A 144,179-nucleotide genomic window follows, 5' to 3' on the forward strand; every position below is an offset into this window, starting at 1 on the left:
TCCCTGTACACATTAGATGGTCAGCATGTTTGGCTGATGGACAATCTTTCAGACCACCACAGTTACCCGCTATCTGTCCTTGTCAGGTGTCATTATTTCCACACAACAGATCGGCGTAATTTCAATCAAACCATCCACATATGTTTCCCCCCTGTGAAATCTGTGTGTGTAAATCCAGTACCTTGTCTGCCATGTTGGGGTTCATCTCCAGACAATCATTTTCCACTGCAGAACCTCTTTAAACCAAAGTTAGCGGATCCATGACTTGTATTTTTTTATGGTGGTCTGCTTGTGGTTTCACTGGAAGCTCTTGCATATGTATTAGTGTTCTCTGTGTGTCTTTGCCCTATGGCTTCAAGCACTTTCAGAAGATGTGTTGTTTACTAGTCATTATAATTTTGGGGAGTTTTAATAGTGTATCTGCTGGCTGTAGTCTTTCCTATACCCAGAATTAATAGTACTCCTAGCAGTAAGTCTATAGTTGTATCTGACAGACAAACAGCATTCTCTGCAAACAAAAAGAAAATGTCCATCCTTTGCACCATTTTGTTTTAAATCTGAATTCTAGATGAATATTTTTCTATCTTTCTAGTAAGCATAGAAGTTAGATAAAATTGTGGCAGCCACCACTTGGGGAAGCTCACAAGCTCACTGCCTACTGCGTATGCAATAAACAACAGGAAAACCATGCACTGAGCTCCCAAGCGCCCTCTAGTGGTGGCTTAATGCAGGGGATTTTTTGCTGTTGGATGAGTGTCAGTTGTCATCTACCAAGTAATTATGGATATGGAGCTCTAGATCTCACAAGGGAGCTCTTAAGTTAGCCATACACACTAGTCTTTTGTCGGTCGTTGTGTGTGGGGAGCTCCCGACAGATGATGTTGGAGGAGACAAGGATCGAATAAAATGAATATTTTTACCCGATCCTTTTGTTCTTCCGTGGAATGAGCCGCCACCAGAAGTGTCTGGTAATGCCTTTCTCCGCTCTCGCCATAGAATACACATACACGTTCGGTCGAGCTGAGTGTGTATGGGGGAAGCTGGGAGAGAGTTGGGAGAGATAGCTGTCAGCTGAATATCGGCCGACTGCTATTAAATCTGTATGGGCACCTTAAAGGAGTTGTACGGGTTCAGAGCTGAACCCGGACATACCCATATTTTCACCCAGGCAGCCCCCCTGACTTAAGCATCAGAGCAGTTCATGGTCCAATGCTCTCCTTTGCCATGCGCTGAATTGTGCAGGACAAAGGCATTTTCAGGAGATCCGGTGACGAACCGGGATCTCCTTAGGGCTGCCAGGTGGAGGCTTCTGCCCAGAAGTGAACCCAGTGACATCACCGGCACTGATGGGCGGAAGCTTCTGCCCAGCAGTGTATTATTGGGGGGCTGTCTGGGTGAAAATATGGGTATGTCCAGGTTCAGATCTGAACCCGGACAACCCCTTTAACTGTTATTAGGATATATTAAGAAATTGATTGCCACAGACTTGGACTTAGAAACGTCTTGGTGTTACTTTGTAATTTGTAGTGCGCTCCACTGCACAGCAGGGATAACATGGGAATGGCGAATATTACATGTACTTGAGTCCATTAACCCGTTTAACTCAAGTATGGCAAGAATCCATATCCATATTCCCCAGACCTCACCACTGACCATGACTCCAGCTTGTAACCTACTACTGGGTGTCTTGGTGTCAAGCAGTTGTCACTAACATACATCTAGTGTTAATCAATTTGTAAGATTGTTGTTCTCAGGATAAATGACGTGCACTAGTATACAGGCTTATGTGTGTTTACAATGCGGCATTCCACATACAGTGCTTTAAAGGGAGTGAGGCTGCAAGTGTTCAGGCAATCCACCAAAATCCCTTCCTTGCACCTCCCCTTTATCTTAATCCATGGCCCATTTGCAATTTGACATCACGCTCTCCTGTGCTGAAATGCTGGACAGTGCACGCGCAGTACAGTGTAGTAGTTAGGTTAAGGCCCCATTCAGACGAACGTTTGGCTTTCGTGCCTGTGTTGCAGACTGCAAACAGCTGGTCCTCAATACACGGCCATGTGAACTCTGTGCTGAGCAACATATGGCAAAAGATAGGACATGTCGGTGCGGAGGCATTGATCGGAGGGCTTCAGTGTTTTTCCGTGGGCTTCCGATCCGTGCCTCCGCACTCAAAAGAAAAGACATGTCCTATCTTTTGCCGCATGTTGCAGATCGCGGACCCATTCAAATCAAGTCTGCACCGCAACGCGGAGTTCAGACGCCAGCCATACAGTCGTCTGAATGGGACCTAATCTGACAAACTTCCTTTAAATATTGGATCATATTTTAAACAACAAAAACCCCAACAGTCTACCATCAGTGAAAATCCACTTCAAGGGAAAATATAATCTAAAATCACTTGCTAATATAGTAAGCCGAAAAGGGAAGCTTTAGCCAAGCATGTCCAAGTGGCTAGAAGGGGTAAAGCCCTGGATCACAGTGAATGTAGGATGGCATCCTCATCTAATTCCGTCCTCTGGGATGAAATCATCTAGAAATCGGTCAGCAGAAGTTTACTTTATACCACAATCAGGGAAATGCTTTGTTATTAGGGATTCATTGTTTACACTTGATATGTCATAAGACTTGATTTGTGGGGGTCTGTGTGCTGAACACAAGGGGGGTGAAGCTCTCACACATCGTGCTCAGAGGAAGCGAGATAGTCACATACTTTCTTTTGAGCCCGGTCTTCTGAAGCAGTGAGCACAGCTCTCTCCTCGTTCTAACGATCGGTGAAGGATTCGGCACTCAGACCCCCACCGATCAAAACTTTTGATATGCCTCTGTGACACATCAAAAGTTTTATGAAATCTCAGTGACCCTTTAAAGGGGTTTTCAGAATCATCAAGATATCATTCAAAATCTGCACAATCAACACCAAAACGTGCGAATTATGCGGCAGATGAATCTTGAAAAAAAACAATCTAGCCTACCGATCCCTTGGTGCTCCCGTGCTGATATTTCCATGGTCACCCTGCTGGTCTCTGTTTCCCAGCACTGACCCATGTGAGTTCTGCGTCCTGCGATTGGCTGGATAAGAGCCGCCTCGGGATTGCTAGATGAGTATGCGATTATCCGCATCTGCTGATTTTGCGTTCGATCTGCTAGTAATCCATAGCAAAATCCGCAATGCTAGGATACGATTGCAGATTTCCTCTTCCCCATTAATTGCAGTGGTGAACATCCACAATAAATCTATGCTTTTTCTGCATCAGAAATTGACGTCCTGTCTGTCTGCACTAGAGGTCACTTTCCGCGGATTTCCGATATGTGAGGACGTGCTCTTTATTTCTCCCCTCCTGTATCAGCGGATCACGTCTAGTGCATGACTACAACTTCTGGCCGATCGCTGTGACTAAAGAAGCAAGTATTTTTATTATAGTGTCATATGACAAATGGCACCTTATGGGGCTTTTACATAGAGAATGTAGTAGCTGTAGTCTGCAGCAGTGAATAGTAATATGTAAACCATTGTGGATAATGAGGCCAAAAATCTTTTTAAACTATGCATATATATTTTTACAAGTTGGAAACGTGCAGCACTTTTATACAATTTTTAATGTGGGTTTCATATTGGAATCAGTCCATTTGATACTGATGATTGTAGCTTCAGATGTTGTACAGCGTGAAGCCGGTGGAGATGACAGATGATGGTTTAGTTACATAGGAAGGCAATTTCTAATCTTACCAGCCATGTCGATGGTTAATGTCATTTGGTGTAATGCAGCTTCTTAACCTAATTGGGTTTGCCAGCATTTTACAGCATTGTGTACAAATGTACTAACCGTGGTTATATCTGATACTTACGTGGCCAGGTCCACGGTAGGTCTGTTATGTATCTTGGGTTTCCGACAAGGTTTGTACTGTGGATGAGTCGCACACTGAGGCTGGGTTTACACCTGAGCGTATTGGGTATGCGCATTTTACAGGCGTTTTTTTCAGGCGTTTTTGAGGCATATTTTTGGGCGTTTTTGTATTTAGGAAACGCTCGTAATACGCGCGTTTGTGTGATTGACAACAGAGGCATCCAATGAAAAACTGTGGAAGACAGTGTTATGGGGGATCTGTGGAGGATACTGTTATGGGGGATCTGTGGATGACGCTGTTATGGGGTGGATCTGGCACTGTTATAGGGGATGTGTGCTATGACACATAGGGCCATGAGGGGGGCCAGCATAAGACACACATATAGCATCTTATGCTGGTCCCCCTCATGGCCCTATGTGTCCCCTCATGTGTCCTAAACTGCGCATATAACTGGCTTTGTGTGTAAAGTATTTTACTACCGTCTGAAACAAGCTCTCTCCTATTGATAAAATGGCCAGCCTCTGTACTCACTTTCACTATGAATGCACTGCAGCGAGTGGCAGCGAGCGGGCCGGCCGGCGCGTGACTGACGTCACTTAGTAACGCTCCTCCCACTTAATTCAGGAAGCAGGAGCGTTACTAGTGACGTCAGTCCACGCGCCGGCCGGCCCGTTCGCTGCCGCTCGCTGCAGTGCATTCATAGTGAAAGTGAGTACAGAGGCTGGCCATTTTATCAATAGGAGAGAGCTTGTTTTACAGTAGTAAAATACTTTACACACAAAGCCAGTTATGTGCGCGGGGCCCCTTCATATATAACTCGCACGTACGTACGCACGTTTTTAAATGAGCAAACAAGAAACGCCCATTATCACGTGTTCCCGTTGAAGTCTATGGGCGGGAACGCCGCGACAATACGCCCCAAAGAAGCTCCTGTACTTCTTGGGGCATAGGACGTTTTACAGCGCGTTCGTACGCGCTGTAAAACGCTCAGGTGAGAACCATGCCCATAGGGAATCATTGGTTCTTGCCTGTTGAGCGTTTTGCAGCGCGAACGCTCAGGTGTGAACCCAGCCTAAAGCTGGCCATACACTTTAAGTAGCTGTCAGTCGTATGCTTTTCCCCAACATCTAGTGTAAGAGAGTCATGGCACCCTCATATGTATTAGATGGTTGATTGGTGAAAAACCTTAGAAGCATCTAAGGATCAGGGAAAACCTCTGTGATTGTTAGTCCTTTATAAAGTAGGTAAAGACTTAAGACAAGGCGGATTTGGCCTTCTGACCATAGGAGTTGGTGAGACATCTCCCTTTGTATGAGCAGTTATCAAGTGGATAACCTAAGGGTATGTTCACAGGTAGCGGGTCTGAATGGGACATGCACATAATGTGAAAACAGCCCCATTCTAATGTATAGAGCTGAATTACTCTCACAGAAATCTCTGCAATGAATCGCTCCGTGTGAATATACTCTAAAAGTTCTTAAAGGGGTTCTCCAGGCATTTGGACTAATTAAGGCATGGTGCTAACCTGTGGAGGGAAGTTCTTTTACATAGGACCTCAATGCTGCAGTTTCCGCTCTGAGCTTTTTCGTCTGGGTCCCGACTGGAAGTTGCCGATATATCCAGTCGGGACTAAGGCTGCAGTAAACTATTATTTTAGCAATCGAGTATCCTACCGAATATTTTTACGATTAATCGAGTACTCTAATAAGAAAAAATAAATTAATAGACTGTTTTCCTTTATAAAAACTCATCAGACCCCCTGCCATCAGTCCCCAACACCCTTCGTCCCCCCCTGTGCGATCAGCTCAAGTGCATCAGTTCCCACCCAGTGTCATCAGCTCCACTATCCACCAGTGCCATCAGCTCCACTATCCACCAGTGCCATCAGCTCCATTCCTCCAGTGCCTTCAGCTCTCCCCCACCCCAGTGCCACCAGCTGCCCCCTCAAGTGCCATCAGCTTGCCCCCCTAAGTGCCAGTACTTACCTTTCCTGTAGGGGCTCCGAGCCACAGCTCCCTCCATCTTCTCTCCGCGCGCTACACTGACGTCACACAGTGTCGGGGTCATAGTGCATGCATACGTGCGCTATGTCCTGACGATGTGTCAGGGCTGAAAGTGCAGCGTAGTACGGGCCGGTGGGTGACCACGGAGCGGTGAGTAATAGCAAGCGCTTCACTCCCGCTCCGTGGTCACATGACACAAACTAATCCTCGATGCAAAAAATTCGCATCGAGGATTTTTTTGTGACGAATTACTCGATTCATTTGAGTAATCGTTTCAGCCCTAGTCGTGACCCAGGTGGAAGATCTTGAGCGTGCGACAGTGCAGCGGAGAACCCCTGTGCAAGATAAGCTTTGTTTCTTCTGGCTAGATGTCCAGTCACTTTTGTCTGTGCCTCTGGTCAACCTTCATATACTGGTTCCCATGTGGTTGTTAATGGCTGTCATTTATCGCATTTCAAAGGAAATTCCTTTCCCAGGCCGAAGAACATCTCAACAGTAACATCCAGCTCATGGGCTTTGAAACCTGATGTGATAATGTATATCGTTGAGGACTAGTGTCCCATCCAGTGATAGTCTTTTGTCTTATAATGTATTATGCTGTATGTATATTATTACCCTATGTAGGAACAGTACTCTTTCTAAGGCCTCTTTCACACAGGCGTTGCAGGTGCGTTGCGGGAAAATGCTAGATTTTTCTGCGCGAGTGCAAAGCATTTTAATGCGTTTTGCACTCGAGTGAAAAATTTCCGGTATGTTTAGTACCCAGACCCTAACCCGGACTTCTTCACAGAAGTTCGGTTTGGGATCGGTGTTGTATAGATTTTATTTATTTTCCCTTTATAACATGGTTATAAGAGAAAATAATAGCATGGAGCGGTTAAAAAGATAATTAAAAATTAAACTCACCTCATCCACTTGTTCGGCACAGCCTCGGCTAGTCTTCTTTCTTCTTCTTTGAGGACCTGGGAGGAAAAGGACCTTTGGTGATGTCACTGCCCTCATCACATGATCCATCACCATGGTGATGGACCATGTGATGAGCGCATGTGACGTCACCAAAGGTCTTTTCCTCCAGGTCCTCAAAGAAGAAGAAAGAATACTAGCCGGCTGTGTGCGAACAAGTGGATGAGGGGAGTTAATTTTTTTTAACCCCTCCATCCTAATGTACTTAGCATTCTGTATTAAGAATGCTATTATTTTCCCTTATAACCATGTTATAAGGAAATAATAAAGATCGGGTCCCCATCCCGATCGTCACCTAGCAACCATGTGTGAAAATCGCACTGGCATCGCACTTGCTTGCGGATGCTTGCGATTTTCACGCCGCCCCATTCACTTCTATGGGGCCTGCGTTTGCGTGAAAAACGCACAATTAATAGAGCATGCTGCGACTTTCACGCAAAGCTCATGTGCATTGAAATGAATGGGTCCGGATTCAGTGCGGGTGCAATGCATTCACCTCACGCATTGCACCCGCCCGGAAAACACGCCCGTGTGAAAGAAGCCTAATACTTTCTTTTAATTTCCTTCCCTTTTGTCGTTTAAACTATTCATCTTGTTTTGTTGTTTCAACTTTTTGACCATAGGGTCATGTGTTTCATTGGCCTCTGGTGGACAAAGATGTAAAGGGCTTGTCTCACTTCAGCAAATGGCATATATCATGGAGAGAAAGTTAATACAAGGCACTTACTAATGTATTGTGATTGTCCATATTGCCTCCTTTGCTAGCTGAAATCATTTTTCCATCACATTATACACTGCTTGTTTCCATGGTTACCACCACCCTGCAATCCATCAGTGGTGGTCGTACTTGCACACTATATGAATAAGCGCCGTCCTCTCTGGTGGCTGAACTTTGGACCAAACATAGGCCGGTGCTTTTACCTATGGTGAGCAGGCACGGCACCGCTGCTGGAACCATGGAAACGAGCAATGTATAATGTGATGGAAAAATGAATCCAGCAGCAAAGGAAGCAATATGTACAATCACAATGCATTAGTAAGTGGCTTGTGTTAACTTTATCTACATACAAATGCCATTTGTTGAGGTGACAGAATCCCTTTAATGACATCTTGCACAGAGGATACAGCACTTGTTAGTGCTTCTTTTGTACCTTTTATAAATGTATTTTCACACTTTTCTCCAAAGTCTTTTTGTAAATTTGCCAGGATTTTAATTGGGGTGGGGATTAAAGTATGATAAGATTTAATAAAAAAAAATTGCTATTTTCTCAGAAATCATAGTAAAAGTGCTCTGTCTTAATTTTGGCTTGAAATAGATACAGTAAGTAGAGATGAGCGAATTTCATAACGGAAACGGGACGGATCGTTTTGCAGCACATAGACTTCTATTATGACGGAAATGAATAACGGAATGCCTCTAAAGGCATTGCGTTATAGTCCGTGGTAACGGAATCCATAACGCAATTCACCTTTTACCACTAAACGAAGTGTGAACGAATTTCATACGTGGAAATTCGCTCATCTCTAACAGTAATGGTATATTCACACTGTGTTACAGCCTACATCTGGCCTATACAGTATATGTATCATATGTTTTCATAGGCCCCTAGTCACCAAACATATGCTAAAATAGTGACCGTTTTTGCTGTATAACATACTTGACTACACTGTTCTATACAAAAGTATCCAGTAAAAAAAAAAGTATGCCAATTGGTATGTTGTTTTTTTTTTAAACCTATGAACCTGTGGGCTACATATGCACTCCCACCTTGGGGCTTTTAACCTGTATATCACAGGCTAAACCTGGGTCACAGAACCGGTTTTAGTGACCTTACCAAATCTTATGTTGAAGCTTTATTATTGCAAAAAAAATCTGATTTTATGTAAAACATTAAGCTGTTTATTATATTTATACACAATTATCTAATAATTGTGGCAGTGGTCATACCAAAGAAAATAGAGAGCAAAGCTAATATCCGTATTTTTAACCTAGGATTCCATTTAGTCACATGCAGATTTGTTGCAGAAATGTCTGCGACTTCCCTATTTGTCTGAATGGCGCTTTCAGAAATCCGTGTGCATGCTGCAGAATCGAACTGGTTTTCCATTTCAGAAATGTCTGCAACCAATCTGCAAACTGAATAGACACTTAAAGTGAGGAATCTCATATGGTTTTTACCATCCCATTGATTAGTTTCTATCTTTTTATACATTTAGAGCTTTGTAGCTACAGAGCTACAAATCTGTATACATGTAATTCAAAAGTTAAAATGCTTGCTTCAGCCACCACTAGAGGGAGCTTGTTTTACACGATTTTAATGTGAACTCCGCGTATAGCAATATGCAGTTAGCTCATAAGCTCCCTCTAGTGGTGGGTACATGTTGATTAAATTCATATATATATGCTGGTGATTTCAAGATCTGCATCATGAAGCTCTAAAAATATATAAAATAGTGTTTCCAGGATGGAAATTCACTTTACGTTCCGGTTCTCACCTGTAATGTTTTGCAGTGAACTCAGCCTTATTCACACTGTCAGTGAATAGCACACAAATCTGCTCAATTCAATGAGTATATTCAGACATCCATTTTGTTTATGTGGATGGAAAATGTGTAGGAGGCGAGCCATGCCTTAGTTTGGTTTGTTTTCTGATATAGCTCAGTGCAAATGGGCCACCTTCCGTTTTTTTTTTTTTTTCATGCACATGTAAAATGATAACACACAAAGCAAAAAAAAAAAGGAAATAAATAAAACAAATCAAAAGAGGTGTAACACATCGTCACAGATTAGAAAAAACAGACACAGGCGTGTGAATAAAGCCTTACAGCCCAAAGATGGTGACTACATAGGTTGTTCCTATACATTTATGTCTCTCCGATTTGATACTGCTGTCATGTTCTTATGTGTCATGCCCTTTATGTAGGTGTTTTAATTTCTTTTTTATTGTAAAGGGGGTGGGTGTTGAATCTTTGATTATTAGCTCTATACCCAAACACAATGCATTTATCCGCTTTTTTGTTAAATGTGCAGCCAAAAGTGCAGATGATTTGGGATTTTTTTTAAATAAATATTTTTACGCAAATGTTACATGTGGTGTGTTTATTTCCTCAGCAGCTGTGGTATGTTTGTCGCTTCACGCCTTTGACATTATTCAATGCAGGTGGTAATAACTATTACTATTTGTCAGATACTAAATAGAAAAAAAAAGTTCCCTGGTGGCATCTGCCAACCAAAATGTTCAACTACCCGGCAGAGCTGTAGTCAGAACAAGGCGGGTGCCTGAAGCAGAAGAATTTAGGAGCCAGCACTATGACAAGTGCATTTTCTTAAATTTTTTTTTTTAAAGGATCATTTGTCCTGGCAGAGACTGAGTCTCATGATATATTTATCAGTGCTCCAAACTTAAAAAAAAAAAAATACCTAGGAGCCATTGGTCCTTAAACTGAAGAATTTAGGACCCAAATTACCTTTTTAGTCATTAAATTTAAAATACATAATTAGAATAAAAAAAATAAGAGTTGGAGGAGGTGGTGAGACACAGTTCACAATAGTGAGCCAGCTCTACTTACAGCACACTGAATACCAGCAGCACCACATTCCTCTTCCATCCAGTGACATCTCTTGTGATGTAGACGTTCTCTTTCCTCATCTCCTCCAATTGCCCCATAACCGCCATGACAAAATTCCTTCAGCTGCGTCTTGTCTCTGCAGTTTCTTACACAGAGATTTTTCCAATGATCCCTAATGACCCCAAATGCTATACTGCTGAAAAAATAGTGACCCCCAGTATAAATAATGTCCTTATAGTGCCTCCAGCAATTATAATGCCAGCTAGAGTGCCCCCCAGTAATAATAATGTCTACTAAAATGCCCCCCAGTAATAATAATAAAACTCTACATTCGTGCCCCCAGGTAATAATGCCTGTATAGTGTCCCTTAAGAGGCCACTGTAGTAGAGATGCCCCTACAGTGCTCCTGCATTAAAATCCTCTATTTTACCCCCCAGTAAAAACACCATTATAGTGCCCCAGTATTAATAATGGTCCTATATAGTGCCCCCAGTATTTAATGCCCCTGTACAAAAAATCTGCTATAGTGTCCCTGTATTAAAATGCCCCAGTAATGTCCCATATAGTACCCTCATATTACCCACAAACCAAAAAAAACAAAACGCAACAATTGACATGCTGCGGATTTCAAAATCCGCTCAGCAGTGTCAATTTCCACACCTAAGGAAAAAGCAAGTGTACAGTGAAATTGTCTAATCTCTTTGCTGGTACTGTATTACGCTGCATTTTTTCCGTACGAAATCTGCATGTAATCTACACCATGTGCAGGCACCCCTAGTCTCAAAGTCAGCAAATAAGCGACAGTGCAGTTTTAACATGTAATGCTGCTGTCTGTCCAGGAACCCACACATAATGCATACTTTAAGGAAAACTCCATCAGAGAAGCTGCCTCTGACTCTCCTGCTGCTCCCTTCCTATGCATCCCTGCACTACTGTTAACCAAGTGGCCATTATGTGTGTATATAGATTATGCAAGTATGTATTATGTGTGTACGCTAGTAATAAGTGTGTGCATGTACGTAGTAAATGTCAGCATGCCTGTATAAAGTAATGCATGCATATAGTGTGTGTGTGTGTGTATATATATATATATATATATATATATACAGTTGCAAGAAAAAGTATGTGAACCCTTTGGAATGATATGGATTTCTGCACAAATTGGTCATAAAATGTGATCTGATCTTCATCTAAGTCACAACAATAGACAATCACAGTCTGCTTAAACTAATAACACACAAAGAATTAAATGTTACCACGTTTTTATTGAACACACCATGTAAACATTCACAGTGCAGGTGGAAAAAGTATGTGAACCCCTAGACTAATGACATCTCCAAGAGCTAATTGGAGTGAGGTGTCAGCCAACTGGAGTCCAATCCATGAGATGAGATTGGAGGTGTTGGTTACAGCTGCCCTGCCATATAAAAAATACACACCAGTTTTGGGTTTGCTTTTCACAAGAAGCATTGCCTGATGTGAATGATGCCTCGCACAAAAGAGCTCTCAGAAGACCTACGATTAAGAATTGTTGACTTGCATAAGGCTGGAAAGGGTTATAAAAGTATCTCCAAAAGCCTTGCTGTTCATCAGTCCACGGTAAGACAAATTGTCTATAAATGGAGAAAGTTCAGCACTGCTGCTACTCTCCCTAGGAGTGGCCGTCCTGTAAAGATGACTGCAAGAGCACAGCGCAGACTTCTCAATGAGGTGAAGAAGAATCCTAGAGTATCAGCTAAAGACTTACAAAAGTCTCTGGCATATGCTAACATCCCTGTTAGCGAATCTACGATATGTAAAACACTAAACAAGAATGGATTTCATGGAGGATACCACAGAGGAAGCCACTGCTTGTCCAAAAAAAAACATTGCTGCACGTTTACAGTTTGCACAAGAGCACCTGGATGTTCCACAGCATACTCTGGCAAAATATTCTGTGGACAGATGAAACCAAAGTTGAGTTGTTTGGAAGAAACACACAACACTATGTGTGGAGAAAAAGAGGCACAGCACACCAACATCAAAACCTCATCCCAACTGTGAAGTAGGGTGGGGGGGGGGGGCATCATGGTTTGGGGCTGCTTTGCTGCATCCAGGGCGAGGACGGATTGCTATCAACGAAGGAAAAATGAATTCCAATTATCAAGACATTTTGCAGAGAACTTAAAGCCATCTGTCCACCAGCTGAAGCTCAACAGAAGATGGGTGTTGCAACAGGACAACGACCCAAAGCATAGAAGTAAATCAACAACAGAATGGCTTAAACAGAAGAAAATACGCCTTCTGGAGTGGCCCAGTCAGAGTCCTGACCTCAACCCGATTGAGATGCTGTGGCCTGACCTCAAGAAAGCGATTCACACCAGACATCCCAACAATATTGCTGAACTGAAACAGTTCTGTAAAGAGAAATGGTCAAGAATTACTCCTGACCGTTGTGCATGTCTGATCTGCAACTACAGGAAACATTTGGTTGAAGTTATTGCTGCCAAAGGAGGTTGAACCAGTTTATTAAATCCAAGGGTTTTCACATACTTTTTCCACCTCTCTGTGAATGTTTACGATGGTGTGTTCAATAAAAACATGGTAACATTTAATTCTTTGTGTGTTATTAGTTTAACAGACTGTGATTGTCTATTGTTGTGACTTAGATGAAGATCAGATCACATTTTATGACCAATTTGTGCAGAAAAAGTATGTGAACCCTTTGGAATGATATGGATTTCTGCACAAATTGGTCATAAAATGTGATCTGATCTTCATCTAAGTCACAACAATAGACAATCACAGTCTGCTTGAACTAATAACACACAAAGAATTAAATGTTACCATGTTTTTATTGAACACACATGTGAGCATTCACAATTGCAGGTGGAAAAATATGTGACCCCTAGACTAATGACATCTCTAAAGTCTAATTGGAGTGAGGTGTCAGCCAACTGGAGTCCAATCAATGAGATGAGATTGGAGGTGTTGGTTACAGCTGCCCTGGCCCTATAAAAAACGCACACCAGGTCTGGGTTTGCTTTTCACAAGAAAGCATTGCCTGATGTGAATGATGCCTCGCACAAAAGAGCTCTCAGAAGACCTACGATTAAGAATTGTTGACTTGCATATAGCTGGAAAGGGTTATAAAATTATCTCCAAAAGCCTTGCTGTTCATCAGTCCACGGTAAGACAAATTGTCTTATAAATGGAGAAAGTTTAGCACTGCTGCTACTCTCCCTAGGAGTGCCATCCTGTAAAGATGACTGCAAGAGCACAGCGCAGACTGCTCAATGAGGTGAAGAAGAATACTAGAGGTCATCTAAAGACTTACAAAAGTTTCTGGCATATGTTAACATCCCTGGTTAGCGAATCTACGATACGTAAAACACTAAACAAGAATGATTTAATGGGAGGATACCACAGAGGGAACCACTGCTCTCCAAAAAAACATTGCTGCATGTTTACAGTTTGCACAAGAGTACCTGATTGTTCCACAGCAGTACTGCAAAATATTCTGTGGACAGATAAAACCAAAGTTTAGTTGTTTGGAAGAAACACACAACACTATGGTGTGGGAGAAAAAGAGGCACAGCACACCAACATCAAAACCTCATCCCAACTGTGAAGTATGGTGGTGGGGGGGGCATCATGGTTTGGGGCTGCTTTGCTGGGTCAGGGGCTGGACGATTGCTATCATCGAATGAAAAATGAATTCCCAAGTTTATCAAGACATTTAAGCAGGAGAACTTAAGGCATAGAAGTAAATCAACAACAGAATGGCTTAAAAACAGAAGAAAATACGCCTTCTGGAGTGGCCCAGTCAGAGTCCTGACCTCAACCCGATTGAGATGCTGTGGCATGACCTCAAGAAAGCGATTCACACCAGACATCCCAACAATATTGCTGAACTGAAACAGTTCTGTAAAGAGAAATGGTCAAGAATTACTCCTTACCGTTGTGCACGTCTGATCTGCAACTACAGGAAATGTTGGTTAGAAGTTATTGCTGTAAGAGAGATCAACCAGTTAATAAATCCAAGGGTTCACATACTTTTCCACCTGCACTGTGAATGTTTACATGGTGGTGTTCAATAAAAACATGGTAACATTTAATTATTTGTGGTTATTAGTTTAAGCAGACTGTGATTGTCAATTGTTGTGACTTAGATGAAAATCAGATCACATTTTAATGACCAATTTGTGCAGAAATCCATATCATCCAAAGGGTTCACATACTTTTTCTTGCAACTGTATAGTGATTATCTACCTTAATATCAGAATTTTTCAACTACTGCCCATACTAAGCCAATCCTACCATTGCTCATCGATATTACAGTCCCAGAAAAACCTTTTAAATAAATTATATTATTCCACTGTATGCCGTATTAAAAGGTGGTTTCCGAGACTTTAAATACTGATCGTGGGGGTCCAACCCCAGGGACCTCCGCCATGCAATCACTGTTTGAGAAGGCATCGGTGCTCGCCCTAGCAACCACGGTCTTCTCTCTGCTTTTCCTAGGCCATGATGACACGATCACGGTGACGTGGCCTAGGGTGCAGCTCAGCCTCATAGAAGTGTATGGGGCTGAGTGCAATACAAACACAGCCGCTATAACAATGTACGGCACTGGGCTTGATAAACTGTGAGAAGATCCGCGGGCAATATACAGGATATCCGACAGGCATTGCCGGAAGCCACTGCGTTTTTCGTCCTGCTCTGTTACACCATAATGTGGGCCAGCAGAGATCTGGCCGCAACCTGACAAATATGTACCGCAGCGGTTTTCGTCCAGCTGATTCTCGGCAATATTTGCAGGGTTAGCAGTTTTGAAATCCACATCGTCTCAATTCATACAGCTGATTTCACCTTTTCCAATGGAGAGGGTAATATCTGCTGGCTTGCATCTAATACATGTGGGTTTTGTTGTGGCTTTTGCTTGCGGAAACAGCAGATTTTTCAGCCGGATTTTCAGTCAATCATAAACCTAGCCTTAGGGACTCTGTGTGCAAGAGCAATAAAGGAGAAATACTAGGCAACAGAGCGTTTAGCACAGCATGCTTTATTCTTTATTCATTTTATCTCGCTTTTTATTACATGGCACTTCGGTTTTTGCAGCACTCTAAGATGAAGATGAATTCCCAAAAAATAACGGAAGGCGTTTGGAAGTGTTGCTACTGCTGATACCGCTCTGGATCACTGCCAAGTTCTGGAGTTTTACCTGCAGAAAAATAGTGATACTTGTCAATAGTAGAAAGTACGTGAACGTGAGAGAAAGAGATACAGCCAAGGTGTAAGACTAAATAGTTGAGTGGGACTAGCCATAATTAAAGTGTGTACATTGGATACTTGACTAGGATCAATGGTGGTCTCAATGCTGAGCTATATGTGAGTATCCTACAAGACGATTTACTTCATACACTCAAGTACTATGGGTATGAAAAGGACGACACAGTGTACCAGCAGGACAACGACCCGAAGCATACGTCGAGTTTGGCGAAGAAATGGTTCACTGACAATGAAGTGGAGGTGCTGGATTGGCCCCCACAGTCCCCAGACCTCAACCCAATCGAATACTTGTGGGTAGAGTTAAAGAATAAGCTGTATTGGTACCCAAGTGATTCACCTAGTGTGCACCAACATTGGGAACGTGTAGAAGAGACCGGGGAACAGATTTCAGTCGAGAGCATGCCCAGAAGGAGGCAGTGCTGAACGCCAAAGGGTGGATTTACAAAATACTAACAAAATAATAAAATATGTCGACTTTTAGAAGCAAAAGAGTAACAATGCAGTTACATGACAAGAATCTGATCTGCATAACTCTTCATATGCTAAATAGTTGCAAGTCCAATTTATGTATGAGATAGCCCAAGATTGTCTATAAATGATGGTAGCCTCACGTTCGTAGCTGTAGTGGATGGTGAACTTGTTACCCTTTTGCTCAGCCTGTGTAAATCATCATTACATTCACACATACAGTTAAAATGTCAGGTTTCTGTGCTGTAAAAAAATGAGACCAAGATAAATCATTTCAGAACTTTTTCCACCTTTAATGTGACCGCTATAACTGTACCACTCCAATTGAAAAACAAACTGAAATCTTTTAGGTGAGAGGTAGAAAACAAAAAAATAAATAAATGTGGGGATAGAGCGCTAAAACAAAATATCAAATAGTTTATTAAATTGTCTCAATAAAATATAGGGGTATCTACCCAAACTGCACAAAGCAGGCAACTTAAATCGTCACTGATTTATGGGACCACCCTCATATTAACCACATAGATGGCGGTGGGACCTTATCGGGATAATGAAGGGTGGTTCCCACAAACTAAAACCCACTCAACACTTCAGGGGGGCCAAAAACACCACAGGGTCCTTGGTGTGTGACCTGAGTGAGGTACTATCTAGGTGGATATCTGGTACCAAGTAGACACCATGTATCATTCCTAACAGTGAATGTCAGCGCGCAGAACATCCACTGCACTAACATAGTACAAGGTGCAGGACTGTGCAGGGCAAAACCCATGGCTCCGTTTTAATGTACTTGGAGCACCGATTACCCTGACACTGTCCTCAGTGGTAAATGCTCTACGCGTTTCCATGCATTAAACATGCATTTCATCAGGAGCAACATGCACCACAAATAATGAAGCCCAAAACCTCTGACATAGATGTTTGACCGAGGCTATGAACACAAGGCAGAGGTAGGGTGACCTGCCTGACACCGAGTTCCTCTAGTGTGAGGTACGGTATTGTCACTATGATCTACGCTCCTGCCTAAGCTGACCACCTCTAGGTTGAGGGGCAGCGTGCTGGTGTGCAAACAAATCGGCGCTGCGATTTAAAGGGTGAAACCCCGCCCCGCTAGACATGCCCCCCGCGTGACAGCCAATCCGGCCAGGAGGCTCGGTACAGGAACAACCAATGGCTGAACAGCGGGAGGAGCTACATCAGTCCCGGGGAAAGCGCAATGCACCACATTAAAGACAGAGAAATTCACGGCGGCTCAATATGAGCATGCCATCGCAACATCAAAACCTAAACATTACCATCTGTTGACAGTGGAATAAGACCAAAATCGAACCTAAGAAAGAGTGCTGACACACAGCTGTATACTAGGGAGCCCAAGTATATCCAATAGTACCCCTGATGTTTAATACATGAATAACATAGGACTCAACAAAGCCAGTGTAAATTCATATAAAGGGCACAAACGAGATGGCATCATTGAGGCCAGACGGTTTGATGGTATTTAAAGAAAAAATCCATCTCGCCTCTTTTTGCAACAGGATGCGGTCACAGTCACCGCCCCTTGATGACATCTTCACAGAATCAATCACCTGAAATGTAACCGATGACGTTCTTCCACTGTGAAAATCCAATACATGGCGTGCAATAGGGGTGTCCTTTAGGTTCGTAATGTCCAAAACATGCTCCCCAATGCGTCGCCTGAGCTCCCTAATGGTTTTGCCAACATATTTGATGCCACACACGCATGTCATGAGGTAGATAACACCAATCGACTTGCAGTTGTAAAATGACCTAATAAAAAAGGTCTTGTCTAAAGTGCTGCTGGCAAAACTCTTGGTCTTGTCTATAAACCCACAGAATTTGCAGGATCCACAGGGAAATGTCCCTGTGAGCGGATTACGCAACCAAGACTGTGGTTAAGGACTTACATATAGACTGTGTGTCAACATATCTCGTAAGTTGTTGCTACGCCGATAGGTGACAGAGGGTCTGGGTGGGATCATACTGCCAATATCGGGATCAGATTTAAGTATATCCCAATGTTCAGAGAGGACTTGGCGTACAGCCTTATGGGCACTGTCATACGTGCCAATAATTCTGACAATGTTATCACGGATATCCCTCTTTTTAGGGGATAACAGAAGGTCCCTGTTGGTGCTTAATGAATGTTGATATGCCTGTCTCAGGCATCGCTGGGGATAACCGCGACGCCAGAACCTCTGTTGAAGGTCTCTCGCAGCCACCCTGAAGTCACTAAGTTGAGAACAATTCCTCCTCACCCTTAAGTATTGTCCCTTTGGGATCCCTCTTTTGAGGGCTAACGGGTGCCCACTCTCCCATTTCAGCAAGTTGTTAGTAGCCATGGGCTTCCTAAATACATTAGTACTGATGCGTCCAGCATCAAGTGAAATGGTGAGATCCAAGAAGGAAATTAAGTTGGAATCGATCTCAGACGTAAAAAATAGCCCTAGTGCAGTGGTCGGCAAAGTGCGGCTCGCGAGCCACAAGCGGCTCTTTAGACCCTTGAATGCGGCTCTTTGGTGCGGGCTCCCACGAAACCAACCCATCCTGCACTACAGAGAAATCTTGCCTGTGGGACGCATTTGCGTTCCAAAAAGCAGGAGAGGGCGTGTTGCTCCTGCATCGGGTCCAGAGTCCTGCCCTTGCACCTCTGTCACTGACCTGACATCAGTGACATTGCTCCGCCTCTCCCTCTCCTCAGTTCTTATGATGAACAGTGACCAGCAACAGGACGGACCGATGTGGGCGGAGCTATAATAGCCCCACCCCTTTTATACCCGCGATTCCTGCAGCCTGATTGAACCTTCCAACCTTCCCTGCCCAGCAAGCTGAACATCAGGTGTATTGCCACAACTGCACCATTGATGTGAGTAGCTGGGGAATTACTGCGGTTATATTCAGCTTTCCCAGACTGTGCACATGTGACCTGCAGTACAGTAGGAAAGCTGGGTGAATTATATCATGAAATGTCATCCAGCTTCCCTGCTATCCTGCATGGCACAAGTGCAGAGGCATTAGAGTATGGGGGAGAGGCACAGCAGGAAAGCTGGGTGTCTATATATGTGTATTGTATATGTGTGCGTCCATGTATGTGGTGACTGTGTGTATGAGTGCGCCCCTGTATGTGAAGAGTATGTGTGAGTGCGTCCATGTATGTGGAGAGTGTGTGTATGAATGCATCTATGTATATGGTGAGTGCATGTATGAGTGCGTCCATGTATGTGGAGAATGCGTGTATGAATGCATCTATGTATATGTTGAGTGCGTGTATGAGTGTGTCCATGTATATGTTGAGTGTGTGTATGACTGCGTCCATGTATGTGGAGAGTGTGTGTATGAATGCATCTATGTATGTGGAGAGTGCGTCCATATATGTGGAGAATGCGTGTATGACTGCGTCCATGTATGTGGAGAGTGTGTCTATCACTGCGTCCATGTATGTGGAGAGTATGTGTATGACTGCGTCCATGTATGTGTAGAGTGCGTGTATGACTGCGTCCATGTATGTGGAGACTGCGTCCATGTATGTGGAGAGTATGTCTATCACTGCGTCCATGTATGTAGAGAGTGCGTGTATGACTGCGTCCATGTATGTGGAGAGTGGGTGTATGACTGCGTCCATGTATGTGGAGAGTGCGTGTATGAATGCATCTATGTATGTGGAGAGTGCGTCCATATATGTGGAGAATGCGTGTATGACTGCGTCCATGTATGTGGAGAGTGCGTGTATGACTGCGTCCATGTATGTGGAGAATGCGTGTATGACTGCGTCCATGTACAGTACAGACCAAAAGTTTGGACACACCTTCTCATTCAAAGAGTTTTCTTTATTTTCATGACTATGAAAATTGTAGATTCACACTGAAGGCATCAAAACTATGAATTAACACATGTGGAATTATATACATAACAAACAACTGTGAAACAACTGAAAATATGTCATATTCTAGGTTCTTCAAAGTAGCCACCTTTTGCTTTGATTACTGCTTTGCACACTCTTGGCATTCTCTTGATGAGCTTCAAGAGGTAGTCCCCTGAAATGGTTTTCACTTCACAGGTGTGCCCTGTCAGGTTTAATAAGTGGGATTTCTTGCCTTATAAATGGGGTTTGGACCATCAGTTGCGTTGAGGAGAAGTCAGGTGGATACACAGCTGATAGTCCTACTGAACAGACTGTTCGAATTTGTATTACGGCAAGAAAAAAGCAGCTAAGTAAAGAAAAATGAGTGGCCATCACTACTTTAAGAAATGAAGGTCAGTCAGTTAGCCGAAAAATTGGGAAAACTTTGAAAGTAAGGGCTATTTGACCATGAAGGAGAGTCATGGGGTGCTGCGCCAGATGACCTGGCCTCCACAGTCACCGGAACTGAACCCAATCGAGATGTTTTGGGGTGAGCTGGACTGCAGAGTGAAGACAAAAGAGCCAACAAGTGCTAAGCATCTCTGGGAACTCCTTCAAGGCTGTTGGAAGACCATTTCAGGGGACTACCTCTCGAAGCTCATCAAGAGAATGCCAAGAGTGTGCAAAGCAGTAATCAAAGCAAAAGGTGGCTACTTTGAAGAACCTAGAATATGACATATTTTCAGTTGTTTCACACTTGTTTGTTATGTATATAATTCCACATGTGTTAATTCATAGTTTTGATGCCTTCATAGTGATGAAAATAAAGAAAACTCTTTGAATGAGAAGGTGTGTCCAAACTTTTGGTCTGTACTGTATGCGGAGACTGCGTCCATGTATGTGGAGAGTGTGTCTATCACTGCGTCCATGTATGTGGAGAGTGCGTGTATGACTGCCTCCATGTATGTGGAGAGTGCGTGTATGACTGCGTCCATGTATGTGGAGAGTGCGTGTATGACTGCGTCCATGTATGTGGAGAGTGTGTGTATGACTGCGTCCATGTATGTGGAGAGTGTGTGTATGACTGCGTCCATGTATGTGGAGAGTGTGTCTATCACTGCGTCCATGTATGTGGAGAGTGCGTGTATGACTGCCTCCATGTATGTGGAGAGTGCGTGTATGACTGCGTCCATGTATGTGGAGAGTGCGTGTATGACTGCGTCCATGTATGTGGAGAGTGTGTGTATGACTGCGTCTATGTATGTGGAGACTGCGTGTATGACTGCGTCCATGTGTGTGGAAAGTGCATCCATGTATGTGGAGAGTGCGTGTATGACGGCATCCATGTATGTGGAGAGTGCGTGTATGACTGCCTCCATGTATGTGGAGAGTGCGTGTATGACTGCGTCCATGTATGTGGAGAGTGCGTGTATGACTGCGTCCATGTATGTGGAGAGTGTGTGTATGACTGCGTCCATGTATGTGGAGAGTGTGTGTATGACTGCGTCCATGTATGTGGAGAGTGTGTGTATGACTGCGTCCATGTATGTGGAGAGTGTGTCTATCACTGCGTCCATGTATGTGGAGAGTGCGTGTATGACTGCCTCCATGTATGTGGAGAGTGCGTGTATGACTGCGTCCATGTATGTGGAGAGTGTGTGTATGACTGCGTCCATGTATGTGGAGAGTGTGTGTATGACTGCGTCCATGTATGTGGAGAGTGTGTCTATCACTGCGTCCATGTATGTGGAGAGTGTGTGTATGACTGCGTCCATGTATGTGGAGACTGCGTGTATGACTGCGTCCATGTGTGTGGAGAGTGCATCCATGTATGTGGAGAGTGCGTGTATGACGGCATCCATGTATGGGGAGAGTGCGTGTATGACTGCCTCCATGTATGTGGAGAGTGCGTGTATGACTGCCTCCATGTATGTGGAGAGTGCGTGTATGACTGCGTCCATGTATGTGGAGAGTGCGTGTATGACTGCGTCCATGTATGTGGAGAGTGCGTGTATGACTGCGTCCATGTATGTGGAGAGTGCGTGTATGACTGCGTCCATGTATGTGGAGAGTGCGTGTATGACTGCGTCCATGTATGTGGAGAGTGCGTGTATGACTGCGTCCATGTATGTGGAGAGTGCATCCATGTATGTTGAGAGTGCGTGTATGACGGCATCCATGTATGTGGAGAGTGCGTGTATGACTGCGTCCATGTATGGGGAGAGTGCGTGTATGACTGCGTCCATGTATGGGGAGAGTGCGTGTATGACTGCGTCCATGTATGTGGAGAGTGCGTGTATGACTGCGTCCATGGCTGCAGTATGAAAGGTACAGAGGCTAAAATACTTGTGGATATGTAGAGGTAAATCAGACATGTCTATTACAATTGCAGCGCATGCACTACTTTTTTGCGGTGCGGAGGCACAGCCAGAAGCACCACGGAAGCACTCTGTAGCACTCATATCCCGGATCCTGGACCCATTGAAGTGAATGGGTCCATGATGCGGGCTGCACACGGCCGTGTGCAGCCCGCATCATGGACCCATTCACTTCAGCATACGCTTCCTTCCTATATATTTTAGGTTTTAAAAATGTGGCTCTCCAAAAAAATTTCAATCGTGGTTTTGGCGATATTTGGCTCAGTTGACAAAAAAGTTTGCCCACCACTGCCCTAGTGCATTGATATTCAGACAAACTCCTGGAACAAGACTCTATCACCCCCCCAACAGGACCAGCACATCATCGATGTATTTGATCCAGAGGGGGATGACAGATGTGAATTTCTCCATGTCCTCAGAGAATACCACCTCCCTCTCCCACCAGCTCAGGTAGAGGTTCGCAAAAGTCGGGGCACAGGGACTGCCCATTGCGACCCCCCTGAGCTGGTGGAAGATCCGCCCATCAAACAAAAACACATTGTGCTTAAGAATGAAACCCAAAAGTTCCATTACAAAAGTATTGTGGTTCCTGCAGTGCTCGCCTCTTTGCTGAAGGAACGTGAGGACCGCTCTACAGCCCAAATCATGAGGAATTGAGCTGTACAGCGCCTCCACGTCCAAAGTAGCCAAAAAAGTGTCCTTGTCACAATGGACACCGTTCAAACGTCCCAGTACCTCCATGGTGTCCCTGACTAAAATAATGTGGTTGCATAAGTGTGCACACCCTCTTATAACTGGGGATGTAGCTGTGTTCAGAATTAAGCAATCACATTCAAAATCATGTTAAATAGGAGTCAGCATACACCTGCCATCATTTCAAGTGCCTCTGATTAACCCCAAATAAAGTTGCTCTAGTTGGTCTTTCCTGAAATTTTCGTAGTCGCACCCCACAGCAAAAGCCATGGTCCACAGAGAGCTTCCAGAGCATCAGAGGGATCTCATTGTTAAAAGGTATCAGTCAGGAGAAGGGTACAAAAGAATTTCCAAGGCATTAGATGTACCATGGAACACAGTGAAGACAGTCATCATCAAGTGGAGAAAAAATGGCACAACAGTGACATTACCAAGAACTGGACGTCCCTCCAAAATTGATGAAAAGACGAGAAGAAAACTGGTCTGGGAGGCTACCAAGAGGCCTACAGCAACATTAAAGGAGCTGCAGGAATATCTGGCAATTACTGGCTGTGTGGTACATGTGACAACAATCTCCCGTATTCTTCATATGTCTAGGCTATGGGGTAGAGTGGCAAGACGAAAGCCTTTTCTTACGAAGGAAAACATCCAAGCCAGGCTACATTTTGCAAAAACACATCTGAAGTCTCCCAAAAGCATGTGAGAAAAGGTGTTATGGTGTGATGAAACCAAGGTTGAACTTTTTGGCCATAATTCCAAAAAATGTTTGGCCCAAAAACAACACTGCACATCACCAAAAGAACACCATACCCACAGTGAAGCATGGTGGTGGCAGCATCATGCGTTTGGGCTGTTTTTCTTCAGCTGGAACTGGGGCTTTAGTTAAGCTAGAGGGAATTATGAACAGTTCCAAATACCAGTCAATATTGGCACAAAACCTTCAGGCTTCTGCTAGAAAGCTGAACATGAAGAGGAACTTCATATTTCAACATGACAATGACCCAAAGCATACATCCAAGTCAACAAAGGAATGGCTTCACCAGAAGAAGATTAAAGTTTTGGAATGGCCCAGCCAGAGCCCAGACCTGAATCCGATTGAAAATCTGTGGGGTGATCTGAAGAGGGCTGAGCACAGGAGATGCCCTCGCAATCTGACAGATTTGGAATGTTTTTGCAAAGAAGAGTGGGCAAATCTTGCCAAGTCAAAATGTGCCATGCTGATAGACTCATACCCAAAAAGACTGAGTGCTGTAATAAAATCAAAAGGTGCTTCAACAAAGTATTAGTTTAAGGATGTGCACACTTATGCAACCATATTATTTTATTTTTATATTTTTTATTCCATCTACCTAAAAGATTTCAGTTTGTTTTTCAATTGAGTTCTACATTTTATAGGTCACATTAAAGGTGGAAAAGTTCTGAAATGATTTATCTTTGTCTCATTTTTTTTACATCACAGAAACCTGACATTTTAACGGTTGTGTAGAATTTTTATATCCACTGTAGACCGTTTCTTTAGATTCCAACCATTCTTCTTGGTGTATCTTTCTTTTGTCAATCAGTATGTTTTTAAACACATTTGTGGATGACGGGCAGACTATTGCATGGCCTGTATTTCAGCATTTTTGAGAGCACAAGCTCTTGTTGATGTAGATGCTTATGAGCATACTTTTATACTGTTTTTGTGTAGAAACCTCTGTTTCATATAAGCATGAACTTTACCCGTACATATGAGTAAAGTCAGGCGAACCCACAGATTTTACCTGGACTGGCTTACTATCTTATGTGAATTGGGTTGTGCCAACCCCCCTTGGACAGATGATGTTGAGGAAAAAAATGATTGGGCATTTTGCATTCCAGAATTTTGAATTCCAAAAATTATTTTGTTCTCAAGAAAGATAAACCGTTGCCAGACGTTTCTAGCAGTGGCTTCTTTCCGTCTCCATCCTGACTAAACACGCATGTTCAGCTGACAGCTGTTGAAGGTGTATGGGTGCAATGCTTTAAAAAATAAATTAAAAAAATTACGTAAAGGTTGACAATTGCACTCATAAGATTATCTATTTCCTGGAAATATACAGTGCTTTGGGGTACCAAAGTTTTTTTAAGGTGTGTCATCCCTGTTTTTTATAAGTTAACTTTTTATAAAATTTCCAACTTTAGGTGGTAGTCCCAAGAATACATGTGAAATTCTTCAGTTATATCACTGAAATATAAAAAATTTTAAATAAATATTATTTTTAAAAGTTGTTTCCTTGTCTAAATCACAGATGCCCAACCCATTGCTATCCGTTCTGTGTGGCTCATGGTTCTACTTTAATGCCACGATTAAAGCGAAACTTTCACCTGGATTTCACTTAATAAACTATCAAAAGTACCTTATAGATCATCCTCATTGTGTTAGCACACAGTCTTGTCCCGCTTTTCTGTCGCTTGTACAGGCGGCGCATGCGCCGTCGGACTCAAGCGCGATCCTGTAACTAAATCGCTCATGAGGAAGAGAAGACAGGCAGGCATCGGGGACGGCGCATGCGCGATTCAGTTACAGGATCGCGCTTGAGTCCGACGGCGCATGCGCCGCCTGTACAAGCGCGGTCCCGGCGACTGAGCCGGGTGTCAATTAGACTGCATAGAGGCGGGGTTAGGGCAGGGGAGTTACAGCCTGGAGTGAGGGAAGGGCTACCCCCTTGACTTCTACCGTGACTTGTGGAGCTGGAGAAGAGTACTTTATAAAGCGATTTTTCCATGCATATACATGACAGAAAAGCGGGACAAGACTGTATGATAACACAATGAGGAAGATCTATAAGGTACTTTTGATAGTTTATTGAGTGAAATCCAGGTGAAAGGTTCGCTTTAAAGTGAAATATGAAATCAGACACAAAATAAATGTGTGGGGAGGGTGGCCCTGAGTCATATTGGTGATGTGGAGAACTGCCTTAAAGCGGGTTTGTCAATTCAGCAAGTAGCATTTATCATGTAGAGAAAGTTAATACGAGGCACTTACTATTATATTGTTATTATCCATATTGCTTCCTTTCCTGGCTGTATTTATTTTTCCATCACAATATACCCTGCTCATTTCCATGGCTATGACTAGAGATGAGCGAATTTCATATTTTGAAATTCGTTCAAGCTTTGTTTACTGGTGAAAGCTGAATTGCGTTCTGGATTCCGTTACCACGGACCCTAACGCAATTATATAACGGAATGCATAACGGAATGCCTTTAGAGGCATTCCGTTGTTTATTCCGTCATAATAGAAGTCTATGGGCTGCAAAACGGATCTGTCCCGTTTCCGTTATGCAGGGGAGTCCTCTCCTGCATAACGGAAATGGGGACGAATCTGTTATGCAGCCCATAGACTTCTATTATGATGTAATGAACAACAGAATGCCTCTAAAGGCATTCCGTTATGCATTCCGTCATAGAATTGCGTTATGGTCCGTGGTAACGGAATCCATAACGCAATTCACCTTTCACCAGTAAACGAAGCGTGAACGAATTTCGCTCACCTCTAGTTATGACCACCCTGCAATCCATTAGTGGTGGCCATGCGTGCACACTATAGGTAAAAATGCCGACCTCTCTCGTGACCGGGACCGTGGGAGCGTACATAGGCTGGTACTTTTTTTTTATAGTATGCAAGCATGACCACACTGAGGATTACAGGGTGGTCGTAACCATGGAAATTAGCAGTTTATAATTGCCTGTAATGTGAAGATATTCTCTGTTTTTGGATTAGATGCGGACCCATTCACTTCAATGGGGCCGCAAAAGATGCGGACAGCACTCCATGTGCTGTCCGCATCCGTTGCTCCGTTCCGTGGTCCGCAAAAAAAATATAATCTGTCCTATTCTTGACCGTTTTGTGGACAAGAATAGGCAGTTATATCAATGGCTGTCCGTGCCGTTCCGCATATGGCGGAATGCACACGGACGCCATCCGTGTTATACAGCTCCGCAATTTGCGGACCGCAAAACACACAACGGTCGTGTGCATGAGGCCTAACAGAGTGAACAAATTAATGACAGCTATATTGTACTGCTGGAAGCCTAGGTAGAGCAACGCAATACACAGATAAGGCTTTATATGCATGTCCCCTGGTCTCTCAGGGAGGGGGCCGCACTCCATCACATACCTGAGACTGTAAAAATTAGTTATCTGTCAATTAACTTTCCTTCTTCTCAGCAGCCATAAAGTGCCTCCAATATGGCTGCCACCAAAGAATCTGTACCGTATTTTTAGCCCTATAACACACACCTGCCCATAAGACACACCTGGCTTTCAGAAGAGGTAAAGAAAAATATATTTTTCATTAGACCTCAGCTCAGAGCCCCAGTCAGACCCCCAATGTTAATCAGACCTCAGATCAGACCCCCAATGTTAATAAGACCCCCAATCAGACCCCAATGTTAATAAGACCCACAATCAGACTTCAGATCAGACTACCAATGTGAATAAGACCTCAGATCAGACCCCCAATGTGAATATTATCCCCATTCAGACCTCAGATCAGACTTCCAATGTGAATTACCCCCAATCAGACCTCCGATCACAGCCCCTATGTGCATAAGACCCCCCTAATTCAGACCTCAGATCAGAGCCCCAATGTGCTTAAGAACCCCATTCAGACCTCATATCAAAGCCCCAATATGCATAAGACCCCCATTCACACTTTAGATCAGAACGCAGTGCATACAAAAAAAATAATTAAAATCAACTTAAGCTCCTTACATCTACGCTCCTCCTGGTCTTCCTGCTGCTCTGACGTGATGCCACACAGCGTGAGGAGCCTGCAGAACACCAGGAAGCTGTGAGCAGTGATGGCCAGTTCGCAGTGTTCGCCCGCGAACACATGCGGGCTGCCATCTTTTTTCACATGACCGGCGAGGCACAGGTAAGCCCTTACCTGTGCCTGAAAACAAATGCGGTCGACGGGAGCAGGCAGTTTCGAGAACAGCCTGATGAAGGCCCCCGGTGGCTGTTCTCGGAACTGCCTGCTCCCGCTGACCGCACTTGTTTTCAGACCGGCTCGCGCACAGGCACAGGTAAGGGCTTACCTGTGCCTCGCCGGACTTGTGAAAAAAGATGGCAGCCCGCATATGTTCGCAGGGCGAACAATGCGAACTGGCCATCACTGGCTGTGAGTACAGAGCTTGCACAGGGAGCGCTGCATTCACCTCTTCCCGTCCTCCCCATAAGATGCATCTGACATTTTTCCCACACCTTGAGGGGGGAGGTCCGTCTTAGGGTCCATTCACACTTCCGTAAGTGTTCTGCGGATCTGCAAAAAACGGACACTGGCAATGTGCTTTCCGCAATTTGGGTACCGCACATCGCCAACACTAAAATAGAAAATGCCTAATCTTGTCCGCAATTTGCGGACAAGAATAGGACATGTTCTATTTTTTTGCTTGAAACGGAAAGCATGGATCGGAAGTGCGGATCCGAAATGCGGATGTGAACAGCACATTCTGGCCCATTGAAAATGAATGGGTCTGCACCCGTTCCGCAAAGTTGCGGAACGGATGCAGACCCATTTTGCGGACGTGTGAATGGACCCTTATAAGGTGAAAAACACAGTAGTTACAACAGCAACAAGGTGAAAAATACAGTAGTTACAACAGCAACATTATTGCTGTTAAACATAATCTTTGAGCATGACAATGAGTGCGTCCTAGTGCCAAGGTGGCTTAGTCTGACAGGAGTTTTTTTTTTCCGGTAATAATAGTAATTTTTAAAAACACTTTCGCGAGAAGGAAGACTGGCGAGGGCAGGGAGGGGGTACAGGCAGTGGGCTCAACATATTTATCTTCTTTTACATCCGTTTTCTGATGTAAAAGAAGACTGAAATCTACTCCAGCTTTGAGCTTCACTTTACGAGCACGGACTGTTGAAGGGTACACCTAATTTATGATGAGGCGTGCGCCTCGTCATAAATTAGGTGCATCCTCCAGCAGCACAGGGGAGATCATAGACTGGCATTAAATGCTGGTCTATGAGAAATCTCCCCATGTTTTTTTTTTTACGTTTTACTACTTTTGCACAATAAAACACTTTTTTTGCAAAAAAAGTTTTAGCATCACTGCATCCCAAGGCCCCATACCTTTTTTTATTTTTCTTCTATGGAGCTGTGGTGAGGGCTTGATTTTTGCGAACTTGTAGTTATCCATGTTACCATTTGGGGTACTTTTTTATTTCTTTTAAGGCTACTTTCACACTAGAGTTCGGGGGCTCCGCTTGTGAGTTCCGTTTGAAGGGGCTCACAAGCGGCCCCGAACGGTTCCGTCCAGCCCTAATGCATTCTGATGATGCGGATCCGCTCAGAATGCATCAGTCTGGCTCCGTTTGTCCTCCGCTCAGCAGGCGGACACCTGAACGCAGCTTGCAGCGTTCGGGTGTCCGCCTGGCCGTGCGGAGGCAAACGGATCCGTCCTGACTTAAAATGTAAGTCAATGGGGACGGATCCGTTTGAAGTTGACACAGTATGGCTCAATTTTCAAACGGATCCGTCTCCCATTGACTTTCAATGTAAAGTCAAAACGGATCCGTTTGCATTATCATGAACAAAAAAAAAATTTCTTTTTTTTTTTTTGTTCATGGTAATGCAAACGGATCCGTTCTGAACGGATCTAAGCGTTTGCATTATAGGTGCAGATTCGTCTGGGCACATACCAGACGGATCCGACCTAAACGCAAGTGTGAAAGTAGCCTCATTCCGTTTTTTTTTTTGTGACGAACATGCCCAAAAAAGTAATTCTGGCATTTTTTCTTATAGTGTTCACTGTGCAGGATAAAGTACATGATAATTTTAGATTTCGGGTTGTTACGAATACGGCGATACCAAATATGTAGAGGGGATTTTATTTTTTAAAGGATACTCTGGCACGCTAATAGGTCATATACACAGGGAAGAACTGAGGTCCTTCATTGGACCCCGGCTGCTGTGTACAGACATCGGTATCCCATGATCTCAATCCTTAGGGTGCTGACACCTGACAAAGGGAGCCCATTCCCTCTGACCACTTTGTCGCTAATGACTGCTGCATCTAAGGGGTTAAGTGGCTGGGATCTGTGCTTCTGCTGTTCTAAGGCCATTAGAAAAGTAGCTTGGCTGTCATACAAGAGCCAAGCTCGTGTTCTCCACTACACGGTGGACCCGTACAGCGCTGATTATAGGCCGCCATAAATGACTACCGTAAAAAGGCGTTAAGTTTTGATAAAGAAATGATGACATTTATAAAAAAAAAAAACAGACTTTCTTAGGCATCTTTTACATGAGCGCGTTTTCTGCTTGGGTGCGATGCATGAAGCAAACGCATAGCATCCCGACTGAATCCTGACCCATTCATTTCAATGAGCATTGTTTTTCATGCATCATTTCTGCGTTCAGGAAAAATCGCAGCATTGTGTGTTTTTCACGCAGCTCTGGTTCCATAGACGTGAATGGGGCTTCCGTGAAAAACTGAAGTCATCCGGATACAATGTGTTTTTTACTGATAGTTGCTAGGAGATGTAGATTATTATTCTTCAGTTTTTTCTCACGCGCATGAAAAATGCATCCAATCCGGAAAAAATGCACACACTTACGCAATCGCAAAAAAAAAAACTGACTTATTTACCTTGCATACAAAACCATTGGTTTTTCCTGGAACAGATCCTGACACATTCCAGCCATATAATTAACTTTTTGACAAAGGACTGATCTCTTGTTTTTTTTTTGCAAAAAAGTGCAAGTGCTTTCATTTAATTAAGGGAAAGTACATATAAGCTCCAGTCTTGTCATATAAAGTATGCACACTGGTCTTACAGCACAGACTGTTCTTCCACCAGAGTAACAGACACGTTACACCACAAAGTGCACTAAGCTAAGACAGCACTGAGCACTCATCTGCAGAAAGCAAATATTTTTTCACTCCCACAACAAACTGAAAAATGCAACTTGCCGGTGTGACCACATCAAAGCCTAAGAGTCGGATGTAGTCACTTGGGTAAAGCTGCCTCTCTGTCACCTGCACGCAATGAGTAACTTCTTGAAGGGACTGCGCTTAGCTGCTGTCAGCAAGGCTTAACACTGGGTTCAGACCTGAGCGTATTTGATATGCACGCTTAACGCCCTTTTTTTTCCGCGAGTTTTTTTTTCCCGACGCGTTTTTGTCCATAGTCAACCGCGCGTATTACGCGCGTTTGTGTGATTGACAGCAGTGTCCTATGGCCCAAACGCGCGGACAAAACGCCCAAAGAAGCTCAAGAACTTGTTTATGCGTCGGGCGTTTTTCAGCGCGTCGAACGCGCTGTAAAACGCGAAAATGTGAACCAGTCCCATAGGGAAGCATTGGTTTGCATCGGTTATGCTTTTTACAGCTCGTTCGAAACGCGCTGTAAAACGTGCAAGTGTGAACTTAGGGTATACAAATCTGGTCTCCCTTACCTTCTAAGCCTCATCTGTCTCCTTACCTTCTAAGCCTCTGGGATGCAAACTGTCCAGTACCACAGCACCACGAACAGTGACAAAGCCAGTATAGAAAGGCTGACGCCACAAACCAAGAAACTGTAGCTGCCCTGTGTCTGGATAACCTGCATTGAAGAAACAAACAGCACATTAGCCCTATATGTAGTCTAGGAAATTCAAAAACACTTATGAGCTGACCCATCTTTTGCTAGTAGGGTACCATTAAATAGTCATACTACAGCAAGCTGGCATGCTCCAAAGGAATAATGCCATGCCAGAATTAGCAGGATCGGACAATTTAGTTTAGTACTTGATTTTATTGTCAGGTCTGCAGTGGGAGCAGAACAGATCTGTGTCGTTCTACTTGAATATATAGTAGTTTAATGGTTACAGTGCAAGCACTATACATTTAGGTGCAACTGCACCGAGGTTGGTACGGGCACAGGAGTTGTGCCCATACAATTTGCGGCGGCTGTTAGCTGTATATTTGAAGTAACATTCTACTTTAATGGAGGAGCATATAACCCCAATCCTGGCTGTTTAACTCCTCAGATACCACAGTCAATAGCAAAAGCAGCATCTAGGTAGGGTGCCGATTGGTTTAACTTTCCAAGGCATTCCATACCAGAAAAAAAATGACGGCAGTGTACAAAGTTTTCAACGGCAAAAAATGTAGAAAAATGTAATTAATAGAAACTGAACATTGTGTGCTGCCCCCCTTTTTTTCATTTGGACTGTCTTTATGTGGGGAATATGGACTAAGCCGAATTTTAGATGAGCACCGACATGACCTCTCTTGCTTTTTTTTTTTATTCTTGGGTTTCCATGACTTGAATGGGTCCTCAAATCCGCAAGAAACGACTGAAGATAGGACCTCACCTATCTTTTGCAGACTGGAGGCGCAGACTGGAAGCCCTACGAAGCGCTAAAAGATAGAACATGTTCTATCTTTGGTCGTAATTGTACATCGCGGACCCATTCAATGCATTGCTGACCACTATTTTCGGTCTGCAGCACGGGCACTGAGCCATTACGCTCTTGTGCATAAGCCTGTGGCAAATGAATTAGCAAATGTGCGCTACAATTTCTGTATTAGCAAATGAATTAGCAAACACATATATGACATCATATCTTACATAATACACCACTGCTCCGACAATCATTTTTTTGTATGCAAAAGTAAAAAAACATAGTAAACCATATAAATATGGCATCGCTGTAAGACCACAATCACACAATCAGTATCTGTAAGCCAAAACCAGAAGTGGAACCTGCAGAGAAAAAGTACAATGGAATCAAACTGGCTGTGTGAAAGTGGCCTTACTGTAATGGCATGCAGAACAAAGTTACCGTACCTTGTTATTTAGACTGTGTGGTAGTAGCTGTAAAAACAAAACCCAAAATACTGATGACCTATACTCAGGATGGGTCATCAATATCTGATGGTAAAGGTCCAACATCTGGCACTACCTTCTGATCAGCTGCGTGAAGCGACCATTTTGTTGCCTCCTAACAGTAAACCAAGCACATTGTCGACATTTGCACCATTCACTTGGCATCGCTAGACTACGAAGAAACCACAGCACTCATTGCAGAGCCGCGGCCTCTTCAAACAGCTGATCAGTGGGAGTGCCGATCTGATATTGACTACCTATCCTGAGGATAGGTCATTAATATTCTACTACAGGAAAAGGCCTTAAATGAAAAACATTTTAGAACTGGCTAAAATATGGGTTCTGAACGCACTGTGGAGCTTTGTGAATTGCATTTTGATAAAAAATTTTGTGCCTATCAGAATTATCCCATACACAATAATGGTGGGGGCACACAAAAAGAGGGGATTTATCAAAATGAGTGTGAAGGAAAACTGGATTTGTTGCCCGTACATTGGAAAATGTACGGTGGAATCTGATTGGTTGCTATGGGCAACTAAGCCAGTTTTCCTTTACACCAGTTTGATAAATCTCGCTCTAAGACTTTATCCACACATCTACTTTTCTTATGAATTAAAAACGATCCCAGCAGAGGCCAAAGTAACAGCATTCCAAAATGAAAGGTTTTCATTGTTCCTTCTGCTAGGATGTGTTCCTCATGTGGTATAAGAGGATACACAGAGCTATCAGTGTGAACGAGCCCTTAGTGGACCATCTGACCCCAGTAACATAACACTCCCGACAAACATATTGTCTTACCGATCCTACTAGAATCTGAAGAAGCATCTCACCCGTCCCAGCAGCAGTGACAAGAACTGTTGTAGCGCATCCTGTAGATATAAAAAGTCAGTACTGTAGGTCCTCTGACAATAAACACATAACATTCAATAATATACTTTGGGGTAGATTGATTTGCAGCTAATTTACACTGTATGGGCCATCTGAATACCCCTTAGGCCGCGTTGGAGACTCCATTAGGACCTCTATCACAGATCTCTTGAAAAATGCCAGACACCATGAGGGGAGCCCGATGGACTTCCCACCATAGTCAATGAGGTCCATAGGGCGCAGTTGGTGTCCGTTATTTCAGGAACTGTCAGGAAATAACCAACACAGAGGTGAACAGTGCCTGTTTTGAAGTGCCTTTTCTACTTCCTGTCCTCTGAGGTACAGAGGTAAGTTGTTATATGCTTAGGAAAAAGGTTTTTCAAAAACTTTTTCACACACTGAAACCTGCAGTTCAAATCATGTGAATTAGGCCTCATGCACATGACCGTATGTATTTTGCAGTCCGCAAAAAAACTGATCCGGAAAAAATGCAGATGACATCCGTGTGCATTCTGTATTTTGAGGAACGGAACAGCTGGCCCCTAATAGAACAGTCCTATCCTTGTCCGTTATGCAGACAATAATATGACATGTTCTATTTTTTTGCGGAACGGAAATACGGACATACGGAAATGGAATGCACATGGAGTACCTTCCGTTTTTTTTTTGCGGACCCATTGAAATTAATGGTTCCATATACGGTTCACAAAAAAAAAACGTAAAGGACACGGAATGAAAATACATTCGTGTGCATGAGGCCTTAACCAGAGGCATGGCCTAATAACATGGCAATATTACACTAGATATTCCAAAGCATTGCTTTTGCAGTCAAGTGATCAAAACAGTTTAATGAAAAAATGCTTACCCCTAAACAACTGGAAATTAAATTAAGAAAAAATATTTTACTGTTTACAAATACAAAAAAAAATACTGGTATCGCCGAAATCTTACTGACCTATGTAATAAAGATAAAGTTGGTGTTATTGCTGTTTTTACAATTCCCCCTTTATTAATTAACAAAAAATGTGAGATTAATAAAGGTTAACCAGTAAATTGTATGAACCCCAAAAAGCTGCTACAGAAAACTACATCCTGTCCCACAAAAAGAACAATCTCCATATGGTTACAACAACGGAAAAATAAATGTTGAAACATAATTATATTTGACTAAAGCTGAAAAACCTATATATGCAGTATAGTATTTGTACTGACCCATAAAGTTAACACCCTACTGTGTGAACTGTCATTTTTTCTTTCCATTCTTCACTGTGTTTGGGGAACTCGCAACTCTCCCCCATCGCCACCGCCACATGTCAGTAAACATACATGTATGGTGGAGTTGGGAGAGATGACAAACAATAATTTGACTTACAGCTAATGAATATGTATGTCCAGCTTTAATTTCAGTTTTTATGACATTAATCTTTTTAACTGTAACGGGGTGCCGTAGGCACACTCGGTCTCCCATCAGCCGCAGACCTGCTGCTTAGCTTCGGGAGCGAGGATCTGTGTTTGACCTCGTTCCCAGGGCGGCTTTGCTAGCTGGGAGGCTCCCTGCTCCTAGGTCTGCCTTGAGCGCCGAGCTGTTCACTCGGTGCTCAACTGGTCGGTCTGTCGGTGATGTGACGCTGGCCACGTCACATGACCCTCACTCCCCACTATAAATACAGGCAGCCTGCTGGCCACAGGTTGCCTGTTAATTTAGGTTCCTGGCATTTGTTGGATACCTGTAAACTTACCTGATCCTGTTCCCTGACGATCCTTTGCCTGCTCCTCCTGTACTGCGCATCCCTCCTGGTATTTTGACCTCGGCTTCCACCTGACTATTCTTTGCGGACTTCTTTGGTACTTCTCAACTCTCCTGGTATTTATAACCCCGGCTTCTCCTGACCATTCTTTGCTTATCCTTCTGTACTACGTTGTCCTCTTGGTTTTGACCCGGTCCGTTCACTATCCGTTATTTGTCTTGTCTGTCCTTCCCGCACGTATCCTAAGTTAGGGACTGCCGTCCAGTTGTCCCCTGTCATCAGGACTCGTGAGGCAAGTAGGCAGGGCTAGGGGTGAGGGTGGAGCGCAGTGGTCACTATCGTCCCCCCTGTGTGTGTGTGTACGTAACCGTTACAGATTAACAGGCCCAATAACCACTGTATAATGAATCCTCTGGTGACCCTGACTGACCATGTCTCTAATCTGACGCAGTTGGTGCAGGAGCTAGGGGAAAAACTCAGTTCTTTTGAGTTAGGGCAAGGTTCTTCCACTCCTCAGGCCTCCAGTCCGCATTTTGAGCCCCAGATTAAGCTCCCAGAACCCTTTCTGGAGACCGGAAGAAGTTTCTCTCTTTTAAGGAGAGTTGCAGACTTTACTTCCGTTTGCGCCCCGTGTCTTCTGGCCCCAAGAGTCAACACGTGGGCATTATCATTTCCCGACTACAGGGTGATCCCCAGGACTGGGCGTTCTCTTTACCTGCTGGCGCCAGTTGTTTAACTTCTGTAGAGAGGTTCTTTCAGGCCCTGGGTACCCTCTATGATGAACCAGACAGGGCTCTGGTAGCCGAGACGGCTCTAAAGGCACTGGTTCAGGGCAATCTACCTGCGGAGGATTATTGCACCCAATTCAGAAGGTGGTGTGTCCCCTCAGGATGGAATGAACCAGCCCTGAAGAGTCAGTTCAGGTCAGGTCTGTCTGATAATTTAAAGGATCTTCTGGTCAGTTATCAAGACCTTAGAGGAGATGATGACCCTTGTTGTCCGACTTGACCGACGGGTTAGAGAGAGACGACAGGAACAACAGTTCTCTTCCCAGATGGTGGTCCAGCCAGAGGCCTATCCCAGAGACAACCTGAGGTCTCCACCGAGGAACCCATGCAGGTTGGCATGACCCGAGGGAATCTTCGCCGCAGACGTGGAGAATGCTTTTACTGTGGAGATCCTGACCATTGGAACAACCAGTGTCCTAAGAAGGTCCTCTCTGTCAAGTCTCCTAAGGCAAGGCAACCTAAAGACCAGGTACACCCTGATTTTTCTAAATGTAAGCTTTTGGTACCCATTACGATTTCTCTGGGGGTAGATAAAAGGCCAGGTAAGGCCTTTATTGACTCTGGCTCAGCGGCCAGCTTTATTGACTCTGAGTACGCTGTAAGATTGGGTATTCCAATGTTTGCTTTACCAACTCCTATCCATGTCATGGCTATTGATGCTACTCCTCTTATTGGTGGTACGGTGAGCTCATGTACCTCAGAGATTTCTCTAACCGTGGGTGTGTGCCACTCAGAGAGATGTTCCCTTTTAGTCCTGGATAAACTACCGGTTGAGGTGGTACTAGGGTTGCCTTGGCTCTGACTACATAACCCCACTATAGATTGGTCCAAGGGGGAGTTGGTGAGATGGGGGCCTAAGTGTGACTCGTGCTTGTCCGTGGTACAGGCTGGGGTCTCAGTAAAGTCTGATACTTTACCCACTGTTGTTAGGGAATATTCTGATGTATTCTCATCACCAACCCCAGAGGTTCTACCCCCCGATAGACCTTATAATTGTACTATAGAGCTAGTAGAGGGGGCCAAGTTTCCTAAGGGGCGAATTTATAATCTTTCTAAGCCCAAACGCAAGGCCTTGGAGGATTATATTAAGGAGAGCCTTGGTAAAGGGCATATTAGACCTTCTGTCTCTCCTATGGGGGCGGGGTTTTTCTTCGTTAAGAAAAAAGATGGTGGTCTTAGGCCATGTATCGATTACCGGAGATTAAATAAAATCACTGTCCAGAATAGATACTCCCTCCCATTGATTCCGGATTTATTTAACCAGGTTCTGGGGGCAACCTGGTTTTCCAAGATTGACCTGAAAGGGGCATACAATCTAATCCGAATCAAGGAGGGAGATGAATGGAAGATGGCGTTCAATACTCCGGCAGGACACTTTGAATATCAGGTGATGCCTTTTGGACTCAGCAATGCCCCAGCTGTGTTCCAAAACTTTATGAATGACATTCTTAGGGAGTTCTTAGGTAAATTTGTTATTGTCTATCTTGACGACATTTTGATATTCTCTCCTGACTTCGAATCCCATGTGTCTCATGTTAAACAAGTATTAGAGGTGTTGAGGGAGAATCAGCTATCCGCTAAGCAACAGAAATGTGTCTTTGGTGTACAGGAGATTTTGTTTCTAGGGCATGTTCTGACTCCTCATGTCTTCAAGATGGATCCTGGTAAGGTACTAGCAATTAAGGAATGGGTAAGACCTTCATCTTTAAAGGCCTTACAACGGTTCTTAGGTTTCGCCAATTACTATTGTAAATTTATTATGAATTTTTCTGTAATTGCTAAACCGTTGACCGACCTTACTAAGAAAGGGGCGGATTTGGAGAATTGGTCTACTGAGGCCATTTCTTCATTTGAAAAATTAAAAAAGGCATTCAGTAGCGCTCCCATTCTGATCCAGCCTGATCAGGAGAGACCTTTTATTGTGGAGGTGGATGCGTCCGAGGACGGCGCAGGAGCAGTCCTTTCACAAGGTCCTGCTAGCCTCACTAACCTGAGACCATGTGCCTTCTTCTCCAGGAAATTCTCTCCCATGGAGAGAAACTACGACATAGGGAATAGGGAGCTGCTGGCCATTAAATGGGCATTTGAGGAGTGGAGGCATTTTCTGCAGGGGGCAAGGCATTGTGTAACTGTTGTCACTGACCATAAAAACCTTATGTTTCTCGAGTCGGCTAAGAGGTTGAATCCCCGTCAAGCCAGATGGGCTCTGTTTTTTACTCGTTTTGATTTTTCCATTACGTTCAGGCCGGGAAGTAAAAATGTGAAGGCGGACACATTATCTCGGAGCTTCCATGCTTTTCAACCTACTGAGGTACCACCTGAATCCATCCTACCAGCAAAAATCTTCATAGCAGCTCTAACCCAGGATATCTCGGCTCGCATTAGGTCTGAACAACATCTGGCACCGGTATCCACCCCAACAGATAAGTTGTTTGTTCCCGTACAATTTTGTCTCCAGCTGTTGGGTGAGTGTCACGATTCTGCCTTTTGTGGACATCCGGGTGTTGAGGGCACTAAGGATCTGGTTTCTAGATCTTATTGGTGGCCCACTCTAACTAGGGATGTCAAGTCCTACGTGTCAGCCTGTGAGGTTTGTGCCAGGTCCAAGACACCTAGGACTCGCCCCGCTGGTAACCTACGACCCCTTCCCATTCCCAGTAGACCCTGGTCCCATATCTCGATGGACTTTATAACTGACCTACCGCCGGCGGAGAGTAAGACTATGGTTTGGGTAGTGGTCGATAGGTTTAGCAAGATGGTCCATTTCATTCCCCTGTCTAAACTCCTGAATGCCAAAACCCTGGCATCTATTTTTGTGAAAGAAATTGTTCGATTGCATGGTATCCCGGAAAATATTGTTTCTGACAGGGGTGTGCAGTTTGTGTCCAAATTCTGGAGGGCCTTCTGTCAAAAATGTCAAATTTCATTGTCTTTTTCCTCTGCCTACCCTACAGGGGTGAGGGTGGAGTGCAGTGGTCACTATCCTCCCCCTTGTGTGTGTGTTTGTGGTCTGGACTTTGACTGGGCCACTGCAACACCTTGATTCTTTTTTTTGCCATTCTGTAGTATATTTGCTGGTTTGCTTAGGATTATTGTCCTGTTGCATGACCCAGTTTCGCCCAAACTTTAGCTGTTGGATAGTCTCCCATTTGGCTCTAGAATACTTTGGTATACAGTGGAGTTCATATTTCATAGTTATTCCAAGTTGCGCATGTCCTGTGGCTGCAAAACAGGACCAAATCATCAACCCCCCACCAGAGTGCGTCACATTTGGTATAAGGTGTTTGAGCTAAAATGCTTAGTTTTTGGTGCATTATGGCTAGAGATGAGCAAATTTCATGTTATGAAATTTATTCACTCTTCGTTTGGTAGTAAAAGCAGAATTGCATTATTACCACGAACCATAACGCAATTCTATGACGGAATGCATAACGGAATGTCTTTAGAGGCATTCCGTCATAATAGAAGTCTATGGGCTGCAAAACGGATCCGTCTCGTTTCCGTTATGCAGGGGAGTCCTCTCCTGCATAACGGAAACGGGACGGATCAGTTATGCAGGCCATAGACTTTATTATGACGGAATGAATAACGGAATGCCTCTACAGGCATTCCGTCATGCATTCCGTCATAGAATTGCGTTATGGTCCGTGGTAACGGAATCCATAACGCAATTCTGCTTTTATCACCAAAGGAAGCGTGAACGAATTTCAAAATATGAAATTCGCTCATCTCTAATTATGGCCATACATCTCCACTTTGGTCTACTCTTTCCAAAGAACATTGCTCCAGAGGTTTGGTGGTTTGTTCAGATGCAACTTTGCTGACATTTTCTTTCTAGAAAAGAAGATAATTTCACCTGGCAATCCTTCCAAACAAGCCATACAAGTTCAGTCTTTTTCTAATTATACTCTCACGAACTTGAACATTTAAGGCTACTTTCACACTAGCGTTCGGGTGTCCGCTCGTGCGCTCCGTTTGAAGGGGCTCACGAGCGGCCCCGAACGCATCTGTCTGGCCCCAATGCATTCTCAGTGGAGGCGGATCCACTGAGAATGCATCCGCCTGCCAGCGCTCAGCCTCCGCTCCGCTCAGTGAGCGGACACCTGAACGCTGCTTGCAGCGTTCGGGTGTCCGCCTGGCCGTGCGGAGGCGAGCGGATCCGTCCAGACTTACATTGTAAGTCAATGGGGACGGATCCGCTTGAAGATGACACCATATGGCTCAATCTTCAAGCGGATCCGTTCCCCATTGACTTACAATGTAAAGTCTGAACGTATCCGCTCAGGCTACTTTCATACTTAGAAAATTTTCTAAGTTTTAATGCAGACGGATCCGTTCTGAACGGATGCGAACGTCTGCATTTTCGGAGCGGATCCGTCTGATGAAACATCAGACGGATCCGCTCCGAACGCTAGTGTAAAAGTAGCCTAACATTGTAACTAAAGGCCTGTAGAGTCTCTCTTCGGTTATTTGCAGTTACTCTAAGCACCTGACTTTGGGGTTAGCTCACTAATATATCCAATCATGGGAAGATTGTCAACTATCTTGAATGCTTTCCACTAGTGAATAATGTTTCTCACTGTAGAATGATGGACTAGAATGATTATTTGGAAATGGCCTAATAACACTAGTAGCAGCGGCGGAGTCAGATGAGTGCAGTCAGGATAGATATAAACTTGACTTTATCATATTTCCTACAGGTCCTTCTCAGATTGATAGGCAGCAATAATTGCTACTCTAGGCATTGGTTATGTCTTTCTTCCTTGCCATTGTGTTAACACAATCCTGAATGCTCCAGATCAGCAAACTGCCAAAAACTTCTGCTTTTGCAGAGGTGGCCACACTTGCTGATGATTAATTCATCAAGGGCATTTGATTAGTAGCCCCTGGCTGCTACTTACCCTCTTAATACCTGTGAGAACAGTAAGTACTTCATTTTTCACACACAGTTTCTATATTTTGGCTTATTTTTTATTAAATAAAAAATAATGCGGTGTAAGGCTTCGTTCACATCACCGTTCTGCCTTTCCGTTCTCCTGCTCCGTTTAGGAGCAGGAGAGCGTAAAGGACGGAAAAGGCACATAACTGACGCCAAACTGAGTCAAACGGAGCCTAAGGACCCCATAGACTATAATGGGGTCTGTTATGTTTCCGCTCAGAAGATGATTTTTAAGCGGAGACAAAAGTTGTGCATGCAGGACTTTTGTCTCCGCTTAAAAATCATCTTCTGAGCGGGAAACATAACGGACCCCATTATAATCTATGGGGTCCTTAGGCTCCGTTTGACTCAGTTTGGCGTCAGTTATGTGCCTTTTCCGTCCTTTCCGTTCTCCTGCTCCTAAACGGAGCAGGAGAACAGAAAGGCAGAACGGTGATGTGAACGTAGCCTAATTTGTGTTATTTTTCATTTGAGGTTTTATTTATTTTAAGACCTTCTAAGAACCAGATTTTTATTATGTCAAGACATATAAAACTACAGGATTCAAATAGGGTGTACTTTGATTTTCTCATGTCTATACAGTGCTGATATTCAAGACAATTAAAATGTGGATGGAGAGTTGTGTCCTTATCACAAGTTCATAGTAATGTTGTGTTTAATGCTTTTGATGAGTTCCAGAACAAGTAGTCTTTCCCCCAGGAATAGTTTTATCAATATCTCCAACTTAAGGGCCCTTTACATGGGCCGAGAATTAAAATGATCATTGCTGACAAGCATTCATAATAACGCTTGTTAGCGATGATCTGGCGGTGTAATGTACCGCCGATTACCCGATGAACCAGTGAAGCGCTCGTTCATCGGTAATTGGATCATTAGTGCAGCACAAAAATCCTTGTCTGTATGGGTCTGTATGGGAAAGAGCGATGGCATTGGCGATCGCTCCTCCCCATAATCTGGAGGAGCTAGAGGAGATCTGTGCATCTAAATGCACCGGTCTCCTCCACTAGAAATCAGCAGATTGTCGGTAAGGAATGCTTCCTTCCTGACAATCTGCTTGTGCATCGTCCCGTGTAAAGGGACCTTGAGACATGCCTTTAATGCTCAGAGTAGGCAAGGCCCAATTTCTAATGTTTACCACCCTTTACAGGATTTTGTGGCGGAGAGATAAATGGAAGCGGGATGTGGGGTACCTCACTGATGATCAATGGCAGGATATTTTTGCAATCTCCCCCATACTGTCTTTGGGAGAGGGCAGACGCATGTCACAATTATATTTTTTGCATAGAGTATATAAGACCCCCATCCGTGTTATAAAGAATAGATATTAGATCTGACTCATGCTGTCCGAGATGTGGCTTAGCCGATGCCCATATGCTTCATATGGTATGGAATTGTATTTGATTATAGTCATTTTGGAGAGCTATCATTGATGTTATTTGATGTCTCCTCCATTCAAACACACTGATCCTGCACTAAACTCCAAACAGAACAAGTGAAAATGGCAGGTGCAGTGTATTTGAATAGAGATGATTTTCCTGGTCACGTGACCCTCCATTAGCAGCCATTTTATGGACAAGACCTCTTAGTGGACAGCACAAAAGACTTTGTGTACCTTATTAATATAGAAAATGGTGCACTATTTAAACAAAGGCTATATTAGTGTCATATAATCATCTTACATACACATTGGTCAACAATAACCAGAAAGTGGCCAACCCTTTTAAACAAAATTGCTTATCGATGTTCACCACTATACAGTATGTGATAGATGGTTAGATACGTCTGGATTGCCATCTAGTGTTTTACATGATCTTAGGGCCAGACTTCTGTTAACTGTAGCAGGTTAACATGATGCATTGATTGTAATTTTGTAGTAGCTCACCCACCTCACATGTACCAGGTGCTCACTTTCAACGGAAACACCCAATGCCGGTACAGAAAATATTTAGAAAAAACAACAGACTGAAAGGGAACTCAAAATATCCAGACGTAGTATGGAGTAAAAGGATAACAAAAATGTATTACATTTTTAAATACATTTTTGTTATCCTTTTACTCCATACTACGCCTTTCAGTCTGTTTTTTTGTCTAATATGATGCATTGACAGAGAAAAAATGGCAACTTTCTTGGCAAAGTTACCGTCTTTGTATAGTGTGCTACTGAATGAGTACTATGGTATACACACCTGCTAGTGCAGTTTTGGACTGCTACTGACTGGCTGTTGTGTCTCCTCTGGAGGTCCCTCCTTTATCCCATCCCTTTTTAATAGGTTAATAGGTTTAGGGTACGTTCACATTAGCGGCAGGGGACTCTGGCAGGCTGTACTGCATGTCGTACTTTTAGTCCGGCTGCCTCTCGCCGTGCTGCCGCCGGAACTTATAGTTAATGGGGACGGAGCGGCAGTCCGGGGGCACACGTGAACTAGCGGCAGGACGGATCCGACAGGCTGTTCACCCGCCGGAACAACCTGCCGGACTCCCCTGCCGCTGGTGTGAAACTAGCCTTACCTTTGTAAGTGTCTACTGTGGGGATTCGCTCTAGTAGGCAGGGTAAGCGGACGCAGTACAGAGGCAAAAACAAGGTTGTAAAGCAAAGTTCAGTGTTTATTCACACATAAGAAAAAAAACAAGCCAAAAGTAACGGTGTTCAGTTTTGGTTTTGGTGCCTGTTCACACCACACAAAGTCCACAGTGCAAAAAGACTTCACCTAGGCCGGCAGTTTTCCACCCGCAGTCCACAGCAGGCTTTAGAGGCCTGTTTCCCCAGCATGCGGCTCTCTCAAATAGATTGCCTCAGTGTCTCAAGACACAGACTCCACAGCTTCTCTGTCATGGAGGATAATCCACCCCAGCTTAACGTGCTGGCTGGGTTTTTATATCCCAGCCAAAACCTGGCCTGGAACCGTGGGGAACAGCCACCCACCCTGCTCTTTGGCTGCTCCCAATAAGAACCGGCCCGGATCGGCTTTATAGCCATACTAACAGCTGAAGTGTCAAACTGCAACTGCAAAACTGACACTTCAGGGAAAAACCCGGTTCTTACCTCACCGAGGCCAGGAACCTCGGTGACACGTATCTTCCGTCAATGACGGCGCCTTGTTCCTTCTTACACTACGGATATGTATCTTTCATTATGTATGTATGCTATTGACACTTTGTTGAATAAAAAATAACAAAATCTATCAATAAAAACTATCTGATTGAGAAAAAGATGTGGATGGAGACATCCTAACAATTACAGTTTTGAACCACTGGGAGGCAGAGGTTATAACAGGTGTAGAATGTGAGTGATCTGTCATGGTACTAAGGCAGGTTGTAGATTGTAAGCCCTCATGGACAGAGTCCTCTCTAAATCTGTAATAATCATGAAGTGGGTCATAAAGTGACCCTCAAAGTCATGAGTTAAAAATGGTATGTAAGTCAGTGCCTACAAGAATGTTCAGGCCCCCCAGAGCGTTTCGCTTGGGGGACACATGGGGGCAATGACACCATTAATATGTGTTTTTGTATGGTTTTGCTGGTTTTTCTCTCTCCCCCCCCCCCCCTCCTTTTTCTTGTTTTCCCGCTCTTTTATTTCAGGTTTTTATGAAAGGGTTAAGTCCTGTCAGAATCAGCTGGTTTTATCCGGTCTCACCTGAGCCTTGGATGACAAGCAGGGATCCTCACTGATTGGTGCAGCTGGTTGCTGGGGGAGATTTCTGGACAGCTGATTGGTGTGGATGCCAGCGGCGGGAAAGTTTAGTCCTTAAAAAGAGGGTTTCGGCGGCGCTTCTGGGCCAGTTTTATCAAGACCGGATCGTCGCCCCGCCCTCCCTCCCTATTCTTATGCTTATGTCGCTTTGCTTTATTAGAGGGGCTGTATCACTCAGCTACTGCTGAGTGGATTTCGGTAATTATTGGAATTTTTAATGGTTATTTATTTATGAATTTGAAGTTTTAATTATTTATTAATTTATTTACCCTTAATAAAGCATTGCGGCCATTTTTATTCCAACACAAAGTTGTCATGTCATTATTTTTAGTATTTATTTTGGTTAAGTTAAGTCAGAAATGGGTCATTTGCCTCCATGATAGAATGAAGGGGCCCCCCCAGAGCGTATAGCTTGGGGGACACATGGTGGCAGGGGCACTGGTTTTATTTGAGTCAATTTTATGGGTTTGGTTATGGTTCTGGTTTTGTATGTTTTCTCTCCTCCTCCCCCCATTTTTTCCCTTTTAATCCAAATATAGGTTTTCCTGACAGGAATCCAGCTGTCTGGTTCCCCTAGTGATCTGCCTGGTAACGGGACGCTTTGAACAGCTGTCAGGATTGGCCAGCTGTTTTCAGAAGCGGGAAATGCTGGACAGCTGATTGGCAGCTGTCATTTTGAGCGGGAACCCATGTAAATAAAAGTGACAGCTCACAGGTGCCCAGCTGTCAGTTCCAGTGGAGCACCCTTCAAGGAGCAGCGCCTGTCAAGAACGAGATGGAAGACTTACTGCGGTGCCTGATCCTGAGAGCGGAGTCGTCGGGAGGAGAAGAGTGGCTGTGGAGCTGTCTCGCTCAGCCCATACCCGGCGGCGGTGAAGCGGCGGCGGATCCGGAGGAGGAAGAAGCGCTGGAGCCAGGAGAAGAGGATGAAGTCGTCTGTCAAGTGGCCAGTGGGGAAGCGGAGGTGGCGGCGCCGCGCAGCAAAAGAGCTAAGAGACATGCGCGTGCCGGCACCCCGCCCCCTGAAGACGTCACCGATGCCGCATCATACCCAAGCGCCGGGCCGCAAGCGGTGTCTGCCACTGATGACGTCACTGCCCGGCGGCGTCATCAAAGAGCGCCGGCCGGCAAGGCCACTAGGAATAGCCGGCGGCGCTCCAATGCAGCGGATGACAGATATGACAGCACCGTGTGCCCCATGTCAACAGGGCATGAAGAAGAAGTCAGTGGACAGGCTGGCACATCCGTGCAGCATCCGTTTGCGGTATCCGGCCAGTATCCTGGGAAGATCCGGATGAAGATTCCTCAGTCCGGTTCCGGGCAGGAGGTCCATGCCAGTGGTGAGCATGCAAATATTGATGTCATGTTTAACAATGAGAAGTTTCTTACAGGTCTTAACTCATTGTTTGCCGAATTTTTAAAAAGTAAAGTTTCAACTGCGGCTGCGGGTGTGTGGTCATCCCTGCCAGCGCCGCAGTCAAAGAAAATGCCTGTTTTAGAAAAAGGTTCAGGGGTTCCAGAACTCTGTATAAAAGAGGTTCTCCCCTGTGAAGTTTCTCCTCTGGGTTTCCATTTGTCAAATGGGATCAAAGAGAAGATATGGAACTTTGAATTTGTCGATTTATTATCTTTGCTTCCTTCTAATAGGGAACAAAATGTGGAAAGAAAGGATGATAAAAGTGAGGATGTAAGAAAGCGCCTGCAGCCAAGATCTTTTAACAATTGGTTGCAGGTGTTTTGTATATACGCTGCGGTGCTGGGAGAAAGGCATCCTGAGAAGTGCTCGGGCCTTTTCCAGCACCTTGATATCATACTGGAAGCATACAAGAACTTTGGTGGTATTGCATGGTTCCAGTATGATGAGACGTTTAGGCAAAAACTGGCAATCCATCCGTCCTTAAATTTCGGTGTTAAGGACATAGGCTTATGGATGAATTTGATGCTGCCGCAGAGGACTGTGCAGCAAAGGCAGACTCCTACAAATCAATCTCTTAGGAAGGGAGTTTGTTTTGCTTTTAACGAGTCCTCTTGCAAGTGGCTTGCCAGTTGTCGCTATAAACATGAATGCTCCCTTTGTGGGGGTAATCATCCTTTGTTGCGTTGTTTTAAGAAAAATCAGCCTTACTTTCTTGCTACCAAAGAGCAATTATCTAAAAGCATGGACGCCAGTGAGACTAATAGAATTGGTGCCATGGCTAAACAAGTACCCAGACAGGGAGAAAGCTAGTTTGCTTTTTAACGGTTTTTTATCTGGTTTTGATATCCCGCAGTTTAAGGGTTTTGGTTGTAAATTTGTTGATAATTTGAAGTCTGTTCATGTTTTTTCTGAGGTAGTTAGAGATAAAATTAGTAAAGAATTAGAGTACGGTAGAATAGCGGGTCCATTTCAGCACCCACCTTTTAAAAATTTCAGATTGTCCGCTCTGGGTATAGTACCAAAGAATAATCCGGGGGAATTTAGGTTGATTCACCACTTATCGTACCCTAAGGATTCTTCTTTGAATGACGAAATTGCCAAGGAAGAGGCTGCTGTTTCGTATGCTTCCTTTGATGAGGCGGTAGAATTGTTGAGGAGGTTCGGTAATAAAGCATTGTTAGCTAAGGCAGATATTAAAGCTGCGTTTAGATTGCTCCCAGTAAAACCGGCTGGTTTTAATTCCCTTGGTTTTAGCTTTGAAGGAGAATTTTTCTTTGATAAATGCCTACCGATGGGTTTTTCTAAGTCATGTGTATATTTTGAAGCTTTTTCTTCCTTTTTACATTGGGTGATTCAGGAATCTTTTCCTGATGGTGGGATTTTGCACTATTTAGATGACTTTTTGTTTATAGGTTTTGCGGATTCAGTGTGTTGTGAACAGTTATTGCAAGGTTTTTTAGACATGTGTCTGAAATTTGGCATACCAATAGCCCAAGAAAAGACCATATACCCGTGCTGTTGTTTAGAATTTTTGGGTATTGAGTTGGACAGCATCAGTATGGAATTTCGTTTACCAGAAAAGAAGTTGCTTGATCTCAGATTGTGTATTTTAAGGCTATTGTCAAAAGATAAATGTACGTTGAGGGAGCTTCAGTCTCTTTTGGGTTCTTTAAATTTCACTTGTAGGATCATTCCTATGGGGAGAGTATTTTCAAAGCGGTTATACTTTGCCACTAGAGGTTTAAAGTCCCCTAAGGCTCACATCAGGCTAGCTAGACATTTAAAGGACGACTGATTGTTGTGGTTAGAATTTTTGAAGAAGTTTAATGGGAAAATTTGTTTTCAGGAAGAGTTTGTTGATTCAGATGCGTTAAAATTGTTTACAGATGCAGCGGGTAGTGTTGGTTTTGGGGCCTTTTGGAATAATAAGTGGAGCGCTGGGACATGGCCAGAGTCTTGGATTGTAAATATGTTTGTATCAAATCTAGTTTTGTTAGAGTTATTCCCGGTAGTGGTAGCTATTGTTATATGGGGTTCATATTTTAGTAATAGGCGGATTCTTTTGTTTACGGATAATCAAGGTGTTGTTTTTGCAGTAAATACATTATCATCAAAGTGTGAGGAAACGGTGCGTTTATTGAGACATTTAGTATTATGTTGTATGAAGTTTAATATTTGGTTGAAAGCTAAATACATCCCAGGTAAAAAGAATGATATTGCAGATGCATTATCTCGATTTCAGTGGAAAAGATTCTGGGAGCTCGCGCCAGAAGCAGACTTGGAAGGAGTTCCGTGCCCAGAGCATCTGTGGGATCTAGTTCTGATCTAATAGTTAAAAGTATCCAAAGGTCTTTGGCATCTAGAACATGGGATGCGTATTCATCCGCATGGAATAGGTGGCTTTCATTTAATCAAAGGGAAGGTGGGACTCGGAATACCGACAATGAGAATGAAGGTTTAGCCTTCATTTCATCTATGTTAGAGGATGATTGCTCTTTTTCTCACATTTCAAAGACAGTTGCGGGAGTCTCCTTCTTTCAAAAGCTGTACGGTCAGCAGTGTTTAGCAAATTCTTTTATTATTAAGCAGGTTTTGAAGGGTGTGAAGAGGAGCAATCAAAAGAGGGATAAGCGTGGTCCAGTATCTCTGAACCTTCTATTAGAAATAGTCAATGTGCTAAATACGGTTACAAAGAGTATGTTTGAATCATCATTATTTAAAACTGCGTTCATTCTTGCCTTTTTTGGAGCTTTTAGGATAGGTGAGTTAGTGGCTGAATCAAAAAGAGCGGATCCGAGTCTGCTCTTTTCTGATGTATCCTTGGGACAAGGTAATGTGAGAATTCGAATTAGTAAATCAAAAACCGATCAAATGGGTCGTGGTCAGATGATAACATTAAACAAATGGTTCAATTCTCCGCTTTGTCCTGTCGGTGCAGTGTCTTCATGGTTGGAAGTCAGGCCAAAAGTGAAGGGAGCTTTCCTAATCCATGAAGATCACAGCCCATTGACAAAATTTCAATTTAATTCCATATTTAAAAAATGCCTGAAGGCAATTAAGATGGATCATTTACATTTATCCTCACATTCATTCCGTATAGGGGCTGCCACGGAGGCTGCAAATTTTGGCCTTGAGGATGCAGTCATAAAAAGAATTGGTAGATGGGCTTCTAACAGGTTTAGATTATATGTTAGACCACAGTTATTATCGTGCTAAAAAAATCTTGTTTTGCAGGTTCCCGTACGGTTATTTGGTTAGTGGGACATTCTTTTATTTATTGGGCTCGGAAGAGAGCTTTGAAGAGACAGTACATGGAAAATCTCTCATTTGATGTTAATAAATGTTTAGTTTTATGGTTTGGTGTACGGGGTTTACAGTGGAACGACTTACTCACGGTAATGCAGAAGTTATGTTCAAAGTGGCCTTTGCCTAACATTATTGTCTTTCATCTAGGTGGCAATGATGTGGGGAGAGCCAAGACAGTAGATTTGTTATCAAGAATGAAGCAGGACTTAGCCTTAATTAAAGGCATATTTCCCGAGGCATTCTTGATTTTTTCCGAAATTGTTCAAAGGATGGTTTGGGCTGGTACTGAACAACGGAAATTGGAAAAAATAAGGATAAGAGTTAACAGAGCTATAAGTAAATTCATGCCGTCAATTGGGGGTCAGAGCTACCGCCACATTGATTTGGAAGGTTTCGTCCCAGGGTTATTCAGACCTGATAATGTACACTTATCAGATATTGGTCTGGACATTTTCAATTTAGGGCTGCAAAGCAGTATAGAAGTTGGTCTGTGTTGCTTGTTTGGGGGGGGGGGGGGGGGGGCCATGCCTGTTAGGCATTGGCTTGTGGGGTGATCGGTCACCCAGCTCTTGCTGGGTGGACTTAATGGTCCATAAGTTAATGAGATTTAAGTATTTATTCAATTATTTATATTTTATGGTTGGATTATTTTATTGATATTTATTAATTAAGTATTTGGTTAAATTGGTATGTTATCTTGGTAAACCCCAAATAAAGCAACACGGCCTATTTATTCCACACTGAATTGTCTCATGTTTTAATTATTTATTAGGTAAGGTTATACGGTTTTTTAGGAAATGTGTCCTCTGCCACCCATGAAGGGGCCCCCCCAGAGCGTATAGCTTGGGGGACACATGGTGGCAGGGGCACTGGTTTTATTTGAGTCAATTTTATGGGTTTGGTTATGGTTCTGGTTTTGTATGTTTTCTCTCCTCCTCCCCCCATTTTTTCCCTTTTAATCCAAATATAGGTTTTCCTGACAGGAATCCAGCTGTCTGGTTCCCCTAGTGATCTGCCTGGTAACGGGACGCTTTGAACAGCTGTCAGGATTGGCCAGCTGTTTTCAGAAGCGGGAAATGCTGGACAGCTGATTGGCAGCTGTCATTTTGAGCGGGAACCCATGTAAATAAAAGTGACAGCTCAGAGGTGCCCAGCTGTCAGTTCCAGTGGAGCACCCTTCAAGGAGCAGCGCCCCGCCCTCCCTCCCTATTTTAATGTCGTGTTGCATATTTTGGGGGTGATCGGTCACCCAGCTCTTGCTGGGTGGACTTAATGGTCCATAAGTTAGGCTACTTTCACACTAGCGTTCTGCTGTCCGCTCGTGAGCTCCGTTTGAAGGGGCTCACGAGCGGAGCAGAACACTTCCGTCCAGCCCTGATGCAGTCTGAATGGATGCGGATCCGCTCAGACTGCATCAGTCTGGCGGCGTTCAGCCTCCGCTCCGCTCGCCTCCGCACGGCCAGGCGGACAGCTGAACGCTGCTTGCAGCGTTCGGGTGTCCGCCTGGCCGTGCGGAGGCGTGCGGATCCGTCCAGACTTACAATGTAAGTCAATGGGAACGGATCCGCTTGAAGATGACACCATATGGCTCAATCTTCAAGCGGATCCGTCCCCCATTGACTTTACATTGAAAGTCTGAACGGATCCGCTCAGGCTACTTTCGCACTTAGAAATTTTTCTAAGTTATTAATGCAGACGGATCCGTACTGAACGGAGCCTCCGTCTGCATTAATATGATCGGATCCGTTCAGAACGGATCCGATCAAGCGCTAGTGTGAAAGTAGCCTTAATGAGATTTAAGTATTTATTCAATTATTTATATTTTATGGTTGGATTATTTTATTGATATTTATTAATTAAGTATTTGGTTAAATTGGTATGTTATCTTGGTAAACCCCAAATAAAGCAACACGGCCTATTTATTCCACACTGAATTGTCTTGTGTTTTAATTATTTATTAGGTAAGGTTATACGTTTTTTTAGGAAATGTGTCCTCTGCCACCCATGATTGCTTGCAGCGGATCTCCTTTAGGACAGAGCTGTCATCTGTGACAAGACTTTAGCCACAGTACCTGCAGAGAGTCTGAGGAAGTCTGAAGTCTACCTCCTGTCTCATGGCTGGTACAAGCTGCTTCAGTCTGGGGTTGTGTCTCAGACTAGGTATTAAACTGTAGTTCTATAAGCTCCTGACTGGAGAGTCTCTTTGGGCTCATTTGTATTGTACTTGTTTTACTTTTCATCTCGTGTATAAGGAATCCATGCCTTCATATAAAAATGGTTTTGTATGCACCCATTGCAGGCTATGAGAGATGTGTTCTGAAGCAGTGCAGTACAGGTTGATAATATTAAACATCATTCAAACTTCCCAATTTTTGTGTAATTTTCTAAAATCCAAAAACACATTTTCACTGTTTGCAGTTTGCTTTTTCCAAGAACACATCAAATATATCCATAGGTACCTACCAGATGGTGGCCAAAATAGTTGCTGGTATATGGCTGTATAAAATGTGCCTTTCCATACAGAGGTATGCCACACATTATCAATTTTTTAGCATGGGAGCCTGTGGGTGCGCTATGTCACTGTATGTCATGCACATAAATGGAAACAAGATGAAAACACGTCAGAACCAATCTACTCACCTTTGTAGTTCATCAAATCTTCGGTGTAAGCCAACATGCTGGGGAAAACACTGCTGAGGAACAGCCCAAGAAAAGCTGTACCAATAAAAAGACCGGGTATACTGTTCTGTGACAGCAGCAGGAACAGGAACGTGCCCGACATGCCAACCTGGTGAGAAAAGTGAAAACAATGACTTATTTTAGGGCCTGTGACGGTTCAATGAATTCTTGGTAATTTTAGCTGAATTCCCTGTAGTGTTGTAGCTTAGGTTACCATACTGTTATTAAACCAGAACTACGCATATCTGATACTTATGGAAAATGCAGATCATGTGTCTGTCTTTATGTGAAACTGTAATTCTAGATGAAGTTTTTAGTCTTATCACAGTAAGAAAGCCAATGCAGTAGGGCTTAAACAGCAACCTGTTTGGAAAATTAAAGTAGCTGTCCTACAATTTAAAGGGTCACTGAGTTTTTACCAAACGTTTGGTAAAATTTGTCATGGAGACATATCAAAAGTATTGATTTGTGGAGGTCTGAGTGATGAGATCCCCACCGATGGCTAGAAACGAGGACAGAGAGAAACGCCCGCATATCACTCTCTTTTTACTCACAGCAAGAGACATTATCAAGACAGGCCCATAGAGTTTCTACTGAGTCTGTCTAGCATGATATGCGGACACTTCTCTCTCTTTGTTCTAGCGATTCATGGGGGTCTCAGCACGGACCCCTACCAATCACATTTTTTTATATGTCTTTATAACAGATCAAAAGTTTGATGAAAACTCAGTAACCGTTTAACTATATCACCTATCCACAGGATAAGTTATGTGTCTGATCAATGGGCGTCTGACTGCTGGCACCTCCACCGAGTACAAGAACAAGAGTCCTGTGTTCACCCATATAAATAGAGCAGCAGTCAAGCATGTCTGTCACTTTTTTAATCTCTATGGGGCTGCTGAGGAGAAGCCAAGTACAACATTCGCCTATCTCCTTCAGTCCTATAGAGTTGTACTGAGTGGCAGTGCACATGCTTGACTGATGCTCCATTCACACAGGGGAGAGGGGGAATGCACAGGACCCCTGTTCTTATGATCAATGGAGGTTCTAGTTGTCAGACCCTCACTAGTCAGATACTTATAATCTATCCTGTGAATACATCATAAGTTTATATAGTGGAACAACCTCTTTAAAGTTATTTGCATGAAACTTTCCCCTGTTCAATCAAAACCTCAACTTCTCACTACAGAAGCATAATAAACTGCAATACATCTGATAAAGTTAGTGGAGGTGATGGGGCTCATTGGCTTTATGATAAATAGAGTCACTAAGCTGCAGATTGGTGCTCAATATCTTGCTCAGATTTCCTGCTGAGAGAGGGGAGAAGGGCATCCCAGAGCTATATGGCCATGTTCAGCACCAAGTGAATGTATCTTTATTAATACTCTGAACTAAATGAATTACCGCTAATGAAAAATGTTGTACACCATATGGGAACTGTTTTATGTATAGATGGATTTTAATACTAGATTTTCATATAAAACAAAAATGTGTATGTGAATGTTTTAGTTGCATGATAAATATATACTTTCAGTATTAAAAATTAATGTCATGGTGGTCAAAAACAAATGTTCACCTCGCATTCAGACAACTTACAAGGTTAATAAAGAGCATGGAACGTGGAAGTACTTTGTAGGACACAGGTATGGAAATGAGCCTTCCCAGGGTAATACATGCCCAAAAGAGGCTAGGCAGATATCCTGCTGTCCTATGAGCCAACAACAGTGGTTCTTCCACAGCGTAACTGTAGATAAAGCCAGAGTATTCACCCTGTAAAAAAACATGCAGAATAGTAAGTGTCTTATAGGAACTCTATAAAACTAATACACTGTGTTATACCTGGTGGAGGGCCTGAGAGGGTGGTGCACGAAACCTGTCTTCTGCTTTCTACCTAAAGTCCCTATTACATTCAGGCCAATTATCAGCAATATGAACGCTCAATCCCAATAGTTGGCTCATATAATCGAGCAGCCGATAACTTGATTAACAAGCAAATGCTCATTCATCTGTTGGTCGTCATCTTTCATCAGGATGAAAGATGCCCATTAATTGGCAGCACATCCTCGAGTATAATCAGGGATGTGCTGGGGATAATGAAGAGAACAGAATGAGGGAGCAATAGTTCCTCCCACATTGAGTATGCATTGGCATGTGTAATCAAGCTGGTAAAAATGAGTGCTGGTGGATGTGTTATCTGTAATTGGCGCTCGTACTGCCCAAAGATTGGGCAGTGTAATAACACTCCTAGGGTACAGCCAAACGGTCAGGTTTCTGCATGCAATTTTGTAAGCCAAAATCAGGAGTGGATCATAAAAGGAAAGTATATAGGACAGATATGATTTTTTTTTTTTATTCACTCCTGGTTTGGCTTCCAAAACTGCATGTAGAAACCTCACTATGTGGCTGTACCCTTAGGCTCTTCACAAAGCATCTTATAGAGTATCAGTTTTTCCTGGAGTATTCCTTTAATGGATGGACTTTATGTATAATATTTGCCATATTCTTAGAAGCAATAAGAAACAAATCAAAAGCCATATATGTCATCAACTCTTAGCTCTGGTAAGTCGTTGTCAAGCCCTACATGTTTCCTCAGGAGAACAGCAGAGGAACAGTGGATTATGATGGCGGTATGCAATATAAGCCCAAGCGATCTGGTATATATCTGAATATGATGCTTGGAACTGGCGTCCATTGTGGACTTTTGCTGGCTCCACCACTATTTCTAATCACCCTACTACCTCTAAATTATAAGCCACAGAGGGCAATATCATACCTTTTTACGATTTATATATAATACCAGTATGGAACATGATTTGTATTTTGGCCTGGTGTGCAGAAAACATTGGTGGAAATTTACTAATAGTGGTAAAATTATTATGGCTCAGAATTGTACATTTCATGGCAAAATTGGATCTTATACCATTAATACTAGTCAAGCTTAGCAGAGGTCCTATGGCAAAAATGTGTGCAGAAGAAGGACTATGGTAGTTGCCCTTCAGCCCTGCCAATAATCCCACCCTATATGCAATCAGGGGAAACTGTACAATATTTTTTATGGCAGAACCCCTTTTTGTAGTAAAATATGAAAATGTTATGTTTGGAGAATGATTACTATATGCCCACAGTTTTCCATACATTTCATGACCGAATATAAATTGTCTCACATAGAGTTTTTTTTTTCCATTTTAATCATTCAGAGACTGCAAAAGTACAAATCCTGGTTTTGTCTATCTAGCCACAACCTCTCTTGCTTGTATTCACATGCCTATTTTTGTTGCCTGCATCCTATCTATTACTGGTTATTCTTATCTGTTATCTGGGCAGTTTAGTAGCACATGATCATCGCTGCTACTTTTTCTCTTTCAGTTGGTAGTATCTTTCGTTTTCATCATAAACTCCCTTTATGTATTCATCCTGCCACATTTTCACATACAGCCCATAGCACAGCATTAACACAACCATGTACGGCACATGTATCTCACCACTATTCCATCTGTCATGAACAGGACCATTGCCGAACACACATGAATGGCAAAAAATGTATACGGGGCGTTCAATAACTTTTTATTTTGGCAGCAAAGCAAGTGAACTCCATGACCTGGGGGAACAAGCAAATTATAATAATACACAGTGCAGAGGATGATGGTTGGGTAGTTGTGCAGCACTCATATATCATTTTGTGTAATTAAGTGACGTATCATGCCTTAAATGATCAGACGCTATTTATAAAGAATGAATTGCAGGTTGAGCTTGAGTTGTGGTTCTTTTATTATATCAAATGTTGTCCTTATGTATTAATTCATTAAAGGAGTTTTCCAAACTGGTCTTGTCTAAGAAGGAAAAAACCTAAAACACACATGTTAGATCATACATCACTTCTTGCTCCACTGCATCTTCTATACATTTACTAGAGTAGGGTCAACATGGAGTTTTTTGGAAGTGGTTTTTCATTTCTGGCTTTGGCTGAGAAAGCTGCCTCAAAACTTTAGTGTTTTGGGAGTTGAATATTAATGACCTATCCTCAAAATAGGTTATAAATATCTGATCAGTGGGGGTCGGACTCCCTGGCCTGCACCCCTGACGATCTGCTGTTTAAAGAGGTCGCTGTGCTTCAGTGAGCACTGTGATTTTAAAGGGTTTCTGTCATCAGAAACATCGTTATATAGCTGGCTGACATTAGCGATGTGCTAATGTCAGCAGAACATAACTGTATGACTTATATCTCCTTGCCTGCCGCCGTTTGCGCTAAATAATGACTTTTATAATATGCAAATGAGTCTCTAGGCGCTAGTGGGGCGTTGCTGCAGCACCTAGAGCAGTGGTGGCGAACCTATGGCATGGGTGCCAGAGGCGGCACTCCGAGCCCTCTCTGTGGGCACCCGCACTAAGGCATATGGTGTACCAATATGCCTTAGACTTTTCCTGCCATTCATCAGCGCAGGGCGCATTATGAACGGCACAGGCAGCGCACTGAATCTAGGCAGGCTATTATAGCTAAATGATAAAGTACATGAAAGATATACTGTATTGGTATTCAGGGTAAATTGCCGTGTTGGCACTTTGCGATAAATAAGTGGGCTTTGGGTTGCAGTTTGGGCACTCGGTCTTTAAAAGGTTCGCCACCACTGACCTAGAGGCTCCATCCTCTCACCGTTTGGCACGCCCTTGTAAAGGTGATTGGCATCCTCGGTCTCCTCCGTGTCCCGCAAATCCCACGCCTGCGCCGTCCATTTTAGTATTAGGCGCAGTGAGTGAAGGACGCTCGCCTGCGCCTAATACTAAAATGGACGGCGCAGTCACATGGCCTGTGTGCAGCTCCGTTTCATTCAAGTGACTAGGCCTGGACTGCAATACCAAACACAACCGCTGTACAATGTAAGGCAATAGGGTTGAATGGTGAGCCACAGCCTCTTAAAACCGCTGATCAGTGGGGGTGCCAGGACTTGGATACTCCCAGAAAACCCCTAGAAGGAGTGATTATGATTTCTTTTTAATAATAGTACTCTGTACAACACAATTGTAGTTAAAAAAAATTATAATGCAACATCCATAAAGATTTAGAGATTCTGGCCTATATAATTTTCTGCTGAATCCTTGGCTAAACAATATTTCCAGATTACTGAATAAAACAAAAACCTAAAACAAGGACATTTAGAAATGAACTAGAATGAAGATTTTTCAGATCCAAAACTTTTTTTTATAATGCTCAGGAGCCTGAACAATAAATTACCGTAAATAGTCTCAGTGCATATAGCATTTACTTTCCAAATACAATGTAATACATTCACTATCATACCATACTTATATGTATCTACTGTAGACTGTATGATACTGGACAAAGGTATATGAGATTATGTTATGTGATTACTGGGCCAATGAATGTTGGATCTGACTGCAACTTTATTTTCTTAAGAGTTACATGGGATTTTAAAACACCCCCTCTGAAGCCAGGAAGACTAATTTAATCTGTTAACACGTTAGGGTCCACTCACATGTCCTCAAAATGGGTCCGCATCTGTTCCACAATTTTGAGGAACGGGTGCGGACCCATTAATTTTCAATAGGGCCGCAAAAGATGCATCCGCACTTCCGTTCCGCAGCCCCGCAAACAAATAGAACATGTCCTATTCTTGTCCGAGGACAAGAAAAGGCATTTCTACTATAGTGTCGGCCATGTGCAGTCCGCAAAATGCGGAACTTTAGAATGCAGCATTTGCAGATGATTAATTCTGATCACCAACCCTAACACAGCCTTTCCACACATAATTAAATTGTTTGAAGAGTTTGGAAAACTTTCCAACTTTAAAGTCAACTACACAAAGTCAGAAGCCCTCACTATATCTTCTCCCCCAGGAATAGTCGACACACTGAGTAAAACGATGCCCTTTAAGTGGCAGCCGTCCCAATTAAAATATTTGGGTATATACTTGACCAAGGACACATCAGATCTCTATGGAGCAAATTATGCACCTCTGATTGGTGAGATTAAAAGAATGTTAACCTAACTTTCCATCCCATATTTCTACTGGTTGGGAAGAAAGAACCTTTTGAGCACGTACAGTACAGACCAAAAGTTTGGACACACCTTCTCATTCAAAGAGTTTTCTTTATTTTCATGACTATGAAGGCATCAAAACTATGTATTAACACATGTGGAATTATATACATAACAAACAAGTGTGAAACAACTGAAAATATGTCATATTCTAGGTTCTTCAAAGTAGCCACCTTTTGCTTTGATTACTGCTTTGCACACTCTTGGCATTCTCTTGATGAGCTTCAAGAGGTAGTCACCTGAAATGGTCTTCCAACAGTCTTGAAGGAGTTCCCAGAGATGCTTAGCACTTGTTGGCCCTTTTGCCTTCACTCTGCGGTCCAGCTCACCCCAAACCATCTCGATTGGGTTCAGGTCCGGTGACTGTGGAGGCCAGGTCATCTGGCGCAGCACCCCATCACTCTCCTTCATGGTCAAATAGCCCTTACTTCCAAAGTTTTCCTAATTTTTCGGCTGACTGACCTTCATTTCTTAAAGTAATGATGGCCACTCGTTTTTCTTTACTTAGCTGCTTTTTTCTTGCCATAATACAAATTCTAACAGTTTATTCAGTAGGACTATCAGGTGTGTATCCACCTGACTTCTCCTAAACGCAACTGAGGGTCCCAACCCCATTTATAAGGCAAGAAATCCCACTTATTAAACCTGACAGGGCACACCTGTGAAGTGAAAACCATTTCAGGGGACTACCTCTTGAAGCTCATCAAGAGAATGCCAAGAGTGTGCAAAGCAGTAATCAAAGCAAAAGGTGGCTACTTTGAAGAACCTAGAATATGACATATTTTCAGTTGTTTCACACTTGTTTGTTATGTATATAATTCCACATGTGTTAATTCATAGTTTTGATGCCTTCAGTGTGAATCTACAATTTTCATAGTCATGAAAATAAAGAAAACTCTTTGAATGAGAAGGTGTGTCCAAACTTTTGGTCTGTACAGTATGTAATGCCCAAGCTGTTATATATGCTTCAGATGGTACCGATTTTTCTCAATCAGGTATTCTTCCGCATGATTAGATCCATCTTTTCCTCTTTTCTGTGGCAGAAAAAGAAACCCAGGATATCATATGTTGCCCTCATTCTTCCTCGATCTATCGGGGGCTTCGGCCTACCAGATATGCTGACATACTACAAAGCTATTCAATTGAAGAGGTGGATCTCACTATGTGTTGAAGGACATGATATCCTATAGACATGATATCCTATGGACATAGAGCGGGTTGTGCTAAGTGACCAACAAATGGCCAGCCTGTGGGGACTAACCAAGCCAAAAACCGCACTGTCAGGTCTAACGAGGGGAATCTATGATACCTCCAGTTCTTTACATGACAAATCCCCATTGATGTCCAAGCTCCCATTCTACATACCCAGCCACCTACTTCCATCCTATGCTCTTCCCTCCCGTCCCAATACCCCCAGCTTCTGAATCAAGCTAAAAGACAAATCAATTAAAGAGCTCCTCTCTGACATAGGCTCACAGGACAATATTTCACATTATTGCTCAAGCATATTACCCATAGGGAACTTCTTAGAAATTCATGAACTCTCCCGCTCCCTAAGGATGATCTTCCCCTGGGGTAAAGAACAAGGGGAACCTACTTGGTTGGAAAAAACTCTAAATCCCCTAACTATGCGCCCTAGATGGATCTCTTTTTTGTACTACTCCTTATTATCTGTGTCTCAAGCACCATGCCCTGCTTACATAGGGAACTGGGAAAAGGAACTCCAAAGGTCCTTCACGGAGTCAGAGATGGTCAAAATTTGCTGTAGGTCCCATGGGTTCTCCAAATGTGTACGCATACAAGAACACTCCTTTAAGATTTTGACTAGATGGTATAACTATCCAAAAAAGCTATTCCAATCTGGCTTAACCCAAAGCGACAGATGTTGGAGATGTCAATAGGAGTCTGGCTCCCTCCTTCACATATTCTGGGACTGCTCGGCCATACAGGGGTTCTGACAAAAGATAGAAGCTAAGATCAATCTGATTTGCGATACACAGGTAAAATTAACTCCGGAGGTGGTTCTGTTGTGGCTGCCCAATGACTCATAGTCACCATCCGAATCTAATCTGCCTACTCTCCTGGTGCAAATAGCTTGTTTGCTAGTTCCCCTTAATTGGCATAGAACGGACCCACCAACACTGGACCAATGGTTTGACAAGATTAGCCAAATCTATAGAATGGCAGCCAGGAAACATTATAGGTTCGTTAAAGGGAACCTGTCAGCGGCAAAAACCACCCCAAACTGCCAGCAGTACCTTCAAGTAGCCTGCAGTGTGTTTATAATGATGATTTTCTTCCTGCAGTCAGATGCGGTAAAAGCAGGAAAAAACGATCTTTTATCCCCTGAGCGCGCTATTTTCGAGTCACTCTTGAAGTCAATCGGAGAAGAAGGGGCAGGGAAGGGGGCGCGTTTACCTTGACTTGAAGCAAGGAGGCCGCTGCCCGCTTGACTTCAAGAGTGACTCGAAAATAGCGCACTCAGGGGATAAAAGATCGCTTTTTCCTGCTTTTACAACATCTGAATGCAGGAAGAAAATCATCATTAGAAACACACTGCCGGCTACTTGAAGGTACTGCTGCCGGTTTGGGGTGGTTTTTGCCGCTGACAGGTTCCCTTTAAGCTTTGGCACCCATGGAAAAAGTTTCCCCTTATACGTTACTCTACATCACACTACACTTCATTAGAATGCTTCATGCCCACAAAGTGCCTATAAGGGTCGCTGCTATGGTCTCTAGAAACCCAAGTGTTATACCATACTAGGTATCATGGAGGTGATTCAGCATTATTACTGATATGTATTACTGCTATTTATTACTGCTATTTATCAGCTTGTCTATGTCTGTGCCAATTCAGTCTCTGAGATGTACTGCAACCAGCCTAAATCTAATCTAAACTTAGCTGTATAGGTTGTTGTTTGTTCTCTATCTGCTATGATTATTATAGTTGTATGTTCTGCAATATTTCTGTTCTACTTTCACATACAATAAAAAAGATTTATAAAAAAAATTAAAATGCACCAAAATTTTATTTTTTGGGGAGTAAACTATGCTAACAAATATGTGGTGTCAAGTTAGAGCTGACAGTCTAAAAATGCACCAGATTTATTATCCAGCATCATCTATTGTGATAAATCTGGCGCAGTTTGAGATTTTCAAAAGTTTACGCTGTCGTTAGTAAATCTGCTTTCGTGTTACTTGAAAGCACCCTTTTCCAACAAATATAAAAATTCTAAAAATACTGTCGGTGTAATATGTCCCCTGGTATGCATTAGTCATTGTTTATCTTCATGATCGCTGCCTTTTACTGTACTTTACTAGACTAACTTCACCCATTTCTATAGCGTGAACCAGGCGATTGTATTGTGTGCTTAGCATTTGCTCTGACTGAACATCAATCAGCACAATGTAATCTGCAATGTAATCTGCAAATGGAAATTGCTCACCTTCCTCATGCCTATATCCTTTTTGTATTTCTGGATTCTTCTCTTCATTTATTTCCTTCTGAGTCTCCATTGCTAATTCATCAGCAGACAGTAAAGACCCCCGCCTGCGATGACAACCAGGCACTATGCCTTTCTGGTACATTAACAGGAATACAGCAATAGGCACAGGAAGCTGCAGGAAAATGGAAGAGAGACATACGATCTTAGGTCTTGTGACCAGTCACTAACCCTAAAATGAACATAAATTACCTTTTTGGGTTACAAGTCGAGACTATATATATATATATATATAAAAACATATGAAAAACTCACATTGATGGCAGCCATAATCCAAAAGGCATAAGACACATTTGACACTACTGGGCCAGAAAGAGGAAGGACATAGTGAGACACATTGCCTGGGTGATGTGGGACAATTGAGTTCCTTATGTGCTCAAGGTTACTGCTTCCATTCAAGGTGGTATTTGACTGGATACAGTTGGTGTCAGAAAGGAATGGATCCGCTATTAATGGACTCAACAGAGCTCCAAAACCAACAAAGAAGTGAAGTACCTAAGGGAGAAAACAAAAGTTCTCAATCCTGCCATCACTTGTTTACAGGGTCAATGGCTACTTGGTACATGCGCTTCAGGATTTTTGGCCGGAGCAAAAAGCGCAGCATGCTGCGGTATTTTCTCCGGCCAAAAAACGTTCCGTACCGGAACTGAAGACATCCTGATGCATCCTGAACGGATTACTCTCCATTCAGAATGCATTAGGATAATCCTGATCAGTATTCTTCCGGCATAGAGTCCCGACGACGGAACTCTATGCCGGAAGACAATAACGCAAGTGTGAAAGAGCCCTTAGTTAGCAATGACTGCCAGCGTAGTCAGAGGCGGTACAAACAAAACATATCTTGCATTCATGGACAATTATTTAAATATTGATACTCTTGGAACCCATTCACATGCTGAAGTATTGGGTCCTGCTTTTTTCTGGAATCTGCAATGGAAGCTTCTAACGGAACTTCCACTGCAGATGTGAACCTAGCGTTCACACTGCCAGGGGAAGTCACACTGCCAGGGGAAGTTTTGTTCGAATATATCCCCTGAAGTGGCTTCTGTAGCATTATATCCAAGACATTCAAATGAATTGGTGATCATAAACAGGGAAAAGCTGCTCTTAGCTGCATTCTTTCAGTTTTACAAATGGACAACCTTTTTCTATCTAAATCCATATGTCAGACTAAAGATAAAAGGGGATCTACAGGGATTATTTAAAATAGCCACCAGCAACCCACCCTAGAAGGTGAATAGGGTTGGTTGTGTGCAGCTGCAGAGCAGTCTGGAAAAGTGAGGGGGTGAGGCCTTGCTCCACTAGCACTGCGCTCTAGTGCTATTACGATCTACTTTAGAGCAGAAACTCTACTCTTCGGTCCTGTCAGGCTGCTCAGCCATGACAGCAAATGGCACACAGGATCGCATCATTACTAACTACTGTAGTGCAGGAACTCTTCTCTTCATTCCTGCCGGGCTGCTCAGCCATGCTAGCATATCACACACAGGATTGCATCATTACTATCTACTGTGGGTCAGGAACTCTGCTCTTCTTTCCTGTCAGGCTGCTCAGCCATAATAGCATATTGTAGGTAGGATTGCACCATTTACTAACTATTGTAGAGCAAAGTCCCTGCTCTCCAATAGATAGTAATGATGTGATCCTGAGTATGCTATGCCAATATACTGTCATGCCCAGTAAGCAAGGAATACTCAGCAATGAACGCAGGCGTCTGAGCATTGTGCTAGTTAAGCTAGGTCCCGCCCCCTCTTCCCATATGCAGCTCTTCAGCTGGATGCAATCCTTCCAACATTCTTTCCAGAATGGGCTGCTAACAGCCATCTGAAATAGTTTTCAGAGAACCCCTTTAAATAAATATTTAAAGTTCATATATAGGTTAGAATATGTAATGACATGCATATCCAGTGGTATGCGATGCATATGTGAGGTGAGGGGATTGCCTCAGGTGGTGCTACCTAGGGATGGAGGCAGGGCTGTGGACAAAGAGAGCTTCCATTGTGGAAGTGCTCATCTCTCCATATTTAACCGTATCGCCATCCTCGGCTATACAGTTAACTGGTGCTATGTTCCCTCTGATAGGCCGGCACAGGAAGCGCGATGACGTCATCATCATCGTACCGCCTGAGCCAGGTTTCATACAGCTCCGGACACAAACCGGAAGAGGCTGGTGTCCTGCACCGCATCCTGGGAGGATGAAGAAAAAGTAGGAAATTAAGATGTCTGTGTGCGTGTCAAACTCTGCAGAGACAAGAGATGGCTGGAAGAAATCATCATGGCCGTCTGGTCCCAATGGAGAAGATGAGAAAAGAGAAACTCTGCATCAGAAGAGACATCAGTGGATGAGATATGTCATGCTGTATTACCTTGTATGTTTTATAGAGCTCTATGTAATGTTTTCCAAGTGTGTCTTTACCAGTAGGGCTGGAGGAAAAGGGCTAGGTTGAGAATTTGACATGGGGGGAAGCGCCATTTCAAGCTTTGCCTCAGGCAGCAAAAAGGCTCGGTGCATCCCACAATACCAAAAGATATTTAGTACTCCTAATCCTGAATTCCTAATCCTTTTAATTACAATTACAAAACAACCTTTTCAGCTTCTCATATTCGCTATGTCATTTAGGCCTGTGTCACTGTGGCAGTTTTTAAAGCATTTTTGAGCTAAATCCAGAAGTGGATCAAGCAAAAAGTAGTATAAGGCCATGCTTTATATTTCTCATTTACTTTCAACTTGCTTCTAGCTTAACCACCTCCGGACCGCCTAACGCAGGATCGCGTTCCGGAGGTGGCAGCGCTGCGCACAGTCACGCATATACGCGTCATCTCGCGAGACGCGAGACTTCCTGTGAACGCGCGCACACAGGCGCGCGCGCTCACAGGAACGGAAGGTAAGAGAGTTGATCTCCAGCCTGCCAGCGGCGAACGTTCGCTGGCAGGCTGGAGATGTGTTTTTTTTAACCCCTAACAGGTATATTAGACGCTGTTTTGATAACAGCGTCTAATATACCTGCTACCTGGTCCTCTGGTGGTCCCCTTTGTTTGGATCGACCACCAGAGGACACAGGTAGCTCAGTAAAGTAGCACCAAGCACCACTACACTACACTACACCCCCCCCCCCCGTCACTTATTAACCCCTTATTAGCCCCTGATCACCCCTAATCACCCCTGATCACCCCATATAGACTCCCTGATCACCCCCCTGTCATTGATTACCCCCCTGTCATTGATCAACCCCCTGTAAAGCTCCATTCAGACGTCCGCATGATTTTTACGGATCCACTGATAGATGGATCGGATCCGCAAAACGCATCCGGACGTCTGAATGAAGCCTTACAGGGGCGTGATCAATGACTGTGGTGATCACCCCATATAGACTCCCTGATCACCCCCCTGTCATTGATTACCCCCCTGTAAAGCTCCATTCAGATGTCCGCATGATTTTTACGGATGCACTGATACATGGATCGGATCCGCAAAATGCATCCGGTCGTCTGAATGAAGCCTTACAGGGGCATGATCAATGACTGTGGTGATCACCCCCCTGTCATTGATTACCCACCTGTAAAGCTCCATTCAGATGTCCGCATGATTTTTACGGATGCACTGATAGATGGATCGGATCCGCAAAACGCATCCGGACGTCTGAATGAAGCCTTACAGGGGCATGATCAATGACTGTGGTTATCACCCCATATAGACTCCCTGATCACCCCCCTGTCATTGATTACACCCCTGTCATTGATTACCCCCCTGTAAAGCTCCATTCAGACGTCCGCATGATTTTTACGGATCCACTGATAGATGGATCGGATCCGCAAAACGCATCCGGACGTCTGAATGAAGCCTTACAGGGGCATGATCAATGACTGTGGTTATCACCCCATATAGACTCCCTGATCACCCCCCTGTCATTGATTACCCCCCTGTAAAGCTCCATTCAGATGTCCGCATGATTTTTACGGATGCACTGATAGATGGATCGGATCCGCAAAACGCATCCGGACGTCTGAATGAAGCCTTACAGGGGCATGATCAATGACTGTGGTTATCACCCCATATAGACTCCCTGATCACCCCCCTGTCATTGATTACCCCCCTGTCATTGATTACCCCCCTGTAAAGCTCCATTCAGATGTCCGCATGATTTTTACGGATGCACTGATAGATGGATCGGATCCGCAAAACGCATCCGGACGTCTGAATGAAGCCTTACACGGGCGTGATCAATGACTGTGGTTATCACCCCATATAGACTCCCTGATCACCCCCCTGTCATTGATCACCCCCCTGTCATTGATCACCCCCCTGTCATTGATCACCCCCCTGTCATTGATCACCCCCCCTGTCATTGATCACCCCCCCTGTCATTGATCACCCCCCTGTCATTGATCACCCCTCTGTAAGGCTCCATTCAGATATTTTTTTGGCCCAAGTTAGCGGAATTTTATTTATTTTTTCTTACAAAGTCTCATATTCCACTAACTTGTGTCAAAAAATAAAATCTCACATGAACTCACCATACCCCTCACGGAATCCAAATGCGTAAAATTTTTTAGACATTTATATTCCAGACTTCTTCTCACGCTTTAGGGCCCCTAGAATGCCAGGGCAGTATAAATACCCCACATGTGACCCCATTTCGGAAAGAAGACACCCCCAGGTATTCCGTGAGGGGCATATTGAGTCCATGAAAGATTGAAATTTTTGTCCCAAGTTAGCGGAACGGGAGACTTTGTGAGAAAAAAATTAAAAATATCAATTTCCGCTAACTTGTGCCAAAAAAAAAAAATTTCTATGAACTCGCCATGCCCCTCATTGAATACCTTGGGGTGTCTTCTTTCCAAAATGGGGTCACATGTGGGGTATTTATACTGCCCTGGCATTCTAGGGGCCCCAAAGCGTGAGAAGAAGTCTGGTATCCAAATGTCTAAAAATGCCCTCCTAAAAGGAATTTGGGCACCTTTGCGCATCTAGGCTGCAAAAAAGTGTCACACATCTGGTATCGCCGTACTCAGGAGAAGTTGGGGAATGTGTTTTGGGGTGTCATTTTACATATACCCATGCTGGGTGAGAGAAATATCTTGGTCAAATGCCAACTTTGTATAAAAAAATGGGAAAAGTTGTCTTTTGCCAAGATATTTCTCTCACCCAGCATGGGTATATGTAAAATGACACCCCAAAACACATTCCCCAACTTCTCCCGAGTACGGAGATACCAGATGTGTGACACTTTTTTGCAGCCTAGGTGGGCAAAGGGGCCCATATTCCAAAGAGCACCTTTAGGATTTCACAGGTCATTTACCTACTTACCACACATTAGGGCCCCTGGAAAATGCCAGGGCAGTATAACTACCCCACAAGTGACCCCATTTTGGAAAGAAGACACCCCAAGGTATTCCGTGAGGGGCATGGCGAGTTCCTAGAATTTTTTATTTTTTGTCACAAGTTAGTGGAAAATGCTTATTTTTTTTTTTTTTTTTTTTTTCATACAAAGTCTCATATTCCACTAACTTGTGACAAAAAATAAAAACTTCCATGAACTCACTATGCCCATCAGCGAATACCTTGGGGTCTCTTCTTTCCAAAATGGGGTCACTTGTGGGGTAGTTATACTGCCCTGGCATTTTAGGGGCCCAAATGTGTGGTAAGGAGTTTGAAATCAAATTCTGTAAAAAATGACCTGTGAAATCCGAAAGGTGCTCTTTTGAATATGGGCCCCTTTGCCCACCTCGGCTGCAAAAAAGTGTCACACATCTGGTATCTCCGTAATCGGGAGAAGTTGGGGAATGTGTTTTGGGGTGTCATTTTACATATACCCATGCTGGGTGAGAGAAATATCTTGGCAAAAGACAACTTTTCCCATTTTTTTATACAAAGTTGGCATTTGACCAAGATATTTATCTCACCCAGCATGGGTATATGTAAAAAGACACCCCAAAACACATTCCTCAACTTCTCCTGAATACAGAGATACCAGATGTGTGACACTTTTTTGCAGCCTAGGTGGGCAAAGGGGCCCACATTCCAAAGAGCACCTTTCGGATTTCACAGGTCATTTACCTACTTACCACACATTTGGGCCCCTAGAATGCCAGGGCAGTATAACTACCCCACAAGTGACCCCATTTTGGAAAGAAGAGACCCCAAGGTATTCGCTGATGGGCATAGTGAGTTCATGGAAGTTTTTATTTTTTGTCACAAGTTTGTGGAATATGAGACTTTGTATGAAAAAAAAAAAAAAAAAATCATCATTTTCCACTAACTTGTGACAAAAAATAAAAAATTCTAGGAACTCGCCATGCCCCTCACGGAATACCTTGGGGTGTCTTCTTTCCAAAATGGGGTCACTTGTGGGGTAGTTATACTGCCCTGGTATTCTAGGGGCCCAAATGTGTGGTAAGGAGTTTGAAATCAAATTCAGGAAAAAATGAGGAGTGAAATCCGAAAGGTGCTCTTTGGAATATGGGCCCCTTTGCCCACCTAGGCTGCAAAAAAGTGTCACACATCTGGTATCCCCGTACTCAGGAGAAGTTGAGGAATGTGTTTTGGGGTGTCTTTTTACATATACCCATGCTGGGTGAGATAAATATCTTGGTCAAATGACAACTTTGTATAAAAAAATGGGAAAAGTTGTCTTTTGCCAAGATATTTCTCTCACCCAGCATGGGTATATATAAAATGACACCCCAAAACACATTCCCCACCTTCTCCTGAGTACGGAGATACCAGATGTGTGACACTTTTTTGCAGCCTAGGTGGGCAAAGGGGCCCATATTCCAAAGAGCACCTTTCGGATTTCACAGGTCATTTTTTACAGAATTTGATTTCAAACTCCTTACCACACATTTGGGCCCCTAGAATGCCAGGGCAGTATAACTACCCCACAAGTGACCCCATTTTGGAAAGAAGAGACCCCAAGGTATTCGCTGATGGGCATAGTGAGTTCATAGAACTTTTTATTTTTTGTCACAAGTTAGTGGAATATGAGACTTTGTAAGAAAAAAAAAAAAAAAAAAAATCATCATTTTCCGCTAACTTGTGACAAAAAATAAAAAGTTCTATGAACTCACTATGCCCATCAGCGAATACCTTAGGGTGTGTACTTTCAGAAATGGGGTCATTTGTGGGGTGTTTGTACTGTCTGGGCATTGTAGAACCTCAGGAAACATGACAGGTGCTCAGAAAGTCAGAGCTGCTTCAAAAAGCGGAAATTCACATTTTTGTACCATAGTTTGTAAACGCTATAACTTTTACCCAAACCATTTTTTTTTTACCCAAACATTTTTTTTTTATCAAAGACATGTAGAACTATAAATTTAGAGCAAAATTTCTATATGGATGTCGTTTTTTTTGCAAAATTTTACAACTGAAAGTGAAAAATGTCATTTTTTTGCAAAAAAATCGTTAAATTTCGATTAATAACAAAAAAAGTAAAAATGTCAGCAGCAATGAAATACCACCAAATGAAAGCTCTATTAGTGAGAAGAAAAGGAGGTAAAATTCATTTGGGTGGTAAGTTGCATGACCGAGCAATAAACGGTGAAAGTAGTGTAGGTCAGAAGTGTAAAAAGTGGCCTGGTCTTTCAGGGTGTTTAAGCACTGGGGGCTGAGGTGGTTAAGCTCCAAAAATATCATCAAAAGTGTCACAAAAAGTTATGTGACTCCAGCCATATAGTGCTTTCATTTTCACTAACCGTCTGTTCTAATGCTGATACTCTGCTTATGTTACTCCTTTGATCATGCAGCCTTGGAGAATCTAGTTTTACGTATGACTACCTATTACTCATGTTTGAAAGCTTTTTTTTATGTAAATTGTTTCCTCTGATCTACTGATGGATATAATGTGAACACAATTCTCTTTGACGGATGCTAAGGGTTACAGATAAAGATTTTCAGGTCTTAGAAGAGCCTATGGGTTTTCTTTTTACTGTGTTTTACTGTGTCTGACTATATACCTACTTTTTGCAGTGCAAAACTACTGAAAAAATGCAAGCTTTATGTAAAAGCTCTTTTACCACACACTAAAAATATGAAAGCAATATTACACTGCTATATCCCTATGTGCTCTGATGGTTAACTATTTCAAGACTGGGCCATTTTCTGTTTTTGTGTTTCCATTGCTTTTTTTTACTCCCGCCCTTCCCAGAGCCATACATTTTTTACTTTTCTGTTCACATAGCCATATGAGGGCTTGTTTTTTGCAGGACAAGTTGTGTTGTCTAGTAGCTGAAAAAATACCGAATGGGGTGGCACTGGGAAAGAAAGCGCAATTCTGTCAGTTTTATAGGTTTTCTTTTTACTGTGTTCCCTATGCAGTAAAATTAACCTGTTACCTTAATTCCCTTAGTCAGTATAATTACAGTGATAGCACATTTATATAGTTTTTATTGTATTTTAATACTGAAAAAAAATGTAACTTTCGAAAAGAAAAAAAAAAATATTCACTTTTTCTTTTCAAAGGCACATTCGGACCAACATTATTTTTTTATAGTTACGTGTACGGAGCTGTGTGAGGGCTCATTTTTTCCAGGGAGTGTGTATGACTTTTTCATCACTTTTTATCGAATTTTTTGGGGGAGGCAAAGTGACGAAAAAAATAGTGAATTGGCCATTCAGATTTTTTCCATTACGGAATAAATATTTTCATATTTAAATAGTACACGCATTTTGGGATGCGGTAATACCTCTGATGCCCTTTTTAAAGAGCCAGAAAGGGTTAACATAATAGCACTCTATCAAACAACGCTCCGTATCTCATCTTTATAGATGACCTATCCTCAGGGCCTCCGCCGATCAGCTGTTTGAAGAGAAGGCAGAGCTCGTACGAGTGATGCCTTTTCTTTACTGTTTACCTGCTCGCCACTGCAACTGCAAGTTAATAGCTGTCCCACTGAAGTGAATGGGGTGGCGTAGTTATAATTACACTGCTCGCCACTGCAGTTGCGACCCGCACGAGCCCTGATAAGAAGGCAGGGCTTGTTTGAGTGCTGTGTTCTCTTCAAACAGCTTCAAACAGGAATTGGACCCTCGCCATCTGATACTGATGGCCTCTCCTGAGGATAGATAATCAATATAAAAAAGCAGACAACCCCTTTAATAGCCCTTTACACAGCCCAATGTTGGGTCAGGATATCATTAACGAGCCTTTGTCCAGATGCTCATTAGCGATAATCTGCCTTTGTAAAGATGGTGCGTCACATAAATCATCATTTTCCAGCAGCAGATCATGCGGTCTAAACAGCACTCTGTTTCCAGCAAACAATTACTCTGTATGGGGATGAGCGATGGCATCACTCCCCCCCTATACTGTGCAGGGGATGGAAATTAAGCGGTCTCCTCCACTGATGAGCAGGTGTTTGTCAGGAAGGAATGCTTCCTCCACGAAATTGCTTGCTAAATAAGGCCAATTAAAGGGACCTTAAGGGCTCTTTCACATGAACTGATCCCTTGTGTGGAATCCACTGCGTGAATGACAGCCAAGCCCCGTTTCGGACATCAGAGACACAGAGCATTAACATGATTGATAATGCTCTGTGCCTCTCTGTGACCTTTTTACTACAAAATCACGGTGACAACTTTATCTCACTGTGATTTTATAGTAAAAAGGTCACAGAGAGGCACAGAGCATTATTAATCATGTTAATGCTCCATGTCTCTGCTGTTCGGAACGGGGCTTGGCTCTCTTTCACGGAGCAGATTACCCGCACGGCATTCGCTCGTGTGAAAGAGTCCTAAAGCTGCTTTCGCACAGTCAGTCTTTGGTCAGTGATTTCCAACACTGATTGTCAGCCAAAACCAGGAATGGTGCCTACACAGAGATAAGGTATAATGGATTTCCTCCTGTTCTGTGTGTTTAGACCCACACCTGGTTTTGGCTCTAAATCACTGATGGAAATCATTGGCCAAACACTGACTGTGTGAAAGCAACCTAAGGGTTCTTTTACATGGTCTTATTTTAGACTGCTGCCATACGTTCAGGTTTTCTGATGCAGTTTTTGAAGCCAAAAGCAGGAGTGGATCATTGTTCTGTCTTCATACACGTTCACACAGTGTGCAGTCTGACATTCAGTATAAACCATTCCTGTCTTCCAAATAAGAGGACTGTTTTCTGTAGTCTAACTTGTTTATTGGCAAAACAGGAGTATTGATGTGTGATCAATTGTTTGGTAAAACTATAAGAATACAAATAGCTTGTATAAGTATAAAGCATACAAGATAGCATGTACAGCAGAAAGCATAGAACAAAATGTACTACAACCAGGGCCGTTTGAAGGAATTTGGGGGCCCCAAGCAAAATAGACATGGAGGCCCCCCCCCCTCCACACCTTACGCACGCAAAGCCTATAGGAACCACAGTATAGCCATACAGTTTAAGTTCACCCACACTTTATATAAAATAAAAAAGGAGGTTTACAGTGCAAATACTGCTGTTGCATTTAATGTGCATGAAATTTGAACAGTGCCATCCACAGATCTCCCCCCTAAACAGTGCCATCCACAGATCTCCCCCCTAAACAGTGCCATCCACAGATCTTCCCCCTAAACAGTGCCATCCACAGATCCCCCTCCCCTAAACAGTGCCATGATGGCACTGTTTAGGGGAGGGGGGGGGGGTCTGTGGATGGCACTGTTTAGGGGGGAGATCTGTGGATGGCACTGTAGGGGGATCTGTGGATGGCACTGTAGGGGGATCTGTGGATGGCACTGTTTAGGGGGGAGATCTGTGTGGATGGCACTGTTTAGGGGAGGGGGGATCTGTGGATGGCACTGTAGGGGGATCTGTGGATGGCGCTGTTTAGGGGGGAGATCTGTGTGGATGGCACTGTTTAGGGGAGGGGGGATCTGTGGATGGCACTGTAGGGGGATCTGTGGATGGCACTGCCATACACAGATCCCCCCTAAACAGTGCAATCCACAGATCCCCCCTAAACAGTGCCATCCACAGATCCCCCCTCCCCTAAACAGTGCCATGATCATCATGATGGCACTGTTTAGGGGAGGGGGGGATCTGTGGATGGCACTGTAGGGGGATCTGTGGATGGCGCTGTTTAGGGGGGAGATCTGTGTGGATGGGACTGTTTAGGGGAGGGGGGGATCTGTGGATGGCACTGTAGGGGGATCTGTGGATGGCACTGCCATCCACAGATCCCCCTACAGTGCCATCCACAGATCCCCCTCCCCGACGCTCACAGCACAGCAGTATATTTATAAACGAATCAGTAACTACTTTAATCATTGCTCAAGTCATTACTGAGCTCTTTACTAGGATTGTTTGGATATCTCTGACTCTGGTCTCTGACTCTTACTTTGTCTTAGCTCCGGTAACAACAGCAGGCAGTGCAGGCGGCGCTCACTCACTGACGTCACGCGCCTGCGCCGCCTAGTGGGAGGAGCAGGCGCGTGACGTCAGTGACAGTGAGTGAGCGCCGCCCCCCGCACTGCCTGCTATTACCGGAGTCCGGAGCTAAGACAGAGTAAGAGATATCCGAAATAATCCAAGTAAACAGCTCACTCAGCAATGCCAATGAGCAATGATTAAAGTTAAAGTAGTCGGGGCCCTGTATATTCTAACCCCCAGGCAAGCGTCCCTGTCACCATGGGAACGCTTGGGGGTTAGAATATATCATCGGATTTGAGTTTTTTACGATCTCACTGAGCTCGAAAAACTCAGATCCGATGGTATATTCTAACCAGGCAAGCGTCCCCGTCACCATGGGAACGCCTGGGGGTTAGAATATTTTATACCATTGGATCTTCTGAGTTACTCTGCTTGGCCAGCTCGGGGCCCCAACCAGCTCGGGGCCCCAAGCAATTGTTTGTTTTGCCTGTCTGTTAGCGACGGGCCTGACTACAACATTACATTAACTCTGAGCATATGTCCCAAAATGGCTGTCTATACATAGGATTACATATCTAATATCTAACAGCTACAACATGTTCCCTGAGTAACACTACAGCTATCTGAACATCACTGCATAACATAATATCTCTGAGACAAGGTAGATCTCACTGACCAGATATACTTGCACAAAGATGGTGGAGTTTAAGAAGGAGAGCTGCATGGTCCAGCTCTGCTGATGTCCTGTAAAATTGCAGACTGGGATTCTCTTTCCCAGAATGCCTTGCACTACCCACAATGCTTAGCACCTCCCAACAATACAATAATCTTTATTAACAAGAAACTTAAGTGTAATACATTTTTACCACCATTAGATGGTGCTGTTACCTAACTAATAACAGGAATAAGCCAACTGAAAGCAGAATTGATTTGTAATGATACTGAAATGAATGCTGAGACAGAACAATCATAAATGGAGAGAAAGGATTAAGTACGGTATCTCTCCGCTTGCTTTGACTACTGGTCTTGGCTGAACTCCTGGACATGTGGCAGCACCCAGAGGCTGCCCGTACTAATTCTGTTTTTTGATGCAGTTTTAAAGGTAAATCCAGGTATAGGTTCAAAAAGAGGAGAAGTAGAATCTGTGTTTCATACTTATTCTCCCTTTACAATCCACATCTGGTTTTAGGTTCAAAACCGCATCCTGAACAATACTTGAATCTATAGAGGCAACCTAAGGCCGTCTGCCGACACAATGTGGGTGATCGCACATAAGATCCACACAAATTTCCGTGCGGATGTATGTGCATTTCTGCAATAAATCTGCACCAAAATACGCAATTTCTAATTGCGGATTTTGGTGCAGATTAGATGTGGTTTTCGAGCAGATCTCACTCTTCATTGGAAATCAGTAAAATCTGCAGCTAAAACCGCAAACATAATTGAAGAGAATGAAGAAGAGAAGTCGACTCTCTCCCTAATACTCTTTCTTTTTATCATCCACACCTGATTTGGGCTTCAAAAACTGTGGCAGCAGCTGGAGGGCCCATTCACATGACTGGATGGTTGCCGTGCCCATATTGGGAACCGCAAACAGCCGTGTGAACTCAGCATTGCGGATGCAGACCCATTCACTTGAATGGGTCTACGATCTGCAAGATATGGAAAAACATAGGACGTGCCCTATCTTTTGCGGTGGGGAGGCACGGATCAGAAGCCCACAGAAACACTCAGAAGCCCTTCCGTGGGCTTTCGGATCCGTGCTTTCGCACTGCAAAAAATAGGACATGTCCTATCTTTTGCTGTATCTTGCGAATCGAGGACCTATTTACAGTGCCTTTGAAAAGTATTCACTCCCCTTGACTTTTTTCGTATTTTGTTACATTACAGCCTTACGTTCAATGTTTTGTTAATCTGAATTTTATGTGATGGATCAGAACACAATAGTCTAAGTTGGTGAAGTGAAATCAGAAAAATATATAAATAAAACTATTGTTTAAAAATAGAAAACAGAAAATTGTCATGTGCGTATGTATTCACCCTCTTTGTTAGAAAGCCCATAAAGCTCTCTGGTGCAAACAATTACCTTCAGAAATCACATAATTAGTGAAATGATGTCCACCTGTGTGCAATCTAAGTGTGACATGATCTGTCATTACATATACACACCTTTTTTGAAAGGCCCCAGAGGCTGCAACACCTAAGCAAGAGGCATCACTAACCAAACACTATCATGAAGACCACGGAACTCTCCAAACAAGTAAGGGACAATGTTGTTGAGAAGTACAAGTCAAGGTTAGGTTCTAAAAAAATATCCAAATCTTTGATGATCCCCAGGAGCACCATCTAATCTATCATAACCAAATGGAAAGAACATGGCACAACAGCAAACCTGCCAAGAGACCGCCGCCCACCAAAACTTACGGACCGGGCAAGAAGGGCATTAATCATAGAGGCAGCACAGAGACCTAAGGTAACCCTGGAAGAGCTGCAGAGTTCCACAACAGAGACTGGAGTATCTGTACATAAGATGACAATAAGCCGCACGCTCCATAGAGATGGACTTTAGGGCAGAGTGGCCAGAAGAAAAACATTACTTTCAGCTAAAAACAAAAAGGCAAAAACGCATGTGGGAGACTCCCAAAATGTATGGAGGAAGGTGTTCTGGTCTAATGAGACTAAAATTGAACTTTTCGGCCATCAAAGAAAACGCTGTCTGGAGCAAACCCAACACATCACATCACCCAAAGAACACCATCCCCATAGTGAAATGAAACATGGTGGTAGCAGCATCATGCTGTGGGGATGTTTTTCAGAAGTTGGGACTGGGAAACTGGTCAAAGTTGAGGAAAAGATGGATGGTGCTAAATACAGGGATATTCTTGAGCAAAACCTGTACCACTCTGTGCGTGATTTGAGGCTAGGACGGAGGTTCACCTTCCAGCAGGACAATGACCCCAAACACACTGCTAAAGCAACACTTGAATGGTTTAAGGGGAAACATACAAATGTGTTGGAATGGCCTAGTCAAAGCCCAGATCTCAATCCAATAGAAAATCTGTGGTCAGACTTAAAGATTGCTGTTCACAAGCGCAAACCGTCCAACTTGAAGGAGCTGGAGCAGTTTTGCAAGGAGGAGTGGGCAAAAATACCAGTGGTAAGAAGTGGCAAGCTCATAGAGACTTATCCAAAGCGACTTGGAGCTGTGATTGCCGCAAAAGGTGGCTCTACAAAGTATTGACTTTAGGGGGGTGAATAGTTCTGCACATTGACTTTTTCTGTTATTTTGTCCTATTTGTTGTTTGCTTCACAATAATAATTAAAAAAAACTTCTTTAAAGTTGTGGGCATGTTCTGTAAATTAAATGATGCAAATCCTCAAACAATCCATGTTAATTCCAGGCTGTGAGGCACCAAAATATGAAAAAAGTCAAAGGGGTGAACACTTTTGCAAGGCACTGTAAGTCAATGAGTCCACATCCGCAATGTGAAGTTCACACAGCCAGTGCCTGTATTTTGCTAACTGCTATTCGCCGTCCACAACACGGAATGTCGACCATACGGTCGTGTGAATGGGCCCTTAGCCTGGGTTTCATGTTCAAGCTTTTGGATGCAGTTCATGAAGGCAAAACCAGGAGTGGATCATATAAGGTGAGAAAGTATAAAGACATATACAACTTCTCTTTTTTTAATCCACTCCTGGTTTTGACTTCAATAACTGCATAAAAAGCCTCAATGTGGAAATCCAGCCTTCCGCAGGTTGATGCAAACTCTGTGGAGGAAGAACGACTGTTAGTATCATTATTCGATCCCAATACAATTTGCATATTGTCGGGAGCACATGCCTGTTTACATGGGAACGTGCTGCTGACACCAAGGATTATAGGGCTGCATAATGATGCAGATTTAATAATGTGTATGCGCTAGAAATCTGTCTGTGGCGCAAATTGGCACATCTGGGGTTTCTACATGTCCCACCGTCATACTTGAGAATGGAAGTGGGACTTAGCAGAAAGGGGGTGGAGCTCCATGGGCAAGGAATGGACCTAAAATTCATAATTTTGTACCAAGATTTTGGAGCAATTTTGGAATACAAATCTGTCTCAAAGTAAGCCAACCACTAGTTGGTATAGAGTCAGAGAAAAGTATATACAGTCTTGTGAAAAAATTAGGACACCCTTTGAAAGCATGTGGTTATTTGTAACATTTTTAATAAATGGTTATTTCATCTCCGTTTCAACAATACAGAGAGATTAAAGTAATCCGACTAAACAAAGAAAACTGAAGAAAAGTCTTTTCAAGATCTTCTGTAAATGTCATTCTACAAAAATGCCTATTCTAACTGAGGAAAAAGATAGGACACCCTTGCCCCTAATAGCGAGTGTTACCTCCTTTGGCTGAAATAACTGCAGTGAGACGGTTCTTGTAGCCATCTACCAGTCTTCGACATCGGTCTGAGGAAATTTTACCCCACTCCTCAATGCAGAACTTTTTCAGCTGTGAGATGTTTGAGGGGTTTCTTGCACGTACAGCCCTTTTCAAGTCACCCCACAGCATCTCAATGGGATTCAAATCTGGACTTTGACTTGGCCATTCCAGGACTCTCCATTTCTTCTTTTTCAGCCAATCTTTGGTTGATTTACTAGTATGTTTTGGGTCATTGTCATGTTGCATGGTCCAGTTCCGCTTCAGCTTTAATTTTCTAACTGATGGTCTCACATGTTCTTCAAGCACCTTCTGATACACAGTAGAATTCATCGTGGATTCTATGATGGTGAGCTGACCAGGTCCTGCTGCAGCAAAGCAGCCCCAAACCATGACACTTCCACCTCCATGCTTCACAGTTGGTATGAGGTTCTTTTCTTGGAATGCTGTGTTTGGTTTACGCCAAACATGTCCTCTGCTGTTGTGTCCAAATAATTTAATTTTGGACTCATCTGTCCAAAGAACATTATTCCAGAAGTCCTGGTCTTTGTCAACTTTATCGCTGGCAAATGTCAGTCTGGCCTCGATGTTTCTCTTGGAAAGCAAAGGTTTCCTCCTTGCACACCTCCCATGCAAGTTAAACTTGTACAGTCTCTTTCTGATTGTAGAGGCATGTACTTCTACATCAACAGTAGCCAGAGCCTGCTGTAGTTCTCGAGATGACACTTTAGGGTTTTTGGATACCTCTTTTAGCATCTTGCGGTCTGCTCTTGGGGTGAACTTGCTGGGGCGACCAGTCCTGGGCATGTTGGCAGTTGTTTTGAAAGCCCTCCACTTGTAGACTATCTTCCGGACAGTGGAATGGCTGATTTCAAAATCTTTTGAGATCTTTTTAAATCCCTTCCCAGACTCATAGGCTGCTACAATCTTTTTTCTGAAGTCCTCTGACAGCTCTTTTGCTCTCACCATGGTGCTCACTCTCACTTCAACAGTCAGGAGCACACCAAACTAAATGTCTGAGGTTTAAATAGGGCAAGCCTCATTCAACATGCAGAGTAACGATCTACTAATTATGTGCACCTGGTGTGATATACCTGTGTGAGATCTGAGCCAATTTAAGAGGGAATACATGTGAGGGTGTCCTATCTTTTTCCTCAGTTAGAATAGGCATTTTTGTAGAATGACATTTACAGAAGATCTTGAAAAGACTTTTCTTCAGTTTTCTTTGTTTAGTTGGATTACTTTAATCTCTCTGTATTGTTGAAACGGAGATGAAATAACCATTTATTAAAAATGTTACAAAAAACCACATGCTTTCAAAGGGTGTCCTAATTTTTTCACATGACTGTATCCCTGCACCAGGTTATCATCCAGCCCCTGTGATAATTCTACTGCAGGGATAGACAGCCTCTCTAAAGGCCCCTTTACACAGGATGATTCTCAGTCAGATGATTGCTAACAAGCAGACAACAGGTCAGTATGGGGACAAGCAAAGGCATTAGCGATTGCTCCTCCCCATACTGTGGAGGAGATCGCTGCATGGAAATGCAGCGGTCTCCTCCGCTGAAGAGCAGGCGCTTGTTGGGAATGAACTCTTCCTTCCCAACAGTTGCCTACAAAATGTTCTCTTTAGGATTAGTAAATACGGGACAATCATTTTATTTCTCAATATATGATTTTCATCCCAATCCCAAGTTAAGGAGTGTTGCCCTCATTAGTCAATTTCCATGTGGAATTTCAGTGCGTCTCTCACCTGTAAGAAAACCGCGGAGTCCTGCTGATAGATTTTCACAAGCTGCATGTTAGAGATTGTATCAATGTTGCCCATGGCCAGACCAGCTACTGCCATGACCATTGCAAGGACGCCAACATGTTGGCAAAATGGAATGATGGCGAATACCAGTGAGATGGTCAGTGAAGATATCAACAAAATGAGCAAACACAGGTTCAATCTGTGGATGGCAAAATAATAAGATTAGCGAGATGATAGAGAGAAATACACAATTCTGTAATTGTAAGTTTTCTTACAACTTGCCCTGTGCCAACTGCCCTTATTTTCCATCAAACCAATGAATGGGGCAGAAATGTCACCTGTACTAAGGTGCCCTCACTGCACTGTGCAGCATCGTGTAGTGACAGACCCGCTGAGGTCAGCGGTCTGTGGGATCCTGGACATTGAGGAACTATCCTCATAGTATTTTTAGCAGGGTCTGGGATGTTTTGAGAAGGAAGATGTCCCACCTTTCATATGACAGATTTGCTTGCCTGCCCAGTGATGGCCTTAATTGGTCAAAATTCTTGACCTATAGGGTTTAGGGTAGAGTTACCTGAGCCCTGGTTTCAGGCGTTTTATTGGTTAAGGGGGGCAGCATAGGAGGAGATCTGGGCTATAATTATTCGATGTCCACTAGCTGGGTTGCCTTTGTTCCTCACCAGCCCATGGGAGCCGGAACTTGTGCCCCTCCCTCGCCCTCCCTTCATTTTTGATGAATTTATAGCTGTAGATATAGAAAGTCAAATTGCAGCGCTCACCTGCGTATCGTATCAGAGGCACGGACGTGGCCAGGACAAAGCCAACATAAACTGTGTAAAAAGTAAAGGGGTCCATCTTCTGCTAAAACGATAGCCTTTATTCGATGCTGTAAAATCCATACAAGACAAGACAGTTGCAAAATCAACGCGTTTCGGATCTCAAGTTAGCGATCCTTACTTATATCATGTTAACTTGAGATCCGAAATGCGTCGATTTTGCAACTGTCTTGTCTTGTATGGATTTTACCGCATCAAATAAAGGATATCGCTTTAGCAGAAGCTGGACCCTCCTACTTTTTACACATGCTGGGAGTTGTGGTTTCATAGGAGCTGGAGTGCTGAACGTTACTGATCCCTGTGCTAGACCCTGCAAGCGCGTACAAGATCTGTGAAAGAGATGAGTCCAATGCTGCGCACTCCATCCGCCCTCCCCCCGCCTCCTATGCACAACAGTAAAGAAACCTGTCAGTCAACGTCTGGTGGGGGGCAGTCAGTTCCATCGGACTTATATCCCTCACAGCCCTGGTGCGCACTATGGGTTTCAGCATGTCAGTACTCTCTGACTGCCAGCACAGCACCTGCGGACCTCTGACATTAGCGGGTCTGTCACTACACAATGCTGCCCTTTGTAAGAACAACATAGTGCAGCTGACAGGTTCGCTTAAAGCTGTTTCCTTAAAGATTCTTGAAAGGGACTTGAAAGGTGGGGCTTTGCTTATTTCTAACCTTGCACACAGGAACACACACCTCACCAACACCCTCTGCAGGAAGGCTGCATGGCTCCTGAGGTATGGCACCATACAGCCTCCGAGCACTGCCGTACAGGCTACATTGGACTCAAAGCATACCGATATTCTTCTCTAAAGGATTATCTACTGGATTTGTATGACCGTAGAGGGGACATACACCTCTATGGCAACGCTACCACAGCTCCATACTATAACACGACCGCGTGCATGAGCCCTAAATGTATGTTTACTACTAAGCCATAGCATCGACTGGAACAAGTATCAGAATTTCCTCCCCTGTCAAATGTTTAAATAAGAGGTCACCTTGTACTTAACAATTATGGGCAATGCTGAAAACCATGTGAGTGTGAGAATGTGTAGTTAACTATACTGAGTAATAGAAGGTAGTTAAGAGCCTGGCACTGCCCCTGTTCCACAGCTTAACCCTCTAAGTACCAGATGGTAAATACGATATTTACTAAATGTACCCATTCTTATTATTACATAAATTCTACCAGTAACTTCTTTTGAATTTGTAAATCAAACTATAGGTGCTGTACATCGAATTAAAGGGATTTTCCAGGACTTAAAGGGGCTATCCAACCTCTATAATGCTTGAGCCGCTAGCCTAGCTCCTGGGCACCCGCGTCACTTTGGCTTGCACGACCACCGCTGCAGCTCCCCGTCACGTGGATCAAAACATCTGGCGGAGGGGAAGGGGGAGGGGCGATATTTTTATCCGCGCAATGGGGAGATGCAGCGGCGGCCAATTGGCCATCAGAAGCGATGCGGGTGCCCAGGATCAAGGTAAGTACAACCTGTGTGAGGGGCCTAGGCATTATAGGGTTGGATAAACCCTTTAACTACTAATGACCTGTCCTCATTTTCTTCGGTATCTGGCACCCCCACTCATCAGCTGTTTTGGGCAGGTGCCAGAAAATATACAATGAATGGAAGGCTTCATCCACTGTGTAGTTTCTGACACTGGCGTACTGCAGCTAAACTCCCATGAGTGGAACCGGAGTACCTGAGTATCATGCTGATTAATGGGTGGGGAAGTGTGCAGAGCACAGGGGGTGTTACATGGCAGTGCTCAGACGATTCAGCCCCGCCTCTTGGTGCTCCAATTGCTCATTTGCATATGAATAAAAAGACAGATATCTCTGCAGATATTTATCATATAAAAGAAAGGTATAGTTTTAATCAGCATGATGAGCCCTACCAGCCAGTATGTCTGGTTTATTAGGGTTGATCCTGGTGACAGAGCCTCTTTAAGACAGCCTAACCTACATTTCATCCTAACATTTATATAAAGTGGGGAATATTTCTTTTCAGTGAATGTACAATTTCATTGACCACTATACAGGACTAGTTCCCCTTTAAGTAACTAGAAAAAAACAGCATGCTATCATTTGGGTACAATGTATTTCATATCTTTATCCTCTGTCTGTCCTTCCAAACCTCCTGAGCATTGTTATCTTGCTTTCCACCTCATTGTGTGTACAAATAAAAGGTCTCATGAGAAAATGAATAGCTACAAAGAACTCTTAGGTTTCTATTTGTTCCATAATGGTAAGCTCATGTAATTTCTTTACTTACTTTCCTTTACCATTGAACCTGATGTCTCTGGAAGCTTATAACGTTTAGGCTAGGTTCACAAACTGAGCCCATAGACCATCTACCCATTGGCCAGAGCTGTAGCTGGGTTTTCTTTTTACCCTGGGCAAAGCTTCAGTTTGCTGCTCTAGTCCTTTATCTATATACCCTCGTTTTAACCAAATGGGCTTGTTGTCACCCTAGCATCCAGCAACTGGGGCACATGCCCCAGTAACCCTCACTAGCAAGGTTGCCAACCAAACATTTTCTTTTTTCTGGACAACTTCTGAAAATCACGGGCATCCAATATTTTTTACACACAAATTTGAAAACCATAATGAATGATACAGATTATAATGTAATATATGTCAGCTCAATATATTGACAACACCTCATTACTTCATAACACCTCATTACCTACATTTACTGTGAGCTGTAAAATGATAATTATCACAAAAAAAAACTACTTAGGGACCAACAGTCTCAAAAAATTACATTTATTTTTATTTTTACGAATATTTCTAAGGACTGTCCATACATTTTTGGACAGTTGGCAACCTAGCCCATCGGTTATCTCCCTGCATATTCCAAAAGATTTGCCCAATATATATTGGCATATCATTGCCTCAAAGTTCAGTTGGCCTTTGAATATGACTATATAGGGAAGAAAACATTTTAATGGCACTCATTGGCAGACATAAACAGTAGTATAATTATACAGTTTCATACATTTGACGTATATGTTTATTAGACCATTCCAAAAGTGATGTGAGCCTGGCCTTACATGGTCTTCACCCTGTGTGCACCATATAAAGCTCGTACACTTCTTCAGATATCTGGCATGCCTTGGTTTTTATGCAGACTCCACAGTACAAATTAAAGGTTCTCGATATCAGATCAGTGGGAGTCTGCGGCTCCCCCAACGATCTGCTGCTTTTGGCAGTCACCAGAAACAGTGAACTGGGCTAGAATTAGAAAGCATTCTACAGCACAACTCCCATTCACTTAAAATTTCTGTGCGATTTAATTTCTTAATATGTCTTCATACCTTTTTATGCATCATTGTCTTAAAATACAGTTATATATTCCCTGTGTAGAAAAAAATGTAAACACTAAACACCTAACTACCTGCTGTCACCACTAGAGGGAGCCTAGGAGCTCCCTGTGTAATCAGAGGTATAGGTAGCTGGGCAGCCCGGGCCCACTGGCATTGGTGGGGCTCACTTGATGCAGATTGGTTGGACAAGTGCCACTCTCACGCTGTATTGGGGTCCAAGGAAGAACAAAACAGTTGCAGGTCATGATACAGCAGAGAGATGGCTCCTTGCCTTACCAATCTCCCTCTTGAAGGCCACAGACCAATTTAGGCCTACAGAATGCAGGACCACACACAGGACTTCAGCGTCCTTATACAAGCAGTGCAATAAAGTCACCTCAGCGTGCAGGATGGTAACTGGGCAGGAAGGAAGATGATTTGTTGTGTACATTGGGGAATTAGTGCCACAAGGGGCATTATTATATATTAAGGGGCACAATGGAGTATTACTATATTTTAAGGGGACATAAAGGACACAGGTGCTGTTTATGTGCCACTATTTTGGGGGATGTGTAACTGTAGTTATAACATCATTATTTCTTAAATACAGTATTTGGGGGCACCATGCCACACAGCAGGTAGAGTAACAGAGTTAGATGGGGCAGTAATGGCACTAAATTGGAGGTATCAGCAGGATGGGAGGTTTGTGTAGGTTGGGGTAAGGTAGAGAAGATGCTAGAAAAGTGAGGAGCCAAAGATCTCTTTGTTGCAAACTCTGAAGACACAACTCATGGAAGGAATTAGTCTTCATAGTGGTCTGGGTCAGACAGAAGGCATGGGAAAGGTGAACAAACCCAACTGGAGAACACATATGTTAACTGTAAGCCATTAGATTTTACTGCACAATAATTACTTATACGGTCTGCAGCGTGCCTGTGTAAACCAACCCTGTATGGTCACTGAATGGTGGTAAGACTGGTCTTTGTACAGTGTTTTGTTCAATAAGAGTATCGTAACATTATTCAGCCACAATTTTATGGTAGAATTGATAATGGTCATGGTGTAGAATTTCCTGGGTGGTCGGTGCATGTTTTCTGAGTGCTGTTCACAGTCAAACCGGTCAGAAAGGCCATCTGCCAACTCATCTTCAGCCCTTATCTTTCCTCTCCTGTAATATTTTCTAATTTATGACCAACGCATTTGATGAGTCTGGTTGAGCCGTCAGATAGATTGACTGTGGATGGCATTCTGCAGCCTGCTAAGTACTATGAAACGCAGAAGCCAACCTTAAGGCCCTACTACACCTGCAGATAATCACTAAGATCATCGCTAACAGGGGTTTGTATGAGCTGTCAGTGTAATACTGCCGCCGATTACCTGATGAGTGAGCAAACACTCGTTCATCGGGTAATTGGAGTCTTTTAACATGTTTAAAGATAATCATTTGCCGGCGGCAGATCGTGCTGCGTAATCATCACTCTGCTGACGGCAAACAATGATTCAGTATGGGGATGAGCGATGGCATTAACGACCCCTCCTCCCCATACTGAGGATGAGATCGCTGCATGTAATAGCAGCGGTCTCATCCATTACTGAGCAGACGATTGCTGGGAAGGAACGCTTCCCTTCCGACAATCGCCTGCAGAATCTGTAGGTGTAATAGGGCCTTAAGCTTATTTTTTATTACACCCAATTACAAACATTATAAAAATACATGCATGGAAATAATAATAATGATTTCCATCTGGTCGTTACAGTCAGTACTAGTAACTTGTTATTTAAAGACTATGGACACCTTTGGAGAAAATTTGCCAACATGAATTTTTCTTTTTTCTAGAAAAAAACAACAGCCAACATTTTTTTTATAGACAAATTGGTAAACCACAAAGAATGATAAAGATTATAAGTAATAAATGTCTATAGCTCAATATACTGATATGAACTCAATACTAGCATTTAATGTGAGCTATAAAATAATGATAATCACAATTAAAATGGCCTACTCAATGACACCAAAACTTCAAACAATTTCTGTGCATATGCTATTTTTCCAGTAGGAAGTCTGTATTTATTCCAGAAACCCACTGGATCCCATCATAGTGAATTGGGATCTGGTGGTGCCCGGTTATGCTGGATAAGGTAACTCCAGTAGCTCCTAAGGAGATGTGAACAATGGCTAAGTATGTTCTCCCATGATTTGGGAGTCCAGCAGCTTCTGCACCACAACTGAGTTTTTTTGCACATACCTTATCTGAAGTGTCAGTTTACTTGTATAGATTGTATATAATGAGGGCTTGTCTCCATTATGTCAACTTTATGCAATATTAGGTTCAAAACAAGGCAATTCCTTTAAAATCTAAACTGTCATCTAACAAAAAAGCGATTGTGGCGAAAAAAGATAGGAAGGCGCTCATAGGGTGATAAGTTCAATAATGAATATATGGAATTAAGACGTCAATGGTTGTGCTCACCTTACAGTGTTGTGCATACGTGGGCACAACACTCGTGAGGACAAGGGGTCGGTGCAGCCGGTATCTTCTCAGTCCTCGTAGGTGGAGTCGCCAAGTCTCGAGAGGAATGATATGTGTTGCAATAGGAAATTATTATTTTTTTGCACTGTATTAGTGCACTAAAATTTTTTCCTATTTAACAAAAAAAACTTTTGACAAGCCATAGTGACATGTCAAAACTTTTGATCATTGAGAGTTCAGATGCTAAGACTTTCACTGATTGCTAAAATGAGAAGGATGAAGAACCCAGCAAAGTGATGTCTCTCTTTGCTACCTCAAGACAGGCTCATAGTCTTTCTATTGAGCCCATCTTCAGCTAGCAACAGCACTTACCTGAGCATCGTAGCCCCTTACAATAGCTGAAAAGCGGGGTGTGCCAGGACTCTGACCCCCACCTATCAGATATTGATGACCTAACCTGAAGATAGGTCATCAATATTCAAATCCCGGAAAACCCTTTTAAGCCCTGTCCTAAAGAATATGTATAATCTATACCACTTTGTGAACCTGTCCACAAGACAATCCCATGTAAACTGAGACTAGTGGGACACATGCCTTCCCCGTGAAAATACAAACTGTTTCTCCAACATGCAGCAGCTTATCTAAGGGGGTTTCAGCAGATTGACTCCTTTCTATTCCCCTTCCACCATGAACAAGCCTGCAACGTCTAACAGGCTATTTTTAAGGTGACAAAAGCAGAAATGTCGGGAGGACACCATTGGCGCTGTTTATTTTGGAAAAACACCATACTTGAACAGGATGAAATCCTATCTCTCCAATTTTGATTTCCCCTTCAGGTTGCTGTCTGTAACCAGCTTTAGGCTTTAAACCTCAGATTCCGCTCTTGGACAAGTTCATATTATGGAACAGGAAATCGAGGTTGAATCCAGCAACTGAGAAGTTACTCTGCACCTGTCTCTAGGCTATATTTGTTCAGAGGGAGGCTCCAGGATGTTATTACTCAAGGTAATTAAACTATTTCTTCTCACGTCTCGAGAGGCATCCACATGACACCTGTAATACTCAACTTTATCATTCAAAAAGTCTACAATCAATTTAAATAGAAAAATTAATAAAATGTTTCATACATATGTAGCTGGACCAGTTTCTGAAACCACTTTTTAAACATAAAACAAACACAATACATGAAAGTTTTAATATAATACACTGAGATTTTCCTTTTAGTCTGCTACCATATGGATAAGAACAGAAGCAATTTTTAGGGGAGGGAGCAATTTCTATTATATAATTATGACTTTTTATTATGACATATGCTAGTGATTGCCATCCTGTGGCCCACCAGCTACTAAAAAACTACAACTCCCACAATGCCCTGATAGCCGCAGGCTATCATATCACACATTATTATAAAGGGACAAATATATAAAAAGATACAAATAACGCCATCTTATGCGTATGAGGGTGTCCCAACTTTCCCCTGACAGCAGCTATAGATGAAAAGAAGAATCAGGCTTGTTAGATTTTAACATGACAGATCCTTTGTTATCAAGGAAGACAAGCTGCTGCTAGAGGTGTCTGGCAGAGGCTTAATTCCTTCTCCATACAGAAATACAGGCACCATGTCACCTTTCCTAGTTACAGAAATTACCATGGAGTCTAGTACAGGTATAGGCCCATAGTGTATCTGTGTATGCTGTATTACAAGGCACTGGCCCAGATTTACTAATTGTCAGGAACTTATGATCCAGTGCATGGCTGTTCTAAGAGGGCTGTTATGTCAACCAACAAAGCACTGGCTGATGAGCCTTTCTGTGTGCCAAGCCATTAAGGCTTCTGGCTCGGCATCCAAACCCAGAGCTAGGCAGGGGATTCAATTCTGGCATTGTTCGTCTTTGTCAGTAACTTTGTTTCTTGCTTCTGTTAGTTCTGTGCACTCTTGCTGCATTTTTGTTGGACCTTCCTGTGTACTCACTTTGGCTTGTCTCTGGATAAACCCCTTGTCTACTAATTTGCATTCAAATGTCTCTCCTGGTAAGCTGACTTTGGCTTGTCTCTGCATAAACCACTTGTGTGCTGATTTGACTTTCCTGGTTTTGACTCTGAATTGTATGTACTTCTCTTGTGATATTCTTTGGCGTTTGATACCTGTGACCTCTCACATGTTCTCTGCCACCTTACTCTGCAGATGTAAGCTTGGTCCCTAGCAACCAAATCCCACTGGCTTTGCTGCAAGCACTGGTGAACACCTAGGAGTAACCTTAGACCTTCTAACCAGAGTGGTAAAGTAAGATAGGAAGCAGATTTAGAGTTTGCTGGCGGTGGTCCTGGACAGTTACCCTGTATTCTTCATCACCTCTGTTCCTTTACACTAATCCTATGGACGGCGTAAGCGTGGGCAGGCTGTCTAGACCTACACAAAATTTACCACAGTTGCTCAAGCAGGATAATACATTTTGTACATGAATAGACACTTTTGTCTACCTCTCTACCAACTATTGGTTGGCTTACCTTGAGACAAAATTTCATGTCAGAACGTGGCACAATTTTGGTGTACAACACCACTCTGTTTAAAAGGTCTAAAGCTTATCTTATTCCCAGTAAGCCACCTTTAAAGCAAGTTGGAAAAGTGTAGAAAGCCCTGTTGTGCAAAACTGCACCAAAATTAAGCAAATTTGTGCTACTTTTTAGATTGATGCTAGACGGAGACATTAGTAAATCTGGGCCATTCTCCTAACATATAACATGTAGTCTCATGTAGGCAGTAGACACTGGCACAAACAGTGAATACATAGGGGCTCCGTGTGACACTTTCCTGGGTCCATACATACAGCTGTGCCTTTTGGTAGTGTTTTCAGTAAAAGATAAGTCAATGTATGGGGTCGTATTCAGTAGAAGCTTTTCAATAAGGAAGAGTGTGTCTAGACATTTTAGTATTTGTTTCATTTCAACATGTCAGCACTAGCTAAGGCAATTAGGTAAGACTACAGCAAATGTGAGACTATGCTAATAACAACCTTCTCCAATGCGCTAGTTCAAATATAAGAACTTTGATGGCCAAGCAGGAAATATCACACAAGAAGTCTATTTGCTACGTGAGAAGCAATAAAAACATTTAGGAAAAAAATGGGTTTAGGAATTCGGTAGAATCACTGATGACTGGGCTGACTTATCTGTGAGCTACAGGCTCTATCATAAGGATGGGCTGCACCTCACTGGGGAAGGTGCAGCTGTTTTAGGGGAGAAGGTGGCTAGAAAGTTGGAGGAGTGTTTAAACCAAGGACTGGGGGGGAAGAATTGATTACATTATAGGAGGGGAAGATAGTGACATGGGGCGAGGTAAGGGAACTGGGGGGAAAGTGAAGGGAGGGACCATAATAGTTCATTAGAAAGGGTGTTGAGTAAAAAAAATCAAAAAACTTCTAAAATGTATGTACGGATGTAGCTGAGCTAAAATTGACTATGATAACTTTGATAACACATGTCACAGTGTTATCTCGTGCCATCTTGTGACAAAAGCCATTAAAATACATTGAAAGAGTTAACCTTTTTGTGCCATTTTTTACTTAACATGTTAACCATCAAGTTAAGATCGTCTGTATCTGTATACTAATGTCAGAAGCCTGACTAATAAAACTGGTTACCTGGAAATAGTAATGTCTGAGGAAAACTATGACCTAGTGGGAATAAATGAGACATGGCTGGATGATAGCTAAGACTGGGCAGTTAACGTACAGGGTTACAGTCTGTTTAGAAAGGATCGTAAAAAACAGAAAGGGGGAGGGGTTTCTTTATGTAAAGTCCTGTCTAAAGCCCATTCTCTAAGAAGATATAAGTGAATGTTTACAGACTGATGAGGGAGGAGTTGTAGAGAACGATGAAGAGAAAGCGAATCTATTATGGATTTTTTTTCTTCACTGTATCCACTGAGGAAAATCAACTGTCAGATGAAACGCAGAGTGTAAAAGTAAACTCCCCATTAAAAGTGCCCTGTAAGACCTAGGGAGAAGTGCAGTGGCGTCTTAAAAAGATTAAAATAGACAAATCACTGGATCCAGATGGCATACACCCTTGTATCCTAAGATAATTAAGTAATGTCATAGACAGATCCTTATTTCTGATATTTAAAGGGGTATTCCTATCACATACAATGGGGGTATATCATTAGTATATGCCCCCATTGTCTGATAGGATATGCCCCCAGAGGTGGGACCCGCACCTACAAGGAGAAAGGAGCGGGGAGAGCTGTGCCTGGAGGACCCTGGTCCGTCCACCACGAAGCGCTGCTCCCCGCTAGTTCCATACAAGTGAATAGAAGCGCTCCACGCACGCGAGGCCCCCACTCCCATTCAATTCTATGGGGCAGATGCCCCCATTGAAATGAATAGAGGGCAGCTGCGCATGTGCAGTGCACTCTCCATTAATTTCCGTGCTCCGTTCTCGTTGTCGGTGCGTGTCCCAGAGGTGGGACCCACACCTATCAGACAATAGGGGCATATCCTAGCGATATGCCCCTATTGTATGTGATGGCAAAACCCCTTTAAGGATTCTATAATAACAGGGAGTGTTCCACAGGATTAGCAAATGTGGTGCCAATATTCAAAAACAGAGCCCGGAAAGGGCCGGTAACTTTAACATCTGTCATGGATAACTGAAGGTTTTCTAATCTCAATGGAAATAAGCCTTTAACGCTATCAGCATGGATTCATGAGGGATCGGACCTGTCAAACTAATTTAATCAGTTTCTATGAGGAGGTAAGTTCTAGACTTGACCAGGGTGAGACAATGGATGTCATATATCTTGACTTCTCCAAAACATTAAACAGTGCCACATAAAAGATTAGTACATAAACTGAGAATATTTGGACTGGGGGAAAATGTGTGTATGTGGGCGAGTAACTGGCTCAGTAAAGTAATTAACCCGGACGAGGACAGTATACTGATACAGATGGATCTGGATAGATTGGAGGCTTGGGTAGAGAAGTGGCAGATAAGGTTTAACACTGACAAATGTAAGGTTATGCACATGGGAAGGAATAATGCAAGTCACCCGTACATACTAAATGGCAAAACACTGGGTAACACTGACATGAAAAAGAAGTTTAGGAGTTTTAGTGAACAGAAAACGTAATTGTAGAAACCAGTGTCAGGCAGCTGCTGCCAAGGCCAATAAGATAATGAGGTGCATCAAAATGGGCATAGATGCCTGTGATGAGAACATAGTACTACCACTTTACAAATCACTAGTCAGACCACACATGGAGTACTGTGCACAGTTCTGGGTTCCTATGAACAAGGCAGACATAGCAGAGCTGGAGAGGGTGCAGAGGAGGGCAACTATAGCAATAACTGGAATGGGTGGAATACAGTTCCCGTAAAGATTATAAAAATTTGGGTTATTTAGTTTAGAAAAAAAGATGACTGCGGGGCGAATGATGTATAAATATATTGGGGGTCTGTACAGAGACCTCTGCCATGATCTATTTATATCCAGGACTGTGACGAGCGGACATACTCTACATCTAGATAATAGGTTTCTACACAAATATTGAAGGGGGTTCTTTACTGTAAAAGCAGTGAGGCAATAGAACTCTCTGCCTGAGGAGGTGGTGATGGTCAACTCACAAAAAGGGTTGAAGAGGTGCCTGGATTCATTTCTGGAGTGTAATAATATTACAGGTTATAATTATTAGTTTTCTTAAGAAGGGTGATTGATCCAGGGAGTTATTTTGACTGCCTGACTTTTTTTTTTTTCCTTCCTCGAGATCAACTTTTATGATAACAGGCTGAACTGGATGGACGTATGTCTTTTTTTCAGCGTTAAGACCGGCCTCTACATAACTTCGGCATATCCAGCGCCGGTCTAAATGTAAGCCAGCTTCCTTGCTGGCTTACATTTAGACCATTTTATTTGCCACGCCCACTTTTTTAGACCTGGCATGAGCAGGGAAAAGTCGTAAATAACCCCCTTTGTTACTATGTTACATAGGACATGGACAGGGAGGCTGGTTAGGGTTGAGGGAAAGCTGAATTGAACAAAGTATAGATATATTAACACTGATAAATGTAAAGTTATGCACATGGGAAGGAAAAATGCAAGTCACCCGTACATACTAAATGGTAAAACACTCGGTAACACTGACATGGAAAAGGATCTAGGAATTTTAATAAACAGCAAACTAAGCAGCAAAAACCAGTGTCAGGCAGCTGCTGCCAAGGCCAACAAGATAAGGCTACTTTCACACTAGCGTTCAGGTGTCCGCTCGTGCGCTCCGTTTGAAGGAGCTCACGAGCGGCCCCGAACGCAGCCGTCCAGCCCTGATGCATTCTCAATGGAGGCGGATCCACTGAGAATGCATCCGCCTGCCAGCGCTCAGCCTCCGCTCCGCTCAGTGAGCGGACACCTGAACGCTGCTTGCAGCGTTCGGGTGTCCGCCTGGCCGTGCGGAGGCGAGCGGATCCGTCCAGACTTATAATGGAAGTCAATGGGGACGGATCCGTTTGAAGATGACACAGTATGGCTCAATTTTCAAACGGATCCGTCCCCCATTGACTTTCAATGTAAAGTCTGAACGGATCCGTTTGCATTATCATGAAAAAAAAAAAAAAAAAAAAAAATTTTTTTTTTTATTTTTTTTTTGTTCATGGTTATGCAAACGGATCCGTTCTGAACGGATGCAAGCGTTTGCATTATAGGAGCGGATCCGTCTGTGCAGACACCAGACGGATCCGCTCCTAACGCAAGTGTGAAAGTAGCCTAATGGGTTGCATCAGAAGGGGCATAGATTCCCGTGATATGAACATAGTCCTACCACTTTACAAATCGCTAGTCAGACCACACATGGAGTACTGTGTACAGTTCTGGGCTCCTGTAAACAAGGCAGACATAGCAGAGCTGGAGAGGGTTCAGAGGAGGGCAACTAAAGTAATAACTGGAATGGGGCAACTACAGTACCCTGAAAGATTATCAAAATTAGGGTTATTCACTTTAGAAAAAAGACGACTGAGGGGAGATCTAATTAATATGTATAAATATATCAGGGGTCAGTACAGAGATCTATCCCATCATCTATTTATCCCCAGGACTGTGACTGTGACGAGGGGACATCCTCTGCGTCTGGAGGAAAGAAGGTTTGTACACAAACATAGAAGAGGATTCTTTACGGTAAGAGCAGTGAGACTATGGAACTCTCTGCCTGAGGAGGTGGTGATGGTGAGTACAATAAAGGAATTCAAGAGGGGCCTGGACGTATTTCTGGAGCTTAATAATATTACAGGCTATAGCTACTAGAGAGGGGTCGTTGATCCAGGGAGTTATTCTGATTGCATGATTGGAGTCGGGAAGGAATTTTTTATTCCCCTAAAGTGGAGAAAATTGGCTTCTACCTCACAGGGTTTTTTGCCTTCCTCTGGATCAACTTGCAGGATAACAGGCCGAACTGGATGGACAAATGTCTTTTTTCGGCCTTATGTACTATGTTATTATGTTACTATTCTTAATGAAAACCTGATCCAGGACAGTGATACAGATAGAAGATGTGGTGGGGCAGGGGATAGGCGTCTCCCTTCCCCGTTTCTCTGATAGGCTGCAGGCCTAGTGCCTTTAGCCTATCAGAGGCCGCTGCAGTGACGTTATCACGCCGCCTGACCATACAGCGCAGGACACAGGTCGGAAGGGACATCGCTGCCAGCCACATGGTAAGTATATGTGTTTATTTTTTTTATTTGGCACAATGCAGGAGAGGAGCGCTATGGGGACATCTAGGGGCACTAAGAAGGGGCATTTCTTACTGGCACATTAGGGGGGGGGGCACTATGGGGGAAGGGAGGACAGAAGCACTATGGGGGCATCTACTGAGGGCAAAGAAGGGGTATTTTATATGGGGGACACTATGGGGAAGGGGGAAGATAAACACTATGGGGGCATCTACTGGGGGCACTAAGAAGAGGTATTTTATACTGGCACATTATGGAGGCACTATGGAGAAAGGGAGAGGAGCACTATGGGGGTATTTTATACTGGCATATTATGGGGGCACTATGGGGGAAGCAAAGACTGAAGCACTATGGGGGCATCTACTGAGGGCCCAAAGAAGGGGTATTTTTTTATGGGGGGCACTATAGGGAAGTGGGAGAGGAGCACCATAGGGGCATCTACTGGTGGCACTAAGAAGGGGGATTTTATACTGGCACATTATGTGGGGCACTATGAGGACATCTACTGTAGGATCTGTATAGGGGCATTTTATACTGGGACACGTTATGGAGGTACTATGGGCAAGGGAGAAAGAGGAGCACTATGGGGGCATCTACTGGGGGCACTAAGAAGGGGTATTTTATACTAGCAAATGGGGGACACTGAGGGCATCTACTGCGGGCACTATATAGGGGCATTTTATACTGGCACACATTATGGGGGACACTGATGGCATCTGCTGGGTCACTATATAGGGGAATTTTATACTGGCACATTATGGGGGCACTATGGGGAAGGGGAAGAGGAACACTATGGGGGCATCTACTGGGGGTACTATATAGGGATATTTTATACTGGCACATATTATGGGGGCACTATGGGACATCAGCTCAACTGGGATACTAAGAGGGGGTATTTGTTGTACTAGTGAACATTATTAGGCACACTGGCACACATGGGGGGCATTTTTGTACTGGCGCACATAAGGGTCATTTTTTGTACTGGTGCTCTAAGGGGCATTTTACTACTGTCACATTATATGGAGAATTATTACTACTGGGGGGCATTATGGTGAGCTTTAATACTACTGGGGGCTATGATTACTAGTATAGGTACTATGGGAGCTTTATTACTTCTGGGGCACAGTGGGGACATGTTAGGAGCCCTGTAGGAGCACTATTACTACCAAGTGCGCTCTGGCAGAGAATTATTACTATTGATTGGACTTTTCGGAGCACTATTCCCGTGGGGGACATCCTGGCACAGTATCACCTTAGCACTGTTATTTTGGGGGGAGATTAGTGTCAGGGACACTATTTGCTGGGCGCAGTTATTTTAGGACACTGCGTGCCAATAATTATTGAAGGGCACTATCTGCATGATACTAGTATTATCAGGGGGTTTAGCTGTTTCTGCAGTATAATATTGGGGAGCACAGCAGGCACTGTATTGGAGGTGGTAGGATGAGTTGAACAGAAGATGGAAGGATGAAGGAAAATTAGGATTTTTTTTTGTCAAACTACAGAGACGAAAGATGGGTAAAAAATCATCATGGCGGTCTGGTCTGAAGGGAGAAGATGAGGAAAGAGAACATCTACATCAGAGGAGATGTCACTGGATGTAAGAGGTATCGGGTGCTATATTACCCTGTATGTTAGGAGAGAAGGGGTTAGGTTTAGAATTTGGTATGGGCATTGGGGAAAGCGGGGCACTGTTTCAATTTTTGCCTCCGTGTCTTTAAGCACTCAGCTAAGACAACACAGGAGTGGCTTAAGGACAACTGTGAATGTCCTTGAGTGGCCTAGCCAAAGCCCTGAACTTGAACTCAATGTAAAATCTGTGGAGAGACCTGAAAATGGCTGTCCACTGACGATCCCCATCCAACCTGACAGATCTTGACATGATCTGCAGAGAATAATAGCAGAAAATCTCCAAAGCCAGGTGCGCAAACCTTGTGGCATCATGGCCATGAAGACTGTAGACTGTAACTGTTGCCAAAGGTGCTTCAACTAAGTCTTGAGTAAGGCTTTTTTCACACGGTCAGTAATACAATCAGTATTTTTGCATCAATATTTGTAAGCCAAAACCAGGAGTGGGTCCAAAACACAGAAGACACAATTATTTCTATGATACCTTTTCTCTGTAGGTTCCTCTTCTTCTATTGGCTTACAAATACTGACCAAATAAGGATGCAAAATACTGACCAAATACTGACTGTGTGAAACAGGCCTAAAGGGTCTAAATACTTACGTCAATGCAAGATTTTAGTTTATCCTTTTCCATAAATTGGCAAAGATTTCTAACATTCTGTTTTCTCTTTCTCATTTTGGGGTATTGAGTGTAGAATGATGGGGAAAAGTGTGATTTTTTTATATTTTTTTGGCACAAGACCACAACATAATAAAAAGTGAAAGAATCTGAAGACTTTCTGAATGCACTGTTGCAAAGGTGTTGGCAAAATCTCAAAAAAAAAAATGCCAAAAGCTCCAAAATGGTAAATTTTTTAAAAGAAGCCAGAAAGACAAAAAACACCACCCAATCAACAAAAATTCCAGGTTCAAAAAACAATTATGTGTCTGGTGTTTTATATTTCCCATACACCTTCAGCTAACATCTGGGGCACAAAGCACCGCAAAAACCAAAGATGAAAAAAAAGGCCACAACAAAGGCAAAAATGAGCAAAAGTGGATGTTAAATAACTTTTTAACCCATTAGGCCTCCCTCACACGTCCCTGTTCGTGATGACATCCATAACAAGAAGGTCAGTGGTTCATCCATGAAGATGTGCCCTCTGTCTGTCATCCGTATTCCATGGACACTGCAAGGCTGAAAAGGGATCTCCTACCAATAGTCAGTAAAAAAACACTGACCAAACATGGATGCCAGTTGTGTTCGGTCAGTGGTTCTCACAGACCCATAACTGGCGTGTTTGGTCCACATCACGGACGTGAAAGAGGCCTTAAATCACATTTAAAGAGGACCTTTCACCGATTATTACACTATGAACTAACTATACAGACATGTAGAGCGGCGCCCGGGGATCTCACTGCACTTACTATTATCCCTGGGCGCCGCTCCGTTCTCCTGCTATGCCCTCCGGTATCTCCGTTCACTAAGTTATGGTAGGCGGAGTCGGCCCTTGTTCTTCTCTAGCGCTGGCCAATCGCATTGCAGAGCTCACAGCCTGGAAGAAAATAACCTCCAAGGCTGTGAGCTCTGCGCTGCGATTGGCCAGCGCTAGAGCAGAACAAGGGCAGACTCCGCCTACCATAACTTAGGGACTGGTATCTCCGCCTACTATAACTTAGGGAACGGAGATACCGGAGGGCATAGCGGCAGAACGGAGCGGCGCCAGGGGATAATAGTAAGTGCAGTGAGATCCCCGGGCGCCGCTCTACTTGTCTGTATAGTTAGTTCATAGTGTAATAATCGGTGAAAGGTCCTCTTTAAGAGCTGTCTGATCAGTCGAGAGCAACAACCAGAAGCAAACACTGTTGGCATCTGTGAATAAATCTTGAGGTTTGACTCTTTCAAGCCAAAGCTAATCCAATTCTGCCAGCTGTCACACGACATATGCAGGGATGCCATATTCATCGTGTATGAAACACATGGCCATATGCTTCACTGTTCATTTACGGAAAAATACAACTCACTTAGAAGCAGGGACAATGTAAACTGTGAACATGTCATTAATAAAATCCTCCCACGTGGAGTGTCTGAAAAGTATGTTTTTGTATGTCGTAAAATCTTGTGTACTACATTTCTCTTTTTGGCTATACGTATGACCATTCCTCCACCTGGGTTAAAATGCTCTGACTCTCAGTGATGATCTGCTTTTTCCAGTAACAGCACCCCTCTAGTCCACGGACTGTGCCTGGTATTGCATCTTTATCTCAAACACTTGATTAAGGGTACTTTCACACTAGCGTTTTTGTTTTCCGGTATTGAGTTCCGTCACAGGAGCTCAATACTGGAAAAAAACTGATCAGTTTTATCCTAATGCATTCTGAATGGAGAGAAATCCGTTCAGGATGCATCAGTTCAGTCCCTCTTACGTTTTTTGGACGGAGAAAATACCACAGCATGCTGCAGTTTTATCTCTGGCCAAAAATACTGATCACTTGCCTGAAAGCCAGATCCGGCCTTAATTTACATTGAAGTGTATAAGTGCCAGATCCAGCATTAAGTGTTCTGGCAGAATGGATCCGTTTTTCCAGATGACACCGGAGAGACGGATCCGGTGTTTCAATGCATTTCTCAGACGGATCTGCATCCGGATCCGTCTGACAAATGCCATCAGTTTGCGTCCCTATTGCCGGATGCGGCAGGCAGTTCAGGCGACTGAACTGCCTGCCGGAATCCTCTGCCGCAAGTGTGAAAGTACCCTAAGGGCTCATTTACACAGACTATGGATACCAGTTATGGCCTCTGGAATACAGCATCCATAGACATCTATGGCCCCATACTGCCTCTGGTTTCAAACAGAGACAAATGCATGCCATATAGCAGAGATATGCACCCTACAACTAATGCAATGAATACAGAGGCACCATACGGTGAATACAGAGTCCCTACAATTCTGTATTAAGGTCATAGGCACCAAGTCCTGATTTCTTAACTGAACTTTGGCCACATTCACAAAATCCATCCATATTGTCATCAGCATTACTTCAGTAATTCATCCATATTCCTTCCTCAGGTCTCATGCACAGGACCATATTTTTGGTCCGTGTCCGATCTGCATTTTTTGCAGATTTCTATGGGTCCTCAAAAAAAAAAATCTGTTTGCTGTCCACATCCATGCAGCCAGGCCGCCGCGAATCATAAAACGCGTCCTATTCTTGTCCGTTCTGCAGACAAAAAATAGGCTTTTTTACAGTGGGTCCCGTGAAAATTGTGGAATGCACACAGATTGCATCCATATTTTGCGGATCCATGATTTTTGCATTTGTGATGCACTCCGATAGACTATAATCAGTGTATGTGGAAGCAAATCCGCACAATATTCAGACATGCTGCGGGTTTCAAATACTCACAGAAAATATACACCCATGAGCAGTGTCGGACTGGGGTACTTAGGGCCCACCAGTGTAACTGATTCTGGGGGCCCACCTTAGGGCTCCTGTACACCAACTTATTTTTTTTCTATGTCTGTACTTCAATGGGGCCGCAAAAAAAAATAAAAAATGACTCCGTGTGCATTCCGTGTCTGTATGTAGGCATGGCCGTTCTGCAAAATGATAGAACATGTCCTATTATTATCGGCATTACAGACAAGGATAGGACTGTTCTATTAGAGACCGGCTGTTCTGTTCCGCATAATGTGGAATGCACACACTTAGTATTCATGTTTTACGGATCCGCAATTTGCAGACTGCAAAACATCCAACGGTCATGTTCATGAGCACTTACAGTGATAACAGAAATATTAAAAGTGAAGTATGATGGCAGACTTTCACAGAAAAATGCACAAACATGAATGTGGCAGAATTTACACATACAGTTGTGTTCAAAATAATAGCAGTCAGACATCACTAACCTGATCAATCACTGTCTTTGGTAGTAATGATATTTCTTCATGGCAAATAATTTACTAGCGGGTATAGTAGAGTAATAGAAATCCAACAGACCCAACAGTCATGACATGCATGCTGCTGATTCTCTGTAATTCAATTACTTATTGAAAGGGGCATGTTCAAAATAATAGCAGTGTGGAGTTCAATGAGTGAGGTCATTCATTCTTTGAAAATTAGGTGCCAATTATTGCCCTTATTTAAGGAAGAATGCAGCAAATGTGGTACATGCTGGTTACAATTTATTTCTCTCTGCAATTCTGAGGAAAATGGGTCGTTCCAGACATTGTTCAGAAGAACAGCGTACCTTGATTAAAAAGTTGATTGGAGAGGGGAAACATATAAAAAAGGGCAGAAAATGATAGGCTGCTCCGCTAAAATGATCGCAAATGCTTTAAAATGGCAACCAAAACCTGAAACGTGGGAGAAAGCGAAAAACTACCATTCGAATGGATAGAAGAAGAGCCAAAATGGCAAAGACTCAGCAATCAGCTCCAGGAAGATCAAAGAAGGTCTAAAGTTACCTGTGAGTACTGTAACAATTAGAAGAGTCCTATGTGAAGCCAAGCTATCTTCAAGAAGCCCCCGCAAAGTCCCACTGTTGAAAAAAAGACATGTGCTGAAGAGGTTACAATTTGCCAAAGAGCACATTGACTGGCCTAAAGAGACATTTTGTGGACTGATGAAAGTAAGATTGTTCTTTTTGGGTCTAGTGGCCGGAGACAGTTTGTCAGATGACCCCCAAACACTGAATTCAAGCCACAGTACACTGTGAAGACAGTGAAGCATGGTGGTGCAAGCATCATGATATGGGGATGTTTCTCATACTACGGTGTTGGGCCTATTTATCGCATAACAAGGATCATGGATCAGTTTGAATACATCAGAATACTTGAAGAGGTCATGCTGTCTTATGCTGAAGAGGAAATGCCCTTGAAATGGGTGTTCTAACAAGACAACGACCCCAAACACACCAGTTAACGTGCAACATCTTGGTTCCAGACCAACAAGATTGACGTTATGGAGTGGCCAGCCCAATCTCCGGATCTTAATCCAATAGAAAACTTGTGTGGTGACATCAAAAATGCAGTTTCTGAGGCAAAACCAAGAAATAGAGAAGAACTGTGGAATTTAGTCCAATCATCCTGGGCTGGAATACCTGTTCACAGGTGGCAGAAGTTGGTTGACTCCATGCGACACAGATGTCCAGCAGTTCTCAGAAACAGTGGTTATACAACTACATATTAGCTAAGTGATTCAAAGGAAAGCAAAATCTTCAAACATTTTTCAGTTTATATAGTGAATGTTTGAGTTTGTAAAGAAGAATACAAACACTGCTATTTTTTTAAACAGTCTAATTTTCACTTTTCTTCATTTTTTTTAGAGGAACAACACAAATTTGATATCTTTTTCTTCATGTTTTGATTCGGAATAGAATATGTAGTGTTTCCAATGCATTTGTGTGTATGGAAATAAAAGCTATTAGAAGGATTTTGAGCTTTATTCACTTTTTTAAATACACTGCTATTATTTTGAACACAACTGTATATCATATATAGCACACACCAATCACACATAGGAAACACGCAATGCACACACCAAGACATTTATGCCTAACCCTATTAGGTGTAGCACACTTAAAGGGGTTAAAGGGGCTGTCTCACTTCAGCAATTGGCATTTATCATGAAGAGAAACATTCTCTTGATCATGGGGGTCCCAGCAGTCAGACCCCCATCAATCAGACACTTATCACCTGTCGTGTCATAGCTGTTGGACCTTTTCACATTCCCTATTCTTAAAGGTTTTCTTTGAGTGTAAAAAAAAAAAAAAAAATTCTAATTCTAAATCTGGCCCAAAATATGTGTCAAACTAAAATAGAAATGCTCGCCTGTTAAAGGACCTGTGTCCAGTTTTCTAGTTATCCTCTATCCACAGGATCGTGAATAACTAAGTGATCCGTAGGGGTCTGAATGCTGGAGACCCAACGGATCCCCCTTCTTGACTGAGTGGCAGGTCGAGCATATGCCCTGCCTCTCCATCCTTTCTGTATGGGCTCGTTGGAGATGGCAGAAAACAGTGCTGGTTATTTCCAGTGGTCCCAAAGAGAATAAATGGAGCAGCAGGGCATATGTGTGGCCTGCCACACCATCAAAAAGGGGGAACAGGACCCGTTCCTGGGATCAGTGGGGGTCGCAGAATCGGACCCACTAATCATATAGTTATGCCCTATGGTGTGGAGAGGATAACTTGAAAACCTGGACAACCCCTTTAAATCCTCCACCACTCCACCACCAGTATCTCTTTACATGGTAGCAGTGATGCCTGTAAATACGGAATATCATCACTGCCGCCATGTAAACCATTTGTATCAATACTGGAGAATATGATGCACTGCAGAATTTTTCAGTCATAAGTCCAACCCCCTTTGCAGGTCATATGCCCAAGCAAAGGAGCTAGAGGAGCAACGTGAGCAAAGGGCACAAATGGAGGGTCATAAACTGAAACAGAGGCATTAGGGTCACCTTAGGCAGGGTAATAGTGGGGATCCTGGAGCAGGGGTAACTGGAGAAGAGGCAATATTAGCGGTGGGGGCATCTGGAGCTAAGGAATTTATGGAAGTGCAACTAAAGCAGAAGCATTAGGGTTGCCTGAGGCAGGGTTATAGTGGGGATCCTGGAGCAGAGGTATTAGGGGGCAACTGGAGAAGAGGCAATATTAGGGGTGCATTTAGAGTGGGGGCATTGGGGGGCATCTGGAGCTGTGGCACTAATGGGGGTGCACCTAAAGCAGAGGCATTGGGGGGACCTAGGGCAGAGTCCCCCCAATGCCACTCTGAACTCTGCAGAGAGCAGCACACACACACACACAGATCAGAGTCTAACATAAACAAATCCCCTATTTCCCCCTACAGTCTCCTACAGCTCACTACTGTCACACACCTGAGAAATCAGCCCAGCACCGCAGAAGAGTCCTTCTCTCCAGCAACCACAGTTTTCTGACAACAAGGAGGGCAGGAGGATGGCCAGACATGTTCTCTCCTCCTTCACTGCCAGCAGCCTGGGAAGCTTAGGATACTGTGGGGCCTCCTGTACAATTTACACCAGTAGGAGGCTGCATCACTGTGCGATACTGCCACCTAGTGGCTACAATAATTATCTCTCCTGAGAAACAAGATAAATAATTACTCTTCCGTCTTATCTCCGGGTGCAGGAGACTGGGGGCCTACCCAGCGGGCCATTCCGTGCCTGCCCATGAGACTAGCCCTATTCCTTAACCCCTTCACTACCAGCGCAGTATATGTATGGCGCTGGAGCGATGTGTAAACATGGCGCCCGCTGGCACGTGCAGCGGGCGCCATGGCCGGCAGATCTTTGCTGTTCCAAAGAGCAGAGACCTGCAGCTAATTACCGTGACTGGCAATAATCCCGATCGCGGTAATTAAATGCTTTAGATGCCGTGACCAAGTGAGGTCACGCCATCTAAATGCGGAAAAACCCGGAAGCTCGTGCTTCCTACCAATGCCCCGTGTGGCCAATTCATGCATCGGTACTTGCGCTGAACACTTTCAGCCTCGCTGATGAGGCTTAAAGTGTTCGTGCTGCAATTCTTATTTTGGCCACCAGATGGCAGGCCATGATAAGAAATTAGCAAAATTGAGTTTAAATGGCATTTTAAAAATCCCTGATAGACCAAAACATAAAATAAAAAAACATAATTTATAGGCTCATATATGAGACACAAAATCATCACAAAAATAAAAAAATGTTAAAAATAAAAAAATATATAAAAGTTTGAATCACCTCCCTTTCCGTATAATTAAAAAATAAATACCTAAATAAGAATAAATATAAACACCATGGGTATCACCAGGACCGAAAACGCCCATACTATTAAAATAGAAAAAAAAATTCCAATATGGTGAATGGCGTAATGGAAAAAAGGGTCAAAATGCCCGATTTGCCATTTTTTCATTGCTTCTCTTACCCCAAAAAATGTCATAAAAAAGTCAAGCACACTCCAAAATTGTATCAATAAAAACTACAGATTGCTCTGCAAACAATGAGCCCCTAAACAGCTCAGTAGACATAAGTATAAAAAAGTTATGGGGGTCAGAATATCAAAGTTTAAATGTATTTTTACACTATTTAGGCTACTTTCACACTGGCGTTTTGAATTTCGTTTGTGAGATCCGTTTCAGGGCTCTCACAAACGGTTCAAAACGGATCAGTTCAGCCCCAATGCATTCTGAATGGATAAGGATCAGTTCAGAATGCATCAGTTTGCCTCCGTTCCAGGGCCGGACTGGGGATAAAAACCAGCCCTGGAAAAAGTTGCACACCAGCCCCACAGCATTGCGTCATTATTTACTTGTTTATAATAGGAGAAAGCATTAATTTTAAAACACGTGTGTAAACACGAATATGAACTTTGCCCCACAATAGCTCTTTTGTAGAACCCCCATAAAAACGTACAGTTACTTGACTTGGCCCTTGGGGATCTCGGACGCCACTCCAACACTTGGCCGGGGGCCCGGCGGAGCTGATGTTGTGCTTTATCCTAATGAGAAAGATTTCATAATAAGGATTTGGAGAAAGGGCAGAGGGATAGCAGAGCAGGGAGAGGCTGGTGCTGCTACTAGGGGGTCATACCATGGGGGAGTAATAAAGCCCCCCATAATGCCCCCCCCCCCCCAGTAGTAATAATTCTCCTTATAATATGCAAAACATACCCCTTTGTAATGCCCCCAGTTGAGCTAATGTTCCCATAATTTGCCAATATAAAATACCCCTTCTCAGTGCCCCCGTAGATGACCCCCATAGTGCTCCCCCCCTTCCCCATAGTACCCACCATAATGTGTCCCAGTATAAAATGCCCCTATACAGAGCCCCCATATAAAATATCTTCTTTTTAGCCTCAGTAGATGCCCCTATAGTGCCCCCCAATAATCTGCAGTAAGATGTGCCCCCATAGATGACCCAATCATGTGCCAGTAATAAGAGCCCCCCCACCATCATGTGCCAGTAGCCAGAGCCCCCCCATATCATGTGTCAGTAGCCAGAGCCCCCCATATCATGTGCCAGTAGCCAGAGTGCCCCCAATCATGTGCCAGAAATAAGAGCCCCCCCACCATCATGTGCCAGTAGCCAGAGCCCCCCCCGTATCATGTGCCATTAGCCAGAGCCCCCCCATATCATGTGCCAGTAGCCAGAGCCCCCCCCCATATCATGTGCCAATAGCCAGAGCCCCCCCCCATTATCATGTGCCAGTAGCCAGAGTGCCCCCATATCATGTGCCAGTAGCCAGAGTGCCCCCATATCATGTGCCAGTAGCCCTCCCATATCATGTGCCAGTAGCCCCCCTTATCATGTGCCAATAGCCCCCTTATGTGCCAGTAGCCCCCCTTATGGGCCAGTAGCCCCCCTTACCATGTGCCAGTAGCCCCCCTTATGTGCCAATAGCCCCCTTATGTGCCAGTAGTCCCCCTTATGTACCAGTAGCCCCCTTATGTGCCAGTAGCCCCCCTTATGGGCCAGTAGCCCCCCTTATCATGTGCCAGTAGCCCCCCTTATCTGCCAGTAGCCCCCCTTATCATGTGCCAGTAGCGCCCCTTATCATGTGCCAGAGCCCCCCCACCATAATGTGCCAGTAGCCAGAGCCCCCCATATCATGTGCCAGTAGCCAGAGCCCCCCCATATCATGTGCCAGTAGCCAGAGCCCCCCCATATCATGTGCCAGTAGCCAGAGCCCCCCCATTATCATGTGCCAGTAGCAGAGTGCCCCCATATCATGTGCCAGTAGCCAGAGTGCCCCCATATCATGTGCCAGTAGCCCCCCCATATCATGTGCCAGTAGTCCCCTTTATCATGTGCCAGCCCAGTAGTCCCCCCTTATCATGTGCCAGCCCAGTAGCCCCCTTATGTGCCAGCCCAGTAGTCCCCCTTATCATGTGCCAGCCCAGTAGCCCCCCTTATCATGTGCCAGCCCAGCCCAGTAGTCCCCCCTTATGTGCCAGCCCAGTAGCCCCCCTTATCATGTGCCAGCCCAGCCCAGTAGTCCCCCCTTATGTGCCAGCCCAGTAGCCCCCCTTATCATGTGCCAGCCCAGCCCAGTAGTCCCCCCTTATGTGCCAGCCCAGTAGCCCCCCTTATCATGTGCCAGCCCAGCCCAGTAGTCCCCCCATTATCATGTGCCAGCCCAGTATTGTACCTATATAAAAAAAAAAAGAAAAAGAAAACACTTATACTTACCTCCAGCAATGTGATGCGATGCAGGCCGCCTCTTCCGTCTGTGTCCCTCGCTATACGGCTCAGGCGACGCGATGACGTCATCGCGCCGCCTGCACCGGCCTCTGATAGGCTGCCAGCACTAGGCCGGCAGCCTATCAGAGGAACAGGAGGGGACACACCTCTCCCTCCTCTGCCGCAGCACAGGCATCTGTATTGCCGTCCTGAGGACGGCAATACAGATGACTATGGAGATGAGCGCTTCCACAATGGAGGCGCTCATCTCCTGCTCTGCCCTGCCGCCGGCCGCCCCCACTTGTCACCAGGGCCGCGGCCTTGCGGCACTCAGGCTTGCCGGCCTACCGAGAAATTTCCCGGTATCCCGGCAGGCCAGTCCGGCCCTGCTCCGTTCCGCCTCCACTCCGCTCTGGATGCGGACACCAAAACCCTGCTTGCAGCTGCTTGAGCCAAACTGATCCGTCCTGACTTACAATGTAAGTCAATGGGGACAGATCCGTTTTCACTGACACAATGTGGTGCAATTGAAAATGGATCCGTCCCCCATTGACTTTCAATGTAAGTCAGGACGGATCCGTTTTGACTTAGACTTTTTTTTAAAAGAATAATGCAAACGGATCCGTTCTGAACGGATACAAGCGTTTGCATTATATGTGCGGATCCGTCTGTGCAGATACCAGACGGATCCGCACCTAACGCAGGTGTGAAAGTAGCCTTAGACATAAAAAACCTATACATATGGGGTATCGATGTAATCGTACTGACCCAGAGAATGAAGGGTATGGGTCAGTTTTGCCGTAAACAAAATGCTCTGGGAACAAAACCCGTAAAACAGTGGAGGAATTGCATTTTTTTTTCCAATTCCACCCAATTTGGAATTTTTTTACCGCTTCCCACTACATTTTATGCCATAATTAATGGTGGCATTGAAAGTACAACTTGTCCCGCAAAAAATAAGCCCTCATACAGCCATGTGACCGGAAATATAAAAAAGTTATGGCTCAAGGAAAATGAAAACGCAAAAACGAAAAAACCTCCGGTATCCTAAGGCCCCTTTCACACGAGCGAGTTTTCCGCACGGGTGCAATGCGTGATGTGAATGCATTGCACCTGCACTGAATCCTGACCCATTTATTTCAGTGGGTCTTTGTACATGAGCGTTGTGTTTTTCACGCATCACTTCTGCGTCGCGTGAAAATCGCAGCATGTTCTATATTCAGCATTTTTCACGCAGCCCTGGCCCGATAGAAATGAATGGGATGCGTGAAAAACGCATTGCATCCGCGAGCAAGTGCAGATGCGATGTGTTTTTGACTAATGGTTGCTATGATATGTTGTTTGTAAACCTTCAGTTTTTCATCACGCGCGTGAAAAACACATCAAAACGCATTGCACCCGTGCGGAAAAAACTGAACAACTAAACGCAACCGCAGACAAAACTGACTGAACTTGCTTGCAAAATAGTGCGAGTTTCACTGAACACACCCGGACCTAATCAGTCACGCTCGTGTGAAAGGGGCCTAAGGGTTAACATTAGCCGCAGATTCCGGAACATAAAATACGTGTATACGGATTGCAAATATGCTCAAGTGAAACAGGCTTTCAGTGGTTATCGGTGCCTTCACATACATAGGTTTTGCTGCACTTTTGTAGTTTTAGTGACTATGGCTACTTTCACACTAGCGTTCGGGTGTCCGCTTGTGAGCTCCGTTTGAAGGGTCTCACAAACGGCCCCGAACGCATCCGTACTGCCCTAATGCATTCTGAGTGGACGCGGATCCGCTCAGAATGCATCAGTCTGGCAGCGTTCAGCCTCCGCTCAGCAAGCGGACACCCGAACGCAGCTTGCAGCGTTCGGGTGTCCGCCTGGCCGTGCGGAGGCAAACTGATCCGTCCAGACTTACAATGTAAGTCAATGGGGACGGATCCGTTTGAAGATGACACCATATGGCTCAATCTTCAAACGGATCCGTCCCCATTGACTTTCAATGTAAAGTCTGGACGGATCTGTCTGAAGCTACTTTCACACTTAGAAATTTTTCTAAACTATAATGCAGACGGATCCGTTCTGAACGGATGCAAACGTCTGCATTATAGGAGCGGATCCGTCTGATGAAACATCAGGCGGATCCGCTCCGAACGCTAGTGTGAAAGTAGCCTTTCTTTTGCACCTTTTTTTATGTTAAAAACACAAGCTCCAGATGTTAACTGAAGGTCTATGGGAAATATGAAATGCAGGACACACAAGCGTTTATTTGTTTGTTTTTTTTACTCCTGGTGTTTTTGTTAATTAGGTGGAGTCTTTGTCTTTCTGCAATGAATATAGGGAAAAGATCCCATGAAGAAAACGCTAGTAGTAGACACGGTGTACACAAAAAAAGGCAGAAAAACCTGCCACAAAAAGTGCAGAAAAATTAAAAAGGAATGCTTACACTTACAGTATTCTGGTGTTTTTCACTGGAAAAAAAAAGCCAATACAAAACGTATATATATAAGGACCCTAATGCTTTATTATTTAAAGGGAACCTGTCACCTGGATTTTGTGTATACACTGCGTGCAGAATTATTAGGCAAATGAGTATTTTGACCACATCATCCTCTTTATGCATGTTGTCTTACTCCAAGCTGTATAGGCTCGAAAGCCTACTACCAATTAAGCATATTAGGTGATGTGCATCTCTGTAATGAGAAGGGGTGTGGTCTAATGACATCAACACCCTATATTAGGTGTGCATAATTATTAGGCAACTTCCTTTCCTTTGGCAAAATGGGTCAAAAGAAGGACTTGACAGGCTCAGAAAAGTCAAAAATAGTGAGATATCTTGCAGAGGGATGCAGCACTCTTAAAATTGCAAAGCTTCTGAAGCGTGATCATCGAACAATCAAGCGTTTCATTCAAAATAGTCAACAGGGTCGCAAGAAGCGTGTGGAAAAACCAAGGCGCAAAATAACTGCCCATGAACTGAGAAAAGTCAAGCGTGCAGCTGCCAAGATGCCACTTGCCACCAGTTTGGCCATATTTCAGAGCTGCAACATCACTGGAGTGCCCAAAAGCACAAGGTGTGCAATACTCAGAGACATGGCCAAGGTAAGAAAGGCTGAAAGACGACCACCACTGAACAAGACACACAAGCTGAAACGTCAAGACTGGGCCAAGAAATATCTCAAGACTGATTTTTCTAAGGTTTTATGGACTGATGAAATGAGAGTGAGTCTTGATGGGACAGATGGATGGGCCCGTGGCTGGATTGGTAAAGGGCAGAGAGCTCCAGTCCGACTCAGACGCCAGCAAGGTGGAGGTGGAGTACTGGTTTGGGCTGGTATCATCAAAGATGAGCTTGTGGGGCCTTTTCGGGTTGAGGAAGGAGTCAAGCTCAACTCCCAGTCCTACTGCCAGTTTCTGGAAGACACCTTCTTCAAGCAGTGGTACAGGAAGAAGTCTGCATCCTTCAAGAAAAACATGATTTTCATGCAGGACAATGCTCCATCACACGCGTCCAAGTACTCCACAGCGTGGCTGGCAAGAAAGGGTATAAAAGAAGAAAATCTAATGACATGGCCTCCTTGTTCACCTGATCTGAACCCCATTGAGAACCTGTGGTCCATCATCAAATGTGAGATTTACAAGGAGGGAAAACAGTACACCTCTCTGAACAGTGTCTGGGAGGCTGTGGTTGCTGCTGCACGCAATGTTGATGGTGAACAGATCAAAACACTGACAGAATCCATGGATGGCAGGCTTTTGAGTGTCCTTGCAAAGAAAGGTGGCTATATTGGTCACTGATTTGTTTTTGTTTTGTTTTTGAATGTCAGAAATGTATATTTGTGAATGTTGAGATGTTATATTGGTTTCACTGGTAAAAATAAATAATTGAAATGGGTATATATTAGTTTTTTGTTAAGTTGCCTAATAATTATGCACAGTAATAGTCACCTGCACACACAGATATCCCCCTAAAATAGCTAAAACTAAAAACAAACTAAAAACTACTTCCAAAAATATTCAGCTTTGATATTAATGAGTTTTTTGGGTTCATTGAGAACATGGTTGTTGTTCAATAATAAAATTAATCCTCAAAAATACAACTTGCCTAATAATTCTGCACTCCCTGTAGAGCTGAGGACATGGGCTGCTAGATCGCCGCTAGCACATCCGCAATATCCAGTCCCCATAGCTCTGTGTGCTTTTATTGTGTCAAAAAAGATTTTATATATATGTAAATGAGGCTACTAATGTTTCCGGAGCCCAGCACCACCCCGCATCCTCCGAATCTCCTCCTTGCTCCCCGACGTCACAAAGCTAGAGCGCCGTAATCTTGCGATGCGCGAGCTAGCGCATGCGCAGTGTCGGCATAGTGGCTAGCTCGCGCATCGCGAGATTACGGCACTCTAGCTTTGTGACGTCGGGGAGCAAGGAGGAGATTCGGAGGATGCGGGGCAGTGCTGGGCTCAGAGTCAGAGAACGCAGGACTCATCTCTCAAGCATGGAGGAGACAGGACTCATCTAAGGTTCATTTACATATCTATAAAACAGTTTTTTTGACACAATAAAAGCACACAGAGCTATGGGGACTGGTTATTGTGGATGTGCTAGCGGCGATCTAGCAACCCATGTCCTCAGCTCTATACCCAAAATCCCGGTGACAGGTTCCCTTTAAAGATGTTGTCCAGAATTAGGAAAACATACCTGCTTTCTTTCCAAAACAGCACCACTCGTGTCCACAGATTATGGAGGAGATTTATCATCTCCTTTGCACCTGAAAAGTGGCATTAAAAAGTAGCATATTTTGCGTTTGCCATTTTATTACTGCAACTTTTAAAAAAATTGTTGCGTTTGTCACTTCTTACCACCACCCTTTTCACTTTTTAAAAAGGGAGCGTGGTGAAAGCGGAAAGGGGCCTGCAGCAGTGATGTTCGAGTCAATGGGTCCACGTCCACGATACAGGATTCACACGGCCGGTTAGCTTGCGGTTTTCAATATGGGCACGGACAGCCTACGATCATGTGAATAGACCCTAATCCTGGATAACTGTTTTAGCGACTAGATATTGCCACTATACCAGAGGAATAACCTGACAATCAGGAGCCCCACTGGAAAATAACAAAAACCTATAATACTGGTGTCTTCCATGTAGATAGATAGATATGAGATAGATAGATAGATAGATATGAGATAGATAGATAGATAGATAGATAGATAGATAGATAGATAGATAGATAGATATGAGATAGATAGATAGATAGATACGATAGATAGATAGATAGATAGATAGATAGATAGATAGATAGATAGATAGATAGATAGATAGATAGATAGATACTGTAGATAGATAGATAGATAGATAGATAGATAGATAGATAGATAGATAGATAGATAGATAGATAGATAGATAGATAGATAGATAACATCAGTAGCCAGCTAACATTTGGGAACTCTTATCTGGTACTCACGACTTCTTGAAGGATCCTCCTACAGTGCTGCCAACAAGGAGACAGAACTGCTGAGAGAAGAAGACCCATGTAATGTCCTGCAGGCTGCTGTGAGTCTGGCACCTTAGATCCAACAGTGTGGGTCCCAAAAACGCAATGCATAGTCCAAAGCTGAAGAAAACGCTCCAATAAGTGATGGTGGGTTGCAGGTTCCTCCTGAAGAGGGCGAGAAGGTTCTCATCCCACCACATCCTTCACTCTCCCAGACCCCTGAGCAGGGCAGGGGAGCTGGCACAGTCTCTCAGAACCTGGAGGGAGGGCAGAGCTGGAGATTATAATGCCAGGGAGGACAGGCAGGTTGTATGGAGCCTCACCTTCCTGCTCTGCTACAAAGGAAACGTCACTTACTTTCAAATACCTGTGTGGGGTTTGAACTTCCCTTTTCCTCCTTCCTTAGTATGGTTCCTTCACTTACTGTCTCAGCTCTGCTACACTGGCCGTCTCCTTTCTTCCTTCCTCCCGTTATTTGCTCTGGGGCTAAGTTCTTCAATTCTTGTTTTAAGCGCAGCTACTTACAAGAGGTGTGAGGAAGTAAGAGGAGCCGCCCAGGCATTGCCATGGGAGGGGGCACAGACTGCAGGGCACCGCATGTCTAGAACAAGACCTTAGTAGCTTTATATCTTCACTTGTTGATTTGGCACTTTTTACTTCAGACACATACATTATGGTAATAAAGTCACATGAAGAATTTGGGCTCTGCCACGACTTGAACGTTTAGATTGTATCTGGAGTTCTGCACCACAATGCCCATTGTTACATACACTGATGAGACTGTAGAAGATTCCCACCACCAGTGTTGGTCCCCTGCCATCTTTCAGGCTGAATTCACACACAGTTTCATTCTTTTCACAAAAAATGTTGAAATCCGCAATACCGCAGCTTTTTTTTTAGATAGCAATGTGGATGAGAATTCTGAAATTCTCATCCACTTCGCTGGTACCATACAATGCTGCAGTTCTGCTGCACGAAAATCTGCAGTTGCAGTTCCACAGCTATTCAGTCACATGTGAACTATTGTTGGGCGAGCATGCTCTGTTGAACACTAGTTCGGCTCGAGCATTGTGATGCTCGGCACATGGCAGTGTTCGGCCGAATACTGTGTGCGCTCGAGCGCGATGCTTGAGTCTCCTCCGCGCACATTTGTTGGCTGCTACGCACTAACATTCACTGTAATGCCGTAGCCATGTTAGTTGCTGGCATTACAGTAATTGGCTGGCTGGAAACTATAGCACCTGATGACACGTGTTCGGCTCATTATTAGTCAGGAAGAGCTGGAGAGCAGAAGGGAGAGATAATGTAGGGATTGAAATAACAATATTTTAGTTTTGATACTTGTTAAGGACTATTGTGTGTGGCAGCAATACATATTTTTAGTGCAACCTGCGCTAAATTGCTAAAACTCGTTAGAGACCCAAAAGTCCTTTTAAGGACTATAGTTGTATCTGGCAGCAATATATATTTTTAGCGCAACCTGCGCTAAATAGTTTGCAATTGTTTGGCCGCTGCAGACAGCGACATTATTTGCACTACATCTCCTGTCTAACGTGTGCGCAGCCTAAAAATATCTGTGACATCCAGTGCACTTTTTCTATAGACGGTGTCCGCTGCGGACAGTTACATTACCTGCGCTACATCTTCTGTATAACGTTAGTGCATCCGAAATATCCGTGACATTCATTCAGTGTCATTTTTTATTAGGAGGTGGTGACAGCGAAATGACTTGCTCTATACCTCCTGTTAAACGTGTGCGCATCCTAAATATCCGTGACATTCATTCAGTGTAATTTTTTTATAAGGCGGTGGTGACAGCGACATTACTTGCGCTATACCTCCTGTTTAATGTGTGCGCATCCTAAATATCCGTGACATTCATTCAGTGTAATTTTTTATTAGGCGGTGGTGACAGCGACATTACTTGCGCTATACCTCCTATTTAACGTGTGCGCATCCTAAATATCAGTGACATTCATTCAGTGTAATTTTTTATTAGGCGGTGGTGACAGCGACATTACTTGCGCTATACCTCCTGTTTAATGTGTGCGCATCCTAAATATCCGTGACATTCATTCAGTGTAATTTTTTATTAGGCGGTGGTGACAGTGACATTACTTGCGCTATACCTCCTGTTTAATGTGTGCGCATCCTAAATATCAGTGACATTCATTCAGTGTAATTTTTTATTAGGCGGTGGTGACAGCGACATTACTTGCGCTATACCTCCTGTTTAACGTGTGCGCATCCTAAATATTAGTGACATTCATTCAGTGTAATTTTTTATTAGGCGGTGGTGACAGCGACATTACTTGCGCTATACCTCCTGTTTAACGTGTGCACATCCTAAATATCAGTGACCTTCATTCAGTGTAATTTTTTATTAGGCGGTGGTGACGGTCTGGCAACGCTGCTGCAGCGCTTGCAATTGCCAGCTCACAGACCATTGTGAGACGTTGGCACGCGCTGGAACTCCACGTTCCACATGGCCAGGCTTTGTGAGCAGCAGAGGGCAGTAGTGGAATACCAGCTGCAACATGGTCGTTGCCTTTCCAGTCAGCTTCTGCTTTTCACGTGGGACGAGTGGGCATTGATGTCTGACCCTTTACGCAACTTTGAAAGGGGTTAATAAATACTGCGAATGGGGGACTGCTGAAACGGGTTAATAACTACTGTGAAGGGCCTTCAGTAGTTATTAACCCCTTTCAACAGTCCTTCATTCACACTGGTATTTATCAGACTTTTTTATAACTTATTTTTCTCCCCTTTTCACCCCGGCCCTGCCACAGCCCACAGCAACAGCAGCGCCGCCAGCCCAGCACAGTCTTTCAATTTCTTTCAGACCAGACACGGCTGAGACATAAAGCTGCATAGGTTACCACTTAACCCAAAACCACTACCTCAGCGAACTCTGTGGCCACGATGTGTGTGTGACGTCAGTGCGGTGCAGAAGGAACACAGTGACGACTGACATGTGCACTGCTGCAGCGGGCCCCCATCCCGGCCGGGCCCTCGGACCACGTCCGAAGTGCCCGACCGCTCAGTCCGCCCCTGGAGGCAGGGCAACACTCTCCAAGGCCTGGGACAGTTTTATGACACCCTGCCAGCACCCTCAACCTGATGCACGGCCTATTGTCACAAGGAGGGAACATTTTTGGAAGATGGTGAAGGAGTACGTAGCAGACCGTGTCAGCATCCTCAGTGATCCCTGTGTGCCTTACAACCATTGGGTGTCCAAGCTGGACACGTGGCACGAACTGGCGCTCTACGCCTTGGAGGTGCTGGCCTGCCCTGCCCCCAGCGTTTTGTCAGAGCGTGTATTTAGTGCTTCTGGGGGCATAATAACTGATAAGCGCATCCACCTGTCAACTGAAAATGCTGACTAGTTGACTCTTATAAAAATGAAGGCCTGAATTGTCCCTGACTTTTCTATTCCACCAGAGTAAAGTGGCTGAACATAAAGGGACTCTAAATGGGGCTTTTATGGTGTATTGAATACACTGTATTCCCATGCACCCCTTCCACCAGTAAAAAGGGTATATGGTTCAATCTCCCTTTTCTCGTCCTCCTCCTACTCCTCCATCATATCTACATGCTTATTAGGCTGCCCTCGCTCCTAATGTTTTAGAGGGTCAGCTCAGAAACGGGCCCTCACCCATAATGTTTTAGAGGGTCACCAGCAGGCCCTCACCCATAATGTTTTTAGGTTCACCAGCAGGCCCTCAACCATAATGTTTTAGAGGGTCAGCTCAGCAGCAGACCCTCACCCCTAAATTTTTAGATGGTCAGCTCGGCAGCAGGCCCTCGCCCACAAAATCTTTTAGATGGTCAGCTCGGCAGCAGGCCCTCGCCCATAATGTTTTAGATGGTCAGCTTGGCAGCAGGCCCTCGCCCACAAAGATTTTTAGATGGTCAGCTCGACAGCAGGCCCTCGCCCACAAAATTTTTTAGATGGTCAGCTCGGCAGCAGGCCCTCACCCCTAATGTTTTAGATGGTCAGCTTAGCAGCAGGCCCTCAACCCTAATGTTTTAGAGAGTCACCATTAGGCCCTTGCTCATAATTTTTTTGAGGGTCACCAGCTGGCCAGCAATCATAATTTTTCAAGGGTGTGTATGATGTCCTCCTTTATGTGTAATAAAGCGTGTATTGGAGTGCTGGTTCCTTTGAAATTTTTGGCAGCACTTGCACTTTATATACAAGTAAATATACAGGAGAGAATGTTTCCTAACAATTTTTCCTCTAAAATCGATTTTATCTTCGGTTTTGTGCGTATTATTGTCAGTCTGTAAAATTGGCGTACTACTCGGACAACATCGTTCCCAGCAGCGACCTGGGAGTCCAACATGCATCCAGACATCCTCCACATGCTGTTCCCGAACCATTTCAGTGGTGTTTCCATCAATTTCTGACCTTTTACTATGAACCAGACACCCTCCCCTCTTCAGAGCAGGGAGTGCCTGGTTTAATGCTTGGGTTCTCCCATTGACTTCCATTGTGCTCGGGTGCTCGGTAGAGCACCCGAGCATCCCGAGGTGTTCTACTCGAGCACCCGAGCACTTTGGTGCTCAACCAACACTAATGTGAACCCAGACTTAGGAAACATTAGAGGAGGAGGCACATCATAATATTAGTCACCTATTAGCACAGGATAGATGTGGAAAAAATGTCAAAGCTCATGCACACGGCCGTAGCGGTTTTTCAGTCTGCAAAACACAGATACTGGCTGTGCGCGTTCTGCCTTTACGGAACGTCCTGCCATCTATATAGCAGTCCTATAGAACATGTTCTATTTCTTAGCGGGTACCGCAGAATGGCACACTGTATGCTGCCTGCATCTTTTGCAACCCAATTGAAGTGATGTAGAATAACGTCCAGCATTTCTCTATTTTTCAAGAAATGCTTTAGAAGGAGCCCAACAAAATGTGCAAAGTTCGTGATGAAAGATAAAATTAGAAGGATTTAATTCTCATAAAAAGAAAGTTACAAAGTTTAGAAAGAGAAAAATATAGTACAGCGATAAGTCTTGAAAGGTTACAAGCAAGCAATTAAACAATTAAAATAAGTGAAAAAGCTTATCTCCCCAAAGTAACGTGTATGTGTGAATGTGTGTGTGTAGAGAGCAACAGGTGTCTGGTCAAAGAATGCTCTGCCTATGTCATGAAACAAAGCCACTTTATAGTCTAACTCTCCATTGAGGTGTATTGTATCCTAAATTTAGCATTGTAACAGACATATATGGTTAACAAGTAAAATCCCTTACATCATGGTTTTCTAAGTATACCTTATTTGTAAAGCTAATAATAATATGCTGAGAAGGAGAATTCCAAATCTTCCCAAATGCTATTGTCTTAACCTGTCAAAAATTGACACTTCAACACAAGTGCTGCCCTTGCATGGTCCTTGAAATACCCTATCCTACTAAAAAAGTGTTAGTTTATTATTTTACATTTCCCCCTGATTATGATTTGAAATATAAATCTTCAATCATAACCTCCTAATCTAACGCAATTACTCATCATTCGTATCTCATTCGTATCACATTCACTCATTGACCATGTTATAGCACTTGGTTGTTTGATCAATTTTTGATTCAGTATTCCATATAGAATTGGTATACTGAGTTCTTTTTAACATTTCTTTCAAAATGTTATCTCCTTTGTTAATTTCCTTCTTTATATTACTATATGTTTTCCTAATCCTATACATAACAAAAACTTGATAGATAATACACAAAAATATAATAATAAATATAATAATAATAGGATGGGATAACGTATTCTCAACTGCTGTTTGTGTAGAAGATTTTGACCACATATTTACAGATTTCTTCAATTTTCCCCACCAAGATGTTCCAGACATGATATTCCATTCATGTTCTATTTCTGATAATTGTCCTTGTTTATGATTAAATGCAATTTCTGCTTCTTTTATTTGTTCACTTAATATTTTTAAAAGACCTTTATCTTTTTTAATTTCTTTTGTCCACTCATCCCACGGAAATTTGTCAATTTGAGTGAGATTTAATTTCATTGGAAGGATTTTCAATTGGGTTGTATTTATGGAAGAAATATTGAGTCTTCCTAAATTCATAGAGATTGCTCTCCAGTCTCCTTCCAAACAATATAAACCCTTGGTTAAATTCTCAGGATGTACACAAGAAGAAAAGAATGCTACAACCTTTTCTTTCTCAGACATCACTTGTACACAAACTTTGTTTGGACCAACTTGAGTTACCAAATCATGAATTGAGTATACATTCTCAATTCGTGCATGGCAAGAAGTTTGATTATGGAAACAAGAATGATAAATCTCCTTATCTTGTTCCGGTAAACAGATTATTTTAGAAACAAAGTGTAAACATGAAGAAAGATCCAATTGTTCTATATGAGAACCATCATATGCAAATTCCGTATATTGCAATTGATAAAAAATCAACTGTGTTTTACTCACGGGAACTCCTAAAACAGTTACTGGAACTACCATTTGTTCTCTTCCAGCTACTGGAATCAATGAGGTCGCTTTACATGTGTTCTTATTACATCCTAACCACTTATTTACCCATAAATCTATGTGTCTCATACTATAATTATATTTCATAGGTAAATTTTCCAATAAACCAAGTGGAGTAATTCCACTTTGTAAAGCCTGAGCCATTATTTTTAAATTCGTAGAATATTCTATTTGGATTTCCATACATGCCCTGGCTACTTCTGACTCTTGTTCACTTTGGATCAAACCTAAAGTAACATCTTGAAGATGTGAAACAGAAGATCCTAAAACAACTACAGAATTAACAATCATTTTCTCTAAAAGTTGGTTTAGACTTTTCTGTACTTTAATTCCTTTCTTTTCCAGATAACCTATGGTTTTTAAATCTGATTGTAATGAATTTACATTCATTGTATTTACCAAGCTTCCAAAGGTACCTATTCCTCCTAAAATACCTTCTACTATACCTCTTTTAGTTCTGGTTTGCTTGGAAACACTCTTTTTAAACCATCTTTCTAAACCTTCCTCCATATTAGCAAGATGCTTTCCACATTTAGGATATTTTTATGATATTTTCCAGTCTGATATATTAAATGTCCACATTATGGTGACATGTTTACCATTCCTCAAAAGAGGCTTGGACTGGAAATGGTTAATCTGGAAAGGACTAGATGATTCAAATTTAACTTTGGTACAAATATTTTCTGTAGGTGACCATACAGTAACATTTACAGTTTCACATTGTTTATGGTTGTTTATAGTTAATATGCAACACTGATAAATTCCTGAATCTTTAGGAGATGGATGATCTTGATAAAATGTAAACTTTTTATCAAACCATTTCACATTCCCAGATTGACCTTTATGAATTACATTAGTTGGACCATTTGATAAACTACCTAAAAATACCTCTCCTTTAGTCCATGTTATCACAGATTCGGATGGAATCTCTAATCTTGTGCTGCATTTTAAATATAATGGATTAGTTTCTTCCTGAATATTTACCAATGTTGGAGAAACTTGAAGTTCGGGATTAATAACATTTGTTCCTATGAAGTTAATGGTTATGTTAACTACAACAGGTTCCCTAATTATTTGGAATCTCCAATTTTTGACCCAATCTTCATCAACCTTTCCTGTTATGGGAAGAATTGATGGATCCATTATTTTTACATAGTTCTGGGTTTGAAACCAAATTTCCTCTCGAGATTTTCCCACTTTTCCTAATGCTATCTTATCATTTGTGAGATCTCCGGACCATGTTGCTGGCTCATTTCCTTTTATCACAATACTCCAGTATAATACATCTATTGATGTACATTCCCATGAACCAGTTCTATTGTTATGTATGAATGTTCCTTGTAATTGTGTGAACTTTGGTTTGGGTCCTGCTGTTACATGTAATTCAATGTGTGTATCATGTCTGAAGTGTATTTCAATACAACAGCTAGCACCAAAACCCATACAAAGACTTCCGGAAATGTCTCTGGAATTGTCCTGAATTTGTTCTTCCAGAAAATCCTCAAGACGAAATCCTCTTCTTCTTCGTGCAAGGATTGAAGTCTCTTTGTCATGATTATTCTTTTTATCATCAAGGAATTCTGCGAACGTAGCAGTTGTAAATATCATCATCAACAATGACATTCCCATCATGAAACAGCTTTTCTGAAGACATCCTTGTTTGTTGTGGATTGTGTATAACGTGAAGAGTTTCATTCCCTGTGAAGAAAAGCAGTATCATTATTTTGGTACATACAATTTACACTGATCAACATGTACCCACAGTTTTTGTTGCCTGCGAGTATTCTTTGAAGCATTTGGTGCTCTTTGAACCAAAATCATTACTTTTCCCTTAGTGTCAATTATTTCGAAGGGACCTTCCCAATTGCTTTCCCAAGGTCCACTCTTCCTGAAGGTCTTAATCATTACAAAAGCACCTTTTACAAATTTAGAAGAGTGAGGTGGTATCATGCGTTGCATTTTAGATGCAGCATATGGAAGAATTGTATTTAAATTCTCCTGCAATAACTGTAACCACCTGGACCTTGCTATTGCATCTTCTTGAGGTGTAGACAAGAATGGTTCGTTTGGGAATATTAATGGCATTGTTCTTCCCGTCATTAATTCAAATGGAGTATACTGTGTTGTAGAGGAAACGGTTCCTCTTATACTCATAAGAACAAAGGGTACTGCATCAACCCATGTATTTCCTTTGTCTAATAAAATTTTTGCAATTCTTGTCTTAATTGTTCGGTTCATTCTTTCCACAATGCCTGCAGATTGTGGGTGATATGATACATGGAACTGTTGTTGTACTCCTAGAATAGCACAAACAGTTTGCATGATTTTTCCTGTAAAATGACTTCCTCTGTCAGAGGTAATCATTCTTGGGATCCCCCAAGTACAAAACACATGATTTACCAATGCCCTTGCTGTAGACAGAGCATCATCTTTCCTGACAGGTAAGATCTCTACCCATTTTGAAAATACATCCACCACCACTAATGCATACCTGAGTCCATGTTTACCTGAAGGTAGAGGACCAATGTAGTCTATCTGTAATGTAGACCAAGGACCATCAGCAGGTGCAATTCGTAGAAGTGGAGGTTTTTGTCCTTTAGGTCGTGGGTTGACTTGAGCACAAATGAGACATGACTGAACAACATCTTGGACAGTCCTCTCCATTTTGTCCCAATAAAATTTCTCTTTGAGAACTCCTAACAATTTTTCCTGACCCAAATGACCTAAACTCTCATGATTGTATTTGGTGAATTCCATTAGTAAATGTTTTGGGACAACAGGACGCAATTCCCCCTGACAGTCATGACACAAAACCCTGTTTTCACAAACAAAGGGAGGTTTTGGATCAACCTGAGAAGCTGCAAGGGACGAATCCTTCGCTTGTTCTTCTGCAAAAGAAGGAAAATGCGTGTCTGTTTTCCTCACTGGTAAAGCTTTCAAAGATTCAATTTCTTCCTTCAACTCTCCTGTCATAGCTGCTTCCTTAGCCAATGTGTCTACAGTGTTGTTTCCAATAACTAACTCATGTTCGCCTTTCTTATGTGCTGGGACTTTGACTATAGCATAGCTATTAGGATTTTTTGAAGCTATTTTGAATATGTCCTTGAGTGTATCACTATGAACCAGGACCTTGTTAGAGGAATCTACAAATCCTCTCCTCTCCCACACTGGTAAATAGTCTGTCAGTGATCTCACGACATATGAGCTGTCACTATAAATGACCAATGGATTCTTGTTTTCTTTCTCATCAATTGTCAGTACAGTCTTGACAGCTTCTAACTCTGCTCTCTGAGCTGAATAATGTCCTGGCAGTCTATGCTGAACTACATATCCTCTATCAGGATACCAGATAGCATAATCTGTATAATACTTTCCCCCTGAACAATATCTCGAACCATCAACAAATACTGGTTCATCACTGTTCTCTGCATCTCTCCTAAACAAGCTAGGATATGATTCATAAAATGTTTCTGAACATTCATGAGTTTTCCCTTCATACTGCATTAATTGAGGAAGTACATACTTGGCCTTGTGATCAATCTCAATTTGTTTTGATTATAAGGACAACAACCAATGTGCAAATCTTTGATTTGACACACCTGGGAGGTTTTTCTCAAGGAGAAGTTTTAGTGTGGAGTGGGGAGTCTGCAGAATGATTTTGTTAAATCCAACAATGTGTTCTGTTGCCTTAACAGCAAAATAAACACCCACCAAATGTTTTGCACAAATTTCAAACCCTTTTTCCACAGGTGTGAGAAGCTTAGAGAAATAGTCCAAAATCTGCCATTCTCCCCCTTGCAACTGCAAGAGTACAGCTGACACAGCCGTGTCTGAGGTGTGAACCTGCAAAGCAAAAGGTGCCTGAGTCATAGCTGTTGACAATGCTGGAGACTTTTGCATATCTCTCTTTAGAAGTTCAAATGCCTTCTGTTGTTCCTCTTCCCATGGTCCAAAAGAGTCATCATCATTATTTTTCAAGAGATCATAAAGAGGTTTAGCTTTTTCTGCAAAGCCTTCTATGAATTCTCTGGAAAAGTTTACCAGACCCAAGAAATGTCTCAGAGCCTTGTGTGATGTTGGAATGGGAAGAGACGCAATAGCTTCAACCCTTTCTTGAAGCGGCTGTCTCTTTCCATGACTGATTAACACTCCAAGATATCTCACTTCAGTCTGTAACAGATTGACTTTCTTGGTGTTCAATTTCAAACCTGCTTCATGCAACAATGAAAATAATTCTGCTAAGAGAGATAAATGCAACTCTCTATCCTCAGTGGCTAAAAGAATATCATCAACATATTGCAACAGACAATCGGGTCTTGAAAATTTGGACAATACTTTTGCAACTGCCTGATGAAATATGCTAGGTGATAAATGTGCTCCTTGAGGTAATCTGCAAAATACATATTGTTCATCCATGAAACAAAATGCAAACTTGTATTGACAGCTCTTTGCAAGAGGAATGCTGAAAAAACCATTACTGATGTCTAAAACAGAGAAAAACTTTGCCTTAGCATTCAGTCGTGCCATTATGTCATGAGTATCTGCAACAATGGGTGCCACATTTGGGGTATATTTATTCAGCAATCTTAGGTCCAATAACATTCGGTATGAACCATCAGGCTTCACAGTACACCACAGTGGATTGTTTGTTACTGAATTTGCCTTTCTAATGACACCTTGATCAAGCAGTTCCTGTATGATTTTAGACATGGGACCAATTGATTCAGGTGGCAATTTGTACTGCTTTTGCGGAGGAGGGTCTCTCCCCTCGACATTGACTAATACTTCTTTCATTGTGCCCACATCATTCCTGAATTGTGCCCACAAAGAAGGATTACATTGTACAATTTCTTTTAGAACTTCATCATCACCAGTTTCTGGCCACAAATGTTCAGAAGAAACAACTTTGGTTAGGCAAACAGTACCAACATGACTGTATTCAGTGGGATCAATGACTACAGGTTTAGATCCATCAATATCTTTCCAGATCACCTTATTTCCTAAGTCAATGACCCAACCCCATTTTTTCATTAGGTCAGTTCCTATGATGTTTTCAGAATTAGTACTATGCCAAATGTCTATTTCAGTTTTCAGATAGCCTGGTATTTCCAAATTAACATTCTGTGCTAAAGTTGCCTTAGTTCCGCTCTTTCCACTAAAACCAACAATTGTACAAACAGGTGCATTTGGAGTTAGAGGTAAATCCTGATTAGTCACACTTAATTGAGCTCCTGTGTCAATGAGAAATGTCACCTCATTGCCCTGTAAGGATCCCCTTACAAAAGGTCTCCCACACTCATCTAATGAAACTGGAGCTACTAATTCCAAAGGACGAGAGGTCATAGTTCGTCCTAGTCATGGGGAAGGTAATAATCCAGTTGTCTCCTCACTCTCATTACCATAAGATTTCCCCTTGTACGAATTATTCAATGTTAATTCTCTAATTTGTCCTATTAAAGGTGCATATGGTGATTGTGACTGATCCTGCTCTGGAGAAGGAGCAGTTGGCACAAAACCATTTTCTTTCCCTGCATTCTGTGACTCATTTTGGAATTTCCTACATTGCCATTTTAAATGTCCTATTTTTCCACAATAATAACAAGTAACTTGTCCTCTTTGAAATGACACCTTTCCTTTCTGTTTATATTGGTCTCTTTTCATGGGAGGGTTTGATTTAGGACGATTTGAATTTGTTACCTGATTTTCATCCTTTTTTTGGACTGCAGCAACTTTGACCCTTATACTACTTTGTTTTATCGATCTCCTTATTTGATCAATAAATGTTGCCGCTTCCTGTAACGTAGGCTTTCCTAGTGATAACTCCCTGGAGACTGGATCAAGATATTTGAACCGTTTTACAAATGACTTTATCATTGCAGTGGGTTCAGAATCATCCTCAATTTCCATGACCATTCTATACGCCTGTTCAAATTTTATCAAGAATGCAAATGGATCATCCTGTAAAGTTGTCTTTAACATGTCAAGGATTTCAAATGTAGGAGTAGATTCTCCAGTAGTAAATAAAAGTAGTTGCCTCAATCGATCTGCTGGGGAACTATGTATTATTTCACGCTCATCATTTGTTCTTGGCGTGGTCTTTAATCTCCTTGCCATATATGATGGAAGCCATAATTTAAATACTTTGTTTTTCTGTTCATTATTTAGATTGAACTTATCAGTATTAGATTCAAAGATATCAGCATTGTGAAATGCATCCATCTTATCAGTATAAGCTGGGATATCTTTACAAATTTTTATTAACTGATCATGTATTTTTAAATTTAACTTGGCTGCCCTGTCATGTAATTTCCTCCTCCTGACTTCTTCAGCCTCTATATCTTCATTTGCATCAGCTGGACTAGTGTCTGGAATGTAGGATGCACCCGTATCTATGCCACTTTTTGTAATAATAGAAACTTTTTTCGTACGATGGCATAATTTTGATATGAGCTGTGTCCTAGTTTCCATCTGATCTTCCAGATCTTCAATGTGTTGTGCCAAAATTTGACACTTTGGACAATCATTAAAATCATCCTCTTCTATGTGTTCCTGTGTATCTGTATCATGTGTGTCCTTATTATTCACACATATACTATGTGTCTGAGTCTGTGGCTGCCTGTCTTCAAGAACTAATGTGTTGAATATTTTCACCATATGTAATACATTCCTGAGCTTCTTCAGCAATTTATCCATACACAACAACTTTTTGTCAATTCTTATGTTTTCTTCTTCACATTGATTATATAAACTTGCCCATAATTGTGCATTAGTATGACTACTTACAACTTTAAACTCCAATTTACTTTTATCTGAATAAGAATTAAGAAATTCCATTACTTACTCAGATACCGTATCCTTGATGCTTCTTACGTCTTGTTTCACAGTCTATGGAAGGATCTCTGTGTAGTGTCCCCTTCTTACGTCTTCTTCCCACAGTCAATGGAAGGATCTCTGTGTAGTAAATTCTTTCCTCACAAGCCTCCGTCTGTATTACGTCTGGGAAGTGACACTTGCAACAGATGTGTGGCTCTTTTCTTCTTCTATGGGTTCGTTGTTGTTGTTTTTCTGAAGCTTGTAATAATAATAATTACTCTCTTGGGCCCACCTCTTTACAAACTGAAAGAATGCAACAAAAATCCGCTGGCTCGCCAATGTAGAATAACGTCCAGCATTTCTCTATTTTTCAAGAAATGCTTTAGAAGGAGCCCAACAAAATGTGCAAAGTTCGTGATGAAAGATAAAATTAGAAGGATTTAATTCTCATAAAAAGAAAGTTACAAAGTTTAGAAAGAGAAAAATATAGCACAGCAATAAGTCTTGAAAGGTTACAAGCAAGCAATTAAACAATTAAAATAAGTGAAAAAGCTTATCTCCCCAAAGTAACGTGTATGTGTGAATGTGTGTGTGTAGAGAGCAACAGGTGTCTGGTCAAAGAATGCTCTGCCTATGTCATGAAACAAAGCCATTTTATAGTCTAACTCTCCATTGAGGTGTATTGTATCCTAAATTTAGCATTGTAACAGACATTTATGGTTAACAAGTAAAATCCCTTACATCATGGTTTTCTAAGTATACCTTATTTGTAAAGCTAATAATAATATGCTGAGAAGGAGAATTCCAAATCTTCCCAAATGCTATTGTCGTCTCAACCTGTCAAAAATTGACACTTCAACACAAGTGCTGCCCTTGCATGGTCCTTGAAATACCCTATCCTACTAAAAAAGTGTTAGTTTATTATTTTAAAAGTGAATGGGTTCACATCCGACCCACAAAAAATGCGGATCGGATGCAGCCAAAAAACACGGTTGTGTGCATGAGCCCTTACAGAAGTGATTATACACTGACGAACAAAAGGGTAACAAGCAAAAGGGTGTTTTGAACTTTTGACTTTCAGGGTCCATATCTCACCATCCACTACAGCTTGGAACATGAGACTACCATCACTTTATAGACAATCATCTTGGCTATCTCATACATAAATTGGACTTGCAACTACTGTATTTAGCGTATGATTACTTATGCAGATTCTTGTCACGTAACTGCATTGTTACTGTTTTGCTCCTAATATTCTACATTTTATTTTGTTAGCATTTTGTAAATCCACCTTTGGCTTTCAACACTGCCTGAATCCTTCTGGGCATGCTCTCCATCAGAATCAAGCATGTCGTGACTGAAATCTATTCCCAAGTCTCTTCTACACGTTCCCAATGTTGGTGCATATTGGGTACGAATACAGCTTTTTCTTTAACTCTACCCACAAGTGTTCAATTGGGTTTAGGTCTAGGGGGGGGGGGGGGGGTGGGGGCAATCCAACACCTCTATTTCATTGACATTGAACCATTTCTTTGCCAATCTTGACATATGCTTCAGGTCTTGCTGGTCCTTTTCATACCCATAGTAACTCGTCTTGTAGGATACTCACATATAGCTCAGCATTGAGACCACCATTGATCCTGGTCTAGTATCCAATGCCTTTGGCTGTGAAAGAACCCCATATCATCAGGCTTCCTCCACCGAACTTGACAGTTCCTTCAATTTCTCCATCCGTTAGCCCCCTTTTTCCTTGTTTCTTCCAGACCCATTTTCACCCATCAGAGCCCAATCTATTGACTTTCATCTCATCACTCCAAATCACCAGTTTCCAATCTTCTACTGTTCACTATTCATACTTTTTTGAGCCAATATTAAAGTTGAGGCTTCGTCACCTTTTTTCAGGCTACCATTCCAGACTTGTGTAATGCACACGGTGCTTACATGGACGGCTGTGATCTCACTATTATGAAGCATACAAGCCACTTCCATTGCCGTGTTTGTCACACCAGAACTGATAGACCTTGTGATGAGCCGACTTGTTGACTCCGATATTTTACCTGGATGTCACATGATACAGTTTGGCAATTTTCTTGTCGCTATTGATGAGCTGGATGATGCTGTTTCTCTTTTCTTGGGAAATTTTCATCATGGCTGCTCCTGGATTCAAACTAGTGACCTTTCACTTGGAAATCAACCTAAAAACACACTGAGCTATTATGGAATATCAGAACAGGTTGTAATTTGTAGTATACAAGAAAAAAATAATTGTTTCACCACCAGGAACAAAACAGTAACAATGCAGTTAGATGACAAAATCTGCATATTGTGGGGTTTCACTCTGGTAGATAGGGTAAGTGGGCGCAGTACAGAGGCAAAATACAAGTTCTTAACTCAAAACTTCAGTGTTTATTCACACTTGAGGCAATTGCACAAAACAGCACGTAACTTTGCAGTTTAGGGGGCCTTTTTCCCCAGCATGCGGCTCTCAGCCCTCCAGCATGGCACAAAGCCTCAGATCCCCAAAACAGAGACATCTCTGCTGAGCCTAGCTGCCTATTTAAGGACAGCCAGGTGTTGCCAAAACCCAGACCGGCACTTAAACTCCGGTCCGGTATTTGACCTCACCTGGCTGGAAACCAGCCCAGCGGCACATGCTGGGAGGAAAATACCTGCCTTGCCAGACACAGCCCCTCACTGTGTCACATACCCCCCCTTTGTTCAATCCTGAGGGGGTGGACACATGCCAGACAATTCACTCGGGACAGGGCATCCGCGTTTCCCTGCAACCGGCCTGCTCTGTGTTCTACTGAGAACTTAAAGTTCTGCAGAGACAAAAACCATCTGGTAGACCCGGGCATTCCTATCTTTGGCCTGGCTCATCCACTTGAGAGGGGAGAGGTCAGTCACCAGGCGGAACTTTTTTCCCAACAAATAGTAGTGGAGAGACTCGAGTGCCCACTTGATAGCCAGCCACTCTCTCCTTACTATACTGTACCTGGTTTTGGCTGGGGTAAGCTTGCGGCTTAGGAAGACAATAGGATGCTCCTCCCTGTTGACTTCCTGAGACAGTACAGCACCGAGGCCTACTTCGGAGGCATCGGTTTGTAACACGAACTCCCTCTTGAAGTCGGGCGTCACCAAAACCGGTGACCCACACAGAGCCAACTTCAAAGCGGCAAAAGCCTCTTCCGCCCAATCATCCCAGCAAACCATAACTGATTTTCGTCCCTTCAAGAGCCATGTCAAGGGCACGGCTAGAATAGCAAAGTGGGGAACAAACCTCATGTAATAACCCACCATTCCCAGGAATTACTTTATTTGCCTAGTGGTGACAGGTTGGGGCCAATTCCATATCGCCTCTATTTTGTTCACTTTGGGTTTGATGACTCCACGCCTAATTACATACCCCAGGTACTTAGTCTCTTCTAACCCTATCGCACATTTTTTGGGTTTAGCGGTTAGGCCAGCTTTCTGAAGGGAGTCCACTACAGCCTGCATTTTGGGTAGGTGACTTTACCAGTGGGTACTGTGGATGACAATATCGTCCAGGTAAGCCGAAGCGCACCGACGATGTGGATAAAGCACAATGTCCATTAGTCGCTGAAAAGTGGCGGGGGTGCCATGCAGACCATAGGGTAAGACCTTATATTGATACAGCCCCTCAGGCGTGATGAAGGCAGTTTTCTCTTCGCAGCCTCTGTTAAGGGCACCTGCCAGTACCCTTTCGTGAGGTCCAAAACAGAAAAATACCGGGCTTGTCCTAACCTCTCGATGAGCTCATCCACCCGGGGCATGGGTTACGCATCGAATTTGGAAACCTCGTTAAGTTTTCGAAAGTCATTACAAAACCGCAGCAACGTCCCGCCCGGCTTGGGTATCAATACTATAGGACTGGCCCACTAATTTTTTTACTCCTCAATGATGTCTAGCTGCAACATAAGCTGCACCTCCTCTGACTGATATGGCTTGTCGCCGAGCCTCGGGTACCCGGTATGGTTTTAATCTGACTTTTGCCTGAGGCTCAGGGACAATGTCATGCTGGATTATGGAAGTGCGTCCAGGGAGGTCCGAGAACACATCCGTGTTCCGACTAACGAACTCTCTGGCCTCCTGAGTCTGTTTAGAGAAGAGGCTGTCAGCAATTTTACTGTGGCAGCTGCCTCTCTTGCATCAGACAGAGGAGCCGGTACCTCTTCTAGAAAACCCCGCCGCGGGCTGTCTTCTGTACAGGTTTCCCTATCTTTCCACGGTTTGAGTAAATTCACATGGTAAACCTGCTCTTGCCGCCCTGGCTGGTGTACCTTGTAGTTTACATCTCCAATTTTCTCGAGTACCTTGTGGGGCCCCTGCCACCTAGCCAGGAACTTACTGTCCACGGTCGGCACCAGAACCAAAATCCGATCACCCGGGTTAAAGTTTCGGACCCGAGCCTGACGATTGTAGACCCGACTCTGGGCTCGCTGAGCTGCCTCCATATGCTCCCTAACAAGAGGCAACACTGTCTCTATCCAATCTTGCATCTAGGTCAGTGGTTCTCAACCTTTCTAAAGCCGTGACCCCTTAATACAGTTCCTCATGTTGTGGTGACCCCCAACCATTACATTTTTTTCCTTGCTACGTCATAACTAATTTTGCTACTGTTATGAATTGTAATGTAAATATCTGATATGTAGGATGTATTTTTATTGCTACAAATTGAACATAATTAAAGCAGAGTAATTAATCACAAAGACATCCACAGATCCCCCCTTAAACAGTGCCATCCACAGATACCCCCTAAACAGTGCCATCCACAGATCCCCCTCCCCTAAACAGTGCCATCCACAGATCTCCCCCCTAAGCAGTGCCATCCACAGATCCCTCCTCCCCTAAACAGTGCCATCCACAGATCCCTCCTCCCCTAAACAGTGCCATCCACAGATCCCCCTCCCCTAAACAGTGCCATCCACAGATCTCCCCCCTAAACAGTGCCATCCACAGATCCCCCCCTAAACAGTGCCATCCACAGATCCCCCCCTAAACAGTGCCATCCACAGATCCCCCCTCCCCTAAACAGTGCCATCCACAAATCTCCCCCCTAAACAGTGGATGGCACTGTTTAGGAGGGGATCTGTGGATGGCACGCCCATCCACAGATCCCCCTACAGTGCCATCCACAGATCTCTCTCCCCGACGCTCACAGCAGTATATTTATAAACTAATCAGTAACTACTTTAACTTTAATCATTGCTCATTGCTGAGCTCTTTACTTGGATTATAATTTTTTGGATATGGGATATCTTACTTTGTCTTAGCTCCGGTAATAGCAGGCAGTGCGGGGGGCGGCGCTCACTCACTGACGTCACGCGCCTGCTCCTCCCACTAGGCGGCGCAGGCGCGTGACGTCAGTGAGTGAGCGCCGCCCTCCGCACTGCCTGCTATTACCGGAGCTAAGACAAAGTAAGATATCCCATATCCAAATAAATTATAATCCAAGTAAAGAGCTCAGCAATGAGCAATGATTAAAGTTAAAGTAGTTACTGATTAGTTTATAAATATACTGCTGTGAGCGGCGTGGCCCTGTATATTCTAACCCCCAGGCAACCGTCCCTGTCACCATGGGAACGCCTGGGGGTTAGAATATACCATCGGATTTGAGTTTTTACGATCTCACTGAGCTCGTAAAACTCAGATCCGATGGTATATTCTAACCCCCAGGCAAGCGTCCCCGTCACCATGGGAACGCCTGGGGGTTAGAATATACCATCGGATCTTCTGAGTTACTCAGCCGCAAAACAAGCACCTGCTCTGCTTGGCCCCGGGCCAGCTCGGTGCCCCAACCAGCTCGGGGCCCCAAGCAATTGCTTGTTTTGCCTGTCTGTTAGCGACGGGCCTGGACCTACAATAGGAAGCCTCAGGCGACCCCCCGGAAAGGGCCGATCGACCCCAAAGGGGTCGCGACCCCTAGGTTGAGAACCGCTGATCTAGGTAATGTACTCAATAACACTTCTATGTAGAGTGGGTTGTTGTTCCCACGCCTCTTTGGCCACGTCCAAGAGACCGCGAGGGTTTTTTCCATATAGCAGTTCGAAGGGCGAGAACTCAGGATGTCCTGATACCATTTTTTAAGACCGAGTACGAGTACCGCTACTTTTATTTAAGTACTCACCGATACCAATTACCGATACCAATTATGGTATAATGTTTTTACAACAAATTTCAATTTCATTTAGTCATAGGGAAGATTTATCAAACCTTGTACAAAGAAACAGCGGCGCAGTTGCTGATAGCAATGAAAAAAATTAACGCTCGAATTTGGTTGCTATGGACAACTGCTTTACTTTTCCTTTGTACAAGGGTTAATAAATAATTAAATAGGCATATAACAGTGTTTCCCAACCAGCATGCCTCCAGCTGTTGCAAAACTACAACTCCCGGGCATGCTGGTAGGTGTAGTTTTGCAACAACTGGAGGCACACTGGTTGGGAATCACTATTATATGCCCATTCCACCCCCACCTTATTTTATATTCACAGTTTGAACATGAAATGGAGAGAAATTAACTGAATTTCTCCTATATTTCATGCACCATACCCACCTGGCCTGCTGTAATCCTTCTCATGCGGATGCACCAGGGTACCGGGAGGAAGTGGCTTTAACTTCCTCCAAGTGCTAGGCAACCGCATGGGACTTGGGAGCCGCCGCACAGAAGTCCCGCCGCCACGCCGATCAGCTGGAACATGCTGCCGTCCCCACTCTGATCGGCTGGGAGCGCCGCCGCAGCCAACACGAAACCCGCCGCCGCCCCCCACCACTGATCATTTGGGACACGGGACCCGCCGCTGCACGGCCATCAGATATCGGCAGGGGTATCGGCGACATTTGCACAAGTACAAGTACTCGTGCAAATGTCTGGTATCGGTCCCGATACCGATACTGGTATCGGTATCGGGACATCCCTAGCGAGAACCCAGTAGAGACCTGGTGTACCTCTCGCACTGCAAACATGAGATAGGGCAGAAGAAGGTCCCAGTAGTTCCCATCTTTAGATACGACCCTTTTCAACATATTTTTTAATGTTTGGTTAAACCGTTCTACCAGACCATAGAAACATAGAAACATAGAATGTGTCGGCAGATAAGAACCATTTGGCCCATCTAGTCTGCCCAATATACTGAATACTATGAATAGCCCTTGGCCCTATCTTATATGAAGGATGGCCTTATGCCTATCCCATGCATGCTTAAACTCCTTCACTGTATTTTCAGCTACCACTTCTGCAGGAAGGCTATTCCATGCATCCACTACTCTCTCAGTAAAGTAATACTTCCTGATATTACTTTTAAACCTTTGCCCCTCTAATTTAAAACTATGTCCTCTTGTAGCAGTTTTTCTTCTTTTAAATATTCTTTCCTCTTTTACCTTGTTGATTCCCTTTATGTATTTAAAAGTTTCTATCATATCCCCTGTGTCTCGTCTTTCTTCCAAGCTATACATGTTAAGGTCCTTTAATCTTTCCTGGTAAGTTTTATCCTGCAATCCATGTACTAGTTTAAAAACTGTCAAGATAGGGAGGCTCAACACTTAGATGGACAGATAGCGGTGGGTTCACTGCTTACTGGTTCACCCACCCAGTTAAGAGTAAAAATGTAGCAAAGGAAAACAGCAGGCACACCACCTTCTGGAAAAATTGTGGAACACTAAAAATACTGTATTTGAAAATTTGAAAATGTATTCAATTATAAACACTTCAATAGTGCAGGATATCACACAATATATAAAAAGGCCAGTATACATAAAAACACTCAATAAAAATACATTCAAATAAGATACAATAAATGAAACTCCTAAATAAAATGTCACTAAATGACCAAGCAAGGAATGTCACTAAATGACCAAGCAAGGAATGTTCAGCGGTAGCACTCTCAACTAATGCAGAATCTGGTATATGCAGTCTCCTGAAATAAAGCAATGTCCAGCTGTAGCAAAGGTAAATGCACTCCACTTTTCATACGCTGCCCATTAGCGTCTGCATAGATAGTTACTAAACTTAATCAAATTGTCTCCATGAGACTCTTACCACTCCATAGTATCAGTTGCGTTGGTGTATCCGCAAATTTTATACCATCCACTAATTTGCGGATACACCAACGCAACTGATAATACGGAGTGGTAAGAGTCTCATGGAGACAATTTGATTAAGTTTGGTAACTATCTATGCAGACGCTAATGGGCAGCGTATGAAAAGTGGAGTGCATTTACCTTTGCTACAGCTGGACATTGCTTTATTTCAGGAGACTGCATATACCAGATTCTGCATTAGTTGAGAGTGCTACCTCTGAACATTCCTTGCTTGGTCATTTAGTGACATTCCTTGCTTGGTCATTTAGTGATATTTTATTTAGGAGTTTCATTTATTGTATTTCATTTGAATGTATTTTTATTGAGTGTTTTTATGTATATTGGCCTTTTTATATATTGTGTGATATCCTGCACTATTGAAATGTTTATAATTGAATAAATTTTCAAATTTTCAAATACAGTATTTTTAGTGTTCCACTATTTTTCCAGAAGGTGGTGTGCCTGCTGTTTTCCTTTGCTACATGTACTAGTTTAGTAGCTCTTCTCTGAACTCTCTCCAAAGTATCAATATCCTTCTAGAGATATGGTCTCCAGTACTGCGCACAATACTCCAAATGCGGTCTCACTAGTGCTCTGTAAAGCGGCATGAGAACCTCCCTCTTTCTACTGGTAATGCCTCTCCCTATACACCCAAGCATTCTGCTAGCATTTCCTGCTGCTCTATGACATTGTCTGCCTACCTTTAAGTCTTCTGAAATAATGACCCCTAAATCCCTTTCCTCAGATACTGAGGTTAGGACTGTATCACTGATTTAATATTCTGCTCTTGGGTTTTTACACCCCAGGTGTATTATCTTGCACTTATCAACATTAAATTTTAGTTGCCAGATTTTTGACCATTCCTCTAGTTTTCCTAAATCCTTTTCCATTTGGTGTATCCCTCCAGGAACATCAACCCTGTTAAAAATCTTTGTGTCATCAGCAAAAAGACACACCTTACCATCGAGGCCTTCTGCAATTTCGCTGATAAAGCTATTAAACAATATGGGTCCCAGAACAGATCCCTGAGGTACCCCACTGGTAACAAGACCATGGTCTGAATATACTCCATTGACTACAACCATCTGTTGTCTGTCCCTCAGCCACTGCCTAATCCATTCAACAATATGGGAGTCCACGCACAAAGACTGCAATTTATTGATAAGCCTTCTATGTGGGACAGTATCAAAAGCCTTACTAAGGTCCAGATAAGCGATGTCTACTGCACCTCCACCATCTATTATTTTAGTCACCCAATCAAAAAAAATCTATAAGATTAGTTTGACATGATCTCCCTGAAGTAAACCCATGCTGTTTTTCATCTTTCAATCCATGGTATTTTAGATGTTCCACAATCCTCTCCTTAAGTATGGTTTCCATTAATTTCCCCACTATTGATGTCAGGCTTACTGGCCTATAGTTGCCCGATTCCCCCCTACTACCTTTCTTGTGAATGGGCAGAACATTTGCTAATTTCCAATCTTCTGGGACGACTCCTGTTGCCAGTGATTGGTTAAATAAATCTGTTAATGGTTTTGCTAGTTCAGCGCTGAGCTCTTTTAATAGCTTTGGGTGTATCCCATCAGGCCCCTGTGACTTATTTGTATTAATTTTAGATAGCTGACTTAGAACCTCTTCCTCTGTAAAGACACATGCATCAAAAGATAAATTAGTCTTCTTTCCTAACTGAGGTCCTTTTCCTTCATTTTCCTTTGTAAAAACTGAACAGAAGTATTCATTGAGGCAGTCAGATAGTTCTTTATCTTCTTCCATATACCTTCCTTCTTTTGTTTTTAATTTGGTAATTCCTTGTTTTAGTTTCCTTTTTTCATTTATGTATCTGAAGAATGTCTTATCGCCTTTTTTAACTGACTGAGCTACTTTCTCTTCTGCCTGTGCTTTAGAAGCTCTTATAACTTGTTTTGCCTCTCTCTGCCTAATCTTATAAATTTGCCTGTCATCCTCGTTTTTTTTATTTTTATAATTACTAAATGCTATCTTTTTGTTTTTACTGATTTTGGCCACTTCTGCTAAGTACCACAGTGGTCTCTTCCTTTTTTTGCGTTTACTGACAAGCCTAATGCAATTTTCTGTTGCCTTCAATAGTGACGCTTTTAAGTAGTCCCATTTCTCCTGGACTCCATTGAAATTGTTCCAATCTGATAGGGACTCGTATACCACTAATCTAATTTTAGAAAAGTCAGTTTTTCTAAAATCTAAAACTTTTGTTTTTGTGTGGTGTGACTCAGTCACTGTACTTATAGTAAACCACACTGACTGGTGATCACTAGATCCCAAGCTTTCCCCTACAGTAATATCAGATACAAAATTCCCATTTGTGAATACTAAATCTAAAATGGCCTCCTTCCGAGTTGGCTCCTCAACTACTTGCTGTAGAGATACTGCCAGTAGGGAATTTAGAATATCTGTACTCCTGGCAGAACTAGCTATTTTGGTTTTCCAGTTTACATCAGGAAGATTAAAGTCTCCCATAATGATAACTTCCCCTTTCAATGTCATTTTAGCTATTTCCTCAACTAGTAGATTATCTAATTCTTTGACTTGGCTAGGTGGTCTATATATCACACCTACACGAGTTACCTTATGATTATCAAGCTCCAAGTAACCCAAACTGACTCTAAATTGGTCTCGCTAACTTGTATCAAATTAGATTTCATGCTATCTTCCACATACAGGGCCACCCCTCCCTTCTTCTTGCCTTCTCTGTCTTTCCTGTATAGAGAGAACCCTGGTATTGTTATATCCCAGTCATTACTCCCATTGAACCACGTCTCAGTAACAGCCACTAAATCTATATTCTCAGATGCCATTATAGCCTCAAGTTCATTGATCTTATTCCCTAAACTGCGAGCATTTGTAGACAAGAATCTGAGCTTGTCATTTCTTAACCTTTGCGCTACTGGCATCCTCTGGCATTGTTCCGGGGGGCAGTCAGACTGCTGGATTATCACTCTTTTGCCCCCCTTTCCTAGTTTAAATGCTCCTTAGAAATACTTGGAACTGTTCACTGAGGACATTGGTTCTCTTGAGAGAAAGATGCAAACCATCTTTCTTGTACAGTTCTTTTCCATTCCAACGAGAGCTAACATGAGACACAAAGCCAAACCCTTGTTTCATACACCATTCACCAAGCCATACATTGAATTCCTTAATGCGCATCTTCCTGTCATGCTGAAGGTTATGCACAGGCAAAACTGCAGAGAATGAAAAAGGTGATGCAACCTCCCGTATATCATTTCCAAGTGTGTGAAAAGCTTCCTTCACCTCATTGCAAGCCAGATCATTTGTCCCAAGATGGACAATAACATCCACCTCCCTTTCCTGCTTTGCTTGCCTAACAATATTAAGGATCCGTCGTCTATCCCTGCTAGCGGTAGCACCAGGGAGACATCTCACAACACCATTTTCCTCAAACTTCACACCTCTTATGATGGAATTGCCCACCAACAGCTGCTTACTATTAGTCATCACCTTATCCTTTTTGTCTTTGGCTGCAGTCTTGCATACTTTAGGCATGGGAGATGAATGTTTCTCACCCACTGTGCTTGAGCCATCCTCCATATTGCTCTTGCACTCTGAAAGTGCTGCAAATGAATTATGGAGAGCCACAGACTGTGGGACATGTCTTCTATCAACAACTCTCAGTCTACCAGAACCTGCAGTAACCCATCTTCCATTTCTAGGGGGCCTCTGTGGCAGTGGCATTGCAACGTTCTCAGCCTGAGTTTGTTTAACGGTTAATTTACAAATCTCAGATTTTAAAAATGCAATTTCCTGCTGCATTATGGAGAGCTGTCTACAGATCAGACAGCATCCAAACCTCTGAAGAGTGAAACCTGAAATAAAAGCACAACAATTCCTGCACAGAACCAGGTCTGCCATTTTAAAGAGGGGAAAGATTATAAACAAACAAATCTTACTTGTTTAGATTGTAACCACCTCCAGATTACCTCCTGAGTATCTCCTGAATATCTCCAATGCACTTATAAAAATCATCACTTGGAAAAAGCAGCAAGCTATAATTAGGCAAGCTAATACTATGTGGCTATATATACACACACACTCCCACAAAAGCTCCCCCCACAACAACAAATTTAACACCTTAATCACCTATGCTCATTTGCAATCAGACAATAGTGATAACCTGTCTAACAAATTCCTCACCTGTTTTGAAACACAGTGTCTGGGTATCCACCAGAAACACCGCTGAAGTTCTGCTACAGTGTAAAAGCCCTGAGTTAGTCTAAGTTAGTCTCCTGACTATCTCCAATGCACTTATAAAAAAAAAACACTTGGAAAAAGCAGCAAGCTATAATTAGGCAAGCTAATACTATGTGGCTATATTTACACACACTCCCACAAAAGCTCCTCCCCCAACAACAAATTTAACACCTTAATCATCTATGCTCATTTGCAATCAGACAATAGTGATAACCTGTCTAACAAATTCCTCACCTGTTTTGAAACACAGTGTCTGAATATCCACCAGAAACACTGCTGAAGTTCTGCTACAGTGGAAAAGCTCTGAGTTAGTCTAAGTTAGTCTCCTGAATATCTCCAATGCACTTATAAAAATCAGCACTTGGAAAAAGCAGCAAGCTATAATTAGGCAAGCTAATACTATGTGGCTATACATACACACACTCCCACAAAAGCTCCCCCCACAACAACAAATTTAACACCTTAATCACCTATGCTCATTTGCAATCAGACAATAGTGATAACCTGTCTAACAAATTCCTCACCTGTTTTGAAACACAGTGTCTGGGTATCCACCAGAAACACCGCTGAAGTTCTGCTACAGTGGAAAAGCTCTGAGTTAGTCTAAGTTAGTCTCCTGACTATCTCCAATGCACTTATAAAAATCAACATTTGGAAAAAGCAGCAAGCTATAATTAGGCAAGCTAATACTATGTGGCTATATTTACACACACTCCCACAAAAGCTCCTCGCCCAACAACAAATTTAACACCTTAATCACCTATGCTCATTTGCAATCAGACAATAGTGATAACCTGTCTAACAAATTCCTCACCTGTTTTGAAACACAATGTCTGAGTATCCACCAGAAACACTGCTGAAGTTTTGCTGTTTTGAAACACAGTGTCTGAGTATCCACCAGAAACACAGCTGAAGTTCTGCTACAGTGGAAAAGCTCTGAGTTAGTCTAAGTTAGTCTCCTGAATATCTCCAATGCACTTATAAAAATCAGCACTTGGAAAAATCAGCAAGCTATAATATCAGATATTGGCAGTGGTATCGGCGACATTTGCACAAGTACAAGTACTCGTGCAAATGTCTGGTATCGGTATTGGGACATCCCTAGCGAGAACCCAGTAGAGACCTGGCGTACCTCTCGCACTGCGAACATGAGATATGGCAGAAGGAGGTCCCAGTCCTTTCCATCTTTAGATACTACCTCTTTCAACATATTTTTTAATGTTTGGTTAAACCGTTCTACCAGACCATCAGTTTGCGGATGGTAAACGTCCGTCCGTAGTTTTATGTGCAGCAACTTACAGAGTTCCCTCATCACCTTGGAAATAAAAAGTGTCCCTTGGTCGGTCAGAACCTCTTTATGTAGTCCTACTAGGTAAAACATCTCCATTAACTCCTTAGCTATGAGTTTGGCCGAGGTATGTCGCAGTGGCACCGCCTCCGGGTACCGAGTGGCGTAGTCTAGAATGACTAAGATGTGTTGATGCCCTTTGGCGGACTTCGGTACTGGACCTATGAGCTATTCGGTCAAACTGTACTTCGATAATCGGGAGAGGTACTAGGGGTCTACGGAAATCTATTACCCTAAATCTGGAGTTTACAGAAACACCCCATGTGTGCTCAAAAATTGATGTATGGGCACACAGCAGGCTTCAGAGTGAAAGGAGCACCTTATGGCTTTTGGAGAGCGGATTTAGCTGGAATGGTAATTGGGAGCTATGTTGCATATGAAGACAACCTCAGGTGGCCCTAAAGTGGAAACCCCCAAAAAGTGACCCTATTCCCTCAAGGAATATGTCAAGGTGTGTAGTGAGCACTTTGACCCAGCAGGCGTTTCACAGAATTAGGAAACACTTAGCTGTAAGAAGGAAAAATAAAATAAAAAATCCAGAGACAGTTGCTTTACACCCACATTTTTCACTTTCACAAGGGGTAATAGGACAAAATGCACCCCACATTTTGTTCCCCATTTCCCGCCGAATACAGCAACACCCCATATGTGCTCAAAAATGATGTATGGGCGCACAGCAGGGCTCTAGAGTCAAACAGCAAAATATGGATTTTGCTGACCTGAATTGGCAGACATTGATTTTAAGTGCCATCTTGCACTTAAAAGATTCCTGAGGTCCCCAGAAATTAAAAACCCCAAGAAAGGACCCCATTTTAGAAAGAGCACCCCCATACGAACATTTTAAGTGGTATAAAGGGTACTTTTCAGCAAACAGGTGTTTCACAGAAGGCAGAGACGCTTGTTAAAGGATTTCAAAGCACACATTTGTGAAAAAAAATAATTACTAGCAGACCCCAATTTTTTTTCACAAGGGGTTAAAGGAGAAAATCCACCCCAGTATGTGTTCCCCATTTTCTCCCCATTCAGGAAACACCTCATATGTGCTTGTGGCCTGCTGAATGGCGCACAGAGCAGGGCTCTAGAGGCAAAGTGCAAAATATGTTTTTGCAGACTTGAATAAACAGACATGGATTTTAGATGCCATGTCGCATTAAACAAATTCGTGAGGTCCCCAGAAATTAAAAACCCCAAGAAGGGACCCCATTTTGGAAAGAGCAGCCCCGTGCGAACATTTTAAGTGGTAGAAAGGGTACTTTTCAGCAAACAGGTGTCTCATAGAAGGCAGAAACACTTGTTAAAGAATTTCAAAGCACACAACATTTGTGAAAAGAAATTATTACTAGCAGACCCCAATTTTTTTTCTTTCACAAGAAGTTAAAGGAGAAAATGCACCCCAGTATGTGTTCCCCATTTTCTCCCCATTCAGGAAACACCCCATATGTGCTTGTAGTCTGCTGTATGGTAGTGTTGAGCATAAATATTCGAATAACGAATATATAGTGCTATATATTCGTTATATAGAATATTCGTAATTTTTTTCCATCTGAACACATGATTCCTCCCTCCTTCTTGCTTGTGGGCCAATAAATCATTGGCCCACAAGCAACTTAAGCAGGGAGGAATGACTTCAGATGAAAAAAATGACGAATATTCTAAAAAACTAATATATAGCACTATATTCAATATACACTCACCTAAAGAATTATTAGGAACACCATACTAATACGGTGTTGGACCTCCTTTTGCCTTCAGAACTGCCTTAATTCTACGTGGCATTGATTCAACAAGGTGCTGATAGCATTATTTAGAAATGTTGGCCCATATTGATAGGATAGCATCTTGCAGTTGATGGAGATTTGAGGGATGCACATCCAGGGCACGAAGTTCCCGTTCCACCACATCCCAAAGATGCTCTATTGGGTTGAGATCTGGTGACTGTGGGGGCCATTTTAGTATAGTGAACTCATTGTCATGTTCAAGAAACCAATTTGAAATGATTTGAGCTTTGTGACATGGTGCATTATCCTGCTGGAAGTAGCCATGAGAGGATGGATACATGTTCTCATTCTGTTTACGCCAAATTCGGACTCTACCATTTGAATGTCTCAACAGAAATCGAGACTCATCAGACCAGGCAACATTTTTCCAGTCTTCAACAGTCCAATTTTGGTGAGCTCGTGCAAATTGTAGCCTCTTTTTCCTATTTGTAGTGGAGATGAGTGGTACCCGGTGGGGTCTTCTGCTGTTGTAGCCCATCCGCCTCAAGGTTGTGCGTGTTGTGGCTTCACAAATGCTTTGCTGCATACCTCAGTCAACGTTGCTCTTCTATCAGCTTGAATCAGTCGGCCCATTCTCCTCTGACCTCTAGCATCCACAAGGCATTTTTGCCCACAGGACTGCCGCATACTGGATGTTTTTCCCTTTTCACACCATTCTTTGTAAACCCTAGAAATGGTTGTGCGTGAAAATATATATATGTATTGTGACACAGTAAGGGGCTGTGTACATGTGCATTGGTTTTCACGCATCACTTGTGCATTGCCTGAAAATCGCTGTTCTATATTCTGCAATTTTCACGCAACGCTGGCCCCATAAAAGTGAATGGAGTTGTGTGAAAATCGAATCCGCAAGCAAGTGCGGATGCGAAGTGTTTTTCACAGATGGTTGCTAAGAGATGTTTGTAAACATTCAGTTTTTTATCACGCGCAAAACGCATTAAATCGCATTGCACCCGCGCGATAAATACTGAACAACTGAACACAATCGCAAACAAAACTGAATGGACTTTCTTGCGAAATCGCACAGTTTTCACTGAACGCATCCGCAATGCATCCGGACCTAATCCGGACACGCTCGTCTGCAAGGGGCCTAAAGGGAGTTGTATGGGGAGGCAGGTATTTTCCTCCCAGTGTGTGCTGCTGCTGGACTGATTAGCGGCCAGGTGGGGTCAAACACTGGACTGGATCTCATGTGCCAGTCCTGGGTTTTGGCAACATCTAGCTGCCTTTAAAAAACAGCTGGGTTCAGCAGAGAAGATCTCGGTATTGGGTTCTGAGGCTTGTGCCGGGCTTGGAGGGATGAGACCAGTGTGAGGGGAAACAGGCCGCCTAAAGCCTGTTCATGGACTCTTTGAGGCAGAACTGCCAGCAGGGTGTGAACTAACACCAAAACCACAAGGTGACTTTTTGTGTGGAATGTGACTTTCTTTTATGAACTTGCCAAGAGTGTGAATAAGCACTGAACTGTTTGATTTAAGAACAGTTTTTTTCCCAGGGCCGGTGTAAGGATTTTTTCCATTACAAGCAAAGCTACATTTTGGCGCCCCTAACCCCCTCCCGCCCCTCGCAGCTCACCTGGCCCTGGTCCCGTCTGCAGCAGCTGGCGTCTCCTCTGTGTGGTTCTGGTATCTTCTCTCTGCTTCAGACAATCGCTGGTTTGAGGACCGTATTTTTCGTCCTCTAAGATGCACCGGCCCATAAGACGCACCTAAGTTTTAGAGGAGGATAATAAGAAAAAAATAAATTCCATTACACCTCAGGTCAGACCAGCAATCAGACCCCCAATGTTAATCAGACCTCAGCTCACAGCCCCAATCAGACCCCCAGTGTTAATCAGACCTCAGATCAGACCCCCAATGCCTCAGATCAGCCCCCCATGTCAGCCATCATGCCCCCCATTGTCAGCCATCATGCCCCCCATTGTCAGCCGTCATGCCCCCATTGTCAGCCATCATGCCCCCCATGTCAGCCATCATGCCCCCATGTCAGCCATGAGTCCCCCCATTGTCAGCCATGAGTCCCCCCCATTGTCAGCCATGAGTCCCCCCCATTGTCAGCCATGAGTCCCCCCCATTGTCAGCCATGAGTCCCACCCATTGTCAGCCATGAGTCCCCCCCATTGTCAGCCATGAGTCTCCCCCATTGTCAGCCATGAGTCCCCCTATTGTCAGCCATGAGTCCCCCTTGTCAGCCATCATGCCCTCATGTCAGCCATCAGCGCAACTAAAATAGAATAAAATAACTTACCTCTCCTTCTTCTTCCTGGTTATCGGCTGTCAGCTGTGAAGGCTGCGCACAGTGAGGTCACATTGTGTGCAGCCCTTTACAGCAGACAGCCGAGAGGAGGACCAGGAAGCGGTGAGTACAGATGAAGCGCTTCCAAAATGGAAGCGCTTCATTAGTGTTCGCCCCATAAAACGCAGAGGCATTTCCCCCCCCCCCCCCCTTTGGGGGGGGGGGGGGGAAACTACGTCTTATGGGGTGAAAAATACGGGGTATTTAAAAAAAAGTTTCATTTTTCAGCACCCCCGTCTCTGCGGCAGTCCGGGGGCACACGTGAACTAGCGGCAGGACGGAACCGACAGGCTGTTCACCCTTCAATCTACACAACAAAAATATAAATGCAACACTTTCAGTTTTGCTCCCATTTTGCGTGGGTGAGCGGTTTGGTGACATGAACGTTGTGGATCGAATGGCCCATGGTATGGGCAGGCGTAAGTTATGGACATTGAACACGGGTGCATTTTATTGATGGCATTTTGAATGCACAGAGATACCGTGACGAGATCCTGAGGCGTATTGTTGTGCCATTCATCCACGACCATCACCTCATGTTGCAGCATGATAATGCACGGCCCCATATTGCAAGGATCTGTACACAATTCCTGGAAGCTGAAAACATCCCAGTTCTTGCATGGCCAGCATACTCACCGGACATGTCACCCATTGAGCATATTTGGGATGCTCTGGATTGGCGTATACGCCAGCGTGTTCCGGTTCCTGCCAATATTCTGCAACTTCGCACAGCTATTGAAGAGGAGTGGACCAACATTCCACAGGCCACAATCAACAACCTGATCAACTCTATGCGACAGAGATGTGTTGCACTGCGTGAGGCAAATGGTGGCCACACCAGATACTGACTGGTTTTCTGCCCCCAGTAAGGCAAAACTGTGTACATTTCAGAGTGGCCTTATTGTGGGCAGTCTAAGGCACACCTGGGCAATATTCATGCTGTCTAATCAGCACCTTCATATGCCACACCTGTGAGGTGGGATGGATTATCTCGACAAAGGAGAAGTGCTCACTAACACAGATTTAGACAGATTTGTGAACAATATCTGAGAGTAATGGGTCTTTTGTGTATGTAGAAAATGTTTCAGATCTTTGAGTTCAGCTCATGCAAAATGGGAGCAAAACCGAAAGAGTTGCGTTTATATTTTTGTACAGTGTGTGTGTGTGTATATATATATATATATATATATATATATATATATATAGAGTTCAAAAAAAGGGGCCACAGCAGCACAAGACCAGTGCAAGTGGGTGCAAATATCCTCAAAGCCTTAGGCTCACACGGCTATCATAAGCATAGCATCAAAGGATGAAGCAGCACTCCAAATACAGTGAAAGAAATGGTGGATCTTTATTCCTTGAGAAAGACCGCATCGAGCGGTTGAAACGTTGCATGTTGTGAACAGATAGACACATACATAGTGAGAGCTGGGCAGGGGCCAAAGCACTGAAGGTACATCAGCATGCACGGAGACTGACGCGGTTGTGGGCGTTTCCTTAGTACCGAGCCATGCATGCTGATGTGGGAAACCAATGATATATGTGTTTATGGTAATTTATTGGGGAATCAAGTGCAGTGATGGGGGGCGCTGCACAGATATGCCCCTGCATCCCAACCCTGTCCCCGCATGCCCAATGTTACAGTATTGGCAGCGGTCGGACAGAGCAGGAGTGGAATGCTGGAGCCGGGCCCCCACCCCGCCGACCCCTGACCCGCCGCGCGATGCGTTCCACGCTGGGACGCACGGCGGGCGGAAGGGGCGGGAGTGGGGGACCGGACACAGGCTGCAGCGATGGACCCGAGGAAGGAGCTGGCCGAGCGGTGCGTGGTCCTGCGGGGAGAGGTGGCACGGTAAGAGGGGGATCTGTGGGGACTATGGGGATTGGTGTGCCGATTCCGAGTGCGGAGGGCAGGATAGATCGTGCCGGCGGCCCCCCCGACTTCCGCCCAGCGGTCACGTGATGCGCTCCACGCTGGAGCGCATGGAGGCAGGGCGGGAGCGGCAGGCGACGGAGCGGACCGGCGGGGGATGAGGTGGTGGCTACGGGGTGGTTGGTGTGGACGCAGGAGGGGGATGGAAGGG

The 144,179-nt window shown here is 43.3% G+C and overlaps 1 protein-coding gene across 1 annotated transcript; it reads right to left on the reverse strand.

Moving 5' to 3' along the window:
* Window positions 1–15,414: 15,414 nt before the first annotated feature.
* MFSD4A (major facilitator superfamily domain containing 4A) lies at window positions 15,415–111,642 on the reverse strand. Its single transcript, XM_040423972.1, has 11 exons — window positions 111,366–111,642; window positions 110,979–111,265; window positions 79,408–79,606; window positions 62,150–62,389; window positions 61,838–62,009; window positions 55,819–55,934; window positions 53,933–54,106; window positions 52,298–52,445; window positions 33,700–33,770; window positions 31,511–31,632; window positions 15,415–15,595 (listed from the first exon to the last, which is right to left on the reverse strand). The coding sequence occupies exons 2-10, from the start codon at window positions 111,206–111,208 to the stop codon at window positions 31,516–31,518; spliced, it is 1,467 nt and encodes a 488-aa protein (XP_040279906.1). The 5' UTR covers window positions 111,209–111,265; window positions 111,366–111,642; the 3' UTR covers window positions 15,415–15,595; window positions 31,511–31,515.
* Between the last annotated feature and the right edge of the window lie 32,537 nt (window positions 111,643–144,179).

Source organism: Bufo bufo, chromosome 3 (assembly GCF_905171765.1).
Source record: "Bufo bufo chromosome 3, aBufBuf1.1, whole genome shotgun sequence".
Taxonomy (NCBI): Eukaryota; Metazoa; Chordata; class Amphibia; order Anura; family Bufonidae; genus Bufo; species Bufo bufo.

Bases quoted from the DNA above. Each gene is read 5' to 3' on its own strand.
- MFSD4A (XM_040423972.1), bottom strand. From the start codon at position 111,208: ATGTGGTGGGATGAGAACCTTCTCGCCCTCTTCAGGAGGAACCTGCAA. The intron at 33,771-52,297 runs GTGAGTAGATTG...TTATATCTACAG, and splicing joins AGATTTGATGAACTACAAAG to GATGCGCTACAACAGTTCTT. The intron at 31,633-33,699 runs GTAAGACAATAT...TCTTCAATGCAG, and splicing joins TTCAGATTCTAGTAGGATCG to GTTATCCAGACACAGGGCAG.